Source organism: Diadema antillarum, unplaced genomic scaffold (genome assembly GCF_040938485.1).
Source record: "Diadema antillarum isolate AM-2024a unplaced genomic scaffold, OU_Dant_1.0 scf00000019, whole genome shotgun sequence".
Classification (NCBI taxonomy): domain Eukaryota; kingdom Metazoa; phylum Echinodermata; class Echinoidea; order Diadematoida; family Diadematidae; genus Diadema; species Diadema antillarum.
This window is the reverse complement of record NW_027270908.1, coordinates 1,045,588-1,176,570: the sequence shown is the minus strand read 5'-3', so window position 1 is coordinate 1,176,570 and position 130,983 is coordinate 1,045,588. Positions and strand designations below refer to the sequence as shown.

General features: G+C 38.0%; 4 protein-coding genes across 4 annotated transcripts; 3 read left to right on the top strand and 1 right to left on the bottom strand.

Annotated features, from left to right (window-relative positions):
• Positions 1-4,127: 4,127 nt before the first annotated feature.
• LOC139728297 (aqualysin-1-like) lies at positions 4,128-18,725 on the bottom strand. Its single transcript, XM_071639249.1, has 10 exons — positions 18,682-18,725; positions 17,766-17,878; positions 17,206-17,328; positions 16,443-16,566; positions 15,994-16,133; positions 12,748-12,886; positions 8,666-8,850; positions 7,609-7,780; positions 4,798-4,927; positions 4,128-4,546 (listed from the first exon to the last, which is right to left on the bottom strand). Exons 2-9 carry the CDS (start codon positions 17,871-17,873, stop codon positions 4,800-4,802), a joined length of 1,119 nt encoding a protein of 372 aa, XP_071495350.1. The 5' UTR covers positions 17,874-17,878; positions 18,682-18,725; the 3' UTR covers positions 4,128-4,546; positions 4,798-4,799.
• A 26,489-nt stretch (positions 18,726-45,214) lies between these two features.
• Positions 45,215-65,123, top strand: LOC139728288 (transmembrane protein 209-like). The gene is made up of 14 exons (XM_071639242.1): positions 45,215-45,336; positions 46,697-46,844; positions 47,931-48,127; positions 48,912-49,177; positions 50,213-50,342; positions 54,331-54,420; positions 55,936-56,177; positions 57,408-57,504; positions 58,232-58,357; positions 59,197-59,294; positions 61,187-61,301; positions 61,923-62,017; positions 62,924-62,997; positions 63,664-65,123. The coding sequence occupies exons 2-14, from the start codon at positions 46,702-46,704 to the stop codon at positions 63,716-63,718; spliced, it is 1,728 nt and encodes a 575-aa protein (XP_071495343.1). The 5' UTR covers positions 45,215-45,336; positions 46,697-46,701; the 3' UTR covers positions 63,719-65,123.
• Positions 65,124-70,850: 5,727 nt separating this feature from the next.
• Positions 70,851-74,429, top strand: LOC139728477 (monocarboxylate transporter 13-like). The gene is made up of 5 exons (XM_071639419.1): positions 70,851-71,040; positions 71,916-72,056; positions 72,849-73,124; positions 73,422-73,712; positions 74,185-74,429. Exons 1-5 carry the CDS (start codon positions 70,851-70,853, stop codon positions 74,427-74,429), a joined length of 1,143 nt encoding a protein of 380 aa, XP_071495520.1.
• A 16,923-nt stretch (positions 74,430-91,352) lies between these two features.
• LOC139728465 (uncharacterized) lies at positions 91,353-120,544 on the top strand. Its single transcript, XM_071639408.1, has 11 exons — positions 91,353-91,389; positions 108,515-108,787; positions 109,821-109,953; positions 110,731-110,781; positions 112,603-112,754; positions 113,539-113,708; positions 114,526-114,670; positions 116,259-116,483; positions 117,241-117,420; positions 118,187-118,356; positions 119,069-120,544. The coding sequence occupies exons 1-11, from the start codon at positions 91,353-91,355 to the stop codon at positions 120,542-120,544; spliced, it is 3,012 nt and encodes a 1,003-aa protein (XP_071495509.1).
• Positions 120,545-130,983: the final 10,439 nt, after the last annotated feature.

Sequence of the window (130,983 nt, the reverse complement as noted above, 5' to 3'; positions counted from 1 at the left end):
GAAATTCACGTTATATATATATATATATATATATATATATATATATATATATATAACTTGTAGTTGTAGTTTTCCCAATATGTGTTTGTGTGTGTCTCTGCAGATATACACTGCATTTACGTACAGCATGAAGAAATGGAGGTTTGCCCGTTCAGCCGTATCTGCAAAGTATGACTGTGCTTCCACAGGGTCCCGTATTTACAATACAAGAATAATACGCTGTATACACAAAACTATAAAAGAAAAAAAATCCTTAATGAAAATCATTTACGGGACTGGTACAGTGAGAGTCAACAATAATCAGAGATAGGTACAGAAAAGCAACGCAAGGAAAAGAATAGAAGAGAAAGAGAATAAACCTACAAAAAGGAAGTATGACTCATAAAAGGCCTACCCCCTCCCCACAAATATAAAAGCGGCTTTTTCGTTTGATACTCCATTGTGTCTGTTTTTCTTTTTTTTCTACAATGCTCTTTCAAAATGATCAGATAGCAGCATTTGAAAAGATCTTAACATTGACGCATTATGAATTTCATTGGGCAATAGATTATCCATTCACAAAGCGATTCAAGATTCAAATTTATGTTTCACTTCCATCAAATAATCAAATAGATTATTTACAATGTATATGCACAGGGTATTTGTAATAATTGCAAAATGTGATTTAACAAAGTACATATGAAAATGAGTAACAGATGAAAAAAAACCACAATTATATCTTTTTTAATATATACATAAAGCATGTAATACAAGTCAACAAGGATGAAGATGGAAATGGAGGGTCCCACTAAGAAGCAAAGCTTGCACGATATGGGACCATCAGATCTATTCTGTTTTTGAAGGGCTGACAGAGAACCTTGTGGAGCGGAATGCCAGATAACGTTTCCGTAATCAAAATGTGGCAGAATAACGGATTTGTGTATCAAATTCAAGTCTGATTCATTTACAACATGTCTTGACTTTCCAAGAAAACCAATTAATCCTCTGATTTCTGGCACATTTTATCCTCATGAATATTCCATTTCAACTCAGCGTCAATATAAATTTCAAGGTATTTTGTCGTTTCAACATTTCGAATTTGGGTATCTCTTATTTTTACGTCTAGCATAGATAGCATAAATCTCGTACTAAAATCTCATACCAATAATTTTGTTATGTGACATCCTTTGATCCAAAACTTGCATTTGTCTGTTTAAAATGAACTCCAAAACTGTAACATCATTGTTGGATTAGTAAATAACTGTCTCCTCCGCATAAAGTTGAACACGACATGACTGGAAAATGGGAGGTAGGTCATTAATGAAAACACAAACAGATTTCTTCTAGAACATTCAGACAATTTTATTCTATATTATACTGGTGTTGTTTGTTTGTTTGTTTTTTAGTTTCCTATTAGCATTTGTGATTTCATTTCTCAGCAGTCGATATTCCTTCCACAACTTTTCGTTATTTTGTATAATTGTTTTTAACTTTGTCCCTTTCCTCATCAACGTAAAATTGGTTCATTTTAGCCAGGAGAGTACTTCTTACGCACACACTTTGTCTTTATAGGCATGTGCTTGTTGATAACTAGCAATACCTTTTCTTCCCATTTCTAAACAGCGTCATCTAAATTATGGCAAGTTCCAATTTCAGTCTTGCTCCATGAGATCTTTTTGAAGTGTATTACAGTCAATATTCTTTGACTTCCTAAAGGTTGCATAATTGTGGTCATTGGTGGTTTAAACCCTATGTTTCCCAGTTCAGATAGTTCATAAAATGATCGCCCATGGTTACTGGTTACTCAAGAACACCCGAGGTCTTTACACAGTCACAGTTTTTTTGTCAGCATAATTACGATCAATAAGAGTGGCTGTCTCTTCAGTAACTCTGGTGCATTTCGTACTATCAGCATGATAGAATCGGTAAATGATATTAATCTGATTATCTGATTATATTCATACACTATTGTATGCGGTTTTCTATAAATATCCTAATTTGTATCACCCATGATAATTGAATGGCAGTTGAAATTTCCCATGAATGTAAGCAAAATCTTCGTGCGTATCTAAAACTGCACGTCCAGAATTAGGCGGCCTGTACCAATTCAAAAAGAGAATGGATTGAGAATTTCCCAGATTTTCGAGATTAAAATTTCTTCTTTTTAACAAATGCTATTCCGAATATAAATGGCTACACTTCCACCGTTTCGATTTCGATCGTTTCTTATAATCGAGTAACTAGATATGGGTGTATTTATGTTTGACGACTAATTTTAATCTTTAAGAAAGTAATATTTATGCAAGAAAAGTAGAACCTCTTGGTACCTCTTGAGTAAAGCATTGTTGTAATTTGGGTAAAAATGGTGTATTTTTTCTATTTTAAACAGAATCAGCTGATAATATCATATTTGCATTGATTTGAATGTTAACAAATAAAGATTATTGAAAAAAATGTATATATATATATATATATATATATGTATATATTTACATGTATGTTTATTTATACATGTATAATATACACTGTATATATGGATGTATGTGTAAGAACCAACATGAGAGTTGCACGGACTAGGAGATGAAATATTTGTCTTGGATCGTAATTTGCATGAATTTGTGGTTGAAATTTTGATCCGTCAATGTAACGAAATTTCTCTGTCTGCTTTATCTATTTAAGTCAATATTTTGTTATAATAATAATGGTATACATTGACACACATTTAATTCTAGCTAGCTAATCCAATTCTGGAAACGTATACCAGTCCTGATGTGGTGTTCCTGTGCATGATATAGCAATTTTGGTCTGATCTGCATTGATCTCGTGATCGTGGGCATTACCTAGGATAATAACAGAATTTATGATTTATGAATCTTGGAACAACAATAATTTTCTCCCACCAAACAAACAAACAAACAAACAAACAAACAAACAAACAAACAAACAAACTGATATGCACAAACAACAGACATTTACGCACTCTTCACACGGTATTAGAACACACCAGAGAAGTTACACAACGATACTATAAGTGGTAGGTTGGTTTCTTTCATTGCTTGCCTGTTTGCTTATCTGCTTTTTTCTTTGTTTTGTTTTGTTTTGTTTTATTTTTCATTTTCCAACTGACTAAATGGTTGGAATTCAGTTGCGCTAGATGGTCTTCCATGGGTCCAGTTTTATATACTTGTACTGAATAATGTAACCTCGTTCTTCATACACACAGTCATGCATGTATACGTGCTCACAACCGTGCGCGTATACTAGCCCTCCATCCTTCTGGTTAACTACTGCAGTGTAATATAAATCAATCGATGATATGCCCCAATTAGGATGCAATTAGCCCATAATAAGGATCTCGTTGCATTGATTTTCATGTTATGGGCTTCTCTCAACGAGTATGGGTAGCTCATCCAATGCACATCATAAAACAAAGTCTGATTTGTTTTGTTTTGTTTTGTTTTCATTATTGGTGAAAAACGTCACGTGCTAATCAATGATACCATTAAGAATGGAGCAAGCGCACAATCCACCACTGGTGGTATTGAAAAACAAAATAATGGGCGTTCCTGCATGAGAGTCGAGAAGTGTGTGTGTGTGTGTGTGTGTGTGTGTGTGTGTGTGTGTGTGTGTGTTTGTGTGTATGCTTGCATGCGAGTGAATGTCTCTATTTTTGTTAGATGATCTTAATGGAATCGTTGGATCGGATGTTTTATTCTCAGTTTGATGTGGATTTTCCTCATGCGTCACATTCTTTTACCTTTAATAGTATTTGCCCCCACTGGCATCTCCCTCTTAAAGGACTATACGAAGAGCTTGGTTCCAGAAGGTGCTAAATCCATCATCTTTTTTAGTGGATTTTACGCCTTTTGGAAGCAAGCTCTTCGTATGCACCAGAGCAAACACACTCCCTATTCACCCATGCTTTCAACACAATGGTTGTACAATGCACATCAGACAACATCCATGGCGTGTTTGGTTAAAGGGAGTACACGACAAAACGAAACGAAAACATCCGCCATCAGTTACCACTACTTGGGAATTGTGACTTTATTTCTTTCTAATCAGACCAGTCTGCACAGCAAAACTGTTCTTATCTTTTTTCTTAAATCATGATTTGGTCTCATTTTCTATCCTATTTCTCTAATTTTCTTTAAGTTCATTCAATATCTTTTCATCTTTTCAAGGATCCTTTTCAATCCTTCCAATATGCTTTGAACCCATAACCCATAGAACTATAAATCATCAATCTCTGTTTTTTTAGTGGGTCTCCCATTTCTACCTCAATTATTCAACGCTCACATGTTCCACTTCTTTAATCTCATCAAAAGTACGATGCTCCCTTCTTTTTGATCGCTTACGTTGACATCTCGTTCCTTTTATTCACACGGTACGTATGTACTGTATTGATCATTTTGGAGATGGAGGAAAAATGAATTATGAACTTGAACTTGAATTCGAACATCATTATGATTGTTTCATCAAATCTGTGTCGGAGAGAGATCAGCGTCCATTGTTTACGTCACGGTCCAGTTGACACATCCCGTCTTTTCTGCATCTGCATCTGCATCTGCAAGACGAAATCAATAGGTAGTTTGATATCGTCGATGACGTCATATCGATGTGACTGAACAAGTCATACAAATAGGGCCTATAAGGTAGAAGTCTGTCTTATGGTAAGTTTGGTTGACTGTTTTTTCAGTAACAATGCTGTGTACAAATGCGTTTTTACATAACCATGATGATTGAGGATTCCTGGGGTTGATCTATTTTCTAACTATTTTCTTGTCTATATTGACAGGAAAGAGAATATGCCTGTACCTCTACGAAACGTAGAGAAGTTTGTTGGGAGATCCGCTTCCGATGGGCCTCAGAGTAGTATCGGCGATCTTGTCATCAGATGCGCCGGACAGCATGTCGGCGGTATTACCGCTGTAGAGGGCGATAGCTCCTGTAAACGAGGGTGACATGAGAAGATGTGTTAGTTGCTCTGTGTTCCTTTAAAGTTATGTATCATTGCCATACAATATTCTTTAAAAATAACGTAAAGAGAGAGAGAGAGAAGGGGCAGAGATGAGAGTAATCATTCATCGTATGTCACTGTATGTACTAGACAGCTATTGGAGTCACTCTGTCTAATGACCACGAAAAACTAATGTCTCAGTTCATTCAGTATTAAGCGTACAGTTTGAGAATAATGACCATGGAAGTAGCTATACATTGCGTAGGATCAAATAATGGTTATGACGAGATCTGTAGAGACTTCTTATGTTAAAGGGATCGTACAGTTTTGGTTGAGACATAATTTCAGGTTTCTAACTTTTTTGATAAGATAATGAGAAACCTCTTATGAAATATGAAAGAGCATGTAATTCTATGAGGAATTCAACGTTTATTTGATGAAAATTGGTTTTGAAATGGCTGAGATATCCAAAAAAAGCGATTCTAATAAAGTGTGGGACCCACACTTTATTACGATCCCTTTGTTTTACTTTGTTTTTGGATGGTTCATTCATTCCAAACCCGATTTTCATCAAATAAACTTTGAATTCCTCTTAAAATGGTATGCTCTGTACTATATCATAAGTGTTTTCTTGGTATCTCGCAAAAAGTTAAAAGCCCAATTCTCATCTCCACCAATACTGTACTATCCCTTTAATCATAATCACGATGGTAACACAAACACAACAAAACGTGGTGTTTGTGTATAGTCATTGACATCGTTCATGGTTGCTGGGAATGGACACACTAGAAATATGAAATAGGCCTACATGAAAACGAGTGACAACTATAACTGATCGAATGCTGATAGGGATGATATTAGGGTCAGTTTGTGTTTTTTTTTCTTTTGTTTTAGTAATCCTGGGCAGAGTCAACACACTGCAGCGAGGAAATGAGATTGCATAAGCTGTTTAGATGAATCCACGATGAATCCACGATGAATTCACGATGAATTTAGTTGCAACGTTGTGGAGGCTTGGCTAAAAAAAAAAGAAAGATGTCTATACAAATAAACAAGGCAATCACCAAATTGTGTCTCGCCCATTCGCGTACAAGGAATTAATATTTTTAATAACTCCCAGAAGTTAATTGACCTGCTTATGACCTTTGACCTTGTGGTGACCTTCAACACCCTAAGGGACATTTACCATCCAAGTTTGGTCACAAACGGACAAAGGGATCAAAAGTAATGAGTCATAATCGAAACGCGCCATAAAAACTTAACATTGGGCCCGAAAAATTTGTTGACCCCTTTCTGTGACCTTTAACTCCCCAAGGGACATCTACCATCCAAGTTTGGTCACAAACGGACATAGGGATCAAAAGTTATGAGCCACAATCAAAACGCGCCCTAAAAACATAACATTGGGCCCTAAAAGTTTGTTGACCCCTGTTTGTGACCTTTGACCTTGTGACGACCTTCACCTCCCCAAGGGACATCTTCCATCTAAGTTTGGTGACAAACGGACAAAGGGATCAAAAGTTATGAGCCATTAACGAAATGCGCCCTAAAAACTTAACATTGGGCCCTAAAAGTTCGTTGACCCCTGTCTGTAACCTTTGACCTTGTGGTTACCTTCAATTTCCCAAGAGACATCTACCATCACCCAAGTTTGATTGCCATTGTAGCAACATGTGCGGAGTTACGTGTGATAAGAGAGTCTTGCAAGTAAACTTTAACGTATGACCTCAAATGACCTTTGACCTTATCCTGTGACCTGCAACGACACCATAACATGAAGGTACCCCTAGTGCATCTATGACCCAAGTTATGTTGTAATCCAAGCAACCTATGTGAAGTTATTTGTCAAAAGAGAGTCTTGCAGGTAAACGTTAACATAGAAAAGAGAGTCTTGCACATACTCTTTAATATATGACCTCAAATGACCTTTGACATCATCACATGACCTCTGACAACACCATAACATGAAGATACCCCTAGTGCTTCTATCACCAAAGTGTGGCTGCCATTGCTGTAACAGTTACCAAGTTATGCATCATAAGAGAGTCTTGCAGGTAAACTTTAACATTTGTGACGGACGACGGACGGACGACGGACGGACGACGGACGACGGACGGACGCCATTTGGATCCCTTAGTCTCGCCTTCACCTCCGGTGGGCGAGACAAAAAGAATGACCCAAGTATACAAATGTTTTGAAATTTGCTGTCACGTTTAAAATTATCTATGGAAAGCATCATTAATACCAATGAAAAATATTGAAAATAATACGGCCAGTCACTCACAAAGTGTCTCTTTCTCTTTCTCTTTTGCACTATCTATTTCTTTCTTTCCCTCTCTTTGAGCATGTCACAATAATCTGACAGCGAAGTTATCTCCTAGCTTTAATTTCTCACAATGCCAGACACGTGGGACAATGTAGCTCAGAAGGTCAACCAAGTTCTTGATTTCGAATGTGCTGCGGGAAGAATGAAGTAGAACACAACATCCTCTCTCAATTCCTGCCAAACAGCAAGCCTTTAAATTCAATCATCATCGCTACTCTGGTGAAGATAGGTACAGTATCTATTTCAAATGAAATGTGAAAATGCCTTTAAGGGGGTTTGATATCAATTTGCAATTATTTCTAAGTACTTAGTATACCACAAAAAGGCTAACCATATTTCGTACCTGCGACGTGCGGGCAAGCCATGGAGGTTCCGCTGATAGTGTTGGTCGCCGTGTTGCCGCTGTTCCACGTGGAGGTGATGTCTGTACCAGGAGCGAAGATGTCGACGCAGGAGCCGTAGTTGGAGAAGGAGGAGCGCCTATCGGAGTTGTCCGTGGCGCCGACGGTGATGGCCTAGAGCACGAGGGAAATAAACAGAACGATGTCTTAAAATATCTGGAAACAGTGAAACTCATAATTGAATTGAATTGTACTGAATTCTCATGTATCAAGACAAAACCAAATACCATGCATATCACTGGACAAAACAATATTAAAATCATCATATCACAATTTAAGACATAGAAACGTACACCTTCAAAAAATAAATGCAATGTAATAAAAGCAAACAGACAACACATGCTATCTTGAAGTAACTGATGGCACCAAGGCTTAGGTCCATTACGAATAAGAGTGTGAAATAATTACGATGGCACCAACTAAAAGCAATCAATGCTTGTATGATACTAGTTGGTTCCTAAGGTTGAATGCGTTTCACAATATATAATAGAAAACAAAACTAGCCATGAAAACAAAGATGCAACATATTTGCTTATATCAACAATAAACAACAAAGATTTCAGTCGAAAAAAAATATAATGAAGTAAAAGCACCATGATCACTCCACTTTCAAAATAGCTCTTTAGATTCTATAAGGTTTAGAAAAAAATAGGAGAATATGAAAAAGTAAAAATAATAATAACATTGATTATGCATGTAAGCCGGCCAAAAATTTAAAGGTGCACAGACATAAAAAATATTTCTTGTGAAGCGATTTTTTAAAAACCCCATAATAGAATCAAATCCTAGTCTAAATGAAGAAATAATTATGTCTGCAGCTACTTTTAAGCAGTTTTCATCGTTGGGAAGGACTTTGGAAGATAATGTTAAAAATGCAATGCTGAACATTTTTGTGTACTGGAATATATTAAAAAAACCATAGTGGAAGTGCTTCAATCATCTGTTCTCAGCTAACGTTCGAAAGTGTTGGCCAGCTGGTATATGGTGAAGAATCCTCACCGAACTTTCGCGTGCTGGAGAAGTGCTGCATGCATCTTCGTTGCTGTTGCCAGCGGCAACGGCCGTCGGGACACCCGCTGAGACCATGGCCGCGACAGCACTGTCGAGAGAAGTGGATGCACCTCCTCCAAGAGACATGGATGCAACGTCGTTGCCTACAGCATTCTCTACGACGTAGTCGCATCCTGTGGTTTACACCAGAAGACGAGAGAGCACACGGAATTGTAGAAAACTTGAGTCAAATCTGAACTTTAGCCAGATCCCGGCAATGCGTTCACTTGTAATTCTTACTGCCACCCACAAAATCATTTTAATACATACATGTAGAAAAGGCATACTAGGGTATTATTTAAGTTTTGAAGAGGCCCGAGTAGAATTTATGACCATCAAGAAAAAAAAATCAGTTAATTTCTGGAAATCTTTTGGAGGCATGAGTAAACGGTCCATCATTTAAAAACATATGAGTATGAGGATTGAGTTAAGGTAAATGACTTATTTCAATTCAATTCTATTCTATTCAAATGAATTCATTGGGAATTTTCTGCATTTAATATGTATTACAAATGAAATACAGTCATTTCTTTTTTATATTCAAGACAATAAAACATACAGTGTGTACATCCGAACATAACTGAAATATACGCGTATAGATTGAAGAAAAGAATAAGACAACTCGTCAATTAGGAACCACTCGGGATAAAATGGATCAAATGATCTGACTGAATTATGGCGCATGCATTGGGAGAGTGAATGCAGAAGACAGTCGTAAAAAAGCATATAGCTTGAAGATACGACAGCCTTAAAAGAGAAGAAAAAAAGAAAATGGGCAAAACAAACATCATGTATACTTATGGAAAACAAAAGAAAAGACAAAAATTGTATAGACACTGATTATGTACAAAGAATGAGGTGAGTGAGGTGAGTGCTGGTGCAAGTGAATGAGCCCGGGAGGCGCGCGGTACTATACATGCCTTTTAGGATAACAAAAACTTAAATATTATGTTTATTGGGGCTGGGACTGGTTTAGCATGAATGTACGGTAAACCTGCTGATAGGGTGTTTTAGTTTTAGTATGAGTTTATCTTATTTTGTGAAAGGATTCAAAAGGATGTTTTCAACTGGGAAGCTGTTTTATTATAGTGACCAGTGAACACGAAAAAAAAAGTGATTTCAAACTCAGTTAAAATTTCTACGAAACGCACACGATTCACCTATTTTCCCAACTTAAACATTATTTTTATGAATTGAATAAGAATTTCCATGAAAAAAAACCCCAAACAAACTGTAACATAAATTAGGTCTAAGCATCCTGTAGAGCCTACTAATAAATTACACCACTGTTGAGGTGAAGACTACCTACCTTATGGGTTAAACCTGCACGTACACATATAAAGATATCGTTTATAATGGGCCAAATTGCTTAAATCCTAATGACCGCCTGTCCCATCATGGCTGGATAACAGAAGTCGGACTGTACTATAAACAGCATCTACTAAACACTTTTCTAATCGATTTACCGGACTTTAACTCAAAATCACACACACACACACACACACAAATGTTCGCAAACATTTGTAAATCAATTATATATTCATATGATATCATATCTTCAAACATAACATAGGGGCCTATTCCATAAATATTTAGAGCATATAGAATATACTAATGGGTACAAAAGAATAGTAGATTTAAAGAGATTTTTCCATTCTTAGGACCAGTTGTTATGATAGTGATATCCCTGACATACTAGGTGTTTCAAAAAACATTTCCCACTTTTGATCATTAATAGCTCAAAAACAATTCATCCGATAAAACTGTTATTGATATAGATAATAGCTGAATAGTGTACAATTTGGTTGGAGGTAATTTGGATGTGAAAGCATATATTAGTTTCATTAAATCTAAGATTGATTTTGAAGCAAGGTTTCAGATTTTGGTCAAATTTTAACCCTCTGTACAAAAATTGAACCTTGCACAGGAACCAATGATGTGTATGCGAGTGTGTGCTGACAATGGCCCTGAACAATGGACATGCCTGAACCACCTGTTGACTAGGCGTCAGTCTCGTGCTCCCAGGCACATGAATGCTTGATCAATAATTCATGTGGATTGCCCTGGGCACTGCTAGTCTGGATTCATGCACGGTAAAGGGTAACCTGCATGCACATGGAAAAAGGAAGCACACGTTTCTATGTGCTTGCAAACACCACATTCCATTCTAGCTGGCAATCATTTTCAATTTTTGCTTCACATATCACTAAATTTGGGATATAAATAAGCATAAAGGATTTAAATTCCTCATTTTAATACTGTCTACTATAACTTGAATAGTCTGACAAATTTTTCGCTTTTTGATAAAAAGAAATCATTTTTGGTAAAGAGTTCAGCAGCATTTATCATTGGGGCGATATGTTTCACAGTATTTAAGGCTCCATTTACACAAGTGTATACTCTAATTGATTTTCTTTGCTTCCTGTCACCATGTTTACGATAGAACAGAAGGTATTCATTGTAATTTCGTTTTTCAGAAGTAGGGAGAGCACTGTCGAGACCCAACGACAGTATCGGCAGGCGTTTGACTTAACACAGATACTGCTAGAGGCTGAATAAAGACTAGTTGTGATAGTGGAATTTCTCATGAATAAATAATGAAGCATTCAAACCCTAACCATTGTTTAGGACTATTGTCAGGGTGTTAACCACACACTCCCATACACACCCATTGACCCCTGTGCAAAGTGAAATTTTGTACAGAGGGTTGAAAATAGAGCAAAATCTGGAACCTAACTGTGAAATTAATCATGGATTTCATGAAACTGATTTATGTTCTCATATTCAAACCACCTCCAACCAAATTGTACACTATTCAGATATTACTCATATCAATGACAGTGTTATCTGATACATAGTTTATGAATTATTATGAATCAAAAGTGGAAAATGTTTTTTGAAACACCTAGTACAATGCATATAATCGTGCAGGAAATTTGCGTGTGATGGCAAAGTGAGAAAAGAGCCAAACTATAATCTCTGGCAGTGTAGACCTAAAGTTCATCTTTTTTTCTTTCCTTTTTTTTTTTTTTGGTTTATTCCTTTCAGATATAATGATTATTATTATAATCTCGACTTACCGATTTTCGCTTGTGTTTCGTCATCTTTCGTAATTAGCATGTTGTACTTAACGCTTATATTATTTCTTTGGAACCCACATCCTGCAAGCATTGCTTTTTAGAAGGTTCCTCATATTTACACATCATTATTACATGTCCTTATACATTTGTGAAATTATGTCTAAAATTGAATGTTGTGTTATACATATTTTACTCCGAAATCAAATGGAATATGAAACTTGAATGTAGAATGTGGAATATGAAACTTGAATTAAAAAAAAAAGATATAGGACGCATGATTCGTATTTCTCTTTGTTGCTCGTCAGCTGGGATTATGGACCATATAGAAATGATGCATGTCGATCATCCGTTGTTTTTTGTTTTTTGTTTTTTGGGGTTTTTTTGAACGACGGTAAGCAAGAGGGAGAAACAGCAATAGACCGAAACGTGAGTGAATGATCAGATGTCTAACGTAATGGGATTAAACTTTTTTAAGAGAAAGGCAGTTGAGTGAAATTTGATGACGCGCAACAAGCCAAGAATCATGGGCCTGACGGAGCCTCGCAGATCAAACTTTAAAATCTCCTCAGAGACCTTTTGAATTTCTTGCATAATGATGATTTTTGTGTACCCCTTTCAAGAGCCTTTTGTCGAACGACAGTTCAGTTCAAATTCAGTTCGTTATTTCCACAATAAGATAATATATAAACATAAATCTCACTTTCTTCTATGACAAAAATGATACATGTCAATTTACACAAAGAAAACAATAATCAAAAATTTACAATATAGACTACATTACAATGATTGCTTAAGTAACGAAAGTGAAATAATTGTCAATATGCATTGGGTGAAAAAAAGGGAGGGACCCACTGAAAAGACAAAGCTCAGTTTGGGCTGATACATTCGGATACAGATGTCAAGACGAAATTATGTATAGTTGAAGTGCTGTTTGAACAGATGAAAGAATACCTGCCATGATGCTATTGGTGGAACCAGCGCCAAATCTCCCGAGCACCCTGACACCCTTGATAGAAACCCCCGTGGCCACGCCGTATGTGTTCGATCCCACGGTACCAGCGCAGTGGGTGCCATGACCGTTCTCATCAGACTGATGTGTCGTGAAAAAAAAAAAGTCATGGTGTAGCGGACACGAAGATAATATTACGGGTAATTCATTCATGCAGTAAGACTTTTCCTCTTGAATAATGCCTACACGCGTACATGGAATATAAAAGAAGAACTAAAAAATGTAATTTGTCGCTGCCATATCCACAAGAAACTTGAAGAAAATATAACGTTTAATCGATTGCTAGTTTTGTAGATTGTTGGTAAATTCATATGTGTCTGCCAATATCTATTTACGGTAAGTATTGATAATGATAATGATGATGATGATAATAATAATAATAATGATAATAATGATAATAATGATGATAATAATAATAATATTACTAATAACAATAACAATAATAATCATAATAACCATAATAATAATAATATAATATTTGACACCCGGGAAGAGAACTGGAGACGCAGGTTCTGTGTGATTCACAATCGACGATAACAAGTAACAAAAAGATTTGGTGATAATAATCACACGAACATGAAACAGCAGATTGCTGAAAGTTGCCTACTGTATCCTGTCTGCGGACAGAATGGACCCCAATTCATGCCTGAGTTAGGTGAGTCCACACCTATTTAATCTCACTCGATAACAGTGATGGATATAAAGGATGTAAAAGAAAATTAATCTAGTGGTGGATATGAGTTCTATGAACCGACTCTCGCCCGTCAGGAGAAACGTGGATGGTCAGGCGTCTCCTGGACTTAACCAAATACACTTGCCATGATCCACATGAGGAAATGATTGACAATGTGCAGAGACGAAAGTGGAGTAGAACGACCAGTAAAATTGTAATGAAGTGTTACTTCAAAAGCGAGTCGAGAAAGAGAGGTTATCGTCAGCGCAAGAAGCGCCTTTGGGACGAAGAAGAACTGTTTGCAATCAGTGCAGAGATTAGCTGACCAAGCCAGAGCTATAAGGGTAAATCGATGATTTCTGAAGTCGAGTTGGAAGAGATAAAGAGAAGGTGGAGCAGGGAAGAAATACAATAATGACGACACATTTCAGAATGATAGACCTCCGAATGGTAACTATACACCCAACACTAAACTACACGCCGAGGTTGCGGGAAATGAACGGATCAGGGGAGATATGGAAGCATCGCGAAATGAAGTCGAGTTTTCTGAAGAAAAAACAACAACAATAAGGTCGAGAATATTGGAAGATATGACGGATTCTCAAAGAGGAATGCTGCCAGCCCTTACTCAAGTATACAAACGCAAGCGGATGGGACATGTTAGGGATGTTAACAAAGTATTGAACACGGTCGAAACCACATGCACAACGGACACAAACACTCCACTTCACCATCTAAGCAAGGAGGTTCGAGAGATGAAGTTACAACTGACTGTAATTATTCAATCAGCTGTTAGTTTTCTATGGATGGACAAAAGAATTCCACAAGTGCATTGTGCCTTTGATGTTCGATGCTTAAAGCCGCCATCTTTCTGAGCAATCTGAAGATTTATTTTTAACGCTAACATAATATCGGGTATATGCTGCTCTTATATTTATCAAATGCAATGAAATTTCACCTAATGATAAAGTATATAAAACAAAAGTCAATTCCGTTCGAAAATAATAATAATGATAATGATAATGATAATGATAATAATAATAATAATAATAATAATAATAATAATAATTGTTTTGGATAGAAACTCCAAATTTTATTGTCCAAGAATTGAAATTCTTTTTGCCCAATTGATCGTGGGCCCGGCAGCCACTGAGCAGCGCCAGATCGACGTTGCTCTAACCTTTTCAACTGTTAAACGGCAAACAAGGTAGCAGCAACTCCCATCTTTTAACGTCTTTTGGTATGACGCGGCCGGGATTTGAACCCACGACCTCCCGATTGTGAGGGCAGCCGCTCTACTCACTGAGCCAACACATCGGAAAAGTGTACATCTGAGCTGTATTTTGTGAAAGTGTTTGAAATTTTACCCTCATGGAAAGCCGGTTTTATCACTTTCCGCCAATTTCCGCCATATGAAACTAATATGGTATCATCTACAAGTATAGTTCATTATAGATTAATATGTCAGATTAGCGTACAAACACGTACAGTCGAGAAATTTTGATATTTATTTAAGCAATATTTGAGTAATTTCTATTCGCACACCCCCGTGCCTTTACCATAGTCTACCGCCCATCGTTTGTAAGTAGGGATAGCGAAAAGTAATTACCATCATAAAGACATATCATATCTTCCTTAGACAGTGACTGGTCATCATGTAATGAGACGTGAATCTGGGGAGGGGGGGGGGGTGGCAGATCCAGTTTGACACATACTTCAAATATTTTTGAGTGGCGGCTTCGAGCATGGGATCAAAGCGAATAAGACTGTTGTGACTCCGTTTCTCAAACCTTTTTGCTCTAAGTAAAGCAAGCAAAAGAATGCTGCGTTTTAGTTTGTTGCTTCTGGCCACCCACCGAAATGTATTTGATAGCAGTCCGAATCCGAATTGTGTTGGTCGACTATCATGTCAGTGTAAGACATGTCGGGTGTGATCTGGTGAGGCGAGATCGTCTGGTGAGGATCATGCCTGACATGTCCGACACTGACTCGATACTCGACAAGCACTCGTGGCATTCATCAGATTGCTATCCGATACACTTCAATGGGTGGTCGGAAGCAACAAACTTCGCTTCATGACGAGTGACTGATGAGCAGGAATCTCTGTGGAATGGAGGTAAAAACAGTTTAAAGAGGAAGGCAACAGCTATAGGGCAAGCAGATAACAAATTGTAGAGAACGGTTGAACACACTACAGTAACACATTTTGCATGCACAATGATAACAGATTGTTTGGAGGAGGTAACAATTGCTGAGAGTGGTCTTGTTGAACACCTGAATGGGAAAGTGACTACTGACAAAAAATCAGTAGGAGCCTACTGGTCAGTAACGTCATGGAAAGAAGTCCAGAAAAGGACATGGACTGAAAATAGTTGAAATTAGGTTTTAAACTGAACTTCAGAACAAAGGTGATTCCTCCCCCCTCCCCCCCCAAAAAAAAAAAAAACAACAACAACAGACAAACATATGAGAGGGGCTGGTTACTACTAGTAATACATCGAAGCTGAAAACTTACGCCACCGACTATACAACCTTCTGAAGTTTGGGAACTAGCATCAGTACAATCAACCACCTGCTCAGCGCGGCCCCCAAAGTTGATGTGAGTATCGTGAACTCCGGTATCGATCACCCAGACGGTGTAGCCACTTCCGGTTTCTGTGGGGCCATTTGAAAATCAACATAAAAAATCAACGACCATCTAATTTTATCTTATTTATGATGATAGGGTTGATGTTTAAAGGGATGGTATAGTATTGGTTGAGGTGAGAATTCAGCTTTCAACTTTTTTTTTGCGAGATACTTTAACGACCAGTGTATGAAACGTCATAAACATACAATTCTATAAGAGGAATTTATAGTTCATTTGATGAAAATCGGTTTTGAAACGGAATGGAATGTCTGAATTTAGTTTCTCTACAGCCCATCGCTCTCAGACGAGTCAATTGCATTACAAGTCTTGCTTACTAGTCGTCGTGTAGGTATCATCCAGTGGCAGGTCCCTCTGGTCGATACGGTCCAGACCCCAGGTCACCTGAGTGCGGTAGACACCGTCCTGCTCCACGTACTCAACGGCGGCAAGGCTGCGGACCTGTAAGGGTATTCATGGCAACATCGAGTTGAGAACCACTCACTGAAGTGATGCCAGCAGTGTTTCTCTTTGAAAAGGACTCGTGGAGGAGGAACGGAAGAGCGGACTGGGACAAGGGAGGTTAAAGGGAGGTTGATATTAAGTGGATGGGAGAGGGTGAGGAGATGGAATGGGGATGGGGGAGTTTCTGATACCAGACCCGACAAAGTTTATGGAGAAAAGAACACGATCAAATGCAATAACTCTGCAATGTATAAACCCCGGCATGTGTCATCACATTTTTTTTTTTTTCAGTAGGACGAGCTATGAAAAATAAGTACAACTCTCGGCAGGATTATACAGAATATGCAATCAGGAAGATCGGAGGACCGCCTCAGTAATACATGTTTAATATAGTATTTTACTAATAAAAGCAATGTTACAATTTATTTTTACTTTCTCAAACACTGGTATAGAGACTATCAAACGTCTTTGCTGGCTTAACAAGTGCATCGATCTGAGTTACACTTAAAAATATATTTATCGGAATACTTTTAACAAAGTGCATTCAGTGTTTGCATCAGCAAGAAAATGGTTTTAAGGCTAATACCTACATAATGGATACAAATCCAAGGTGTCTCTTTTTTGTATCAGACTTACGATATCAAGAACCTTGTCCGAAAGCTCCGCGGCGAATCCGTTCAGGACGTGACGGTACTTGTGTCCAACACGACCGCCGGTGAGTCTCACGGTACTAGCGATTTCGTCTACGTCGAACTCATCCTATGAGGAGAGTGAAATCATGAAGACAAACTGTACTAAAGAGTCTTGAGTCAACCTCTGGTCAGCAATGACTTACCTGCAAGCGGGGAGGGGACCGAGACCGTCCCAATCCCCCCACCCCCGGGCTTTTTTTACTCCTAAAGAAAACAACAACCAGCTTCCCACCCCTAAACTTACAAACAAACAAACAAACAAACAAACAAACAAACAAACAAACAAAGAACAATACTTATCATGGCCCCTGATCTGTAAACTGTACGTAGACACTGGGATGACTAAGTACACAGTAATAAATGCTACGCCACATCATTTCGATCGTCAAACAGAATCCATCAAAGGTGAATTGGGATGAATCATACAGGAGACATTCAAATTTGAAAAAGAAAAAAAAGATGTTGAGCAGGAAAAAAAGTCAGTCACATTCTCTATATACTGACCTTGAGTTTGATGATGTACTTGCCCGGGATGGGTTCCGAGTTCTTGAGGAGTGGGGCCAGCTCGGCTGTGGCAGCAGCCACAAGGAGGAGAGCGAGAAAAGCACGCATCTTGTCTGGGGACAGCCAAATATGCAGTGAATATTATTAGCTTTCCGGTACAAAGGCCGATGATTCGTGTTGTTTAGTGCTCGTAAAATCTAACAGATAAAAACAATTATTGCTGCTAATAGGATGCTAATCGTATGCTCTTGTAATACGTTTCAACAAAAGGAGCAGCGATATGGAGTGAGGACTAGGATTCTAATGTGTGGCAAGAATCGACGCTCTGTTAGCATGTGTTTGGAGAAAATTGCTTTCTTCTCTTACTTCTTTTTGGTGGAAAATGAGCAAAGAAAATGAGATTCCATCGGGATTCGAGGCCGAGACCTCCGGATTGCTGGTCCGATGCTCTCTATATACTGACGGAGCCATAGAAAGCCCGAGTGCGTTTTTTGTCCCAGAAACCCTTAATTCTCAATACTTGTGTGGTCAGAAGCTATAGCAGTGTGCGTGTGGGTGTGTGTGTATATGTGACACACACGCACACACTTAAACCTGATATAGATCCGAATGATAATTCAACGTGGGAATAAAATATGAGAATTCAACATGGGAATAAAATATGAGGATCACCGAAGTGATGCGGCTTTCTGAGTATGCAACAAATGCAAACAGACAGAACACTAACTTACTTATCTCTTCTGATAGAAAAGAAAAGAAAAACATGTACAATGGATAAAGATGAAAAGCCTCCTGAAAGGAGGATGGATTTGATGGCACAGACGCCCCACTGCAAAGGAAATAGTATGAGAATGCCTATACATCAAAACTGTATTGTGATAATATGGAGAGATAAACAAGCAAACTTCAAACTCACCGTTGATGTAAAGCAGAAGTAGATTCTGAAGCTCGATGATTGAAGCTGATGATGTGTGTGCAATAATCTGCCGTATTTATACTTTTCGAACCATGGAATAACATCATCGCTTTCCTGTTGACTCACGTCTTTATCTGATGTTCTGCATCAAAGGGATGAAAAAAAGTTCAGTCTTTTTTTAGCGATGGAGTAAATATCATTCAATAGAAGAGTTAAAAGCAATATCCAGGTCTAGCGTGGAAAATTGGCAGCTTTCGATTACATGATTGGTCGGTGTCCTGCTGACAATCGCCTTTTTGATCTACCTTAACTAACCTTTACGCCTACAAGTATCAAAGTGTAAATGTTTCAAAGGTAACGTTTCACGTCACGCATGGAAAATTACTGGCATGTTACCAATAGCAGGATCGTTTTGTATTTCTTAAGTGCCTGACAAGAAGTCAAAGACCTCTTGTGCACATCATTATCTGGCACCGGTAGCCGGTGCCAGCTGCCTCCGAAGAAATAGCGCCATCAACGAAGGACAAACAGTGCACATCAGAATCCAGATAATCACAGCTCATACTGCAACTCGATGTTGCTTGGTGGACGGATCATTATGGAGATGAAGAGGAAAGGAAAGACAATTCGATTCGTTTCGAAGATACATGTATATTGATCCTCAGATGAGTAGAAATAGGATCCACACCACTGATCTGATGGCATGATTATATTGCAAGCTCTTGTCGTTTGTAGAAATTAATTTCAGTTTCTTTCACGAGAAAAGCATGTAAACTTCCAGACAAAATCGTCAAGACCATAAATACTTCATGTCTTTCCTTTTCGTTTCTCAAAACGCCGTAGGAGTCTTGGGGCAACAGATGAAAATATCTCATATACGCGCACCCTCACACTTTTTATTACATGTATGTATGTATGTATGTATGTATGTATGTGTGTATGTATGTATGTATGTGTGTGTGTATGTACGTATGTATTTATGTATGTATATCTGTAAAAGAAAAAAAACACACACACAAACGCAAAAGGGACTCAAGAAACTACAAAGACACATAGCCAATGAAATGGAATACCCCGACATTAACATGATCAGAAATTATCTATCACCATTTTTTTAATGCAATATGCTTGAGAGTATAGGCCTACATTATTGATGGAAACTTGACAACTAGAATTGACTACTTTATATATATATATATATATATATATATATATATATATATATATATATATATTAGAGTCTGTTAATTAATTGTGTTTCGTGAAGATCTTTCCCCCAAGAAATACACAACAAAAACAACAACAACAACAACAACAATCGACCGGTGACCGACGGGAAATCGACAGGGCACCGCTCGGGCATCGCTGGGATTTTATAGCCTGCTCGACATCTCCAAAAACTGCCGGGCAGTGCCAGAATTTCAGCGGCGGCCGAGCAGGCTACAATTCGGTCGGTCGCCGCTCTGAGCTGTGACCGTAACCTCAGCTAACAAGGCGCACGAGATCGACAAATTAAGCCCCGCGTTGTATCTGTCGAACCCGTGGGCTGTTTTTACCTAGTGTCGAACTCATGGGCTTTTAATTTGCCAAGTGTCGAACTCGTTGGCAGTATGACTCGTGAGCTGTATGACCCATGAACCTGTTTTCAACGTCGAACTCGTGGGCTGTATGACTCATGGTGTCGGTCTCGTGGGACGCCCCGCTGCATCTCCCCATGCTAATGGGATGCTCTTTGAAAACAAGAAATGTCGCTATGGCGACTGGTGTGCCTCCACCATAATGCATGATTCTCCCTTTAGGTCTATGGTACGTCTCTTGACAATGTGTGACGACAGTTTCATGTAATTGGCATAATTAAATCTAAATAACAGGTTTGTCACATCTGTGTTGAATGTTTACTTTCATGTATGTTGTCTAAGAGTGTAGGTATTTGGGGATTTGAGAATTCCCACTCGACTTTTGACACTTTTATAAGTTTATGCAATAAGTAATTTTCAAGGATTGGAGAAAAGGTATAAATTCAGTATTAAATAGGAAAATTTCAGCATTTTAACCTAGCCTTTGACCCTTGACCTTTGACCCTGTCACCCTAAAATTCCTGAGAGAATCACTGTCAGATATACAAATGCATAAATATGTACTAAGTTTCATGATGATACTCTGAGTCACTTTCAAGATATAGAGGAAGAAGTGAAATTTAGCAAGTTTCACTTAACTTTTGACCTTTCGACCTTTGGCTTTTGGCAAGAAACTTCCCAGAGAGTCTTTATTGGGTAATACATGTATTAAGTTACAAGAAATATCCTGCAGGCATTGCACAGATATAAGGGAAATATTGAAATGAGGAGTTGGCCTTGACCTTTGACCCCATGACCTTTGACCCGTGACCCCCATTCCCTGCATAATCACTGTCCATTTTATGTACTTAGTTCCATGAATGCACCTTGAACCATTTGCAAGATATAGGCGCCTATGGAGAATAAAAGTGAAATGTTAACATTTTATCTTGAGCTTTGAGTCTTGAGCTTTGAGCTTTGACCTCATGACCCGAAACTCTTTCTGGAGAATGTTTATTTGGTAGTTCATGTACACACTAAGTTTCAAGAAAATACCTTCAGGCATTGTATATGTATGGGAAAATAGTGAAATTTTGAGCATTTGACCGTGACCTTTTGACCTTTGATCTTGAGTCTGTGTCTCCTAAAGTTGATAGGTACAACTTCATCTACTCATACATACACATGCCAAGTTTCATTTGGATACCTCGACAAAATTCAAAACGGACGGGCAAACGGGCTGACGGAAGAACGAAAGGACGGACGGACGGACGGAAAGACGGACAACTATAAAACATATAATGCCTCCGACGACACTTCGTGGCGGAGGTTTAAAAAAGTAAGATACTAGGACATAACTGGCAAATTGGTGAATTCCGTTGTGGGGTTTTCGCTGTCAGGGTTTTTAAGAAAGAGCTGAGGTAAGGAAAACGATAGAAAATCCATAATCTTGTGACTTTGAGACTCCACTCCCCCCCCCCCCCCATTCAACGGATTGAGATCCTATCATCTTAAGGATGCTATCTGCAAGATTTGATAAAAGTCCATTGTGGGGTTTGCAGGAAAATGTAAACGGCAAAGATTTGATACAGATCGCGTTTGTCTACCATCAGAACGTAGTAACGTTGAAGTAAATGTTTTGTGCGCTTGCTTTTGTACATTTCCCGTTGACACAGTTTTAGAGATTTTTAAATTTCCCTGCTAGACGTTTGTACATTTTTCGCCGAAATGTTTGTACATTTCCCGGCGATTGTAACCAAAATAGTGATTATGGACATAAGGACAAACGGACAACCCGACACTTGTCATGCATCTACCACGAAGTGACCAGTGACCCCCTTTCCCAACACTTTTCCTTTTTTTGTATCACATGATTTGTAATGTTGATTTTTATATTTACGGAAATAGATTACCATACCATACCATACCATCTACCACGAAGTGTCACCCAAGAAAAAAGTGACATTTGAACAATTTCACTAGACCCTTTCACCTTTGACCAGTGACCCCTTTCCCAACACTTTTCCTGGAGAATCTTTTTCTGGTAATTGATACATAATGATATAATTGTACGCCTACACTAAATTTCGAGAAAATACTTTCAGATATGCATAGGCACCTAAATATGGGAAATATAAAGTGAAACTGACCCTGACCTTTGACCTTAAACATATGCAACTTGAATTGAATTGGCAAAACTTCGTCTACTTACAATATGCCTACGACCTTTTAATCACCGGACAGGCGCCTTATACAAACCAGTCGGCACAAGAATTTCGTCAATTTGAACATGATGACCATCTTCATATCAGCTTCACCACCATAATCATTGTAATCGTCATGGTCATAAATTTATATTCATAGTCGCAGTTATCATCATTGCTTCATCTTGGAATCTCATAGTGTCACATAGTGTTGTTGATGCTAAACATGTTATCTTATTTATAAACTGTTATTAAGCTCCCGTTTCACTCTGTCTTGGGTGTTTTTTTCCCCCTCTTCTTTCCTTTCAATCGTCTTTCATATCAAATATTCTTACGGCCCTGTCACACCTTTCCGGGCAAGCCTTGCGTGCGACTTGCAAAGAACAATTTTAAATACCCGGAGGTCCCCGCACATGACCCGCACATGACAGTACCTATAGTACGTACCTCACCCGTAGTCGCCCGGGCAAGCATACCGGGCAATTTCTGAGGGCGGACAAGGATTTGGGCGAGTCAGTGCATGTGTCTTACTTGCCGGACGCGTTCTACTTAAAATTCTACTTGCGGGTATACTGTGTGACCTGTGTGCCAGTTGCTTAAGGGCTGACAAGTCAGAGAAGAAATTCGTCTGAAGGAATGGCAGACATTCCACAGAACGTCATTATCTTGGCTGCATACGGGGACTGCGAAGTACCTGCGTGGGAGTTGCCTGCGAGGTGCTGCCGCTAAGGGCCTCCTACTGACGTTCTGCGTGAACCTCTCCCCGCGACTCACCCGGAAAAAGTTTTGGTCGCGCTCAAAACTTAGCTGCGGTTAAATCGGACTTGCGTGCGCACCTCCGGACAACTGCAGGCGAGATACGCGCTAGTTACTGTCAAGTGCGGACCAACTGCGGAGAACTCCGGATAGCAAATTTGTTTACCCGCAAGTCAAACCGCAAAACTTCTCCAGATACGGTATGACAAGGCTGTGAGCATGCGCCAAACTTGTTCCGAGTGAGTCGTAGGGGTTTGCTCGCAGAGGTAGGCCTACACGCAGAACATCATTAGGAGACCCTTACCAGCTGCACCTCGCAGGCAAATCCGTTGCAGGTACTTCTCAGTACCCGTAAGTTGTTTGTAACAGAAAACGGATTGCTTTCAAAGCTCTCACGCAGGTCACATGGAATACACGCAAGTAGAAGGTAAGTAGCAGGCATCTAGCAGGTCAGAAACAAGTGCGAATCTCGCAAACATTCTTGTCCGCCGCGGAAAATTCTCCTGCGTGCTGGAAAATCCCTCCTCGTAACAATCCCTCGTAGCTTGCTCGGAAAGGTGTGACACGGCCTTTAGGGCCCTGTCACACTTTTCCGGGCAAGCCTTGCGTGCGACTTGCGAAGAACAATGCTTACTACCCGAAGGTCCCCGCAGATGACCCGCACATGTCACACCTTTCCGGGCAAGCTCGGCGGGTTTGTTGCGTTTGGGGATTTTCCAGCACGCATGAGGACAGTTATTATTTTTTTTTTTTTGCAGGGACACAAGATTTTGGGCAAGATTCGCATGCGTCTTACCTGCTGGACCCGTGCTACTTACGTTTTACTTCCGTGTGACCTGTGTGTAAAGCACATGGGTGGCAAGTGAGGGCTGACAAATCGGTGAAGGAATCCCTCTGAAGGAATTTGATATGGCAGAAAACCCACAGAATGTCATTATCTTGGCCGCAAATACACATGGACTGCGAAGTACCTGCGTTGAAATCCCCGCGACTCACCCGGAAAAGTTTTGGTCATGCTCAAAACTTGGCTGCGGGTAAATCGGACTTGTGTGCGCACCTCCGGGCAACTACTGGCAAGATACGTGATAGATACTGTCAGGTGCGGACCAGCTGCTGGGAGGTCCGGGTAGCATTTTTTTTTCCCCGCAAGTCAACCCGCAAGGCTTCCTTGCAGGAAACTCCCATGCAGGTATACTTCGCAGTTCCAGCATGTCACTCGTAGCTGAAAATGGATCGGTTTCAAAGCACGCAGGTCACATGGAATACACGCAAGTAACAGGTAAATAGCACGCGTCCAGCAGTAAGACGCAAGTACGGAACTCGCCAACATCCTTGTTCGCACTCAGAAAATTCTCTTGCGTGGTGGAATTACAAAATCCCTACTCGCAACAAGCCCACGTAGCTTACCCGGAAACGTTTTTTTTTTTTTTAAAGACGGCACAGATTGGGGCATGGCGCGTGTTAAACCTATGGGAAAAACGTTGGGTTAGGGTTTTTGGTTATGGTTAGGGTTAGGGTTAGGGTTGGGGTTAGGGTTAGGGTTAGGGTTAGGGTTAGGGTTTGATGGTTAGGGTTAGGATTAGGATTAGGGTTAGGTTTAGGGATAGGGTCCCCAATAGATTTTTAGGGTCCCCAATCTGCGCCGTCTAAAAAAAACACGCCGGTAAGGTGTGACAGGGCCTTTAACCCTATAAAGCCCAAGGGGGGGGGGGGGGGGCACATTGTGCCCCCCTACCAGATTTTCATTTGCCACTCCTTCGCCCTTAATCCAATTTTAACCAAATTTGGTGACTTTTCCTAAAATCTTATTTCGAACATTTTGCTATATAATTTAGCTATATTTGATATTGTTGATTGCCATAAACTGACAACTATGTCAGTCAGATTTTGCGTATTTTTCTGTTCCAATTCAAATTAACAATATTTTAATGTATGAAATGGGCGTTTCTTGGCTGAAATTTGCTGAAAAAGCAAAATGTGAGGTAATTATGGCCCTGAAATGTTTTTTCCTATTATTTCCTTTGTTTTTCTGTGACAATGGCATAAAACAATAGATATAATAGAGATACTTGAAAATAACAGTATTTTCCAAAGATTGCTGTTCTATTTTGTGTCATTTTGATTCCTTCACCCAAGTTACACCTGATATCATTTGTTTATCACATTATCAATCTGCAAACTTAGAATCCCAATTTTATGGGAATATGAAATATGATAACTATGCATGTACCTATCCCAAACAATACATCACAGGTCTCATAATGTATTTCTTTATTTTGTTATGAATAGCGCCCCCATGTGGTGACCTTGAGAAATTTCAACCATAACAAATAGTGAGCTTTGACTTGCACATCATTTGTGGCAAATATGAAAAATATTGGTCTATGATAAGACATATATACTGGGGATAAAGAAATTATACAGAAAAATCATGTTTTTAGCATATTTCCTATGTATTTCTTTATAGTTTGGTAAATAGCGCCCTCTATGGGTGACCTTGGAAAAAATTCAAGTATGCTGTCATGTAGAGTATGAGTTGCTCTACCCATGTGCCAAATATGACGATGAAACATCAAACAATAACAAAGTTATATGCGGGGGGCACAATGTGCCTCCCCTTGGGCCTGGGAAGGGTCAAAATAGCTTGGGCTATATAGGGTTAACAGGGTTTTACCTGGCATGTTTGAAATCTTAGACATTGTAACAATTACACTCAATATCATAATTATGCCAAGGATGATTTATAAAATGATTATGCGCAATATTTTTTTCTTTATTTCATTAAGATATTCTCATTGCTGGTGCATTTTCTGCTATTGTATTTTCGCAGGTTCTAAATTGTTCTTTTCATGTCAATGCCACTAAGCAAGTTTGTATATTTGTTTGTTTTCTTATTTGTTGGGTTATATTTTTTTTTTATTAGTTCATCGTAGGTTGAGAGGAGGGGAAATGGGAGTGATGGGAACTATTGTGTAGGCAACAGGAGCAAGATTCCTGGAGTTTTTTATCACGATTATTATATGCCAACAGCGTCGGTTTAAGTCATGCATTTTTAACAGTTGTTCCTTCCCATTTGATTTTGTATGAAGGAACATGTGTTTATACACGATGAACTGTTTCGTATTCTCTATTTTTTTTTTATTCAAACACCATCATTTATGTATCTAAAAATATGCATAGTATTTTCTTTGATTATTTATGTGACGATCAAATTTGATAAAAAAACGAATGGCTAAGTAATGATAACAATAGTAATGATAATTAACAGTGCATGTATAGCGCATAACACACATTGTTTAATAAATCTTTCTTGTCCCTGTGTGCTCAAAAACACGGAACAATTATGCCAAAACTTACAATTCCAATCACCGTAATGGTACCAAGCTTCATGTTAGCCTACTCTGTAAAGAAGTGCGTTTTCAAAGCAGACTTGAATCTATTGATATCACTAATTTGTCTTAAATTCTGAGGAAGATTATTCCATAGAGTAGAAGCGTTAGAAGCAAAATCAAATGTTCGTTCTCCATAAAATTTGGTTCTTCTGTTCGAAAGAACAATCAAATCTTTGCTTTTCGAAAGAAGTGTTCTCTCTGGTGAGTAGATTAAAGCAGCTCTCTCAAATGATGTAGAGCAGACATTCAGAAGCATTCAAATGCTAACAGCAATTATCTTAAATTGAATCCGACTTTGGACTGGAAACCAGTGTAAGCTTATCAGAACTAGTGAAATTTGTTCATGTTTCTTGACCATGTTTCTAAATCATGACGTCACCTCGTAATTCGCTTGTGCGTCTTTACTTTGTATAAAGAGTGGATCATGGAGGTAGAAAGAAAGGGAAGGTGTCCCCCGCTCTCCCCGCCCCCTCCCCCTGTAATCAATTTGAACAGTCTGGTGTTCACTTTTATGAAATATATTTCAATCCAAAAGTAAGGAAAATCAATATTCAGAAACGATTTCAATGGCTAAATCGTGGCACATTCATTGTGATCAATTGTACGCATCTTTTCACTATGCACTACGACTTTATGGAACTTCTAGTGGACCACATAGGAGGGGGAGGTGTCCCCCTTCAACAGGGGAGTGCTTTTCACATGTTGGAATATTCTCAAGAAAGTGAGACAATCAAATATTCAGATGGAATTTCAATGGCTATATAAATCATGGTATCTGGCACTTCTTGATCGGCATGTGCGACTTCACTGGTAATCAAATTTAGGGAGATGAAGAGAAGATGGAGGATGTTTCACTCTCTCAAGTACGTCTTAAGTTCGCAGTTCCACTTTCGGCATGGACAGAATACGTGTAAATGGTCACTCGTACAAACAGGTATGTTGTTTTTTAAAGGGGCATTCCAGACGATTTTCATTTCATGTACATGGCTGATGGAAGCGGGGGGGGGGGGGGAGCCCCCCCCCCCCCCCCTTTGTGCATCATAAATATACAAAGGAATACATAAGGTGTCATCGCTTTGGGACCTCCCCCACTTTTTTTTAAACCCAGAAGTACGTAAGTGGTACAACTGTACTAAAAAGAAATAGATAGAGATGTGTGAGCACAGTAAGGTTGTTTTTCTGCTGAAGACCTTTCTTTTTGTGCTTGTCAGCTGAAGAAACCCGAAAATGAAAGGTTAAAGATGAGCTGAGGACATTATTTTTTGCTTGTTAGCTCATGAAACCAGGAAGTGGTCCCCCCCCCCCCCACACACACACACTTTTGAAAACGCTCCGCCGGTTCTGATGTAGTGCATAAATCGGCAGCTCTATGTATAAATTCGTGGAATTTATTATGGTCCTTGAGAAGAGAAAGCAATAATACCTGACAATTTTAAACAAATACCACTAACCAGTGTTGATGACATCAGAGCCTCACATATTTCACAAATGCAGCAGTGTAATTTCATTACAATACCGCTTGCTCAAAAAGTTCACCTTTGAAAAATCTGTGCATGCCTTCTTCTTGTGTTCTGCTTCCTTGAGACCCAACTCATGCATTCTTATGGTGAGGTTACCATGTCATCATCCTTGTTCATTACAATTTCTTATAATTTTGAAAACATTCTCATTCCTTATCCCAGTCGCTATAAATTCTGAAACTCTGTAATCAGTTTAACTGTATAGTTGGTTAAATGTATAAGTCTGAAAATCGTCTGGAGGTCCCCTTTAAATTCACTGGGATAAGCATCTATGATGTAATGATTATTCATGATTGTAATACCTACACATGCTGCTTGCCAGCACATCCCCCTGACAACAAAAGTGGTATTTGCCCTATCGATAAAAAAAGCTTGTAAATACAACTAATGCAAAATAATGAAATTGATGCTTTTCGAAGTGTAAATTGTTCATTCTGGTCATGTGGTCTACTCAAGTTCATTCTTTGTTTGAACAGGATTGATGAATCCCATAAATTGTGATATGCATTTTGTCCCTCTGAAAACGAGTGAGGTGCTCCAAATATGAATATTATTTTTAATAAGAAGAATAAAAATGTTCATAATAATAACAACAATATTCATAAATACCCCACTCGTCAAACAGATGAGTATCATTTGCCCCTTACTCGAACTTTTTTTTCTTCAAAATCTACGTTTATTTACAGTGGCCCAAAATCATGGAATTCCCTCGAGAAAAATATAAAAGATTCTACTAGTTTGAAATTATTTTCCAGTAATTTAAAGAAATATGTGATTAGTTTATATGTACCCCATGATTAGTTTGCCTGTTTTGGAATTGTTGTTCTTTTTTCTTCTCCCTGCATCGAGAATACTGACCTGCCCTTCGCTCTCTCTACTCCCCCTCTCTCCGTCCCTCCCTCTATCTCCCTATGATACTCTCTTGTGTGTGTGTGTCTGTGTCTCTCTCTCTCTCTCTCTCTCTCTCTCTCTCTCTGTGTGTGTGTGTGTGTGTGTGTGTGAATGCGTATGCTTCATGTTACCGTCGATGTAATGAAAAGTGTATACTTCCAGTGATTAACTTGTATGGTACACGTATTGTAGTTTTGTAAGCTATGTAGTAATGTAACGTGAGTATTAGTGAGGGGATTGCACTATACAAGTTCGTTTTTTTAGCAGCCCCTCAATTTTCATTTCCTCGAAGTCCTCTACGAAACAAGATGCATTATATGTTACAAGATATGTTATCATTTGACATTTGTATTACCTATAATATATTGGATGGAAATGAAAATAAAAACATGAATGAATGAATAACCGACTGAGAAAAGAGGAAGGTCATTCGTACCAATGTGCCTATGAGCTAACTCCAGACTGCTTTACTTTATTTCAACGATCTTGTGTTTGCTTTGGTGAAAAATTCGCAAATTTGCAGCCCTTAACTTAAAGTAAAGAGAAGCAATATTCAGGAACAATTTGAATGGCTAAATCGTGTCATCTTTTACTGCTTGGTCAGCTGTATGCGTGTTTTCACTTTTTTCTCATGTATGTTCACTTACATACTATAAGTTTATTCAGGTGGACCAAAGGCTATGGACCAGGTTTGGGAAGGGGTGTGTGGTCTCCTCCCACATGAGGAAGCTTTTTACATTTTTAGAATTGAAATTCAGCGGGCTGGTAAATACTACGGTTCAATATTCGCACAACACTCTTGCCAGAGGCGGATTGAGATGTGCTATTTCAGGGCAAAGGTCAGCTCTCGATTGATGCGGGCATCAGAGTAAGTGTGAATATTTGTATGAGTTTAATTTTTCTTTTATATGAGTTCATTTTATTCATCTTTCAAGTTACACAGTTGTTTATCCTTGACATATTGTACTGAACTCTTGAATAATTACTGTGGAGCATACATTTTACAAGTTTTTGGTTTTTATTATGGGTTCCTCATATAACGTTATTGGTATTATGAAAGATCTTACTTTAGTGTATAGAATCTTTGGTATTATTCCGAATTTGCTGTCTTGTGTTGAACTACTATCTTTATTCTTGTAGTCAGATGGAATGTAAAGTTCTGTGTAATTGTGGAATATGGAACAATGAATCAGTAACGGTTAATAATAAAGTTACAGATCAAACTAGTGTGTTTGTGATGAGGCTTATCACGTTCTTTAATATATTCATTTGAAAAAGCGGGCCTTTCCGATAGGAGGGGGTGCATACGCATCCGACGCACTCCCCGCTCCCCCTCCCCCCTCAATCCCCTATCTCCCCCCTCCCCCCCCCCCCCCCCCTCCCCCGGCTACGGGTCTGTACAGTCTGGTTTCCAGATCTTTTGCTAACTGTACTCCTGCCTTTGCCGAGGCAAAGACCATCCAGCCGAGTCTGCTATTTTTTTTTTTCGTTAGAGGAAGTTAATATTCTCGGTAGGACATAAGTACGAGCAGGGTTTGTATGATAGTCATGCTGTCTAAACTCCCAATCACGAGTACTCCACAGAGAATGTTCCTTCACTCTAAAAACATCCGGGTCAGAACTCACCGGAAAGGTTCCGTTGGGGTCAAACCCCGTTCCTGGTCAAAAAAATGATTTGGAATTTGGTCATGAAGACCCGGAATGGGCTCATCCTGAGCCAATTCATGACTCTGAATGTGGTCTCATCTGACCCCATTCCCTGTCATTTCTGACCCGGAACGGTGTGTGACCCCAACGGACCCTTTCCGGGTCAGTTCTGACCCGGGTGTTTTTAGAGTGAATTGCTACTAGACTGTGAAACATGGTTTATCGCTTTTTATCTTTTAACTAATTGATAATACATTTTTCATACAATGCCCAGTATTCCATAATTACAGTACATTTGGCTTGTATCGATAATAGCATTAGACATACCGGTCTGTCCCCTTACATCTATCTGCCAGTATAATTATACATATACATTATTACGAATTAAGAAAGAAATAAAGAAACACTACTCATTGGCTGCTTCATTATAACTGTACGCCATTGTTTAGGCGCGCCTTTCATAAATTATTTTCTAATTTCTCTGGCTTGTTTTAGTCCACGAACGAATTTTAAATTGAAACCATGGATTTGAATAAGACCCTTTTTAAATTGACCTTAGTGATTTCTGTCCCACAGATATCCACAGGTATACTTGCTTCGTGAATTCATGAACAAAGTATGCCGTTTCGGAAACAAAATCTATTCACCATAATAATACCTCTTGAATGACAGTGGAAGATTCGAGAAGGAACGGTCTAACAGTATCAACAGACCAGAAAACAATCGGATGGTTGCTATACATCCCCCAGCTGGTCTCTGATTCATATTATCTTCTCTTCTTTTCTAACTTCACTGTATAGTATACACAAGTCATATCGGTGTAATATCCCGTTCACAACAGACGTATTCAATAAGCCAAGTCATCAACTTCAAAACAAATGTATGTATTTCGTTACACGTAATGAAACAATCTAAAGAACCATAGGAAATGGAAAATGCATTCTAAACTAAGTTTAAATAACACCAACGTTATGATTTCTGTGAAATACAGAGCAGTAAACTCACGAAAATATGGATTTGGCATGCAAATTCCTTACGAGGAAAAAATAACTTGTGCCTGCAAGTTTAATGATTTCCTTTTCAGTATGAAGCGGGAATGGACCTCATCACTATTTGAGAAATATTATTTCACTGACATGCAGGTGTCTGTTGTCGGACAATGGCTTCCTTCATCCAACCATTTTCTTCTTGACCTGAATCTGTCACATTTGATGAACTTATCTGCTGATACACACACGCGTGTCATGAACGTACATTGTACCTTCCACGCCAAACCATACTGACTATACCACTCTATGCTAATGAGGAGTCAATATCTTACAGCGCGAGAATTATTATCATGATAGTCAAGCTGTCTAGATTCCCATGCACGAGGAATTCATCAACAATATTTCCACAGAGAACGTCCCTTGCTCCACGACTCTGATTCCTGTTGGAACGTTTTCAATATTTTAATAGCTTATTTTATCCATACATGCATACATCAAATTTTTAATTTTCCATGATAACGGTACGTTTGCTCATGTCAGTAATAGCATAGACATAATTATAGCCCTAACCTTCACCTTGATATCCGACAATAGTTAGTACACGATGTACATGTATGCCATACATTGTGCTGGCCGATTGTATGTATTTAATTAATTGCTTCATCGTGACTGCATCCCATTTATCTTTCATGAATGATTTGGAATCCATAACGTGCAAGGACTCACTTGCCGATGTTATATGCAAATTTTGATTGTGTATAGCTGTGCCTGACACATTCCATGAATTTCAAATCCTGGGTATGACTATAAGGTCACATTACTCATATTAAGATGTATAAATTTGAACCAAGTAACCCGGTATTATACATGACTCGAAGTTATTCTAATGGATATGCTACTTAAGAAGCATAATATCTTCGTTATACCACTTCAGTGGAAATGGAAGAGTCGTTGAATCGAAAGAGGATATGTCTAACAGAACCAACAGTCCGCAAAACATACCCTTCGGATTAATGCCTTAACACTGGTCCTTGACCCATTTGTTCTCTTCTTCTTTTACATCTTACATCATTGTAAGACCACATTCCAGATGTTATTGAGCCAATTCAGCAACTTCAAGACAAGCATGTAACACTTTACCTTTCATAACATGTAACATTACGCTACACATAATGACACAAGAGAACTAAGAAATGGTGACTTTCAATTCATAAATGCTTTTAGTCAATTCATGTTTTCTGTAAAATATCACTCGATAGAAAAGGCAAGCAGGTATCTTTCGATGTCAGTGTTACTCGAAAAAAAATGACTTGTGTCTGTAAATTAATAATTCCTTTCCTCAAAGGGGCATGGACCTCATCAGCATTTTTACAGATATTAGTTCGTTGACATGCAGTTGCTCCGGGAGCATTTTTTTTTTCAATTTTTTGTTTTGACCTGGATCTGTCACATTTTGACGAACTTATCTGCTTCTACCAATAAAGATTGCACCTACCGCACCTTCCTGACCAAACTCTGCAAGGTACTGCCTGTTACTTTATGCAAATGAGGAATCATATCTTCGAGCCAGTAGAAACAATTATCATGACAGTCAAGCTGTCTTAATTCCCACGCACGAGTTCATCAACAATATTTCTCAGATAATTTTCCTTGCTCCACTGACTGTGATGAATATGAAACGTTTTCAATCTTTTGACTGCTTATTTCGTAATCTTATATTCATACATGAAATGTGTAATATTCGTAAATCACAGTACATTTTGCCTATGTGGAGAGTAGCATAAGACATACAGGCCGGTGCACGTCACGAGTCCGACAGCCAAGAGTATACGTCGATGAGTCAAACAGCCCACAAGTCCAGTACAACCCACGAATCATCTTGATACAGCCCACGAGACATACAACTCACGAGTCGTACAACCCTATAGAGCTAGACACCAATGAATAAGGCCACGAGATCCACATCAGGAAAATAGACTCGCGATCAAGACGGTCCATCAGCCCGACAATAAGCACCTGAGGCCTATGAGTCAGACATAAGCAAGGCCCACGAGCTCGACACTATTGGTAAACATGGCCCATGAGTCCGACACGAGACAAAAAAAGCTCATGAGACAGGCATTTTATCGTGGGGCTTAATGCATCGTAGGCAGTGTCAGGCTCCTGAGCCTTATTTGCTTAGTGTCGGACTAAATCCATGGACCTTATTTTCCTCTAGTATCGAACTCATAGATTGGATGACCCCATGAGCTCGTGGGCCGTTTCACTAGTGAATGTTGAGCTCATGGGAGGACCCCGATGTATTAGGGAAACGATTTAAACATTGCTTCATCATAAATGCCTCCCATTTTTGACGCCTTTACTGAATTCATTGGGTTCCCATAAACACAACGCAAGCAGACATTCAGACGCGTGAGAGTGCAAGGTATATCCACAAAGTCCACAAACGAATTTTAGATTAAAACCATAGATTTGAAACTGCTTTTAAAGATTACCTTGGAGTATTCTATACCTCACTGATCAGGTATGAATAAAGTGTGTCTTCTGTTTAGGAAACTCAACATACTCATACTTCACTTCAGCTTCACTTCAGGGGGAAGAAGCTCAAAAGGATGCGTCTAACAGGACCACCAAACAACCAAACACGGGTGCACGTCACGAGACCGACACCCACGAGTCATACAGCCCACAAGTAATACATCTCACAAGTCATACGGTCCATGAGTAGTACAGCTCACGAGTCATACAGCTCACGAGTCATACAGCTTATTAGTTCGACAATAAGCTAACAAGGCCCACGAGACCGACACATTAATCCCCGTGTTGTATCTGTCGAACTCATGGGCTGTTTTCACTTTATATTGTCGGTCTCATGGGCTTTATTTGCCTAGTGTCGAACTCATGGGCTGTATGACTAGAGAGCTGTAGGACTCATGGACCTGTTTTCAGTGTCGAACTCGTGGGATGCATGACTCGTGGGTGTCGGTCTTGTGGGATGACCCCCCAAACACTTCGTTCTGTCCCTTACACCATCTAGCTGGTGTCCCCTCCATCTCTTCTGTGTTTTTTTTTTTCTTACTTCACTCTTACATACCAAAGAAACGATGGTATATGATACAAAATCCCTCCTAAATAGATGAAATTCAGCAACACCAAGGAAAAAAGGCATGTAACATGGTATTGGACGTAATGACATAGACTTGATTTGATTTTGCTTGAATAGACAGAAATCATTAACTGACTTCCATAAGGTTCACAAACATGATTCCTCAATGCCATTTTCCTAGTTTACTCTAAATGAAGGAGAATTATGAAAATGTTGACAATTCGTTTCATACTAACGAAATGGAAGTTGATTTATGATCTCTGTTTTTGATTGACAGCATAACGGATGTACACTTCGTACGAACCACAATACATGCAAATGAATTCATGGTTTTCAGTAAAAATTACACTCCGGTAAAAGGAAGTTGGGGAAAACGAGATGTCGATCCATTTCCCAAAGCAAGAAAAATTACCTGCATCTGCAGGTTCAACTAACTTTCACATTTTCAGGTGTAATTTTGAATGCCGAGTATAAAGTACTAGTAAGCGGAATGGAGCGCGTCAGTGTACAAAGAAAAGTTAATTGACATGTATGTGGCCGGGCGTCAAACCCAAGCTTCCTTTGTTTTGTGTTTGGTCTAGAATTGCAACGTTTGGTGAACTTTGTCTGCTTATTCCGATAAAAATTGCACGTACCAACTCCAGGCAAGGTACTGCCTGTTACTCTATGCTAATGAAGAGTCATATCATCTTCCAGCCAGAAAGATAATAATTATCAAGACAGTCAAGCTGTTTAAACTCTCACGCCATGAGTTTTATCAACATTATTCCACAGAGGACGCTCAGAAACTGTGAATCCAGTTGCATCGTTTTCAGTCTTTTGACTTTATTTTTTACTTATTTTTCCTTCTCATCCCATGCTACATTACACCACTAACTCATAATGTCGATAATAACATAAGAAGTATAGGCCCTACCTTTCAGAAATACCGGACAATTATACAATTACATAGTACGTATCCATAAATACGATTCATTACTACATAGGTCTTCTGGCCATAACACAGATAATAATATGCAAATCACGCCAGTTCTGCGTAGACAATTAATGACGCGTCATGACGTCGAGAGCGCATCGGTGATGTCGCGCAGTCCACAGCAATCGGCGTAGCCTATCACAAACGTTTGCTGCAATGAGCGTATCCGACGTGGGAGTGGCCTGTTTACCATCACTGCGTACCCTGGGTGTGGTCGTTATCCCTTTTCCCTCGGTGAGTGCAGCAAAATTTTATCTTGTTAATACTCGATCAGTTTCTGGGCAGAGGCTGTTCTTGCATGTCGTTAATGAAATAATTACTCTGTCAGTTTCCATAAGAATTAATTTCATCGTTTCTTCTCACTCTGCTCAAAATTCAACAGCTCAGTGACATTTCCAGTATTCAAAATACAGATAGCAACATTTTGTAGTAATTTTGAACGTGCAAGTGACATACATCTAAAAGCAAACAAATTACAACACAGAAATCATCTGTTATATGTATTGCAAATTCATCCTATTATTGATTTGTGAATACACACACCAGTGCACTTAAAAACATGTAATACCACAATAAGCCAGCTCTTTTGAAAACTTTCGTTCATAAGGATAAATTGTTTGTGTGAATGCATTATTAGATTTGAAAATTCATTCCCATACACAAAATAGAATGACTACATTCGAATTTGAACATGTGACAATCGATTTTGAGGCCTATGAACACGAACTTGACCAATGTCTCTCCACTGATGCAAACACACGAATTGGAATGCACGTAAATGACAACTGATGACAATCTTAAGGAATTACAACTTTCACTAACACTGAATAGAGTTATTATTGTTGTTGTTGTTGGTGGTGGTGGTGTCGACACTGTTATCATCGTCATTCTCTAATGTCCTGTTATCACAACCAAGTTTTATGGTGAGCGAACTTTCGCTCATGCTGTTCCCACACTTTGTGTTATATAGAGGAAGCTTCCACAGTGCTTAAGTTTAAAACTGTTCTCAAGACACTTCTGTTTAAACAGAATTATGAATGAGTTTTGGTTTGCATCTACGGTACATACATTGTAGAGTACATTTCTTTTTTCCATTTTCATCCCTCTCCCTTAAAGCACGTAGAGACACTAAGGTAGTAATATGCGCAATATAAGCTCTGTATTATCCTCAAGAAGACGCATGGAAACGGAAGGTGGTGAAAGGAGATACCGATCCATTTCCCTGATGCCAGAAAAGAAAAAATGCATGATTATAAAATTAAACGAAATTTTAGTACTTTTGGTGTAATTTTGAATACCGAGTATGAAGAAAGCGGAATGGAACCCATCGGTAATGCTTAAAGAAAAGTTCATTGACATGTATGTGCCTGGGTGTCAAGCCAAAGCTTCCTTCGTTTTGTGCTTGGTCTAGAATTGCCACGTTTGGTGAACTTCGTCTGCTTATTCCGATCAAAATTACACGTACCACCTCCAGGCAAGGTATACTGCCTGTTACTCTATGCTAATGAAGAGTCATATTATCTTCCAGCCAGAAAATAATCATCATGACAGTCAAGCTGTCTAAACTCCCACGCCATGAGTTTTATCAATATTATTCCACAGAGGACGCTCAGAAACTGTGAATCCAGTTGTATCGTTTTCAGTCTCTTGACTTTATTTTTTACTTATTTTTCCTTCTCATCCCATGCTACATTACACCACTAACTCATAATGTCGATAATAACATAAGAAGTATAGGCCCTACCTTTCAGAAATACCGGACAATTATACAATTACATAGTACGTATCCATAAATACGATTCATTACTACATAGGTCTTCTGGCCATAACACAGATAATAATATGCAAATCACGCCAGTTCTGCGTAGACAATAATGACGCGTCATGACGTCGAGAGCGCATCGGTGATGTCGCGCAGTCCACAGCAATCGGCGTAGGCTATCACAAACGTTTGCTGCAATGAGCGTATCCGACGTGGGAGTGGCCTGTTTACCATCACGGGGCACACTGGGTGTGGTCTTTATCCCTTTTCCCTCGGTGAGCGCAGCAAAATTCTACCGTGGTAATACTCGATCAATTTCTGGGCAGAGGCTGTTCTTGCATGTCGTTAATAAAATAATTGCTCTGTCAGTTTCCATAAGAATGAATTTCGTCGTTTCTTCTCACTCTGCTCAACATTCAATAGCTTAGTGACATATATTTCCAGTATTCAAAATACAGATAGCAACATTTTGTAATGATTTTGAACATGCAAGTGACATACATCTAAAAGCAAACAAATTACACCACAGAAATCATCTGTTATACGTATTGTAAATTCATCCTATTATTGATTTGTGAATACACACCAGTGCACTTAAAAACATGTCATACCACAATAAGCCAGCTGTTTTGAAAACTTTCGTTGATAAGGATAAATTGTTTGTGTGAATGATTTATTAGATTTGAGAATTCATTCCCATACACAAAATAGAATGGCTACATTCGAATTTGAACATCTGAAAATCGATGTCTAAACCTATGAAAACGAATTTGGAATTCCCTAAACATGAAATCGTTTGACCAATGTCTCTCCACTGATGCAAACACACGAATTGGAATGCACGTAAATGACAACTGATGACAATCTTAAGGAATTACAACTTTTACTAACACTGAATAGAGTTATTATTGTTGTTGTTGTTGGTGGTGGTGGTGTCGATACTGTCATCATCGTCATTCTCTAATGTCCTGTTATCACAACCAAGTTTTATGGTGAGCGAACTTTCGCTCATGCTGTTCCCACACTTTGTGTTATATAGAGGAAGCTTCCACAGTGCTTAAGTTTAAAACTGTTCTCAAGACACTTCTGTTTAAACAGAATTATGAATGAGTTTTGGTTTGCATCTACGGTACATACATTGTAGAGTATATTTCTTTTTCAATTTTCATCCCTCTCCCTTAAAGCTCGTAGAGACACTAAGGTAGTGATATGTGCAATATAAGCCCTGTATTATCCTCAAGAAGACGTATGGAAACGGAATGTGGTTAAAGGAGATACCGATCCATTTCCCTGATGCCAGAAAAGAAAAAATGCATGATTATAAAATTAAACGAAATTTTAGTGCTTTTGGTGTAATTTTGAATACCGAGTATGAAGAAAGCGGAATGGAACCCAACCGTAATGCTTAAGAAAAGTTCATTGGAATATATGTGCCTGGGAGTCAAACCCAAGCTTCCTTCGTTTTGTGCTTGGTCTAGAATTGCCACGTTTGGTGAACTTCGTCTGCTTATTCCGATCAAAATTGCACGTACCACCTCCAGGCAAGGTACTGCCTGTTATTCTATGCTAATGAAGAGTCATATTATCTTCCAGCCAGAAAATAATTATCATGACATTCAAGCTGTTTAAATTCCCACGCCATGAGTTTTATCAATATTATTCCACAGAGGACGCTCAGAAACTTTGAATCCAGTTGTATCGTTTTCAGTCTCTTGACTTTATTTTTTACTTATTTTTCCTTCTCATCCCATGCTATATTACAGCACTAACTCATAATGTCGATAATAACATAAGAAGTATACCTTTCAGAAATACCGGACAATTATACAATTACATAGTACGTATCCATAAATACGATTCATTACTACGTAGGTCTTCTGGCTATAACACAGATAATAATATGCAAATCACGCCAGTTTTGTGTAGACAATTAATGACGCGTCATGACGTCGAGAGCGCATTGATGATGTCGCGCAGTCCACAGCGTAGCCTATCACAAACGTTTGCTGCAATGAGCGTATCCGACGTGGGAGTGGCCTGTTTACCATCACGGAGTACACTGGGTGTGGTCTTTATCCCTTTTCCCTCGGTGAGCGCAGCAAAATTCTACCTTGGTAATACTCGATCAGTTTCTGGGCAGAGGCTGTTCTTACATGTCGTTAATGAAATAATTACTCTGTCAGTTTCCATAAGAATGAATTTCGTTGTTTCTTCTCACTCTACTCAAAATTCAATAGCTCAGTGACATATATTTCCAGTATACAAAATACAGATAGCAACAGTTTGTAATAATTTTGAACGTGCACGTGGCCTATATCTAAAAGCAAAGAAATTGCACCACAGAAATCATTTGTTCTATTTCTTGCAAATCTATCCCATAATTGATTTGTGATTGCACACACCAGTGCACTTATAACATGTAATACCACAATAAGTTAGCTGTTTTGAAAACGTTCGTTGATAAGGATAATTTGTTTGTGTGAATGCATTATTACATTTGAAAATTCATTCCCATCCACAAAATTGAATAGCTACCTTCGAATTTGAACATCAGAAAATCGATTTTGAGGCATATGGAAACGAATTTGAAAGCTCTAAACATGATATTGTTTGATCAATTTCTTTCTACCAATGCAAACACACGAAATGAAATGCGCGTAAAATGACAACCGATGACAATCTGCAGGAATTACAACTTTTACTAACACTGAATAGAGTTATTATTGTTGTTGTTGTTGTTGGTGGTGGTGGTGGTGTCGTCACTGTCATTATCATCATTCTCAAGAAGACATGGAAACGGAGTGTGGTGAAAGGAGATATCGAGCCATTTCCCTGATACAAGAAAAAAAATGCCAAAAAATTAAACGAACTGTTAGTGTTTTAAGTGTAATTTTGAATGCTGAGCATAAAGAAAGCGGAATGGAACTCATCAGTAATGCTTAAAGAAAAGTTCATTGACATGTAGGGACTTATGGGTGCCTGGGTGTCAAGCCAAAGCTTCCTTCGTTTTGTGCTTTGTCTAGAATCGCCACGTTACTTTGGTGAACTTTGTCTGCTTATTCCGATAAAAATTGCACGTACCACCTTCCAGCAAGAAACTGCCTGTTATTCTATGCTAATGAAGAGTCATATTATCTTCCAGCCAGAAAATAATTATCATGACATTCAAGCTGTTTAAATTCCCACGCCATGAGTTTTAGCAACATTATTCCACAAAGGACGCTCCTGGGATCCAAGTCTGTGAACTCTATTGTAACGTCTATAATGGTCTTTTAACTTTATTTTCTACGTATTTTCCCTTCTCACCCCATGCTTTATTCAGCAATTAAGAATGTACATCACTAGCTCATAATGTCGGTATAACAGTAACATAAAATGTATAACTTTAACGAATACCGAATAATACTATCATACAATTATTACGTATCCACAAATGCGTATCATTCTGTCTTCAGGGCCCTGTTGTGTAAAACCCTTACCGCTGAACTTACCGCTCCTTTCTAGCGGTAAGTCTTCAAATTAGCGGTAAATTTTACAATTCCTGATGCTGATTGGCTGTGACACCTAATTTGGACGGTAGTTACCATTGAAATTCAATGGTAAGTTTTATGCAACGGGCCCCTGGAATGAACAGAGATATGCAAATGACCCAAGTTTTGTCTAGTCATGATGACGTTGCGAGCGCATGTGATGATTGCAGCAATCGATGTCTAACGTTTGCTGCATTGAAAGCATCGGACGTAGGCGTGGCCTGTTTACCATCAAAGCGTACACTGGGTGTGGTCTTTATCCCTTTTCTCTCGGTGAGTGCAACAAAATTTTACCTTGGTACATGTAATACTCGATCAGTTTCTTGGCAGAGGCTGTTCTTGCATGTCGTTAATGAAATAATTATTTTGTCAGTTTCCATAAGAATGAATTTCGTCTTTTCTTTTCATTCTGCTTCAAATTCTATTCGCTGACATTTATTTCCAGTATGCAATATGTACAGATAATAATATTGTGAACATGTTTACAACATATATTTAAAAGCAAATAAATTACACCAGAGGGATCACCGGTAACAGTATCAATTACCATTCTGAAGATTATTTTTTAATATACACATCAACGCACGTAGCAACATGTAATACCAGATTAAAAGTGAGCTATTTTGAAAACTTCTTCTGAAAAGAATAAATTGTTGTATTATTTACTCTTCCGCCTATGCTCTTCTATCCATATTTTTTTTCAGGAAATATCTTGTGTAATATCTTAAGTATTTTTGTTGTTTTGCATGTATCATGTAATGACTTTCATCGTGAATATTTTGCATGTGGTTCTGTATACTTTTGATTGCCGTTCTGTTTGCAACACCTATGACCAATGTCCGAGAACAAATTTTATGTATTTACACGACAATAAGATGTCTTGAGTCTTAAATGCAGAGATTTGGAACTTCATGCTTACATTTGAATTTGAACTTTTGACTTTTCATTTCGAGGCCTATTATGAAACACTAATTTGGAAAGGGACATGAAATCGTTTTACCCAAGTCTTTCCACAGGTGCAAAGAAACGAATTTGAATGCACATAGAGTGAAAAATCGATGACATTGGTTTGATTATTGTTTGTTTTTCTTGTACGAGACCGAAACTACTGTATTCGGGCAGCTTTGAATCACTTGAATGAAACGCGTTTAGTTTTGTCTGTTTATTGTGACTGTGTTCTCGAATTTCTGGAAGTTATCCGGAAACAAAGCTAAGTTTCGCGTAGTGTTATCTCGACTGCTGGGCAAATTATTGTAAGCTACATTATATACTGTATATGCTAATAAATTCATTGTGATAATAAGTGGTCTTTTAATAGTGCATTTCAAATAAACTGATCAATGCGCTTTACATCAAGATTCGCCCCAATGACAAAGTCAAAAGAATATTTTTATAGACCGAATATATAAAAAAAAAAAATTGTTGAATATTAAAACCAATAAGGGCGATTAACGAGTTCCTTTAGCAAGGTATTCCATGTCTTTGTCCCACAAAATAAAAAAACTATTCGCCCACCAGCCTAGTTATACTTGATATCTTGTGCACCTTAGATTTATGTATCCATGGCCGAGCGCATTTATAAGATGAACGGCATAGGAAGACAGCAAAGTATTTAGGAGCAGAATGTGTTGGCAATGAAAAACCAGTAAATATATATGTCATATGCGGCTCTTTTGTCTATTATACAGGCAACCAGTGTAACTGAGCCGTGATGATGCACATCAGTTCAGTTCAGTTCAGTTCAGTTCGTTTATTTAACACCTGGCATAAAACATACAAAGATACATAGCAAAATAAGACGATACAAAGATCATGACACTTGTGCAGAAAAAGGAGAAATTATGCAAGTGTATAAGGAATCAGCAGAGAGGCCGAGGCCTTATACATAAGCTGAGACCCTGAGATAATCATAACACTTATAACCTAAACGCAATACACATACACACATACACACACACACACACACGCAGTAATCACATAACACTATACCTGGATGGAATTACAATGTACAAAATACCTGATAATACACACAATGTTCCAATTTGATAAATGATATAGTTTCCTATGAAAATTATTACACATTATTCAACAAATATTGTTTATATCTCCTTTTAAAACAGTTTAAACTTTGACTTTTCTGGATAATTATTTCTGGCAAATGATTCCAAATAAGCGGTCCTGAGAAAAATACAGATCTCTTATACACAGATGTTCTAATTTGTGGCAAATGAAAATGATGTAAATTTCTTGTATTATGACTATGAACACTTTTATTCAGTTTAAAACACTCTAAAAGAAACTTTGGTAATAAATTATTTTGGCAAGAATACACAAAAATTGCAACTTCAAATTTATACATATCATAAATGCGCCTACATGCTCAAAGCTCAACACAAGCTGCTGGGTTGGACACGTTGAAGTCTTGCTGTACTGCTCCTCTACCTTCACATTAATCACAGTTTTAGTACTCTATCCTCAAATCATTGAACACAATCATGACCTGTTAACTTGAGACGTTGGTCATGATAAATCAAAAAGCACTCTATAAGGTTTCCATAATAATGTTTTCTATATGAAGAAAAAAAACAGTCATCGTCATTCTAACTATGGAGTAGCATCGTATAGTGTAAAAGTCGTTATTTTCGCGCGAGTTGTATATATAAATATATATATATATATATATATATATATATATATATATATATATATATATATATATAATCTTCTTTTTTTTAGCGCTCGGCCGGATAAGACGAAGAGTTTTCAACTATCGTAACATAATGGCAAGCGAAAATATTTGCGCACTTTTATTTTCTGGTTGTGCGAAATACGCGACAATTTCAACAAAGAGAAAATTTCCACGTTTACAGTATGACAATGATGGTAAGACGGAGATGATGCACATTAGTAGCAGTAAGGTAACAAACTATGAACTTAAAGTTTAAGTTCCAATTGTTAGCTTTATGGTGTTTTGCTTCATTAACAATGTACTTTGTTATCCTCACTATCGAACCAGGTTCGTACTGATTTTATAGAATAGGCCCTTAAGCAATAATACAGTACCCGGTATGATGATTTAAAGAGTGCTTGACGCTTCATGAAAATGAAAGTAGGAATTAAACATGAGTGTAAATGAACTAAAAAAAAAATAATAATAATAATAATTATAGATACATGTATTATAACTTTGCTTCGCTCCAGGATAGACACTGCATGTGGAGATACCGGTCCCGTTGCTAGAAATTCAAATTGCGTTTTTAAAAAGCAAAGTTGCATGAGATTTGGAGGACTTGCGTTTGATTTTTGGAGCTGCGTTTAAACGCAAAGTTTCCAGATCGATGGAGGTGAAAATCACTACGCATCCCTGGAACGAAGATGATGTGGCCGCCTAGTCCTCCCACTGACTTAGAAATCCTCACCCAGTTTCGTTTTTGCCACTCTAGGTAGACATCAGAAGGAAGAGTTGTGGGGCTGTAGGCCTATCCTTATATATAGCGTCAAATGCTGGTTTGTGACAATACTCTGTAGCAGTGGTGCTCTTTTTTGTTAAAAGGGGCTGGAGTTGCTACTTATTATGACCAAAGCATTAACTTTGAGGGACTGATTGAATGCTTATACACAAAACATTGAGATAGTTGAGCCTAATTCATTTTTATTTCTTTTATTTGTTCTACTCCATGAACACCTAACTGGATGTATGATTCTTTAACAGTGAACAGTTCGCCACATTCTATTCATTTATTCATTTATCTATATTTATTTATTGTATTTATTTATCAATTTATATCTATCAACTTATCTATTTATACAGATTCATTCATTCATTCATTCATTCATTCATTCATTCATTCATTCGTTCATTCATTCATTCACGTGACTTGCGAATCAATCGCACAACAAAAGCAAAAAGGCGATGACGCCATCATCTCAACTGAAATGGAGTTGTGAACTAGTGACCATGCTCATCAATTAAAAAAAAAAAAGAAAATCACTGTCATACTAAACTTTCTTACATTCATAGTCCAATATTGATGGAACTTTCTGGTCTAACATTATCTATCAATGACATTCAACATACAATGTAATATGGGCAGGATATAGGACATCACTGTTCTGTGCAGAGAGATTTTGGTTCTTACCATGGCGTTTTACAATTAATTTTGCCCGATGGCCTTCCATACTCATTACTTTCGTTTCACGTGCGGAATGTTGCAAGTGTTCCGGTACCTCACCTTTGCATTTGAATTTCTGATATTTTTGATCATTCTCGATATCGTAGTGGTGCTGTATTTCTTCGAGTGGCTTTAGGTTAATACCATACAATTGGTAGGTATTTATATGACTTAATGTTGAAGTAAAGAGTTGTGTTGATACTGACTGTTCACAGCGCTAGTTTAACCGAAAAAACTTCCGTTTGTTTGCATCAACATTGTCCCACCTATTTGTATACACGTTGGTTAGAGTCATTTTACGTTTGTCCATTATTTAACGTAGATCTAGCTGGTACTGGTCGTAGACGCGCTATTTTCAAACCGTGTCCGTGATCTGATATCTGGTCACACGTCACATCACAAGCACTAACGTTAGCGCGTAAGCCATTAAATTTACGGCATAAATTGGCAAAGTACTTTGCATGAATACCAGTATAGAAATAAGAAACAAGAATGTATTTTTCACAAATGATCTCGGAGACTCCAACCCCAGCCAGGGCCAGGGCCCAGGCACCTTCTATTCTGATCTGGGACTGGAGATTCTCCCGCCTGAAACCCCAAACGGGAGACTCCAATTTTGATGTGCGCGAAGCGCGTATCATGAGCGCGAAGTTCCTTGGGGCTGGGGTCGAGGGCCCACTTGGGCCCTGAAAGCTCTGAAATAAATTAGGGTTCTTGATGCTCTCTTGGGGTTTGTGCTATCTAAAAGTAAGGCTCATTTTTCAACATACGAAGACAAAAAAGACACAGATCCAGGGCGAGAGAAATTAAATCTCAAGCGGGATTGCGGGAGAATGGGAGATTTTGCAAAAATGGGCTTTCGGCGGGAGATCTCCTGTCAAAAGCGGGAGATCTCCTGTCGAAAGCGGGAGAGTTGGAGTCTCTGTGATCTTCTCTTCGATTTCTGTAGTAACTCTTTAGAGGTCTATTAAACCTGTTATTAGAGTGAAATGAAGGCCATGTTAGTATTGTTACCAGTGGCAGTGAATACCAGATTTGATAATGGTGGTAGCAAGTTACATCCAGAATTTATGTTCTCACTAATAGAATAAGTTGTTTTTGAAATCACATTGCATTCATAGTCTCAATCCTCACTGTGAGCATCCCTGGATATGTCATAACCCACTGGCACTGAGTCTCAAAAAAAGAAAAAAAAAACATAGACCTATGTGTTCCTTCTATTTTTGTTATGGTCATGTATTCTTGTTACTTCATGACATAGATTAGAATCACTCCCATTTGAGCCCTGTTCTGGTCTTATAACATTGTTCACTTAGATCACCAAATTATTTAATCCCTTATATTCAATTGCAAAATCATGTAATTGATCCTTAAATTGGCAACACATAGGTAGTTCTATGTCAGTTTTGGAAATGTTTACATAATTTTTTGAGACAATGACTTCTGGAGCAAAATTATTGTGGTATTCTGTTGGTTAAACAATGCATGCAAAATTTGTTTCTTTTCTGTTGCAGCCAAGATGATGCCAACGGGGATAGGAAACGCCACCACTCCCATCGCCAGGGACACCCTCAAGCGTAAGCTCAGCAACAAATCGGCCAAGAGAGCGCTCATCTGGTTTGGCATCAACCTCTTTCTGGCTGTCGTGTGCTTCTTGGAAATGTAAGCCCCAAAGCCCCCTTTGCCATTCAATTTTTATGTCATAATCTTCAATACATACAGTGTACGTAGTTTCAGCCACCAGACTCACACATCTTGGCCCCATTTCATAAAAGAAGTTAGGTTAGCAACTCTTGCTGGAATGGCTCTTCAAATGGCAACAGCCAATCAGGAAGCTGGATTCTTGTCGTTTCCATGACAATTGTCATTCCAGAAAGAGTTGCTATCATAGCAACTTTTTATGAAATGGGGCCATGGTTTACTGGGCATAAGAATGTACTGTACAGGTATTCTGCATACATATAAGTATCAAACCTACTTTAGTCCCGAACCACGCTGCTCATTACAAATTGCATGTAGTAAGAAATAATGCACATATTGCTCTAAATATTGATAGATATTGCAGTGAACTTTCACGCACAAACGCACACACTCTCTTTATCTTAGCTCGAAATAAGATAAACAAAACATGCATTTCATTTGTGTGGAAAATTGGTTTTTGATGAGACAAACGTGAAATTTTTATCACTTGAAATACAGTATTACTGTTCCCTAGGGCAATGTTTGAACAGGTAGGACTTGCTGTGATCTGCTGCTATTCTTCCAAGCAAAGAAGCAAAGTGATTTCTACTAGTATCCAGTCTACATGTACATGTACATGTATGTCCAACTGCACTGTCCTGAAAACAGACTTATTGCCTACAATCAGTTATTTTCCCTACCGCACATGCGTCATCATGCATGAGAATCATGTCTTATCATCGTGTTGTGGTAATTATACAGTTCAGTTGTATTTAGATAGAAGTGTGAAAATAGCATGCTAAAAAGGTGTTAAAACCTATGGTTTTAAGTAGGGCTGATCATGAAAGATCTTCTGCGTGGTGATGACATGTTGGTGGTGTATTTTTTCTTCCCTTTGGTGGTCCCCCCCCCCCCCCCCCCCCCATACAGCATGGAGCAATAAATGAGTACTGGTTAGCCCATTCACCATTGGGGTTACAAACAAGATGCTGGTTGTTTTCAGACAAACTATGGTCATTTTGGTGATCACTTTGGATCCAAAACAATTACTGTCTGCATTCCCTTCAGGACCTACCACTCCACGGCAGCCTTCTTCGATGTGACTCACCCATCTCTGTGGTACGTCACATGCACGCTTAGCCTGCTCTTCACCCTCAACGCTCTGGTGGATCTGTGGCGGTACGTCGTGCCCACCCTCGAAGCAGTCAGCCAGCCGATCTCCTTGTCTCCCAGCGAGAAGAGTCTCCTTGGAGTGCATGACCATGGTATTTCGTTTGACTATTTTGTAATGAGGACTGTCTTGCTTGCAGTGTGTCCGTAATAGGGTACCATATATTAATCTTATCGGCTAGAGTTATTCACACGTTACAGTGTACCAGTAAAATCTTCTTGTACTCAGATGTCATTACAGTTTAATACCATTCATCTTGTCTGTTCAGGTTTCAATGAATTCTATTTATCAATCATCAGGGGTATATTTTTGTGATGCTCCTAAATTTCCTATTTGTAGTTGAGGCACCAGTTCAAATCAAATTCAGAAGCAACCATTGATTTCTAATACTGTATTTACAATATGTTTCACAGTGTTTTTATCTACCTTGGACACATTTTGTGAGATGACTGAAATTTGTGAGATTAGCAGCTGAAGAAAGTACTGGTGCCTCCTGTCCGTAGTATGAGTGTGCTGTGTGTTGTCTCCAGAGGTGAGAAATCACTAGCTTTTCTTCCAAAATAAGAAAATGAATTTCTCATTTGCCACAGTGATTCTTAATCACAAGTGCAGTCGTTCCTGATATTATAATTGTAGTACAAGCTCAGGGCATTTGTCACTCACTGACAACTGTTTCAAGCTACTGAAATCCTTGCATCTGATTGGCTGAGAGCAAATTGCCATTTGGAAATAACTGACACTTGATAAAATGCCCCCTCCCCGGAAGCAGTACTGTACGAAAAAAATATGTGTGTGGATATACAGTAGTGCTCTTTGAGGCATCCCAGACCCTTCCAGGCAGTGCCTTTTGTGTACCATTTTCATTTCCACTGCTGCAGCGGTTGGCTTCAAAGTCTCTCGCCAGAGGATCGCCTCAGCGCCCGCCAGCCTTTCGGCGCCGCACACGCCATCCTCCTCACCATCTCTCAAACCACCCAGCCATTACCTCTACTCCACCCCTCCACCCCTATCAGCCGCACTGGGCGGCAGTCCCGTGGGCGGACAGCTGGGCCTCAACCGCAGTTTCCCCAGCCAGTTCTCCCCCAGTGCCTCCCCCTCATCTCAGGGGAGCATTTTGTCTCCGTCTGGGCAGTCATTCAACCAGGTGATTGTACAATGAGTTAATCCTGTTTTAAAAATATCAATTACTCCCCCCTCCCCCTAATCTCCATCTGGGCAGTCATTCAGCCAGGTGATTATACATGTACATTGAGTTAACCTTCCTTTAATGATATTATTGCTTTCCCCCCCCCCCCCCTCCTTGGCTGTTGTTTCCAATGTGTGCATGTTATGGTTCATTGCTAGTGCTGCATATCCAAGTGGCAGGCAGGGGCATGTGTTGTCCAAGGTCCATCTACAGTGTATTTACTCTTTATGTGCCATGGTGTAAACCCCCTGAGTGCCACATTATTCTGAGACAGCGATGTAGTCATGCTTTAGAGAAACAGTCTGCTTTTCAAATATCTGTAAATTAAATATGGATTTTTGTTACCCTGGACATGCAATGAGCGAAGTTGTAGAGAATATGCCAAGCTTTGCTTTGATATAAATTGTATGACAAATCTATGATCGTTTTTCTTTCAACTGACCAGTAGCTTGATTATTGTAGAGGCATTACTTTTCCACACAAAACAGTGCCAAACACTTAAAATTTATTCACAAATCCAATAGGGAACACTGCTTGATAGCCAGAGTCACCACATAAAATCAAGCTACCTGTGACAGGAATGAAATCATGAGAAGTGCTTTCATTGTACTGTGGCATTTGGCGGTTTATTGATCAGTTTTAGTGGCTTTGTGCGTTTGAGCAGAATGTGCGAAGTTGGCACGCCGTTGACTGAGTCAGGCGTGCGAACATGGCACAAAGAGTTATTGTCTCAGTCACCATATCAGCGAAATGTCATATATAGCATGTCATAACATCCTGTCACAATTAAAAAAAAAAAAAATCTTTGAAAAGTAGGATGTTTTGGCTCAGCAAGAAGCTTGCTTGGCATAGTGCTCTGTTGTTGTCCAAATATTGTCTGACCTTTGTCTGACCTGGATGTAAGACCTTCTACTTCTCACAGTAAGCAGACTTTCAGTGCGTGACAATTTGTCTTCTGTTTTTATTTGTACCGTGCCTTGTTGTACACTGCAGACCCTCGGCGCAGCCTCTCAAACGCCAACCCAGAACATGTCATCGTCCGTCCTCCTCCGTGATGCCAGTGGTAGTGGGGGAAGTCTGCTCCGACCGAGGCATAGATCCTCACCAGCGAGACACTCCCCAAGTATGACCAAGTATCACAGAAGGGCCTGTGTGCAGTTTTGAATAACATTATAGAAAAGTGCATGATCTTAGTTTTTTTTTTTGGGGGGGGGGGGTGGGGGTGGGGGTATTCTTTCCATCTTTTTGATGCTCACTTTATGCTGACTTTTTTTTTTTTCAATTTATGAAATCCACCAATAAGGACTTGCTTTTGATAGTATCGATTTGTCTGTTCTGTTGTTTTTTTGAGGGATTTATAGTCTGTTCCTAAGTTATGCAAATAGTGGAGCGGCATAGCCGAACAATTGTGCATTTTGTGATAAAAGCACCAAATTTCGTACACATGTTGACAATAACGTTTAGATTAAATTTAGATATTGGGCCATCGAAAATAGCGCCCTCAACGTCCATGGCAGCCATTTTTCAAAATGGCTGCCATAAATGCCATGTTTTCGTAAAATTTGCTAATTTCAGGAGAGAAAAGTCAATAAGATTTTGGTTACAAATGGGAAATTACATTCAAAATAAATCTAGATAGCTGGCCATTGTTAATTGCGCCCTCAACGTCCATCTGTCTAATAACAGAATAATGTGCCAGTTCTTCGATGATTTTGAAAATTTCAGATGGGAAAAGTTGATAAGATTTTGCCCATAAATGTTGATTACATTCAAAATAAATCTAGATATTTGGCCATTGGAAATTGCGCCCTCAACGGCCATGGTAGCCATTTTTTTCAAAATGGCCGCCATAAATGCCATTTTTCGTTTTAAAAATGCAGATTTCAGAAGGGAAAGCCATTTTTTTTTTCTTTTTTGCAAACAAGCGGGAAATTACATCCAAAATAAATCCAGGTATTGGGCTATTGGAAATTGCGCTCTCAATGGCTATGGTAGCCAATTTTTTTTTTTTAATGGGCACCATAAGTGTCACTTTTTCATAAAAAAAAAAATGCTAATATCAAAAGGAAAAGTCAATGAAATTTTGGTTATAAATGGGAAATGACATTTGAAACAAATCTCCTTATTGGGCCATCGGAAACTGCGCCCTCAACGGTCATGACAGCCATTTTTCAAAATGGCCGCCATAAATGCTGTATTTTCGAAAAGATTTACTGAAATCAGAAGGGAAAGCCAACGAGATTTTACAAACAGGTGGGAAATTACATTGAAAAGTAAACTTATTGGGCCATCGCAAATTGCCCCCTCAATGGCCATTTTTTTCGTAAAGTGTTGCAGACGTCAATCAGAATTTCCACAAAGGTGAAAAATTACATTTAAACTGAATTTGATAATAGGCCATCCAAAAGTGCACCCTCAACAGCCGTAGCAGCCAAGTTTCAAAACAGCTGCCATGGATGCCCCCCCCACGTTTTGTTTTGTTTTTTGCAAAAATTTGCTGATGTCAGAAGGAAAAGTCAATAAGACTTTGCAAACAGGTTGAAAATTATGCTCAAAAATAAATTTAAGTATAAGGTCTTCTTAGAAGGCGCCCTCAAGGGCCATGCTGACCGCCATGGATGTCTGCTTCTTTTTTTTCTTTTTCTTTTTGATAGAAAAAAGAAGAGTGTATTGTAGCCATTTTGACAAATAGCTGCAATAGCAATTGCGAACACAGCTTATGATGGCTAAATGTCTATACTTCTTTGTTTGTAATTGTCAACTTGCGTAAAAAAAAAATGTTTATTGTCTTCTTCCTTCATTAGGACATCTTCATTAAAAAAATGGCATCTATGACAGCCATTTTGGAAAATGGCTGCAATTGTCGTTATTAGCAATTTTTTCTTCTTGAAAATTTGTGAAGGAACAATTTCTAGAGTTAATGCAATCTAGATGTATTGTTTGATTTTAAACATGATTTTGGAATATGGCGGCCATGGCCGTTGAGAGCAGTATTATAGTTATCTAATACAAACATTTATTTCAAACATAATTTTCAAATTGTGTGCAAAATCTTACTGACTTTCCTTTGGTGAAATCAGGAAATAAAAAAATAATGGAATCCATGGTGGCCATTTTGAAAAATGGCTGCAATGGCCATTGAGGGCGCTATTTACAATAATGTAATACATAGGCGCAAGATATATTTCAAGCGGAATTTTTGAATTGAGTGCAAGATCTTATTGACTTTTCCTTCTGGAATTAGTTAATTCAGAGAAAAAGATGGTATTTATGGAAGTCAATTTCAAACATGGCGTTGAGGGCGCAATTTGCAATGGCCCAACATCTAAATTTATTTTGAATTTTATTTCCCACTCGTTTGCAAAATCTTGTTGATTTTCCCTTCTGAAATTAATTTGTATAAAAAATTGAATTTATGGCGACCATTTCGAAAAAAATGGCTGCCATGACCGTTAGGGGGCGCAATTTGCGATGGTCCAATATCTAAATCTATTTTGAATGTTATTTCCCACTCGTTTGCGAAATCTTACTGATTTCCCTTCTGAAATTTGTAAAATTTTACAAAAACTGGCATCTATGGCGGCCATTTTGAAAAATCCCTGCCATGGCCGTTGAGGGCGCAATTTGTGATGGCCCAATATCTAAATTCATTTTAATGCTATATTCCAGTCGTTTGCAAAATCTTATTGATTTTCCCTATTGAAATTTGTAAATTTTTACGAAAAATGGCATTTATGGCGTTTATGGCGGCCATTTTAAAAAAATGGCTGCTATGGCCGTTGAGGGCGCTATTTACGATGGCCCAATATCTGAATTTATTTTTAATGTTATTTCCCACTCGTTCGCAAAATCTTCCTGATCTTCCCTTCTGAAGTTTTTAATTTTTTGCGAAAAATGGCATTTATGGCGGCCATTTTGAAAAATGGCTGCCATGGCCATTGAGGGCACAATTTGCGGTGGCCTAATATCTAAATTTATTTTAAATGATATTTCCCACTCGTTTGCAAAATCTTATTGATTTTCCCCTCTGAAATTTGTAAATTTTTACGAAAAATGGCATTTTATGGTGGCCATTTTGAAAAATGGCTGCCATGGCCGATGAGGGCGCTATTTACGATGGCCCAATATCTGAATTTATTTCAAATGTCATTGTCAACATGTGTGCGAAATTTGGTGCTTTTATCATAAAATGCACAATTCCTCTAATTTTTCAAGCTATGCCGCTCCACTAAAAGAAGTGTGTGGATTTTTACACATTTTAGGGAATAGCAGCATTGAAAAAAGGAATATGCAGTGTATGCTTATTTTTCTTTTCCTCTTCTTTCTTTTTTTTTTTGTTCTTCTTTTTTTTTGGTGGGGGTGAGGAGTGTTATGGCAGGGGGTCTTGCCATTTTAGATCCAGAAATCTTTTTTTTTTTAAAGAATTCCATATAAGACAAGAAATGGGGTATATCTACTCTTCTACTGCAAAACTAAGGGTTAAATAGCAGGACCTAGAGTGCTTAGTTGCAGGAATACATACCAAGCTCTCAACTGCTTTTCTAACACTACAAAATGTGATCTGCATTATCGGCTGTAGTCTGGATCTAAAATATCCAGATTAGTCAGAGCTTCTGGGCTTAATGCAAAGTTTGCTTGTACAATTTCACTGCATTTGGGATAAATGAGCTGCCCTCTTAGAGGGTTTGTGCATTCTCGAGCAAGCCCCAGTTCAGAATGTCTAAAAGCCTCTTCTATGATGTCCAAGTCTCTTGTGAGAATGGTACAGGTGTGAGAGAGTCTACCACAAATTTCATGAATTTATTTCTCGTTTTAACCCGTTGAAGACCAGTCTCGAGTATACTCAGGCAGGTGTCTATGGGAAATATGTTAGCGCAAAATTGGCCCGTCCTCAACGGGGTAATAGCTTATAGATGCAGAGGAGAACGTTTTCGTGTGTCTTCTACTTCACACATTTACAAAATGCACCGATAGAGTTGTTCTTTCTTCTTTTTTTAATGGGGGTTTTCATCCTTCAGGCCTGAGCATCCTTCCTTTGACATCGTTGTAGTATTGCCGTAATGAGGCTCGAAAATTGTTTGCCTGACATTTTCTTTTCCCACATATCACAGTGATGACCCCAGAGACTACCATATCAGACGAAGCGTCACTGAGCAGCTATCTGAAGTCGTATGAAGACAAGGAGAGGAGAAATATCCTCGGTGAGAAGGATTTTAAGTGAGCCACGATGAGCTGACTATTCTCATGGTCGGACATCCTGGTATGTAGTTGGGGTTGGGGTAAAAACAATCCCACGATACTCCATGGTCGACATATCTTTGAGACAAAATTATCTGCTTTCCTTCCATTATTGGCTTTGAAATTTTATGAAACTATCAGATATAGTCCTTCTTTACCTTTTGATGGACACAAGAAATGTCATTCACAAAGAACAGTGAAGTGCGAGTGAATTTTTAATGCTGACTAGGTGCTGTCTGTATCACCACTTAGATTTGTACACTGAAAGCTTGTGCGCATGCAAAGCATATACACCGATTCACAAACCAGTTTTGCAAAAGTTGTTTGTTTTCATTCTAGGTATATCGGAAGTGTTGTATACCCAATCATGAAAAGGGGGTCACTTCGTTAAAGCCATTTTGGGGATACATTTATACTCTGTTAATGTGCAATCTCAGGGGAAAAAAGAAAAAAAGACCAAACACCAAATATTTGCAAATGTTAGTCACAGTTTATGTGCAGGCTTCAAGTGACGCTGCTGAAAGTGCAATATGTAGTAATATAATGATAGTGAGAGGAGTAGTGTTACAAATAAAAATATTAAATGGGTTAGTCAAATACCGGTTAGTGATTGGCTAAACACAGTCACGTGATGGAGGCACATTCGTTATGTTCGCCCATGGGCAAACATTCTTTGTAATGTTCACCCATGGGAAAACATTTTCACGTAACAAATGACAAAAGGCCTGTAGGACCGCGCACACAGTGAATTTGGCTCTGCGCGAGTGAGCGCTCGAGTGCGTTGTGCTGGTGGGTAGTTACGTTGACGTTGACGTATTTGACTAACCCATATAATATATGGTGACTTTTGTTGTCTGGAACATGTACCAAACGTTCTACCCTCAGGGTTTGAAATGCTATTTCGGGAAGCTATAAGTCCCGCGACTTCGTTTCGGGACTTATAACCTCCCTCAATAGCATTTCAAACCCTTCGGGTGGAACATTCGGTATGTTCCCTCCCCCGCCAGTCATCATCTATATAGTGATAGCTTTGGAAGAAATGGCAGTAAAAGTATAGTAATTGTAGAAGTAGTAGTAGTAGTAGTAGTAGTAGTAGTAGTAGTAGTAGTAGTAGTAGTAGTAGTAGTAGTAGTAGTAGTAGTAGTAGTAGTAGTAGTAGTAGTAGTAGTAGTAATATGTAGTAGTGTGTTTCTGTACTTGGTGAAATAGTGAAGCATGTGGCAATTTGTGTGCATTCTTTGTAGTATTGGTGACATGCTCAAAATCTCTACCTGTAACACAGGGAACTTCCTGTAGATATGATCTCTGTGTCATAACTGTTCATTCAAAAGTTCATGTTATATTGCCTGGCATGATGAAGTATTTGACAGTATAGCATCACAGTCAAATGTTAAAGATCTTTTCGGTTCCCATTTGATTGAAATTATATGGCTGGATATTCAACAATGTTTGAAACGATTTATATCCTGCATTCCTAGGAACACCTGACCACTCCCCCGGCAGCAGCCCCTCCTACTGGGCGTACAATCGGTCTGCCGCCGATTTCACCTACCTCTTGGGCAAGTACCAATATCAGCTGGCCAGTCGGTCACCACAGTCACCGGCCTCTCGTGGCAAGGATGACCAGGACTGCCCGGCCACATACGGAGCAGAAGAAGTGTGGGACAGGCTGGAGGTTGACCGAGAAACCCTTGACCGGTGGATAGCCAATCTAAGACAGGTGAGTTTTGCACCAGAATCACCTAAGTGTGACGTAATGTTGCCCGTACATCACACTCCCATTATAACGATCAAGGTTTATAATAAAATTTCTTAGCAAAAAAATAAAACCTCAGGTCCATAGATGTAATTCATATATTATCATAAACCTTATGATTAATTAATCTTTGAAATAAACCTCATTGCAGTTTTGGATCAACAAACCTTCAGAACAATAAATCTTACTTCATTTTATTTCATAATCAAAATTACAAACTTTTCAAGTAACAAATCTTGAAATATTGAACCTTTGCAATGTTCAACCTTTAGAATAAAGCCCCTTGTATTCATAATAACAAAACTTTGGATTTACAATATGTAAATGAACCCTAAACCATTACTTTTCATACTGCATTTTCAAACTAAGCATGAAAGTAGAAACAATTTCATGCTCTTTCTTAAATGCAAAATATACAGGAAATGAATGAGCTGTAGTATTGCATTTACCATGATTGTTTTTCAGTGTATGATGAGCATTCAAAAACAACATACAATATACTTATGGTTTGAGTGTTTACATCTTAAATAGACTGTATTTATTGTCATATGATAATGCTGTAGCAGTGACTGCTTTGGGAGTTGGAAGCCTCCATTTTGTTCTACACATAAGTAAAGATAACTCTTTGCTTCCGTGGGCTTTAAATTCAAAGCCCCTTTTCTCAGAAGTAGCATTCTCTTGTGTTGAAACTTTCCTCCCTCTTTTGCTATGCCACTTTAATAGGAACATCCAATTTTGGCAAGTCATAATATGTCATTTCAAACTGAAAATCTCCTCTCCCAGAATTTGATCCTGTCTAGAAATTAAGTCTCATTTCCCGACTTTTTGTACTTTTTTTTAAAATGCATTACTTTAATGCTGCATTTGTATACGTGCATAATGATATTGAACAGATAGACACTCTGTATCTTGCTATTATGGCTTGACTGGCCTTCCATAGTTACCCTCTGGTTGTTCCTTTGGCAGTTTGTACAGTAAGTGGGCCTGCAGCAAATGCGACAATTTCGTGTGCTCTTTTAAGATGTTCATAGTTGTCAAGATCTTCAAGTCTGTTGTGGCGCATTTGCAATATTCCATTCGCTGCCAGTCATGATCTAGAATGTACCAGGATGAGGTTTCTTGGAATGTTGAAGAATGTTGCGAAAACAGACCTGAACTCTGTGCTCTGCTGTCTTTCAATGTGACTGTTATTAGTGGCTGAGCCAGACTGTCTTGGTTCCCGTCGTCAAGGAGATAGGCAAAGTCAACAAAGGCCTGCAGAGACTTGGCCATGGGGACCTTCAAGTAGGAGGTAAGACCATAGCGGATACTTCTTCACCCTACAATCCTTTTTTTCTCATAAACACAACACCAAAAATAAGTCACCCTCTCAGCAGTTGGTTATCACACCATAAGGTAAAGCATTTACCAATAAAACTAAGTAGATTACTGGTCTGCAAGTGTTGTGTAAAAGCATTCTGTCAAAATGAAAGATGTGTATGCCTTCATTGCTGATTGAGCTGAAATGGATGACAAAACCTGTCTGTCTATAAAGTCACAGATGTTCAAGTCACAAAAGTTTTTGATATGAGATGAACCTAGCTAGAGATGTAGAAATCAAAATGGTTATCATATGAAATATTACAGCAGTGAATCCCTAATGTGCAAGCCATCATGCACTTCACTCCATTGTTGTTGACTATGATATCTGTATTGTGGCTGATACGTGTATATGTGATATATTGGTGGATATATGTGTGATATTTAATGTATATGTGATATATAATATATATGTGATATATATGTGATATATAATATATATGTGATATAAATGTGATATATAATATATATATGATATATATGTTATATATAATATATATGTGATATATATGTGATATATGATATATTATGTGATAGAGACATGGTGCAGGGCTTACTCATTAAAAGAATATTGAGGCATTTGGTTATTACTGAGCCCCTCATAGCATCTTAAGAATATTGCCCTCCCCTATCCCCATATCTTTTTTTTGTTTACCCAGATACAAGTATATCGGCCCTTCGACAGATAGCCATCCTCAAAAGCCAGCACGTGCCCTCCCTCAACATGCTGTTGTCCTATCTCGATGTCTCGCCCAATCAGGAATATGTCATCCAGAGATACAAAGGTAGTGCATCCATTTTCATTTTCTTCTCTTTCTCTTGCCTTTTAGAGGCACTGTTTACCATTGGGAGCCGTAATTTGAAAAATGTTTGAGATATCACATTTGATGCGTATGTGTAGGTCAGTTGTCTCACAAGACATCCTACCATATAAACGTTTGGTGATGAAGACTAAAATATAAGGAGATATCACTGTTTTTCCCACTATACCATAACTTTAGACAGTTTAGTCTAGAAAAATTTTTCATCATAACTGTTGTTCACATTTTGTATATCCAACAATCCTCAACATTGATTATACTGAATCAAATTTTTACATTGGTTGTTTCTATCCGTAACTCACATTTCAGAACTATCCTTGTTTCTCAAATTTGGGTGAAAATCACCTTATTTCATTAATTGCCAGGTAATCAGTTAATTGATGACCTGTCCAAATCTTAGCTGTCTTACCAGAAAAAGAAAATAAAGCCATCATGGCATGTCAAAGGAAAGGCAATCCCAAGAAAAGGCAAGACAAGAAAGAAAAGCTGTCGGTGGATTTTGTAACACCTTGTCCCAGGCAAAATGCCTCAAAGTCCAAGGTCAAAGGTTACTGACTGTTGCCCCCCCCCCCCCCCCCCCCCTCCCCCTTAAGAAAAAGAGAAAAAGTCAATCACAAACCATATCTCCCATTGTGTCTTGGCTCCACTTTGTCCCGAAAAGAATTAGTGTGAATTTTTTGACAGGCTGTGATGTCAGATTGACAGTGCATTGCAGTTTTGTGTGTGTCACATATTTGGTCTGGTGTAGACCAGTCTAGCTGGAGCATTCAGTTTGGTGTACTTGCATATTATCCCATGTCCAGAATTGGCGCGAGGAGGCTACCTATGCGAGTTCAGATGGGACCAAGGGGGAGAGCAGAAAGGCCGTAAGTGGCACAAAGACCTTCCTACTGACTGCGTGGTGAGTCCCTTGACTTGTTCATCGACAGAATCGTTTTATTACCCCATCCTCCATATCTCATGCCAGTGATAAGGCTGAAGTCAATGCAGTGAGGGCTAAGTTTAACCAATTTGGTCTATGATCCCTTCTTACGCTGTTTGTACGTTCAACAGCGATTATGTGAGCACCCAGTGAAGCAGGTTGAAACTTGATGCAGTAACTTTGAATGCTTTTTATAAAGATGAACTGATGAGTCGTTTGGTTGTAGTTTGTTTGTTTAGAGAGAATGACATCAAATGCCATGGCAACAAGGTTTGTTTCTGAATTTGCCCAATTTGAGCTGTAATTCATTAAGATTTGAAAATGTTAATTCAGATCTTTTATAGTGGTGATCACCAACACAGGAAATGGACAACACAGGAAATGGACAGGGTTGAAGTTAATGTCATTTAGAGTACTTGCTGCTGCTTGGAAAAAAAAAATAGATGAGCCACAACACCCAATCAACTAGAGAAACACTCTGAGAGCGCAGACCTCCACAAAGCAGGTCATTTCCACCCCTGATCTTGTTCTTCCGTAGAAATCAGTGATTTCCACCTATACTTACATATATATGCTGAAAATTGCCTGATTTTCCAATATTGAAGCCTTTTGTTATGTCCTCAATTTCTGGCTCCGCGGCGCGCCTCGCCCCAGCAAAAACTAGAGCATGCACTTTAGTGTGCAAATGCAACCCTCAATAAATGTGAAGCTTGAACTCCAAGTTCATTGGCCCTACCTGCCAACATATCGAAAATCCTTCATAGAATCCATAAAAAAATTCCCGGACCACTACCAAAATCTAATCATCCGTTCCTTGTGTCATTCTCACCCTTTCCTGTAAGTTTCATCCCAATCCGTTCTCAAATGTTTGATTTATTTTGCATACTGACAAACAAACAAACAAACCAATAAACAAACAAACACTGACGGAAACATAACCTCCTCCCTTGGCGGAAGGTAATGAGGAGTTGGAGATAAGGAGGGGCTATTCACTGGACTGGTGTATGTTTCAGATCACCAGTGAAAATCAATGAGCTACTGTACAAATTTCTAGAGTTCTGCAATACCTTGGTAAATAAAAGACGGCTTAAATTATGGAATTACAGAGTGTGACAACAGTACCTTTAATGAAATGTTGGATTGATAACTCTGACATACAGGTTGTTGGTCAGGTTGTTTACTGTGATGACTTTGTTCTTGGATACATGGTATCTCTTATGTAATCTTTTAAGAAAAATAATTATCCTGGGATGAAAACAGAGCAGATGGAAAGGCGGAAACTCTTTTATGAATGATTCCATTACTGCCATAAATTCTCACAGCCCCCAAATAGTTTTACTTTGCAAAAAAGAAAAAGTATGGTCAGTTGGCCACTAGTAGTTGCACCATAATGTATAGTAGTATATTTTGAAATGATCTGATAGTAATTTGATAGTTTGGCTGAGCCAAAGAGGCTAGATTAGATATTAGCTGGCATTTGGGCAGACCCACTATAAATCTGTCCCAGTATTTGGCTAGCCAGGTAGGTTCAAACCAGTTATTGAAATATGTTATTGTCATCCTGTTGAGCAAAACTTTGCACTAATTCAATCAGCTGTGGTTGATTTGTGTTTAAATTGCTTTTAAAAAGCAACTAGTTTAAAGTGACCTTTACCTGTACAGTGGAACCTCATAATGAAGAAGTTGGATATAGCAAAGCCCTTTTATAGCAAGATGATTTTGAAGCTTCGAGTTTGTCATATTTTGATGATGTTTTTGTGTGTTTGTGCACTGATATAGTGAGAAACCTGATATATCAAAGTTATTGTCATGGTTTTTAGGTCGTTTTATAACGAGATCTCCCTGTATTTTTTTCCTGGTTATGCTTTCAGCTGGTTCTACATGCTCTGTGTACCTATTTGGATTCCTGCCTGCCACCCCACCCGAAGCACCCAGACGGCAAGACATTCACCGACCAGTACTTCATGAAGACGCCAGACAAACCTGGTACCACATTCTGCATTCGTTTGTTTCATCTCTGTCTGTGTGTATAACTAGTATGTGTGTATGTCTGTCTGTTTGTGCATAGTTGGTTCTGCATTCAGATATACACACATGATTTTTCACTTTCTTTGAATATATTTAAGTGTAGGTTTTCATTCAATATACCCAAATCAAATGAATGCTTTATGATAATGTAAGTAGCATACATCTTAATTTGCTTTCCCATTTTGTATTCTGTGAATGTTTTGTTTCAGTTTAACACTTTAAAGCCTTTTCTTACAAGACTGTATTAAGAATAAAACAGTCTTTTTTGTTTTAGTAATGGAATGGTGTATGTGTTTTTCAAATAAGGGAGTCTCATCCCCACACTCAAGATTATAGAAATTTAGTCTGATTTTCACTTTTGGAAGGTGTTTTATGACTAATGGGGGGGGGGGGGGGGGGGGGGATTTGTAGATCATGTGACTTAATGTTGACATCTTGCAGTAAATTGACTATTAAAACAAATAAACAAGTCATCAGGGTCTAATTGGCCTTAATCAACAAAATCAGGTAAAATGTTATGAAGATCTGACAAAACTGAAGAGCAAATGATGAATTTCGAAGCAATTATCCTTCGTGCAGACTTGAAGAGGGAGAACTTGCTGCTCTACCAGTCGAAGGTCGACCCACCGCACTTCAAAGTGATCCTCGGTGATGACACGTGGGACATTCCAATGGTAACATATTTTTCTCTCCACCTTCCAGTGGCCACATGTGTACTCATTGTAAACGGTGACAATAGTTTGGACATGGTTACCGTATATGCCATATATTTAGCGAGTCTAATTTTTTCGCAAGTCGGACTTCCCAACAATTTTGCGAGTGGTTAAATTTGGGATTGGTGAGCACAACACTGACCGGAGAAATGTATGCGTGCACGTCACGTTTATGTCGGTATCAAAGTTCATATTTCCATGTGGTTTTAATTTTGCAAATAACATGAAATTTGCAAAATATTAAAACCTCACGAAATATTTGGTGTGTACAGTATCTTAAACAAGCATTTAGATTACATCTTCTTTTCTCTCTCTTTCTCTGATTATTCAAATGACATTTCAGTATAGTGTCCTTACGTGTGAGTGCTGTGATATGATGGAGAAGGCTCTGGATTTGTAGACAATACGGTTCGGGGTTCAAATCCTGCCTAGCGCTTCTATCCTTGGACAACATGTTTGGCCTCAAGTGCTTCTCTTGACCTAAGTGTATAAATGGGTACCATGCAATGCTTTTGGGTAATATTAGTGGCAAGGGCCCTTTGGCAGAGCAGGATGGACCATTGAAGAGGCTGTTGTAGGTTTTGAAAAGAAAAGAAAAAAAAGATGACCATATTGTGTATTACTGTAAAAGTGAAAATTTTCCTGTGATGAATTGTTTATACCAAGCCAAGAATTTTGTGTACTTTAATTTTAGCACTAGTCTTTTGTCACCCGAAAGGCATGGAAATTTACACTTTAACAGTAATGCTTGTGTGATGTTGTGAGAATTTGAAAATTTTGAGGTATGTAACCCCCCCCCCCCCCCCCATGGAAAAATAAAAATACGAACAACAATAGTAAACATGTCATATTCTTGACTCCATGCAGGGAAGAAGCAACATGTTTCAGGCCATCCTCCTCTTTCTGCATCACATCAAGACAAAGGAGAATGGAATGCTTGGGTGAGTCGAAATCCTTCTGTGTCCGATTTGATTCCTTTGTCCTGTGTCCATTTTCCATACTCTAAGGTTCCTACAAAACCGTTCTGTGAAAAGTTTCATGCAGCTGATTTTACCATGCTGAACCAATCTTAATGAATTTGACTCGATTTTTATTCATAAGATTATTTTTGTGCATAGTGGATGTTGATATTTCAAGTAATATTTGCATTTTGAAGGGATGGTGGGGGGGGGGGTTGCCATAATTCAATAGAGTCAAGTTTGCAAAAATGTTCATGCTGTAGATTATTCCACTGCCATGACTCTACTGTCATAGTAATGTGTATCTGTTCTAGCATTTCCCTTGTCATACAAAAATCTGTTCCTTCCAGATTTATTTTTCATCAACAGTGTGTTGTCAAAACACTCTTGATGTGAAAACCCCTTTTCGAGTCCGTGGCAAATGATCTGAGTCATCGAAATACTCGCTGAAAAGTCGTAGGTTATCAGCTCGCTTTATAACCTGGTATTTTACAAGTAAATTTCATCCACAGTATATTAGCAGTCTATGTACCACAGCTAAGTTGTTTTCCAATGCACCGTTTATCTCCTTTTGAGAAGTATTATGTATCCTTAGAAATATTATGTGAAAGTCTTTTCCATGTCAATATTTCTTTGTTTTCTGCACAGGAGAGTCAATCTGGGTCCATCGGGGGTGAATATTCTGTGGGTGATTGACAGCTGAAACTGGACAGTCGGAAACAGGACTACCAAAGCAAGGGCCAAGTCGAGGGACGCAAATGATCCATCTCATACAACGGACTCGTTTGAAAAGAAAACCATGAACTTGATGGAAAAGTTTTGAGGTTTAGAGAAACACGAGTAATGTGATGTAAAGAAAGAAATGTGACGGTGACAAAAGTCAAGGAAAGAAAGGGGCGGTTGATGATCTGTGGCATCTGTCATTGCCGATAGCAACTGTGAATAGTATATCCATCAATAAAGATGAAATAGTGTAATCCTTTGTCGCGAGTGATACTGGTATCAGCCTCCCAGTATCAGCCAGTGTGCCATTTCCAAGAATACTGTCAGCAACTTTAAATACAGCGCACTCCCGTTATAACGGACACGAGTATATACACGAAATTCCAGTTGCAACGAAGTGAAAATTCAGGCCGTAACATTATCCGATCTATGGTTGTTTTTTTGTTGTCTATTTGTTTTGATTTTGATACAACCAAAGAAAACTGCAGGTCCCAAGGACTTTGTTATAACGGGAGTCCACTGTAAATGCTTCCCAGTGACCTTGATGGGCAGATGTAGCCATGGCAACTGTGCATTACATTTATTGAAATTGACAGTTGCCCTGAATTTGTGATGAAGATATCCCTGTGTGGACAGGACCAAGAAAAAAAAATATACATGTTAATGGGCCATGACGCGAGAAAAGGGCCGTTTAGTGCTGTTGTGCACAAACACCATAAAACAGCGCGGAAGTTTGACAAACCAATACACGCAACAAAAAAAAAGTGTTATCAACTAGATAGCTGAGTGTGAATGCATAGGCGCATCAAAAAAGTTGCAGCATTTGGGCAAAATGTGCTTTTTTTAATGCAGTAATTGAGGCATTTAGGAGTAGAATTTCAGAAAACAGTTTGCATATCTAAATGTGTCAGAGTTCATTCCACAATATGGCGGTAAAAACTCATTTTCAGTATTTTATAGCCTAAGGGTCCTTTTCTCGCGTCACAGCTCATATGTTCGTCAGTTTATCTTCAAGTAGTGATCTCCTTGTCTTCCTTATTCTTATTTTGATTGACATGGCAACTGAGAGCGAAAGTTATGCAAAGTATGCACTGTTGAGGTCATTATACTATCTTGCTGGAATTATTGTTCTGGAGATTTCACACAATGATCACCTGTATGGAAAAAGACCATGGAAAGTCGTGACATTCATATTTTCAGAGCTGCGAGGCAATTGCAGAGATTGTTCATGATTCCCACCTTCAAAACAGATTTCTTGGATATTTTTATCGAACAAACTGACAAACTTTCGATGTGGAAACGGTAGACTGACTCCCCCAGTGGGCAAATATAACAGTAAAACTCACATAAGAGAATATGCATGGGACTAGAGGAAATACATGTATGTGGACCTACTTATGTGGAAGTCAACAAAATATCAAAAGAAATTTAATAAAAAGTTTGGACCTTTTCATTGTGCCTACTGAATGTTAGTACATGTACACGTATGCTGTAATCGCATCTAATTTTTCCATTTTTATCATGACTAAAGCATTGTCACTTTATAATTAAAAAAAAAAGCACTTTTAGAGCTTATAACTTGATACATGTATTTATTTCACCAACACTTAATAACTGCTGAGAAAAGTTGTCAAACTATGGGTAGTTTGGAGATTAAGAAAGTGCTCCATGTATTTTGGGCATAATCAAATAGAGCTCGCGCTGAGCGTGCACGGGCACAACGTTGTTGAAACATTGTTACAGAAAGTAGATAGCCCCAGTGCTGCTGTTTGAGATTTTGTAGTTATATGCGATGGGGAGAATTCCCACAAACTTCATACGTGGCTAATAACATGGTGTCTTATATAGGCAGGATAATTGCTTGTCTGTTTAAAAATAGTGAAAGGTGCGTGATGTTATGATCTGCCGACTGCAGATAAATGAGAAAATTGTAAAGTTAGAATTGTCAAACATCCCTGAGAAGAGGCCAACATTTGTGAATTTGTATGTGTAATGTACTTTTCGTCGTGAGTGAATGGAGTCCATTTTTGTCATTGTGTTTTGATTGTGTCATCAGGTTTTTTTTTTTTTTTTTTTTTACAAATGAATTTCGTTGTACTTTTGTCAATAAATTCTAAACTGGACTCAAAGCATGACTTGTAAATGTGGATTCTGCTTTCAGTCTTGAAACACTCTTGAAATCAGTTATGTTCCTGTGCAAAATCTTGTTGGATTTGAATTTTTGAATTTAGCCACAATTGGAATACAAGTACATGTACTGTACTGAGCATGGAAAACAAGTTTGATCTTGGCCCACAGGTTCATTTCTTTGAGGAACAAACCAAGTGTGTGTAAGGATTTGCTCGGGTAAACATGTACACCGTGTACATGTATTTGGAAGTACATTGTACAGGACTTCTTTGTTCACTAACCTTATTACATGTCTTTATTTCTCAATTATATAAGATGCACAAATCATGACACAGTATCACATCCAACAGAAGTACAAAATTGTACATCTAACAGAAATATATGGCTCGTGTTTGTCGACTCACATCACTTATAGGCCTAGCTAATTATGTGAAGATAAAGCTCGAAGGTTAAAACCCTGCATGTTTAAAAAAAGTGAGTCCACTGGAGAACTGTTCTGAGCTACGATCTGTACCAGCTGAGCGTAAACGTGCAGCGATTTGTCATCCGTGCTTAAAATGGGTACATGTACTCTGTACTTGAAAATTTGAAGAGCATGATTATACTCCACTGCAGGGTGAAGTTTGTAGATTTGTACTCCATAGATATTTCAGGCCAATCCTGTTTGAAGCACGCTAAAAAGTATCTCTGACCTTTATTTTTTTTATGTCTGATATGAGACCTGATTCTTCAAAAACATGAAAACGACAATGGACCGTATCTGTAGGTTTTTGATTTGTTAAGTATTTTTGTACGTCGAATGGGAGTCGAATGGGAGCGGATGTTCACAGAGTGATCGGGTGAATGTGAGCATAATTATGTGGGGGTTAGGTTAGGATTGGGGATATTTTCATATTGCCGAAGCCGGTACAATGATATTGCAATTAAGAGGCTTGTCAGAGACTGTGGAACCATAGGATTACCCCCCCCCCCCCCCCCCCCCCCACACACACACACACATACACACGTTTTTGGGTCTATAAAAAATCTGGAGAAAAATGAACAAAAAGTCATAATCGGTGGCGGATTGGGGGGGGGGGGATGGGAGGGGGCAAAGGCCACATGACCTCTCTTTATTTGTTGTTTAAACAAAAGAAATAAAAATTAAAAAGTGAGATGAAACCCAGAAGTAGCACCAGAAATATTGTTTGCCCCCCCCCCCCCACCCTTTGTGGAATTCCTGGATCTGCTCCTGATAATACCAATAACCCTGTTGACCTCTGACTTCCTTCCCCCTTTAGGTCTTTATACATTTTGGGTGTATATTGGCTAGATACTACCATTTATATAAATTGCAATGAATTGCACCAATTGTTATAGTAAAAAAAGTATATTCATAATGATTTGTCTAGGCTATAGATACACTTGTACCCATAGATGTATATAGATGTACAGCTGTACATCAAAGCCACTTTGAGGATATCACTTAGTGCACTGTCTGTCTTCATTATCATGCTCATGAAATGTAATAGATGTGGGCCTAAACCACATAAGCTCCTGTCCGTTAATCAGTGGATAAATCTATAGCTTGGAAAGAAGAATGTCGTTTGCAAGATGATAGCAGACGTAACTCTAACAAGACGACTTTGTCGTTTTATTTTTACACGGGATCCCTCTACCAAGAATCAAAAAATATAGTTCAAGATCATGAAAAAACAGTTTAATGAAATCAATGAACCAATTTAGCAGATCCCAAATTTTGTTACAGATACAGTTGATGTGATATATCAATTGATAAAACACAGAACCTATGTTATTTAGGCATACATCAAGTTTATCCTACTGCGCTGCAAGAACTCCTGGAGGATGTTTCACAATCTTAAATTTTAAGATTAACTTAGAGTTATGGTGTGCTGTGTGTGTCTTCAATGGTATATCATGACTTCCAGATGAAACTGACAATTTTGGAGAATTTTTTCATGCAGGCATTTTAAATACAACAAAATAAAACAAGGGACAGAGGAATTTTCTGTAAATTTTATCATAACGAAATGGATTCTACAAAAAACCCAAACAAACAATGAAGAGGGAAACCAATGCCATACCATAATTTTACGTCAATCTTAAAATTTGAGATCGACTTAAAATCTTGTGAAACACCCTCAGATAAGCTTATAAACATAGTACAGTGAACAGCTGAATGACAAGATGCGTTTGTAGGTCTTTGGATGATGCTACAAGAAATGCTCTAATGTCTAATGGTATAGGCCTACAGTAATACTCCATGATATAGGAGTTGCACTGGTGAATGCTCGGTCTCCTAATGTTATTCATTTTTGTTTCACGTGTTGGGATTTGCAGAAGAAGAATATCTTTAAAAAGTTTTGCAGGTATACACGTAGGGCTACTGTGAGTGTGTTAGCGAGATATTAGTAGTAATAGTTCTGTTATACAAACAACGAATGTCTTGACCAATAAGTGCCTTGTATACACTCAGCAAGGTACTAGTAGTAAATGATTTGTTGGTGAATTGGAAACCATCACGTATGGCATCGACGCTCCAACCACTCAGTCAGTCTTCCGATTCTAAAGCAAACCTTCGTTTGTATATAATACAGACGTTACCAAACAAAGATACAACTGTAGTAATGGACGTCGTACCTCCCGTTGTGTATTGAGGATGTTCGACGAAAGTATATTTGTTACCAGTCTACCAACTGTCATTCCCAAATATGGCCAATAATAATGGCAGTTAACTATAGCCAACGAATTTTAGATGCAAGGTATGTTATGTGTCCTTAAGAAAGTTTCATGAACCTCGGTACCATCAATGTATTTAGAATTGTATGTTTTTGTAACTTTCCATTTTTGAGCGCATTTGGACATATTATGCACTATGTGTTATGCCACATAACCGCTGTTAATTATCATCATTATTAATGGAGCGTGATTTTATACATAAAAGTAATTCTGTCAAAGATAGGCCTACTAAGACATAATAGTAAAGTTCATTGACTGCGAATCATTTGCAATGCATGACATATAGCTTTGCAGTATATCCTGATCTGCGTGAACTGTAAAGCGCAACTTATCACATTTTACATATAATACAGACCGAGCCTATCATAGGAACAACCGTGTTGAAGAATCTATGATTTGTGAACGTACAGGGTCAACGCACTGGATCAGTCATAAATCATAGCCTCACTTCAAAGAAAACAAAAAAAAAAATTCTTTGTGCGTTATAGTTCCGTTATTTCCGCTTTCCACCGGACTATTTAACCAGTGTTGCTTTTAAATCTTGTAAAATACGCACGAACACCGTAGAAAAATATATGCTATTATCGTCGCCATATTAATAATCTTTTATAGGAACGATTAAAGGAAATGTAACTCAATAATAATAGTTACTAAAGTGGCTGCAGGTAGCAACTGGTTACAGGTTGTACGTGTATTACATGTAGCCGTAGGGATGTAGGCCCTACTTCACATAAGAGGTCAGTCGGGGACATAAAACCAATTACGGTACATGTGTGGCGCCTTCCTGACTATTTAATGATATTGTTTGGTGACTGAAGTAGTGGCGTTGACAGTGGAGGTACAGACTGTATTATGAATACTCGATACATCAAACCATAGTGGGATCGACTGTATCATCGTCATTGCAGTGCATTGTGCATATCTCGCACAGATAATATAATAGGCAAGGTGAGTGGAGATCGCTTCTTATCAGGTACTTTGGTCATACGATACCATTACAAGCACAACTGCCTTTCAAGTTTGACAGGTCGTATAAAGGTTTACTACGCAGAAGCCCGTGTGCGTGCAGACATTCTTAGTAGTAAACGTATATCAAGATAATGGTTTGCTGTTTACCATGACATATGGAATGTGACACATTTAGATTTTCTTCTCATCCTTACATGTTGTACATGACATGAAACACGCTGTCGATTCTCAGAATCCATAGTGACTGCTGCAAGCTCTTCTTTGGTGATTAACTCTATCTGTGCCAGGGACTTCAAACAGTGTGTACAACGCTATGGAGTTTCCTCTGTCAATTGGTACTCAAAGCACTGAAAGGGTTAACTGGTGCGTGCAGACGACCGGGAAAGTAACATGAGGGACGATATTGGTGATATAGCCATCAATTTCATATGTTTCATGTCATCACTGCAAGTTGTTAAGTAACATGTCGATTTAAGAAATTGCGGCGTTCGAGTGATAAATTGTAATCTGAAATTTCCGAGTTCGTAATGGACAATTTCTGGCAGTCAGACACTTAGAAGTCGTGAGGAGTAACTTGCAAAGGGACGTTTATTTTCAACTCCTGCGCGTAGATTTACTCGTCAAGTTTGACGATATATCGTTTCAGTTATTTGAAGTACAGGTGTTTTGCCATTTCTATACCTCAGAGTCATCTCTCTGGCACTAACATGAACAAAAAGTGTTGTTTTTTCTCTCTGTCTCTCTCCCTTTCCGGTCAATCTCCCCGGCTTGCCCCCCCCCCCTTTCTCTCTCTCTCTTACTCTATCTATCTTTCCATAAAAAAAAAAAACTATTCATGTAGGCCCTAATATCACACACACACACACACACACACGTCATGTATATATATATATATATATATATATATATATATATATATATATACATATGTTATATAATACGTATACATATGATAATAATATGTATACATAATATGAATATATATATATATATATATATATATATATATATATACTCCTAGATGGGTCATTTGGAAGACATTTCCATTTGTTTTATATGCAAATTTTAAAATACATGTTCAATGGCAATTTACGCAATGGAGACACGAAAATTGTCTCCTTAATGACCAGTTGTCTCCCTAATGAAGACACTTCCCCCCAATATGTCTCCCTAAGGTGCCAACTAGGGATATATATATATATATAATTTCATTCATGATTTGTTTTGTTTTTTACCTAAGTGAATTAAGTGACCTTACCCCCCCCCCCCCTACTATGACGTCCGTGCCTGACGGAGGGTGGGGCTGGATGGTGGTGTTGGCGGGCTTTTTCTGCAACTTCCTCAACGCGGGCTTTGTGCAGACGCTCGGCGTCTACCTGGTCGAGTGGCAGGACCACTTCGGAGTGGGGGCGGGGGCGTTGGCTGCGATCTCCAGCGAATTCAGCTGTATCAGTCATCTAGTCGGTAGGCTAAATTCTCACACATACGCCCAATGTAAAGAAATTCGCCAGATACATGTAATGAAACAAACAAAGTACAGGACATAATTGATTTACAGGGGCGGATCCAGGAATTCCGTAAAGGGGAGGCGCCTTTATAGAATTAAAAGGGGGCGCACGCCTCCCCCGCCATTTTTCTCTTTATTTCTTTTGTTTTAACAAAAAATAAAGAGGGGGCGCGCGCCTGGTGCCCCCCTAGATCCGCCACTGATTTAGATATGTACATATACCATGATTTGGCAGTTTGTCTTTCAAGGGATCTATGTCTTACCAGTTCCGCTATTCTGTAGATCGTTCTTTTCCATTTTCTGTAATTACTTTTACTGTAAGTATTCTTGTATTTTCATTTACCTTTTTGTTGGATGAAAGCATAATTGAATTGAATTGAATTGAATTCAATTCAATTCAATTCAATACAACTGAATTGAATGAATAAATATCATCAAATCACTATTGATTCAGTGTTCGGGATCCAGGTATCCCAACTTGTTTGATTATAGGCCCATTGTATGTTGGTGGCCCTTTAGTGTGAAAATCCACTCAATATTTCGATGAGCGTTAATGGATAATGTGAAATCTACAATATAGATTAGTAGAAATTCAATTTACGTATATGGTACATGAAAGCACCAAATTCTGGGATTACGTCAATGTCAAAAGGGGTTGAATGAAATCTTAGATTAAAGTAATTGCAGAGCATTGAAGAGAATGAAAATACAAACCATGGCATTCCAAACAAGGTATACTCGATAATATGATGTTCGTTGTCTCCGTCTTTCAATCACGTTGAGTTCGTTATTGGTTGTTTTTATTTTTGTTTTCTTTGGCTTCCATTGACAGGCATCCCAGCAGGAGCCCTGTGCAGCCGTTATGGTTGCCGGCGAGTCGAATTATTGTCTGGTTTCATCGCCACATTAGCAACATTTCTCGGAGCGTTCGCAACAAAGCTCTGGCATCTGCACCTTTTCGCCATATTTACCGGTATAAGAACAGACACATGTCATGTTTTTGGGAGTATTCGTGTATAGGGAAATACATGGATGACAGAGAAGGATTTTTAGTGGGGTTCTAAAGAAGAACAGTTTGGTCAATACAACTCATACCCCCGTTTTACAGAGATTTGTTCTCATCGGTCTTTCGTCGGAAGCAAAGTTTGTTGCTTCCGGCCACTCACCGAAGTATATCGGATGCCAGTCTGATGAATCCGACTTGTGTTGGTCGACTAAAGAAGTCAGTATCAGACATGCCGGGCGCGATCCGATGAGGCAAGATCGTCCGATGAGGATCATGCACAACGTACATGGCTGACACTGAACTGATAGTCGACCATCACAAGTCGGATTCATCAGACTGCGATCCGATACACTTCGGTGGGTGACCGGAAGCAACAAGCCTCCGACTGGAAGTCGGGAGTCTTATCCACTATGCCACAGCGCCCTCTATATTTGTCTAGTGTCGACTTTGGAAAAAAAGTCCATGAGTCATACAGTCCTCGAGTCATTACACTTGGCAATAAATAAGGCCCATGAGACCGACATTAGATCACGAGGCTTGTAGGTCTCGTGGGTCTGTTTGTTTGTTTGTTTGTTTGTGTTGTTTTGTGTTTTGCTTAGTGTCGAACTCGGAGGCCTTGTTTGCCTGGTTTCGAACGCATGGGCCTTTTTTTCATGTATGTTATCATGTCTTTGTATTTTTATGGTTGCATATTGAAAAGATGGTAAAGAGGTGAATCAAAGTGACATGATGACTAATGGAGTTTATTCCTATTTCCAGGCATTGGCTACGGAATGGCGTTCCCACCTCCAATTGCTATCATCAGTCTCTACTTCAAGAAGCGGCTTGGTCTGGCGAACGGCCTCCTCTACACGGGCATAGGCGTAGGAATATTGGCCATGGGGCCCCTCCTCGCAGTGCTGTGCAAGACTTATGGCTGGGAGGGTGCGCTCCTAGTACATTCCGCACTCACAGCAAATACTCTCGTTTGCGGCGCTCTGTTCAGACCGTCGAAGTTGGAAAAGCAGTTATTGCTCAGGACGTTGCAATCAAAAAGTAGGAGGAAGAAATTCATAAAACATGACAGAAAAGATTCCAAAGTTGACAGCGATCGACCCCGTTCGCAACGACGTTGCCTGTGCCTGTCATCTTTTGTAAATGTTAGTCGTACCTTCGGGCTGAAGGAATTATTACGCAACATTCACTTCGACATTTATCTCCTCAGCACATTTCTCGTGTTTACCGGTCAAGCGGCATGTGTAATGTTTATCCCTTCAAAGCTTGTATGCGATTTAAATGTATCCAACATCCGAGCTAGCTTTGGACTAACTGTCATGGGTATCTGCATCACAGTATCTAGCCTGCTTCACGGACCGCTTCTGGACTGCGGGTCCATTTCTTCCATAACGCTTTTCATCTTCTCCGTGGGCGCCATGGGAACTAGCGCCCTCATAAGTCCCCTTGCGAAGAGCTACGCCGGGCAGCTTGTCTTGGTGGCGCTGTTCGGGACTGGACAGGGAATAGTTTTCCCCATGTTCAATCTGGTCTGTCTCGAGTTTGTCCGTATATCCCAGCTACCGCTCGCCATTGGGATGGTGGTCGGTCTAGGAGGAGTCGGCGCGCTAATTGGCATTCAACTGATGGGTAAAAATGAAATTTAATTATCGATGAATACTAATATTAAGGATATTTCTGAATACATTCAATCTTGGAAACCAATTTCCTGTTGTCATGTCAGTTTATCCGAGTAGGCACTACTCAGCAAAACCCAGTTTATAAAATGGTTTGCAAAATCAGCAATTATGACATAATCAAGCATGTATGAAATGATTTCTAGGGCTAACAAAAATTCAAATCAAATCATTTTTGAAATGAAGCTATAACAGAGTAGTTACAAATAGGCCTAACAGAGAATCAACGTCAATTACACACGGTCGGGTTAATATCAAATACACAATGTATTTTCTGCTGACGTTAATCTCAGAAATAATAGAAAAATGGTGGATGAATGTTAAAGTCGAGATTTTGAGGGCTTAATCTCAACATTTCAGTTAATTTCATCAAATTGATGGGGATCGTCTTTCTGTGTGTTTTTTAACCTTCTTGTCGTGTACAGGGTTATTGTATGACAAGACGGGCTCTTACGACCTACCGTTTATCCTCGCTGGTTGTGTCCAGTGGTTGGGGGTCCTGATTTTGATATTGCTGACCAGGTGCTTCAGATGGGAAAGACCAAGAGAAAAGGCGCCAAATCAGAACGGCGAAACGAGCGAAGGCGCAAACACCTCGCGGCCAAGCGATTACACCGACAAGTTGTACGATCACGTTCCGTCTGTAGAACTTACTCCCACTCAAAGTTAAGTCAAGTAGAACGTAGACCTAATGTGCAATTATCATCAGGCGCGCCGGAAGCAGTTTTGGATTGGGGGGGGGGGGCAAATATTGGAGGGGGCTCACGATAGACCTTATGTTACACAATATACACATACACACACATACACACACACACACGCACACACACACACACACAAACACACACACACACACACACACACACACACACACACATATATATATATATATATATATATATATATATAATGCATGGCGTACCGTGGGTCGAGACATGGGGGGGGGGGGTGGGCACCTTGTGGAAGAGTACTTTTAAGGGTGTGTATGCTTGAAACGACAAGCACTGTCAGCAACATCAGGAGAATTGCATAACAATATAATGCGAGCGAGCGGAGCGAGCTTGAAAATTTTGACATTTTACAGTCCCAGAACTGCCGTTTGTAGCTATATCTTTCGCTTTGAAAAATCAAGGAGGGGGGATCAAGGGGGGGGGGGGCGCACCGGGCGCAACTGCTGGCAATTACTGGCAGCAACATTGGGAGAATGGCATAACGATTCAATGCGAGCGAGCGAAGCGAGCGAGCTTGAAAATTTTGACATTCTACAGTCCAAAAACTGCCGTTTGTAGCTATGTTTTTCGCTTTGGAAATGAAGGGGGAGGCGCACCGGGCTCAATTGCTGGCAATTACTAGCAGCAACGTTATAGAGAATGGCATAACGATTAAATGCAAGCGAGCAAAGCGAGCGAGCTTGAAAATTTTGACATTCTACAGTCCAAAAACTGCCGTTTGCAGCTATGTATTTCGCTTTGGAAATAAAGGGGGAGGCGCACCGGGCTCAACTGCTGGCAATTACTGGCAGCAACGTTATAGAGAATGGCATAACGATTAAATGCAAGCGAGCAAAGCGAGCGAGCATGAAAATTTTGACATTTTACAGTCCCCAAACTGCCGTTTGTAGCTATATTTTTTTTTTCGCTTTGGAAATTAAGGGGGGGGGCGGCCCAGGCGCAACTGCTGGCAATTACTGGCAGTAAATTCTCTTTTACAATGGCATAACGATTAAATGCGAGCGAGCTTGAAAATTGTGACACTTTTCTGTCCAAAAACTGCCGTTTGTAGCTATATTTTTTCGCTTTGGAAATTAAGAAAGGGGGGGGGGGGGGGCGGTGCGGGCGGGGTTAAAACTATTTTCCGGGAGCGCTACCTACGTCAGGTGTCACGTTAGTAACAACTAGCGGTGGGAGAGGGACGTATGGAAGATTTTTTTTTCCCGGGGGGGGGGGGGGGGGCACACGTATAAAAATTACAAAACAAGGAAGAATTTTTAAAAAGTTGCTTCAAAAGGAGGGTTGGCATGGGCCAGTTGTGCCCGCCTCTAAATCCGCCAGTGCTTAAAGGTAACATTTTGATATTTACACGATTTTCCATAGCCAAAGGCCTCTAAAAACGGCAACGGTTACCGTTAAATGCGGTTGAGATAATCTGCTCACACGCAACGAAAAACGAATGTCTAAACATTTATGAGAGTTAGAATTACTAGTCTTAGCTAATAAATTTCCCTATTTGTATTATATATATATATTAATCTATTTATTTATTTTTTATTTTTTATTTTTTGGGAGAGGGGCTTTTTGGGGGGGGGGCAAAAATGCGTTTTGCCCCCCCCCCCCCCACTTTTTGGATTGGGGGGGGGGGGCGGCCGCACCCCCCCCCCCACTTCCGACGCCTATGATTATCATGTTATATGTTGATATCTGATTAAGATGACAGACATACGCATATGACGTGTGTGTTGTTTGTGTGCGAAGTGGCTTCGATTTCATAATTTGGAAACATTGTTGGATTTTGAAAGAATATTTCGAAGGATTATAGAAATAAACATATTAATAGTGACATAGCTTGTGATTTGGACGTTAGCAGCAGAAATATAAACGCTTTTATTTCACGGGTTTTACCATGTAACTCCCGTAAGCCTGCGTTCGTAGTTTAGGAATCTACACTGTGTAGCGCATACCGGTAATTAGATTCGTCCACACGCCCAATAGCAAGATTCCGTATACAAACATGCGGCGAAGGCTAATTCAATAATGACAAGTCAAGTAAAAGATATATCATGTTACTTTGTTTGTCGAAATTGCTACCTATCAGATGCAGGTCATGCGTGCACACAGTGGAGGGATATAAAAGCATAAACACATTATCAGTAATAGTTGAACGTTGCGCAACCTTCACGAAAAACAAAAATATTACGGTATTGATGCAACATCAAATTACTACCTGGTTATTTGATAGTACCCAATCACCATCATTAGAGTGTTGACTGAATTAAGTTTTTATCATAGGTACCTGCGCACTGTACGTGCAATACGCATATGCATTTTAGTGTATGTGTGTATACTAGTATATCTTATACAAGATTATAGTAGTGTTTTAACAGTATGAATCCCAGGGTCCTCTTAAAGCACGTTGTCAGTATTACTACCTCCTATCTTTTATGTTTTATATAATATTAGAAGTACAACTTGTCATCGCCATTGACAAACAATTTCTTTCTAAAATATTTTGAGTTAGTTGTCCTTCAAGGCTTACTAATTTGAGGAGCTGACGGACAGGGTTTGGATAATCTCAAAATTTAATCTGTTACCTCTAATAGTTCATCAATCATTGTAACATTTTAGTGTCTAAAGCTGTACATCTTATTATGTGAGGTTAAATACATATTCCATATATATATATATATATATATATATATATATATATACACTTTCTGAAAACAGTGATGCCTTTAGGAAAAGACCTAAATTTCTCATATTACTCGATACTATTTTCTGACTTATTCTTTTTTTGTCATATATTTGATTGACGAATGTTTGGAAGTTGTGAGTATTCTATTAACAGTGTAATTATTCACATAATGACAATAATACGTCATGATTACTGACTTAGGTTTATTTCCTTTTCTATTGCAATACTGCATGAATGAATATCACAGGAATAGAAAAAACAACACACACAATGATAATATGTCAGAAACGGGGTAGGAACTACTATAGAAATCTTTGCAGCAGGATTAAATTATATTTCAGACAAAATGGTGACTCTCTTTTACTGACTCTCATATCCTTCAAAAGAAAAACCATAACAATTTGAATTACATTAACCTTCAACTAGGACTATTTTTACACAATCTATATTCACATTGTGTTTGCTGGACCTCAATATTGGAATAACCTGTGCGATAATTCAAAAGCATCCCCAAGTTTAAGTTCTGTTAAAAATGATTTGAAGAGGGAAAAAAAACTTTTTGATTATTTACCAGAATCTCTCTGAGTCATGTCACCACAATTAATGTCTTTTTAACATCATGAAATCAATCCTTTAGTGGTGGCAAAGAACTGAAAAAAAAATCCAACTTCATTTTCTGTTAAAATCAAGAGATCACTACCGAGCGGCTTTAACGGTCCTGTCATCCATTAACTCTCGTCTTATTATAGTCTTCTATCTTTCATTTTTTTAAACTAGCTTCTTCACATCGCGTAATCAGGGTTTTTTTCCCTCTCTCTCTCTCTCTCTTCCTTCTCTCTTACTGTATGGCAGCGACTTAGCGTAGGGATTTGTCGAGGGCGTTTGTTTCGGGTTAGTTAGGTTTCCATATCTTAGTTTCTTTTGTAATTCCACTTTTTATGAATAACAGTATATCAACCACATGATTTCTGTATTACATGTGGGAGAATGCAAAGCACCTTTTTTTTTTTTTTTTTTTTTTTTTTGCATTCCTCCCAATTTCCAGCATCTATCTATACTTAGAATATTCTAAACTTATCATCTATTATGTATATTCGATGTATAATTTGTGTATGAAATTTTTGTAAAATATTTGTATATTTCCGTTGAAAATTGAAAAAAAAATGAATGAATGAATAAATGAATAAAGGGCACAAACGAGCGTGTGGTTCTTGAACTAACGTCAGCATTTACTGACGTTGCTGTTCAGATTTCACTGTGATAAAATGCATTTCAGATGAATGAATGAATGAATGAACGTGTTTCTTCGTTGATCTGGATCAAATTTCCATTAATCTGGATACAGAATTACAGACGATCATTTCGGTATTTGTTTATTCTGTTATTTTGTGGCACAGAGTGGATGACCTTGTGATGTAATGCGACGAAGGATAAGATTTTCCGTTGATAGATATATCAAGACGGCTATTCCACACCTTCATTATTGTCATATAACAATGTCATGAAGTAAAATTTAACAAAGCATTCTACGTTAATGCCTGGTCTAGATTTATAGTGCTGCTTTAAAACGTAAGTATTCATACGCATGGAGGATTTGTGTTTTTATCATTTTTTTGATTAGACACGTGGCGCTCAGCTATGCCGTAAGTACAGTGCACCATGAACAAGACCGCAATGACCACCAAATCGAGCGTGGCGGTGAAGCAAACTAAAGCCACAGAAGCTTTCAAAGAAATGCTTTACCACATTCAACATTTTACAATCGTGTTTCTAGAATGGCAATGATTCCTATGGTATTTTATCTCATGGACATCGATGACCAGTCTCAAGGAATTCACGGAATTTGATGTAGCTGTCCAAGCAATTTTTCGCAACATGTTGATTAGAAATCCGAGAGAAATAACAAAGGATGTCTTTGACCCGTACATCATATTACAAAGTACACAATACTCACAGTTCATGTCAGAAGTTTATTTTTTATCGTTGTGTTTATTATCATCTTTAATGCGGGAAAAAGGTCACAAAATTATAAAATAGAATAAACTTTAAAGAATATAAAAAGATAAGCCTAATATGAATGCAACATCTTAAACAGGTTTATGTAAGTATTTACTTTCATACAGATTATAGAATATCAGGTATCGAAATTGTACACCTTTGTTTCAATTTTGACCTAATATTTCAAAAACTGTACGTCTGAGGCTAAGAATAAGAGAAAATACGAACCCACGAACTTACCAAATTGAAAGACAGGTTATTCGAAATAGCCCACTATCTCACCAACACTGCTCACACTCCGCAGTTCTTCCATCGCCTCAGAAACACATTCATACACCCACGGGCCTTACACTCATACCTGACACGTGCCATAAAAGTTCCTAAACACATCCTTGTATCTTTAAGTCCACCCATGCAAGATCTAGTCGTGCAAGAGAGAAGAAAAAAACATGATCATAAACAAACTTGCAACAACTGACCGAAGGTTGCAGGATTTTTCGTTCGATACTATTAGTCATGATCTAACTTAATTTTCCTCTATTTGAACAAATGAATAATCATGAACATTTCTCCACCTATGAAGAAACCTTCAAATTCTTTCACATCAATGAGTTCCTTATGGGATTGCTTATTTAAGTATTGCCTAGATGATGAATGCCAACAACAACAAAAAATCCTGTAAAGAACTTTTTTTTTCAAATGCATTCTTCAGCTTCTCTTACCACTCACTTTCAATCACGTATTTTGATGTGTGAAGCAATAGCCTAACATTTTGTATCTATTTCTACTAATATGGATATGATATCATCTCTATCAAAATATGTTATAAACTTATGTTAAAAAAGAAAGCTATTTCTCAATACATACAACTTCCCCTGGGAGACAGATATATTGGTGAGATATGTAAAAATACACATGAGCATGTCCTGTGGAAAAAAAAAGGAGTAAGATATCACAAAAAATACAATTAGAATATTATACTATTGGGGACCATAAAAGAGCAAATATTTGCAACTCTTGCTTTTCTATTCTGCTTTAGAGAATATACTCAGGCCATAATATTCCCCCATGCTGAGGAAAAAAGGAGAAAATAGATAATCAACGTTCGCAGGTCACCATCACGTCAGTGACTTCAACTCGTTTGTTCCATTAAAAAGATAATGATAATGAGGTAAAAGCTATTGTTATTATACTGCTTTAAATAGCAAACGCAGTAGTTCACGTCATGACGAAATGAATGATAATCATCTTAAAGAGTGACATAGCGACATATCTTCCATTGCTGATCACCTTGGACATATCTTTTATTATCTTTAACAATTATAGGCACCTTTAGTGGTGTTTACCCGGAGCAAAACATTCTCTTTAAAGAAAGGAGGTAATCTTAATAGGCCTTACATCGTACCAGCATTATTATCAATCCAATCACTTCAGTTGTATATTTCCCTGTCTCTCTCTATCTCCAAGATCTTGAAAGAACTTTCGGTTTTGTTTGTTTGTTTGTTTGTTTGTTTGTTTAATGATTGTTTTTGTTCTTTGTTTTTTGTTAGGGTTTGAGATTTGACACGTACTATACGAGAGAAAATTTCTAATTACTCCAACAATGCTCTTCAAAAATATTAGCAACAATCCTTTCCTAATCCTGGACTTCTTCACGGCTTTCGATACCATTAAAAGGTACGATTTGCCTTTAGGAGCAGTGATTTGAAAAAAATGTTCGAGTCATCACATTTGATGCATGATTTGTGTAGGTCAATTGTATTACAAAACATCGTACCATATAAACAAATTTGCAATAAAGCCTAAAATATAAGGAAATATCACTATCAATAAATCATATAACTGTAGACGGTCTAGTCTTTAAAAAATATTGTAACTATTGTTCAAATTCTGCATATTTAACAATACTCTATTCAAACATTGACGCTGGTTGTTTTTATCCCCGACTCACATTTTAAACTATTTTGTAGCACTAAAGCTGGGTTTTTGTTTCATCTCCAAATGGTATATAATGCCTTTAATCACAATATCTTAAAGGGATGGTATAGTTTAGTTGTGGTTAGAATGGGGATTCAGGTTTCGACCTTTTTTTTGAGATGATTAGAAACTTCTTATACGAAATAGTAAAGAGCATGCCATTTTCATAAGAATTCAAAGTTTATTTGATGAATATTGATTTGAAAATGGCTAGATATTTAGAAGTAAAGAGGTCCTAATACAATGTGGATCCCACATGTTGTTACAGGAACACTTTATCTTACTTTGTTTTTTTATATCCCAGCCATTTTAAACCCAATTTTTATCCAATAAACTCTGAATTTCTCTTAGAATTGTAAGTTCTTTCATATGTCATGTAAGTGGTTTCTGATAATCTCGTAAAAATTTAAAACCTGAATCCTTATTTCCACCAAAACTATCTAATCAATACAGTATTCCATCATGGTATACGAGGAATGGCCTCTGTTTAGGAACAACCAACACACTATAAAGAAGCTCTTTTATTTGAATCGAAATAATTCATATCAAAATGGGAATGAAATCCAAATATGAATGTGGATTGAGTGACTGCAGCAATATTAGTTAGATCAGTTTGAGGAAAATTAGACAATCAGTTCAAAAGTTGAAGATTTTTAAAGTTTTGGTGCAGCTTTATCTGGATGAGAAAGACTACGATTAAACATTTTGTGACGTCTTATATGAAAAACGATTTACAGAAAACATGCAGAGAATTCCCAAAGATATTAATGAAAGTGCATATTCCCTTGACTTCTTACTGACACGTGATCCGGCACATGAAAATCGTAATATCTCTCCCCCTGCTCTCTGAAAGAAAAAATTCAAGTGCTCTTTTACGCTAGAAAAGTGAATGATAGTGATGATTTTTTTTCTTCTTAAGACTGATGATTTTCGAAGTGTATGTTTGGTTTAGCTTTAAGTTTTGGTATTGCATACTTTTTTTTGGTGTCTAAATCTACATTTGCATGCGGATCTTCGAATAATTCTTAGCGCTTCCTCTTACCCAAGAAATTGGACCCAATAATGCAAATTCTCGTACGGAGCTAATAACTTTTGTATGTTCGCATTTGTGACTATCGGTTTGTATTCATGTTTTTGTGTGCGCTCGAGAATGCACGAAATAAAATTCATTTCGTTCTCTTTTTGGATTTATGTAATGTCATCTACATCATTGCTTTATATTTAATTGACTGTATAGCATCTGCCAATAATGACCGAATGTTCCAATTTCATTTAAAAAAAATGAAGACATAATGAGGACGAGCTAAGTTATTGTATTACTTGCTTAGTCTTATAATCAACATAGGCTTCTGTGGAAAGTTCGTAAGGTATGTAGATTTATAAGTTTGTTGTTGGGTTTTTTTCTTTTCTCCATTTTATGAGCATGCCAGCTCTGGTACTTTAGAGTCTTAATGGGAAGGAGAAAAGCTTTGTGCTGTGGAATGATCTATAATTTTCTCCTTATTTAAGTCGTTGAAATAAACGGATATTACTTGGCGGGGATAAGGTGTTGTATAGATAGCCAGTTGGAGACTTGTATACAGCGTGTTGCTGTCACGTCATCTTAATATTTGCCTTATGATATGAACTTCAATGTATATATCATACATGTATGCATACTACATTTTAGATTCCCGACGTGTTAATTTCACGACCGACTTCTTGTAACTTCTGTCATTATTATTATTATCATTATCATTAATTATTGTCATCATCATCATCATCATTTTTACATTCATTATTTTGTTAAGTCTTTCTAATTACAGTAAAGCATTTTTAAAAACATTTCAAAGAATAAACTGTTTTAAAAAAATTAAAGAAATAAGAAAAAAATCTTGAGCATTTCACAATAAACAATCATTTTAGTGGACCTCTCAGTTCTCTTTCCCCCCTCTAAACATAACTTAGTATGTTGTCGGTATGTACATGTATGTATTGTATATCTATATTTTGTTAGCTATCGTTTATCTTTCGCACATTCCAATGCTTATAATATAATTCCTGATTTACTCTGTGTTATGTTTTATTGGAAGAAAAATGAGAATGAAGAATAAATGAACTGAATAAATTCTGATTGTTTTACGGTTTTCCTTTTCCCCCTCAGAATATGCTGTAAGTGGGAGCGGTATTTTATACAATTTATTTCTATCCAAAGTTATATCAAATTAGTATACTATGATATAAACATAGCTTAAACGTCTCGTACCACCGCTGTATTGTTCTGTCTTTTTGTGGTGTGATGTGAATGGCATTCGGAGTGACATAACTTCTTTCTACATTGCTTTGAAAAGCGCCAATAGATTGTGTTGACTATCTTGTGCAATACTATAAAAGCTTAAACAGAAAGAGATATGGAACAGGGTGATGGTAGGCCTATACGCCTACCGGCACATCCAGTTTGCAGAAAAGGATGCAAAAAAAGTTTTTTTACACATCACGAAAGTAAAGTGGTTGTCTAGAATATTGAAATAAGTCAAAAAATAAGGAGCCCTAGGTCAACCTCGTCAGGTCCCCAAAATAGTTTACAGTTTCGTAGGTCCGGAAAGCAGTATGTGGCTGGTATAATTAAAGCCCCATATAAATTTGATATTCCTTCTCCATTTTTTTTTTAATGATTTTTGATAGTCGCATGCAATATTTATTACAGGTGGGGCCCCACAATTCTGAACACGCTAGGAATCCACTGTGCAACCGATATCACGTCGAGTCGTAATATCTTCAGGCATCCATGTGCATGCATGCAGTTGTCAAGATTTGGCGCCAATAGAAAATCCCTTGCCTTTCCCAAAGCTCTGATCAGGAGAAAGACACAAAAGAGCTGAAGTAGACAAGACCAACAGGAGGAATCGAATAACAGCTGTGACTCAGTGGACGGAAGTTCTCTCGTTCGCGTAATCTGGTTGGCAGCAGCTATTATGCCATAGTTACACAATTACAGACAAAGCATTACATTTTCATCTTCATTATATTACCCATCCTGTCTACTAACTTGCTCGTAAGCATTAAATCGTCCTTATTGGCCACGTATCAAATGAAATCAAAAAAGAGAAAAAAAAAAAGGTCTGCTCTTTATGCAGAAATAAATATTGCGATCGCGTCAATGGACTGGGTGCACGTCAAGAGCTCGACATCCATGATTCATACAGCCCACGAGTCTGACAACCCACGAGTCATATAACCCACGAAGTATACAGCTCAGGAGTCACGCATATGTACAGTCCATGAACAAGTCCCTCGTGCTCGACATCAAGTAAAATAGGCCCACGAAGTATACGGTCCACGAGCTATGACAGTAGGCATATGAGGCCCAGGAGCTAGACACTATAGGCAAATAAGGCCCATGAACTCAACATTGCTTCAACGTAGCGTCGGGCTCGTGAACCTTTTTTGCAAGCTCGTGGGCCTTATTTGCGTAATGTAGAGCTCGTGGTCCGTATTGCCTAGTCTAGATCGTGGGCTGTATGACTCGTGAGATGACCCCTTTCGTACTACCTTATAGGGACTGTACTGAAGAACAGGGGTTCCGTTGCCAATGCATAATGGGCCAACCTTACCAGTGCGGTTCACATTTGCAGTAAATTAACTCTCTTGAATTGTGGATCTACTTCTGTTTTATGTGTATGATTCTGATTCGACAAATGAATGCATTAATCAAATTAATATTAAGACAAAAACTAAATCAGTTTCTTTGGTACCAAGAATTTTACAAAATATTTTTTTACTTTAGACACAGGAGAATGTCCCGGATTCGCGCCAAGTGATATGGGTGCAAACGTCATTTAGACGGGTAGTCCACGCGATGCATGAATATGACACCAAGAATAAAAGTGGGAATTTTACTCACTTTTAGTGGGTCTTTAAGTGTAGCTCTACACTCCATTAGCAAGTAATCTGGTTCACATGATTCCGGGTTCATCGGAGGTTTGTTTCATGCTCAGAAGATTCAAAGCTGAGTTTAAAAAACAAACAAACATGAAAACGACTTCATGCAGGGTACTAGTCACCTACCAGTAATATATTTACGTTCCCAAGTGAAAAGTCTATTATTGTCTTTAGTATTGTATGGAACTCGTACATTGACACGCAGTAATGGGGTTTACATAAGTTCTGGAGAGTGCTTCGCAGTTCAGTTCGCAAATATGAGCAATATAGATAAAGAACAAATATTGGTAAATTCTGAGAGAATGGTGTGTAATGAATGTTTAGTCTTGAACTCGACGCGTAAATATTACTGTCAGATTCTAAGGCAGACTCTTCGGTCCATGTCAACACGGAAATTTAGTTGCCAATGATTGTACAATAAACAAAAACTGTGGTTACAATGGTTACCAATGAATGGAAAACATAATTTTCATTGTGACAGAGTATGTGCCTACGCATAAGCCACATTTTGTTATTATTTTCGCTTTTTATGTTACTGTCTATCAGTCTTATACATCTTATACTGATTGAATTTCGAACAAAAGTTTTAACAAAAGTGCAAAAAGAAGATAGTGCGTTTCGATATAAACATATGGATGCGCCATGGATAAACACCATGCAATATCTTAAGATGTTATGTGAGAAATATATTTATATACACACCTAATGGAATAAAACATATAATTAGCAGACAAAGAAGAAAAATCAAAGATTTTATGCAGTACCTGGTTATTGAACGGGTATATGTATGTGCGTGTGGATGTGTGTGTGTGTGTTGTGCGTGGGTGTGTGTACGTGTGCGTAGGCCATGCTGTCCTTTTGTTTATTTTGTATGATTAAGCAGGCTTTCATGTCATGTTGTCCTTTCATTTGTTTATCTTGTACGATTAAGCAGAATATTTGTCAGTCTGATCACATTGATCAAGGTGAATGCTTTTATTCTTTTCATTGTGAAAACGATGGTGACATCAAACGGAATTCGAATAAAAAAAATCATTAAAAAAAAGTAGGTATGTGCCAGTGTGCGTGTCAAATGAAGTCGATTCCTTCTTCCCTGATGTCACTCAGATCTCATTAAATTTTAGCGTCACATTGCATGTCTAGTTGTCATTCTTATATCTTCTGCAAGTAGACGTCTCGCCAAGTGACATCACACAACAACTAATTTCACTTCATAGCAATATAATGTGAACTAGATTTGTCGTCTTTGGGATACGATACACACATGGTATGATTTTGAAATTGATAGGCAGAGGACTTTCTGAGCTAACCTCTGCACAACTTTTGGGGAGAAATAAAGAAAAAGAAAGAATCTTTACAGATACAGAAGGTGATCCGAGAGGATACTCGGATCACCTAATAAAATGCAACTGGGGTATCTTTCTTCACGTATATGTGAAGCCATGACCGGCAAAAAACAACAACCAAAACCAAACTAAAACAAAGACATGACTTGAAAAGAATTGCATAAACGTTACATTTGCAACCGAAGAATATTTTCTGTCGGTGGGATAACCTAGTTTCTGACGATAACATAACAGAGGCCTATTCAAGTTAACAATTAAGGTTATACTTTCAATATTGATTTACCCTATTTAATTTTACCAACATGTATATTGCTCCGAGTCAAATTTCACATCGCTAAAATGAAAAGCAATACATTAAAAAATACAGTGGATAAATTGAATAAATGCCATAAATCAATTGCCATTGCCTATCGGCATACGTATCAATGATCGCATTAGGCCTTCATTATTATTTTTTTCATGTGAGTGTAATGTACTCACCCTATATTCGCCAATATAATAAATGTACTCGTGGATATAATTACATTATGTTGCACGCACTCGAACGCACATTCACCACATACACACCAACCCACAATTACATTATACGTATAACATAAACATTGTTCAAATCAAGTATTATTTCACAGAAGTTTGGAATACAATTGATCTCCACGCAAAATCTTTCCACACTGCCCTAAGTAGAGTCATGAAAGCTTCTTACTTTCTGGCAATGAATGTACTCTCTGGTGTAGGAAAGAAGCTTTAGAAGCTCACGAATTCACAGCCGATGATACGTAATGTATAAACATGTTCAAGTAAAATTAATTGACGGGATCAATGGTATACCCTGGTTTTGTTACTGTATAGCTTCAAGGGATTTGCAGTTTTGTTTTTATGGGGACTACTTACGAAAAAACAAACAAACCAAGTACGGTCGGACACAGCTTCTGTGAGCGCGGAATATGCAAGTTTTTAAATTCAACTAATTCGCCAGAGGAAATGATACTTTCCAACAGATTTTTTTTTTTTTTTAAACAGCTGTAAAGCAGGTTCACATTACAAAATATATAACCATGTATATTATGTGGAATTATACCACGCCCATGCACTTAAGCTCTCAATATTTTCTTTTTTTATTCAATAGTAGTTGTTGGTTTGACAGATGATTACTAATATCAGTGGTCTGCAAACCGATTGAAGAACCAGTATTAATTAATCAGGTCATGTCTAAACGTGCCATTTTCTGTGAGGTTTTTTTTTTCTTTTCGTGCCGAAATTCGATATTTTGAGATTACCGAATTACGATTATCTTTTCTCTTTCTGTCCTGTCAAGTTCATCAAACGCGACTCCATGGATAGTGGGTGATTTTAAGTTCTAGTGCTAGTGCTATCTCAGCACTAGCATCGGCGATAAAACCGAACTTGAAATCAGTCGGTATTGGGAGATTGACCTCAAAATTATGACGTATTTCCAGTTGCTGGTTCTCGACTCGGTGTTGAATGTCGTCTGCTGAACCGAGCTCCGCCCTTTGTGCTGGCGATTTACGTGCTTTTTCGCCACTGACTAACACTACTAAGCCCCTAGGGATTATCATTTTTGTCATTTTAAATTCGATGCTGGTGTTAGCGTTGTCTTGTTTTACATGCAAAGTATACTAGTATTCTAATGCAATGGTCGCCCATGTACCGTACACTCTAGACATTGCTACATAAATCTGAGCCTGGGAGCAAAATCAAGTTAGTAAGTGCTTAAAGAATGATTGAAATTTGTGGCAGTTTAATTTGTCTTCCTAATTATGTGTCTAAACTAAGCAGTCATGGCTAAATATTTTCGTTGCGCAATTCCCGCGGACTTCGCGGTGGTGCAACACTAGCACCTAATGCTGGGGATCGATAATTTTGATTGGTATCGCTTCGTTAATCGGTCGGTGTTGGAGTTCGATTTTAAAGGCAGTCATTAGCACTATCACCGAACTTGAAATCACAACCGCAAAGGGGTCGAGATAAAGTGTAAATGACAATCATCATCATTTTGCAAAACTCATCTGTTCATGACTCTACCTTTTCCCCTTCCCTTTTCATTATTTGTCGCTAATCTAACTGTGTTCCTGAATCTTTAACCTTAACCCTTAATCATGAAATAGGAAAAACGAGAACATATGAACAAATCCAAACTTTGACATTGGACAACGCTTGAACTTTTAGCATATATAGCAATGTTTACGTGTTGACGCCCCTATAAGAGCAGGAGTTATAAACCACGTTGGAAACAACAAAGTCATTATCCACGATAATTAATCGGAACGGTAGCAGGGGCTTCGCCCACCAGCAAAAGTGAGCACCGTAAGAGGTGCCTTGTAATTGAAAGGGTGACCTCCTACAGGTCCCCATCTACCTTGACAGATACAGGAAACTGGCTCCCGTCCCAATTTACCGGATATAAACACGATCAAGGTGGGGTAGTTGATTAATTATTAATGATTTCTATCATACTCTGCACGTTCACAACTCTATGATTGTGACCTCTTACGTATAGCGGTAAGATTCCCTTTGTATTCATTTGAAAGTAAATCCCCTCAATATCCAGCTAGTCATTGAATCAAAAACATAAACGTATAATAAGCAGAATGAATGTTTGCGGATCCGTGAAAAGCTGGATGGATTATTCATTCTGAAGATCTGACATGTCTTCAAGATTTTCATTTTGTCAAATTTAACTAATCCATTATTGCATGAAAGCAAGAGAATGCTAATGCTTGCTTGATATAACGTATAGATCAGATAATATAAATGTTGTTTGTTTGCTTGTTGAAATATAGATCAGAGAATTCATGTTTGTTTGATGAAATGTAGATCAGCAGTTGTGATCTTGCAAATACATTGTACAGAGGATGACAATTGGTTAAAAAATGGTCATACAACACAATTTCCATTACTTTCAGCAATGATTTATCAAATTGTGAATAAGACGGGGGTGGGGTCTGTGAAGGAGATACAATTTTGGAATGCATTTTGTTATTTAAAACTACAAAATTACAAATACATGTTTATTATATAAAACAATGAGGTCAAACTGAATTTGAATAGCAACATTCTTACTATTTACAAGGAGAAAATGAAGATTTCTTGATTTGTGTAGACTATGTATCCAACATCATTGTGCTTGATATTATTTTTGTTATCGACTTATCTTACAAACCATTATGTTTATGCAATAAAGATTATATCACTGTGGCAGAAGTGATTGATTGATTGATTTTATTTCTGCATTTCTTTTTCGTACATAAATGTTACACAAAATACTTTTTCGCACATAAATGTTACACAAAATAAATTGAACAAAGTAACTGAATACAGCATTGTTTGAATCTAACACCTGAAACAGGTAAGTGACTCAGTACGTCAAAATTTAATGTGTCAATAAAGATATACTCATATTCTAACAAAAGAAATGTTATATTTCTTGACTTATCGAAGAAACACTGACCAACCCATCCCTTCCATCCCCCCCCCCCCCAAAAAAAAAAAAATTATTTTCAGTCTGATATACAGCTACGCTCCAGCACCCTGGGACGATCTCTTATACATTTGGCAGTGCTCATCCATTGGCACATTCAAAACCTCAGTTTCAATGAGCTTGCTACAATTTATCGTACATTTCCAAATAAGTATTCTTTTTAAGCATTTGTCTTCACGCTCGGTTGAATATATTTATACACTTAAAGGCATTAGGCCTATAATATACCAGTTGCAGATGAAACAAAAACCCAGATTTAGTGCTTCAAAATAGTTCTAAAATGTGAGTCACGGATAGAAACAACCAAAGTAAAAATTTAGATAAGTATAACTAATGTTGAATATTGTCAAATATACAAAATGTGAAAAATAGTTGTGATAAATATGTTCCTTGACTAAACCGTCTACAGTTATGGTTTAGTGAGAAAAATAGTGATATTTCCTTATATTTTATGTTTGACAACTGATTGACATATTGCCCTATTATACATCGACGTAAATATCATCTGTTATATATTTTATGCTTTATTGCGAAATTTTTACATGCTGGTAGAATGTTTTGTGGTACAACTAACTTACACATACGCATATCTTGAACATTTTTTTTTAAAATCACTGCTCCCAATGGTATTCAGTACCTTTAATTAACAGTGTCAATGGCCAATGTTATAATGGGTTAGTCAAATACCGGTTAGTGATTGACTGAACACGGTCACGTGATGGAGGTACATTCGTTATGTTCGCCCATGGGTGAACATTCTTGTAATGTTCTCCCATGGGAAAACATTTTCACTTAACAAATGACAGATGGCCTAGGACCGCGCGCGCACATTGAATTTGGCTCTGGGATGCGCGAGCGAGCGATCGAATGCGTTGTGCTGGTGGTTAACCGGCTGACTTTGACGTATTTGACTAACCCATATAATATAACAGATGATGACTTTTGTTGTCGGGAACATGTACCAAACGTTCCACCCTCAGGGTTTGAAATGCTATTTCGGGAGGCTATAAGTCCCTCGACTTCGTCTCGGGACTTATAACCTCCCTCAATAGCATTTCAAACCTTCGGGTGTAACATTCGTCTCGGGACTTATAACCTCCCTCAATAGCATTTTCAAACCCTTCGGGTTGTACATTCCGGTATGTTCCCTCCCCCGCCAGTCATCATCTATATATTGTCATCCTTACTGCATGCATCACTAACTTGACTGAAAAGTTGTTTCCTCTCTCTCAGCCGGCATTTGAGCGTGCCGTGTGCAAATTTGCTTCTGCGCATGATCAAATCCGAGAAACGTCCGTCCTGGGGAAAACGAGTACGGTATTCGGCCAAAATAGCGTTCGGTCCCGATTGCAGCCGGGCAGGAGTGAAGCCAGCCCAGCTAGCCAGCCAATCAGAGATCTTGGTCCCCTCGCCTCCGTCTAACAGGAAAGCGAACTGCTTAGATATGGGGGACGGGAGTCGGAGTACGGGGACTGTCAAAGGTGATGCTTCCGCGTATTCTCGATCTTCCCGTCGTTGTAGTGGAAAACTCCCTAATTTCTGTCAAAGTGCAGAGTTGTAATGACAAGAACATTCAATACATTCAATGGCTGTCAATAAAAGAAATGGTGAGCTTTAATACTCACATTACAAATTCCGGTGATTCTAAAGAGTGGAAATAGTGGCTTTGATTATATTTGACATACAGCACCTTATTAAGCTTTTTAAATCTTTCCTTATTACGAAATGAATTTTCATTTTCTTTTTTGGAAATAGTGCTTACATTTCATGTAGGTGTAGGTCTAATAAATGATTTGTCTACTGTCGTTTTATTTTGTGAGTGTTCCAACTTATTGCTCACAAAGGCATCGACAAATTATACATCGTAGTAAGCTTTCATATACCAAGTTCCGGATTCGGTTGTCAACGTAGTGTCATGTTTTTTTTTTGATGTACTGTCCTTTTCTGTATTTGTGTATTCATTTTCGCCCTATTGTAATCTCTTAAAGTTATTTCTGCTAAGAGAAATAACTCAGTAACTCTTATTCAACTACATCCATTGCCGAGGAGTTTACATGCGTGATAAGTGAACTAAAGCTCAGGGGGAAAGTGTTTATATGGTTTGTGGTTACATTCTTACGAATTAACATAGATGCTAATCATTGCTAGTCAGTTACTATTGGTACGTTTGGGATATTTTTGGTACATTTATCATTGAATAATGCAGAACTAACAATAATGGTACAGAAGACATTGGACTGCGTATTTAGATGCCCTCAACATGCGGGGGTTTTCCAGAATGTCGATGGTTTGAATTCTATTTCAGGGGCACAATTATAAAGGTTGGAATGTCAAGCAATTATTGATCTTGATCGTTCACTGTCTGTGTTCACCCAGTGTGATGCGTGGTCATGTCAAATATTTGTCAATAGACATATAAATATATGTCAATGACGTAATTGCACACAGGAATTCTTTCGCATTGTCTTCCAGTGTTTTTCAGTGAGTAGTTTGTGCAATCCAAAAAGTTATCGAACATTTTAAATCCACAGTCAGGAAAAGAAATTAAGTCAGAGTACTAATCTCATGGCGTGTCATTACATACATTGTGTTATACCGAAGAAGAAATATAAAATTAAAAAAAAAGTATGTGTCTGCATTTTGTGTCGCGCGGTCATTATAAAAGAGAGTACTTGGTCGTTTGATATTTTCGTTTTATGTATAAGGGCTGACATGATATAGCTCATACAATGTCAAAATGTCATTATAAATAGATATTGTAGCCTTGTAGGTCAGGGCCAAGTAGACGTCATACGCCCAGATTTATATATCGTCAGCTGGGAACCAGAAGGGCGGTATTGCATTCTAAGATTTGTGCATAGATATAAACGAAACAAGCAATTTTCGTGAAATAATAGGTTCACCTAGTCAACGTGGATAGATAAGCATTGTTCCAAATTTCTGGTAAAATATTGCCCTTGCTGTTTTGAATTTCAACACTTGTCTAAACATGAAAACAATTAAACACTGAAGAAGATATCAAGCTCTTTAACATGATACGAATAACTCAATACCCCCCCCCCCCCCCAAAAAAAAAAAAAAAATGCGATAACGCCTTTCTGGTTCTCAGTCGACGATGTACTGTACCGTGTTGTATCTTCGTCACACATACATACGTGGATATTATAGGTTTCTCACAGCATGGAGACATAGGACACAACATTATAAATTCATTGCACATCCTATAAATGTTTAGTTTTTCGGCATAGTATTGTTCTCTTTTTCATTCGCGTCACTGTCGAAATTTTGACAGTAAGCGTTGAGTTCACCCGATGCCCGACTGCAAACCGCGTTGTTCATTATACTAACTTATCTCATCATCTGTTGGTCTGTGTTTTATTGAGATCCAATTTTATTCATCCCTATAATAGATGAGTGGTTAAAGCCACCATTTCACATTAGAAAGAGTCCTTTACCAATGTTCGAATTATCACAGTTGATGCGTAATCTATGTTTAGTTATTAAAGTTGTATCACAAAACATCCTACCGTACAAAAATTCTAAAGCCGCAAATATAAGGAGATATCACTAATTTTCTTAATTAATCGTCACAGTGATGGTTTATTCTAGAAACGGTTTTTGATAAACCAGTAAGTTGTTCAGAATTTGTATATTTAACAATACTCAACATTGGTTATACTGATTTACATTTTCAGGTCGGTTATCTTATTCCTAACTCACATTTTAGAACTATTTTGAAGCACTAAAGCTGGGTCCTTTATTTTTCATCTCTAAATGTTAGCAAGGACTTTAAGCTCATATAAAATGAATGTAAATAAAGTATCAACTGCAGATTTGATATGTACTATATTAAGCGTACTGCCAAAGAAAACGTGTTAGTTTGGAGGTTTACTCAATTATTCTTGTTCAATCCAAAGAAAATGAAAACATATTAAACTATGATATAATTTTGTGTTACGTTTAAACAAAGAAGAAGGCGTGAAAATCACATTCATATAGGAAGTTGCAAAATCATTGGATCATAGGACTTAGTTCTCTCGTATTGTGTTCTTGCGTTGTACGACGCATTTAACTTTAAACAACAGTATTCTCCGTAACTTTTTTTCAGGTGGTAATGATAATATATAATAATGATAACAATAATAACAATGATAATGATAATACTGCAAGGCACTTGTCATTCACTGCACGTGGAAGGCTGACTTTGACAATTATGATTCATATTACACTGTATAGTTCAACTTGTGCTTAACGTAGCAATGGTTGGCCAAATTCATAATGATTAATTCATCACACATTAGTGTAAGTTTGTGACACTCACCATTTTCACCAAACAAAGGATGTTGCAGACCCTCGACACTAAAGTAACAAGCTCACCAAAAGTGGTATAATTACGATTTTTTTTTGTTACAAGAAAATACTAACAGTGTTGTGGTAGCACTGTCTGTTAGTAATCTTTACTGTAAGCCAAACTCTTTACACTCTACACTTTACACTTTACACACGAAATGATGAATCTTGGTGGAAATAATAATGACATTTGAAATCAGTGCTCTCAACCAAGTTTCACTTATCCAGTAAAGACCCCGTCCATCATATGACAATCGAATTTGCTTGGTTTCGCTTGGATTGTTTCAATATCTGAGTAAACCTACGTTGCTCTTTCTGTGCTATAGTATTTGATTTATTTGTGTTTTCATTTCATTTTTGTAGACAGAAGTCTTTGAAGAGACTACAATTATGAATAAATCGTCCGATGCCGTTCAACATAAAATGTACTTGTAATGCAGTTTTTCCCTGGCCATTAAGTTCACCTCTCTTTGATAATATAAGAGTGAAAACTGTGTTGTAGGAGTTCAGTATATCTCAAGGGAGAAAAACTCTTGAAGCCATTTTTCATTTGGCTGGGGATGAATTAAAAAAAATGGTTCACTAGTTGAGTTTATTTAGTTATTACAAGGATATATAAAAAAAAAATTAAAAAGAACAGCAAACTTGAAATAATTATATATTTATCCAATCCTCATATTTCCGGCTGGGTGGAAAGACAAGAGTTTTGATACATCGCTGGGTCAAATGTCATTTGCAGGTGAGATTTAATTACAAATAACCAAAGAGGGTCTGTTGAGGAGAGGCACTTCCTTAATGCCATTACGTGAAAGTGATTTATGCTGGCACTTTTCTCGTGGTTTAAAAATTATGATAATTGTCTAGTACACTCTGCCACCGAGTTCCCTCCCTTCCTTGTATCTACCACACCTTAAAATTATAGGGAGAGAATTAGGACTTGGAGACTTTGTAGTTTGTCATTGCATGACGGGCAATTTTACTATGATTTCAATCCGTCACCTCAAGTATAGATAACACCGGTTATATCACTACGATATTTTTGACTTATTTCTTAGCTTTAGTTGACATGTGGTCAGCAAACTCAAATGTGTTTTTCTGAAATTTATACCCGAGAGAAAACACAGATTTTTAAGACCTTCATCCAGTATTTCTTTTTTCAGGGGGTCGTAAAGAAAAGGCATGAATTCGTAACTTTTCTTACAAGAACAGAATAAAAATATTTTCTACTACTCTCTCCACAGTGACTGCTTTTCGACGATTCAGCATTTCTTAGCTTGCCGCTATGGTCGTTTCTGGGGAGAAAATAGCTGTTTTATTCAATTTCCCGTTGCGTACATATTTTTTACTCTAATGTCCAACTGCTAGTTTCGTACTAAGGTCTTATAACTTTAAAACTCTAGATAAAGTCGCTCGCGAAACAGACACACATCAGCTGAACAAACATCTTACTTCTATTCACGGTCTCAAGTAATTACTGCTAAAGTATATGTAGTCACTTTTAGAAAGTCGTTATCACTGCATGAATGCTATCTTTGATGAGGAATAAGATTTATACTGCACTTTTGGGTAGTTTATTTCATGTTGCAACATTATCTAGGGTCCTCACCGTATAGCCGAGCTTTGTTTATGAACAAGTTGGGCTCTTGTGTAATTTCAGTTGTTTTCTTCAAGGTATCCCTTTTTTGCTAGTGTACATTAAACGTGGTATTGCTCTTTGATTTCATTTTACTTTCTTTAATAAGTATGCGTTACATTATAATGTATGTCAATTTGGAATATATGATGTCGACACTTACATATAATTGTCAATGTGTTTACAATGGAATGCAAAACTAAAACTGAACTGAACTAAACTGTCAGACACATCTGTCAAAAGCAGAGTCACTTTGACGTTGGAGTACAGTGTGAAACTTCAAACGTTATACGACAAGAGGATAAATTCTCGTCGTTTGTTGAATTGAAATTCCACATAATCTAGCGCTGCAGCATGACATAAGGAACTATTATTCCGAAGAGTTGCGAAAGTAATCATTTATTTGTTTTATCTGTCAGATTCAAATTATACTGAGCTCAATTAGTTTGTTCAATTGACTTTGTATTTCCTTTATGTATGAAAAAAATCAGAAATTTAATCAAATCAAATCAAATCAAATGTATTTGTAATTAAAATAGAGGCGGTTTTTTCAGTTACTATACATCGATTTTCTTTTTTTATAATAATATAACTCACTGTTTCGTCGAAAGCCACATCAAGGAATATGAACATCCTCAAGACACCTATGAGAATAACGTATGGTCAAGCAATATGTTGATTTATGTCTGAGATAAATCTATTTTCTCTAGGTCAAGGCAACAAATTTCTATTTCCATATCAACACAAAGATATACAACTATTGAAACGGTCTTCCTTTTAAAAGCGATCAAGGACGGTCATACATAAAACCGCTCACAATTTGTCAGAACTATATAGGAGTTTTATTTCATTTCCTTTTTGGGGGCAGATTGCTCTGTTCGGCAGCAAAAGTGTTGGAAAGTACTTCATAATGTACTGGTGGATTATAGTAAGTGCTTTTGTTGAAATTGAACTATGCACCAGAAGATATAAGGCCTGCGATTAACGGGAACGGGTACTTGTAGGGAAAACAAAATTGAAAAAGAAAGAGTTTGCAAATCTGAGTTCAAACTGTTGTTTGGATGCCAAATGATCTGAAAATAATATTTTAAAAACATGTTAAAACAGTAGATCATTGAATAAACCAAAGGCAAGCAGGGGGAGAGGAACAACAGGCGGCTACAGAAGGGAGTGTGAAAGACAACGTAATTCTTTGAAGAAAAAAAAATGAGCTCCTGGTTCGAATTCAAATGCAAGTAAAGATTAGGTAGAAATATTGCTTAAGGATCAAAGTTTTGCATTGATAAGTATGTTAGAATGTTTCTTTAATGGAAAAGTAAAGATGTTTAATCTTAAGTGTTCTATCACTACGGTCATCCGTTAGAATTTCGACGATCACCTTATTGAAATGAAAGTTAGAAAGTTTCAAAGTCTTCCATTACAGCCACCTTTTTCTAATTATCAAAAAAAAAACAAGACAAAGAGAAACTTTATCAGTATTCTTCTATTGTCGTGATTATAAGGACGTCATCACACTTGTAAGCCTGACGAAAACTGCTCCGAATATTGAAACTTGATGTAAGTAGACGATCTAAGATTGAACTACTCGAAATATCAACTTGATGTAAATAGGTGATCTGAGATTGAAGGATAATACTGGTGCCACTAATCATCAATGCAGTGTAAATTTTTATCCCATTTCATCAATTTCATAGCCTTTATTACTTTTTTATATTTATAACACATTCTATTTTAAGAACAAACATATTTTTCATACACCAAGGGCAATTGTACAATAAAGTTAAACACTGACAATTTCAATGCTTGCGGAATGAGATGTACTGTGTGTGCCATCGAACTGAGTCATCCTGTAACTCTTAGTCCTTGAGCTTCTCTGTTCGTAGCCTTAAGAGATGTTTACCATTGTCACACGGAGGAGAGTAGACAAGCGCTTGCGCGGTTTTGTCGATAGCTCACTGCGCTGCCTACCCGCATCCAAAGTTTGTGCGCCAAATAGTGTTCTCCGTTTACTACCAGTAAATAAAACGATGTCGAGTGGAGTGTGACGATAGAAGCTCAGTAGAGAGGAGTAAGAAGCGGACTAAGACCTCCTTTCCCGACAACTGCAGGTGCTACCAACGAACTCGGCTGCCATTACTCCCCGCCCGCTGCCCCAGGATAGAGTTTTATGGGAGAAGCACATCTCCTATACCATCGTGGTCCCTGCGTGTATGTTTTTTTTTTTTCAAACAATTATTCAGAAACATCTCCGCGATCAGGATATTGTGCCAACAGACCAGTGCTTCTCCGGAGGGTTCGCACATCGTCGACCCTGATACATGTAAATTCCATTAGGAGAACTGTGGCCAAGAACTTCAAACTAGAAGCTGTCCTGTTGCCCAGGTTACATCGGTCTACCGAGCAAAACCTTTATATGAAAGCTGTTTGGAACATCGGCTGAAGAGTTGACCATTGCTGATGGTAAGATGACAGGTTGTTCAAAGCATAGCGAACTTGATTATAATCATCTAATAATGATACATAAGAATATATTGATGTATATTGATATATACGTATATATGTTTGTGGTGTGGGTGCGCGCTTTCTTTATACCTGTGTATTACCATTACTTTGAGACAAATGTCCTAACACATATAGTCTATGGCATTTCAAAAGGCAATACAATATAACTTTTTAAGAAAGCAAAATGTTCACTATCTTTCGTACTTTATGAGGCTTACTAGAGATATTTCCGTTTTTACAAACAAGATTTACAAAGAACAAGTTTTTCTCGGGTTCGACAAGAGAAATGCTAAATTCATACTGGTCGTTCTTTAGTTTACAGTATTTCTTTACATCTACATGACATGACAGCGTAAGTCCCATTTTCAAGGCAGACTATTGTGTGAGTTGATGTATTTTCATAATGCTTCAAAGACAGTCAACATTTTGTCCCAATCTTTTTCTTATTAAACCTACATGCGCAAGCTACTTCCGCGAAATAAAATGATACCAAAGTCCGATCACTGTAGTTTGTATAAGTAAATTATGAGCCCCTTATCAGTTGCTTATCACTTATCTGTGTATTCAAATTGTCTGCAATAGTCCCTTCACGAGGGATGTTCATGACGGTTTCGATGCTGGCCATTAGCTTCCCCAACCAAGTGCCAATCAGTGCTATTCTTCCGGCAAAGAAAAGAATGATATATATATTCAGGATTTCTCTGTTAGACCTACTTTGTTGCGTCAGTCTCAGTCGCTTTTATTTATACGTACTCCATCTTCACTATCACCTTCCCCTTCTTATCAAATAATATCAATTCCAAGTACATAATCATCAATTTTTGATAAACAGATGCAAGTCCTCTTTCGTGCATTCATAAGTCTGCCATTTGCACGTGCCATAATTTCACATAGTTTAGTGCCTTCATAATATGACCCATTGTCATCTGCTGGCATTCATTTCGGAAACTGTACAAAAATGTAATCCCTGGCATAGTGCTGCTACATAACAAAGTTGGCATCTTTTCCCGCTCATCATGAATGTGACTTTTCTTCAATGTCATTGTAGTGGTCTTTTTTACTTCTCATCCTTTTTTTTTCTATTCTTCTCTCTTCCCCCTTGCCATTCTTTTTCTAGAGTCAAACAAAGTGTCTTCTCATAAATTATGATAAAACCTGTTCCAAAATCTTAAGTTTATCCAAACTTGGAAGTATTCTGCATTGCATTATGGTTTTTTTAATACTTAATAAATCAATTTTCGTTTATTATGCTTTATGTGACACTTGACGTGCAGATGAATTCTCTTATTGAAGTTTTGTTTTTATCCTACTGAAATTTTATATCTATTGATTTCCAAAGAAATAGATTAAAATTAAATGAAATGATTTTGCCTTGAACGTCCTATGACGTGGACTAGACACTTAATCCTCTCTGCAGTCTTTTTCTTTTCTTTGTTCTTTTCTCACTTTCTGCTGCAACCAGGTGGTTACAATTTAATTTGAGCCTGTCCAAACATAAGTTTGTCAAAGACGTTATGCAGAAGGAAACGTGTATAGGGAGGAAGAATAAGATCGGAAATCGACACCTCAGTTCTTGAACCTGTATCTTGTCAACATTATCATCATTTACTCTCTTCTACATAGATCTATATCATGTTGATTTCTTCTTGTCCTCAATACATCTAACGGTAACAATAAACACTCCTATTAGCATACTAATGAGAAAGACAACAAAAACGTCTCTTGTGTGTGCAATTCACTGTCAAAGAATAGTTCGCTGGCAATGGAAAGGCAAAGGCCATCTCTTCGTTTCCAAATGTTGCTGATCCTGTTTAGTGATATTGACTTTGAGAGCAGCTGTATGTATAAAATATCAAGGAGGTTGCGACATGTTGCTACGTTTATAGTAAATTTGAATATCTAAATAACACGGGTTTTTTTTTGTTTTTTTTTTTTTGCTTAGTGATAGACTTTCAGAGCAACTGTAAGTATGAAATTTCAAAGAGATTGTGACATGTTGCTACTTTTATAGTCCTTAACCTATAGATGTGCACGCTGTTAACCAAAAATGTAGCAAAATTTGTAATATTTAGATCACACGTTTGTTTGTATTTCTTTTTCTATCTCTCTCTTTTCATCTGTAATGCACCCTGATATATGTCAAAAATCTCATTATCTCACGACATATCTGTTGAGATATATCTCACGAGAAAGTAATCATTTCATGCTTGCCTTTCCCCACTTCAGGGCATATGTAACACAATGATGACAAGCACAATGCAAACTTCTAAGATATAACATGAATTATTCTGGTATTGGTATACGCAAGAAGACACAGAAAGACAATACCGGGAGAACGCCGCACAAACTGACGGTACTCCTCATAATTATACCCAGCCTGTGTTTTCATACTCTCTGTCGTCAATTCTATCGCCATAATCACTAAAACAGCACCAAAAAATGTTCTTTGTGTGTTTTTTTTGACCAGTTACGTTTGCAGTGTGAGTTGAACTTTTCTCCACATTATCATTTCGTTCCTTACTCATACTCAGAGGCACAGGGCTTAAAAAGAAGAGTTTTATTTTCAAAACTTTCAATGAATATACATGTACGTCGCAACTATTTTCTATATCTGTCAACGGTATGACGAATGTAAACCAGTATGTTCAAGGCAATCGAAATGCATGTAAAGATTGGAACTCATTTCTGTGCCAAGAGTAAATGTTATGTAGTTTCGAGGTCAAGCGTAATTCAGTTTGATAAGTTTATCGTCTCATTCATTCAAGTTGCACGTCAGATCTCCTATGAGCCCAAAGAAAATAGTTACATCCTTGAAGTGAGCATTCAGATCTATTCTTCGACGCACTAAAATAGCGGAGTCCAATGCATCATTTTGAGGACATACACGCACACACACGCACCCACACACACACACCCATACACACACACACACACGCACGCACACACACGCACCCACACGCACATACACACACACACACACACACACTCACACACACACACACCAGTACACACACACAATGAGAGAAAGCTTCGGTTCACAAAGGGATGAATTATGTTTGCTGGCACTCACGCATAATTGCTCAAATTAGAAACCAATTTTATGCAAATTGCAATAAAAACAGTTTTATGTCCTCGCTTTACTGCTAGGTAATCTAAGTGGTAGAGACCATAGTGAAAGATGTGTACAAAACAGTGCTGCGAATCCATGGACAAATGCACACATTAATATACAAATGCCATGTGTGTTTGATGGCAAAGTCTTTTCCTATCCATCAGATGGTAACGTGGTTTTTCACGAATGTTTCAAGAGAATTGGTATGATTTAAACATACACACACACTCACAAGAGTAATGTGTGTTAGTCTGATTGCAATGCAGTCTCCGAAACCCATTTACCCTCCTTCACAAGGTCAGTTAAGAAAACTTAAAGATGCAATCAAGTCATTCTGATTAGGTAATCGTGGGCTGCAGAGATGAAATAAGACTTTCCTGACATTTCAAGGCACTTGCATTCTTTTGGCTTTTTTGTCTCTAGCATTATGACGTTGTCGTAGAGTGCCTTAATTCTCTAACTAAGTGATTATGTATCTCCGAAGGAGACTTTCCCTTTAACAACCATGAGGAGAATTCGATGAGTGTCCTGATTGGCAGAAACCAATGCCAGAATGAATAGAATGGAAGGAAAAGACCACCAGACGAACGAACAGGAAGAAACACACACTAAAATAAGATCGAACCTTGTTCCCGATGTCATAAATCTCACTGTGGTTGCCTAGTTACTAACTATGCATAAAATATACATATATATATCATATATATATATATATATATATATATATATATATATATAGGGTGGGGGAGGAGGTAATCTATAATTATTGGTTGTTACCAGCTTCGTCGTGTGGACAAATCATCCCATGGCACCATAAAAAATTTTCGTAATTGAAACGTGTGCAAAAGTATCAGAGATTCAAGGATGTTTTTTTTTACATGTGCCCATTGGTTTCAAAATATTCAGTTTTTATTTCGCCTTGATGCAAACACTGAGCGTTTTTCGATTCACATGTCACATAATATACACGATACGCATACACGTACACACACACACACACACACACACACACACACTTATATATATATATATATATATATATATGTACATATATATATAATATAAATGAATACATATATATATATATATATAATATAAATAAATACATACATATATATACATACATATATATATATATATATATATATATATATATGTATCTATACATTTATATATATGTATGAACTTTTCTACGTAATGCTAGATGAATGGCTAATCCTAAGCATCTTTGTTTCTCCCTTGGAATTCTCGAATTCAGTGCAGTGGTGGATATAATTGAACATTGCAGTGTGTATATATAAGGACACGATGATAAAACACGCAAGCAGTAGAGGTCCGGTTAATGGAACAACTAAAAGTTAGCATAGTGTTAGCACTTGTGTACAGTATCATACAAACTTGATATCAAAGACGTGTAACCTTGTTCCCTTTTTATTCTCCCTCTCTGCTTTTTTTTTCCACAGAAATGACTATGATGTAATTCCTGCATTGGGGACTGCCCAAAATGGCCTCTCTACGTTTAGAAGTTTGCGCAACAATCATCTTAATAGTCTACAGTGTACCTGCCATCTGTATCCCTGGTAAGTAATACAATCTCTGTTTTCACTGAACGTGGAAAAATCGGTTGTGATTACGCAAGACAAATCAATCTATTTGAAATTACAGCAGTTACAGTTATCTTGAAATCTGCATTCCCATGACACATACGAAAACTGTTCATTCATATACAAACTAAATAGCAGAGGAATTTTGACGACATACAACGTAGCTTTTTGAAAAAGACGAACTAGATGCTTTTAGCTTTGTTTCTTATATTGTTGTTGGTGTGTATGTACTTGTTAAAGTGAATCTAACTTTGATCTGCTTGGTGTTTGCCAAGACTGCCCGGACACCTTTGGGTACGTTTTCATCTCATCTATGAAATATTTTATGTTAATAAATTACAGATTTTTATAAAAAGAAGCACAAACTCCTAGAAAAAAAAATCACATTCAGAACGTATATCAAAAGAGTTTGATTATAAGGCAATGAGTAAATTCACCATAGAGCAATTTTATCTCTAATTTAAAACATTTGTAGAAATTTAAGGGGCAAATATCTCAAAAGCGTTGGGGAGAAAATTCCTGGCTTCGTATAATGAATAGAAAAATTCACTTTTTCGTACATTTCAAATAAAATGTTTAATTTTTCAACTAATTTTTCAATGAGAGAAAATGTCGGCTTCAGATCATGAACAGAAATATACTGTTCATATATTCTACAAAAAAAAAATGGGTTCAACGTTTTATCTTTACCAGTTTAACACTGGGAACACCATTACGGGTGCAACTTTGCACCCTCCAGACCAGTGAGCACCTTCAAAGGTGCAAGATTGCACCTTTCTGGACTGGAAGGATCAAAGTTGCACCGGTAAAGGTGCCCCCAGTGTGAACCTTGTTAAGGGGCAAAGTTGGACCTAGTTTTCATAGAGTGTACAATCCCAAATGAGCGTTCAATTCTTTGCCCTCCGCTGAAACATTGCTTGCGACGATCGCTGAACGATGTACGACAACTTTTAAGACTAACCAAAACAACTCTTGGGATTTTGTAAATATAGCATCTTCAAATGCACTTTCCTTTGAGAAGACATTTTTGTGAAGAATATCAAACCATGGTTTTCCCTTTCTTTGACTGACAATTCACTTTCTTCAAACAATTTTGTTTTTTTATTTCTTGACCTAGAGACGTTTGTTTTCTGGTGTATTTTCATTTTTTTCGAGGCAACCATCTGTAGTCGAGCTTTCTGTATGATGGCAGTCTCCTGACCAGTCTCCTATATTTCGATTTTTTTTTTCATTCTCCGTTAATTGCCTAGATCTAGCGAGTTTGTCGTGATATTGTAAAAAAAAAAAAAAAAAAAAAAATGTGTTGTCCGACGAATTTGCGAATCATAAGTTCAAATCGTTAGTGTAACCATGTTTATTTACAGCGTTAATTCATATCTTATTTTATTCAAATTTTTTTTATGAAGTTCTTCCGTCTAGATGTTTTCATTGCAACTGATTGACAAATTGCCCTACATCGACGTAAATAAGCACTGAATTGATCAGTGTTTTAGTAGTAGCCATGATAAAAAATCATGGGCGTACATACTCGAGCAGGATTCGAACCCACGACCTCCTGATTTACGTCGATGTAGGGCAATTTGTCAATCAGTTGCAATGAAAACATCTAGACGGAAGAACTTCATAAAAAAATTTGAATAACAAAGCAGTACCCGCTGCATGCTATAAGGATTAGAACCAACACTTGCTGTCGGGCGAAAGCTCGGTGGTCTAGTGGAGATGACGCCTGTTCGGTGATCAGGAGGTCGTGGGTTCGAATCCTGCTCGAGTATGTACGCCCATGATTTTTTATCATGGCTACTACTAAAACACTGATCAATTCAGTGCTTATTTACGTCGATGTAGGGCAATTTGTCAATCAGTTGCAATGAAAACATCTAGACGGAAGAACTTCATAAAAAAAATTTGAATAACAAAGCAGTACCCGCTGCATGCTATAAGGATTAGAACCAACACTTGCTGTCGGGCGAAAGCTCGGTGGTCTAGTGGAGATGACGCCTGTTCGGTGATCAGGAGGTCGTGGGTTCGAATCCTGCTCGAGTATGTACGCCCATGATTTTTTATCATGGCTACTACTAAAACACTGATCAATTCAGTGCTTATTTACGTCGATGTAGGGCAATTTGTCAATCAGTTGCAATGAAAACATCTAGACGGAAGAACTTCATAAAAAAATTTGAATAACAAAGCAGTACCCGCTGCATGCTATAAGGATTAGAACCAACACTTGCTGTCGGGCGAAAGCTCGGTGGTCTAGTGGAGATGACGCCTGTACGGTGATCAGGAGGTCGTGGGTTCGAATCCTGCTCGAGTATGTACGCCCATGATTTTTTATCATGGCTACTACTAAAACACTGATCAATTCAGTGCTTATTTACGTCGATGTAGGGCAATTTGTCAATCAGTTGCAATGAAAACATCTAGACGGAAGAACTTCATAAAAAAATTTGAATAACAAAGCAGTACCCGCTGCATGCTATAAGGATTAGAACCAACACTTGCTGTCGGGCGAAAGCTCGGTGGTCTAGTGGAGATGACGCCTGTACGGTGATCAGGAGGTCGTGGGTTCGAATCCTGCTCGAGTATGTACGCCCATGATTTTTTATCATGGCTACTACTAAAACACTGATCAATTCAGTGCTTATTTACGTCGATGTAGGGCAATTTGTCAATCAGTTGCAATGAAAACATCTAGACGGAAGAACTTCATAAAAAAATTTGAATAACAAAGCAGTACCCGCTGCATGCTATAAGGATTAGAACCAACACTTGCTGTCGGGCGAAAGCTCGGTGGTCTAGTGGAGATGACGGTGATCAGGAGGTCGTGGGTTCGAATCCTGCTCGAGTATGTACGCCCATGATTTTTTATCATGGCTACTACTAAAACACTGATCAATTCAGTGCTTACTTACGTCGATGTAGGGCAATTTGTCAATCAGTTGCAATATCTTATTTTGTTGTTATATGTATATCCATCTTTTTACAATCCAATGATGTATTCATCAGAGAAGAAAACAGTCAAATCATTTCAGTATATAAAACGCAGTTGATCTTGTCAGTTCTAATTGTCTTTGTATACCGGTTCTAAGGTGCCTGTCTACATTCTGTTATGTAATACCAACAAAACAAAACAAAAAAAAAACGCTTCTCTTCGTCGACAAAGCAAGAGTCACTCTGCTGTAAAACTTGCAGGCATGGCCTGCTTTCAATCTATTCGACAAATGCAAACAGGTCATCTAATATTACAATTGGGAGGAAAAGTTATGCCGTATGGTGTTTGCGTAATCCCCGGGTGAAATAGCCGTATCTCTGGCATCTCGAAATTTCCTAAGTAATCAAAACTTTCATGTTCGTTTGTGGGTTTTTTTTTTCATCTTTTGTGTGGTCAGCAACGTTCACGTTCTTAAAAAAAAAATTATATCTCGCGCAGCAGCTTCTCAGTCCTAACAATTCCCAGAAAATTGTATAGACGTATACGGGTGGCTGGTACCTGTAGTGTTCACATTTTAAACTACATGGATCTCAACTTCAATGAGCGCCACTGTGTCATTTCTGTGAAATGCAGTCTTATACAAGGTTTTCAGCAGAATTTGAGGAATTCTTTAAAAAGGGCTTGTATCGTAATTGCCGTGATGTAATCGATATGGTCATAGCAGTTTAAATGATATCGTGTGTTTCACAAAATGTAGTGAGCATATTCGACACTCCTCCGTCAGTAAAATTCCCCGGTTTTCATTTTTCAACAAAGAGAACGGTATTAACCTACTTTATATAACTTTATGGGTGTTCCAAACCTATCTTTTGACATGATAACCATGATAACTCAAGGACAGGACCATTGCGCCTTTCCTTACAGCGTGGAGAAAGGTCTAATGATTAATGTAATATTTCATTCTATGCAGGGATCGAATTGTGTAAGGTTTTTTTTTTCATCTAATCATTTCGCTGTACCATGAAATATCCCTGAAAATTTTTTTGTCCATAAACCCATATATATATGAGAAGTCAAGAACGACAAAGGGAGGGGGGATAACGAAGACAATAAAATCATGCTTTGAAAATAGTTACTGATTCTATAATTTTATTTGTCGATGTTGCTGGTAGTGAAGACTCCAGATTTGTCTATGCTGGTCGAATGCAAAATGCAGAATAATGCTGTTTATACAGAGTCCTGTATGGAGACGGTAGAGGCCAATGGAAGGGATTTTTCTGAGTAACTGCTTTAGACACAACCATAATATACTCTGTATTCAATAGAAAAGCCATGCTGACGAACCCATATGTGTTTCTGTGCTTTGTATAATAACCTTAGTCCATGATGGGAAGTTTTACACTCAACACAGCAACACCTGTTTGTGTGCAAACCGTTTCCGTTGCTATCCATTATTGAGCAGATTTTAACTTTGCATTTTCGAAAGTTGAGGCACTGCATCTTTTACTGCAGGCAAAGGAAAAGCTTTTCCCGTACATGTACATTACAAGCCTCATCTTCTCACACTTTATGTTTCATTGAAATGGAGTTGATGTACCACCCTTGTGGCGTGTTCTATGTTTGCGAATATACATATACATATACATTTTATATATATTTCAATTTCAATTTCAATTTATTTTCGTATTTCTCTATGGAAAATACATGGTATATAACAAAATATAATACAGAATGTCCAGCTTGGATATATACATGAAGAAATAGATATACAAAAGTAATACATAACGGTCGATGTGTCATTTTCAATCAAAGTAAAGGATGCGAAGAGAAATACGATGGAACCTACTAAAAAGCAAAGCTTGTTGAGTGTAGAGTCCCAACAAAAGCCTAGTGAGGGGAACAGGATGAGGAGCACGGGTACAATTAAGACCAAAAGTAAGGATAAACAAAAGAGAATGACTATTTCTCGGGGCACAGAAGATTCTTCTCGCATGTATTACTATGTGTGTGATAAATGAGAACAAGTAACCACATGCTGCACACTATAGCAGTTGTTCTAATAGCAATTTTGACATAGGAGTGATAATGACGTGAATACTTAAGTACTATATAATTTTAGGGTTTAAACATTCCGACTTCCATAGACACGGGGAAAGATTTGAAAAATGGAGAACATGAATCAATTGCAATTCCTATATGTGATATACCAGCCAGCTGCAATGTATAAATGTATGTGTATTATATGTATAAATATATACATACACGTGAAAACTTATTCTATAGCCAGAAATTAAGATTGCATGCATCGCTACAAGAATTTGCCACAGAAGAGGTTCCAAATTCTTTAGATTTTTATATGAGCCTTTTTTTATTTCGGAATAACTGACAATAGATTTTCAAGAATCGCTATTTCCAAAGTTTTAAACCCAGTGTTTGGTGGCAGCTAAACTTCTTAATACCTCCTTTTACACAGCGTCTATCTACCCTACGGATCCCGTCATCCGAGTGGGCGGATCCCTGAATCTCTCGTGTACCCTAGACCCCCAAGCCACCAATCACACCTCCGAATCTATAGTCTGGATGAAAGGATCCACCCTCATCCCCACTGAGCGGTACGCCACGCCCAATGCTTCCATCTCTCAGCTACGCCTCAGCGACGTTTCTACGACGGACGCGGGAAAGTATTACTGCAAGTTTTCCAAAGACGAGTGGGGAGCGAAACGGGGAGTTCATGTCTTCGTTGGACGTAAGCTAGATTCATTTTCCTCCAACAAACTTTCATCAAGGAATTGTGTATATTCTGAACCACTTAAACTGTCAAGCATTTCTTGAAGCTCATAGTGCCTCCAAGAATGCTAAAATACAATAACGAAGAAGGAGAAAAATCAAGACCAATCAGAACATGAAAATGTGATAGATGTATTTACACCATTTACCAAACTTTGTTTTAGTCGTTTTATTATTTATCAAAGCACTCTTAATGAAATAAATGAAACCGTGTCTGTTTGCTTGTCGACGTATTTTCGCCTTTCACGGGGGGATTTAAGGAATTGTTACAGTTCACAGTGTTTTGACTACGGACATTTCATATCTTGATAATGGCGCCTTTGAAACTGACCAGCATATACTTGTGTTCCTTCAGAGATCACGATGTTTGTTAGCGGCAGGCATTGCGTGTTGAAACGAGATACAAGAGACTGCGCCGTAAACATGTCGTAAACAGTGTCAACTGTTCTGAAATGATTAGGTTGATGCCCATATAAACCAAACTAACAAACACTCATAAAACATAATCCTATCTCAAATACCATATCGAATGTCAAAATAAGTAGCCGTGCCTTGACTGCACGTAGATAGTCTTTATAACAAAAATAAGTCCACACAATCACTCAGCTTGACTAACATGATGACAAAGTTATCATTGTTGCTCACACACAAATAAACACAAATATGTGAATTATATACATAATTACATAGACGACTCTCCCCCTCCCTCTCTCCTGTAGTGCGGAACGCGACGTATAGTAGGTGATGTTCCCATAGAATGATCGAAAATATAATGATGAAAGTAAAAATATTGATAAGTAAAACATGTTAACACCAAGTAAGAAGTTAATTGACACAGACATTTACATTCTTTATATATATATAATTCAAACTGACAAAATCGAACGGATTAGAGTTACGTTTAGTTTAGGCAATGACAAGAAGACGTACATCACAATAACAGAAAGATTGTCATCAATGTTTGTCTCTTCTCCTGCCACGTGACTATGAAGGCTCCCCAGTGTCCGTGGAAAACGTGACATGTGAGGCCACAAGTCCGACAGATTTCTGGTGTAAGTGGGACCACCGCCACGAGACCTCTAATCTGGCCGTAACGTACACGGTCAGATTCCGAACCGACACCTAGTGAGTATACTCATTAACATTTGGATCTTAAAACAGAGAGAGAAAAAAAAAAATAGTCATAGATGAAGTACTTTTCTTGTTGTATAGTCGCACTTCTGCGTTATTGTTATTACTTCAAAGACGTGTAAGTAATCAACGTGTATACACAAACACTCTGAAATTAAACCTTTGATAAAGAACAGAAAATGTAATTTCACTTCGTTTCTCTTTTGTTTATGTTTCACATTGCAAAATAAATACGCTTAGGCCTATATATACACATTACAAGCACACAATAACCGTGACCACAAATATTCAATAAAAGACAGTACTTAACCAATAAGAGATTGTGAAATCATACTCCACGAAGAGAATTTAGTACATCCATAAATTGTGTGAGTGTGCATGACATGATTATTATAGCTTTGACTGGTAACTATGTCGTTCGTTCAAAATACAGCTTTACTATCTCCCATTTTCAACCATAAATTCCCTCCATGCTTCGAACATTGCATATTTTTTATTTAAAATATCATCATAATTCATATTTACGTGTAATATTACTTATTACATATATTTTTCATAATCACAACGTTTCAATATTGTATACTATGTTTATTCCACTTTGTTTACATTAAGTGTATGCTATTCTGTTTTGTCGAGAAATGAAATAGAATTTGATTCGAATTCAATTAAATCTGAAGAATAATTGTAAAACGCGCTTGAGAACACACCGGTGAAAAGCAATGGATCAAAGCTTGTATGTATGCTTGATTCTATGTTTTTCTCTTTTCCCAGCTGGAAAGGACACAGTGTCCCACAGCGTGAGAAACACAGTGTGAACACAGTGTGAATCGTCAATTCACAATGTGACACAGATCATTACCATGTGAACATAGGCGCCGGAAGTGGGGGGGCAGGGGGGGCGGCCGCCCCCCCAATCCAAAAAGTGGGGGGGCAAAACGCATTTTTGCCCCCCCAAAAAGCCCCCCCCCCCAAAAAAAAAAAAGAAAAAAGAAAAAAAATAATGATAAAATATGAATAAAAGGGGAAAAATTGGCTACAAACGGCAGCTTTTGGACTGTAAAATGTCAAAATTTTCAAGCTCGCTCGCTTCTCTCGCTCGCATCCAGCAGTTGAGCCCGGTGCGCCTCCCCCTTAATTTCTAAAGCGAAAAATATAGCTACGACGATAGTTGTTGGACTCTAGAATGTCAAAATTTTCAAGCTCGCTCGCTGCGCTCGCTCGCATTGAATCGTTATGCCATTCTCCTAATGTTGCTGACAGTAATTGCCAGTAGTTGCGCCCGATGCCCCCACCCATATTTCCAAAGCGAAAGATAAATATAGCTATAAACGGGAGTTTTGGGACTGTAAAATGTCAAAATTTTCAAGCTCGCTCGCTTCGCTCGCTCGCATTGAATCGTTATGCCACTCTCCTAATGTTGCTGCCAGTAATTGCCAGCAGTTGCGCCCGATGCCCCCCTTAATTTCCAAAGCGAAAGGTATAGTTACAAACGGGAGTTTTGGGACTGTAACATGTTAAAATTTTCAAGCTCGCTCGCTTCGCTCGCTCGCATTGAATCATTATGCCACTCTCCTAACGTTGCTGCCAGTAATTGCCAGCAGTTTTGCCCGATGCCCCCCCCCCCTTAATTTCCAAAGCGAAAGATATAGCTACAAATGGGAGTTGTGGGACTGTAAAATGTCAAAATTCTCAAGCTCGCTCGCTTTGCTCGCTCGCATTGAATCGTTATGCCATTCTCCTAATGTTGCTACCAGTACTTGCCAGCAGTTGCGCCCGATGCGCCGCCCCATTAATTTCCAAAGTGAAAGATATAGCTACAAACCCCAGTTTGGGGACTGTAGAATGTCAAAATTTTCAAGCTTGCTCGATTCGCTCGCTCGCATTGAATCGTTATGCCATTCTCCTAATGTTGCTGCCAATAATTGCCAGCAGTTGCGCCCGATGCGCCCCCATTTATTTCCAAAGCGAAATATATAGCTACAATTAAAACTCCAGTTTTGGAACTGTAGAATATCAAAATTTCAAGCTCGCTCGCTTCGCTCGCTCGCATTTTATTGTTATGCCATTACCTTATGTTGCTGACAGTATATAATTTGTCGATCGTTTCACACCGTCATTTCATAATCCATGTAAGGAAAATTTACAATGTTCCTCAATGACTGCGTTGTTGAATGTATCACATTCCGTAAAGTATTGTAGTCCCATTATTGCTCACGCACACACGCACAAGCATACAGACCGTCAAAATTACTTTATGGTTCCCCCCCCCCATGTTTCGACCCACCGTACGCCACTTCACACACACACACACACACACACACACACACACACATATATGTGTATATATATATATATATATATACATATATATACATATATATAATAGATGTGTGCTCTGTGAAAGCCAAACCACAGTGTGAAATCATCTCCACACTGTTACATTCGAGTGTTTTCACAGTCGACTATGTGATCACACTGTAAACACACTGTGGGACACTGTGTTCTTTCGAGTAGGGTTGTCATCTCGTATTTGCTCTATTTCCTATTTTGAAACAAAAGCAAACTCTATACTAAAGATTTGTGTGCACATTTCCCATATTGGTTTGTTCTTTTTCTACTTTTCTCTTGTTCAATGTATTAAAGCTCTAACTGGACCATCTGTCAGACAATGAGCGCCAGTCGCCATGAATGTACGTGCAACAGCGAGTCCTTCACCGACCTGTACGTGCGCATAGAAACGAAGAATGTGCTCGGGACGGAGTACCGCGAACTTTCGTACCGCTTCGACGAAATCGGTAGGAGTTCCTCATTTACACCCAGGATGACATTGGGGTTGAAGGGTGGAGAAAATGACGTACGTGCAAATGTATCCGCCTCGTGATGCTTGAATATTCCACAACTTTAAGTATCCTGCAGGTCAACCCTTTAGATCCAGTGTCACAGTAATTCTGGAATTCAACCTAGAAGAATGGAAGCTACAATTAAGGATAATATACAAATGATGCACAGGATAGAGTGTGTTAGTGAAGGTGCGGCGCGCTCGAGAGTATTGACAATGGTGCGACATGCACGAGGCGCAGCCGAGTGCATGTTTGCAACCGTGACTCATTTCAGCGCTTCCAATTGGCTACATTCTTGAACCCATTTTATAATGCATTTTAATTGTCGAGCCCGCACTGCATACTGTAAACAAAGATAAAAAACAAAACCAGATGACTTTGAAAAAAAAATAGTGACAGTTTGTTTCCAAGCTTTCCTAACATTCTTTTCAAATAGGCCAACACATGTACTATATCAAAGTGCTGTAGAAGTTTTAGCGAAATAAGAATAATAATCAGCAGTTGGGTTTGTGTTGTTGTTGTTGTTGTTGTTGTTGTTGTTGTTGTTGTTGTTGTTGTTGTGGTTGTTGAAATTATAACATCCAGAAGTAAGGACAAGGCGCAGATACCGAATTCCTGAATATCAGCGACCCTCACAATGTCTACCTGACGCTTCAGCTGGTACGAAATCTATTGAAACTTTCTCAAATGTATATGGTTCTTATCATTGATTGCATTGTGTGTTTGTTTATCGTTCCAGTTCGCCCAGCACCTCCGCAAAACCTAAGTGTTACCACCCTACACCCTCACTGTCTGGACGTGTCGTGGCAGAGTCCTAAACATTGGCAGAAAACATTTAACGAGTTTTATCTGCTCTATCGCCTTCAGTACCGACTGGTGGACGATTTCGACGCTGGTACGAATATCGAGGTTGGTTGATATTAATATTCTTCGTTGTTGATTTTTCCCCCTTTCTTCGTCTTTTTCTTTGGTCATGTAGAAATTCAAATGTACGTCTTTGAAGTTTAGTGTAGAAGTATATTCACAGATTATATACTCCTGCCAGATTTATTGAGCTCGTTAATATGAGAACTATGACACACTATACTCAGACTAAAAATAAAATCTACAATGACCCAAGGACGAGGATATACAGTCATTTTTATTAAAGAGCGCATTAAGATTTGGTAGTATAGAGGTAATATAATAATATATGGTGGTATAATCAGTTGGAAGGGTGATTTGAGCCCTGAATTTCGATGCCTTATACCCCAACTCCACAGATATTTTTTTTTTTATTGTTATGTTTGTTTGTTCTTAATTTGCTTCTGGCCACTTACCGAATGTATCGGATCGCAGTTTGATGAATCCAACTTGTGTTGGTCTACTATCAGGTCAGCGTTAGACAAGTAGGGCTTTGATCAGATGATGATCACGCGCGACATGTCTGACACTGACCTGATACGACTCCATCCGATACACTTTGATTGGTAACCGGACTGAACAAACTTTGCTTTCGACGAGTGATTGATGGAAAAATAAAAAAGAAAATCTCTCAGTGGAATGGGGGTGTAAGCTGTGCTTGTGCTCTAAACTTCGTTTTATTCAAGTTAAGTTATGTCCAACAATGTGACCATTCTCCATTCGCAATGATGGAAGATGATTTACATAGTCGTTGATCCCCTGAGCTCCTTTCATCTACTTTACTTGACACTTGTTATGTTGTTGTTTGTATCTTCTCGAAAAGGACATATACACCACGGAGAAGCAATTATGCGGCCTCAGATCATTCGCACAATATGAGGTGAAGGTTTCTAGTAATTACTTCCTCAACGCGAACGGTCTATGGAGTGCCTGGTCAACACCAGTAATAAGGAGAACTGTCACTACTGGTAAGTTCTTTGCACACACCTTATGTTTCATCTATTCCGATGTCACATAACACACAGAGAAGTAACCGCTATACCGTATGTTCCCCCAAAATGACAACGGGACCCTCGTCAATGATAGCTTTAACAGTAGTGAATCAATCCAAATACAATTTGGGGGTATGAAACTATAACTTATTGCCCACATCTTACAGAAAACCCCATCCGATTTGCTTCAGTGGTCAAAGGGAAATGTCGATCTTTGTAGAGCGTGCCAGGAATCCCTTCGCTCCAGGTTCTGTCCATTGTGTTCACACCGTACAAAAAACAAAGAACATCCAATATGCTATTAACTTGGAAGAAACAGACCCATGACATGCTTAACAACGATCCCCATTTCTCTGTGACCACTTAACCAAATTGGATGGGGTTTATTGTAGTATAGAGGTAAGATGTTATACGTTTAGAGTCTGAAATATCATTCAGAAAGTTTAATCATATTGAAAGTTATCAATGCGGAAATGCCATTATTATTTTTTTTTTCTTTGGAGGGGGGAGCATACTGTCGTTTTCTGCCACCAAGGCTCAAAGCAAGAATCCGCCCATCTTTAAGATAGGCTTGCCAATATGATTTACTGAATGGTAAGTCACTGATTTTGAAAATAAAAGGTCTTGAAATTGTATTGTATACCTCATTGACTTATTTGACGGGTGTTTTTTAATGAATTGTAAAGATTTTGATCCATATAATCGTTTCCCTTTTAAAGTATGTTGGACCAAAAAGTATTTGCAAATGTTCTTCTACTTCATAGAAATATACTGTCCAGAGTAAAAATAATAATAATGATAATAATAATAATAATAATAATGATAATAATAATGATAAGGGAGAGAGAAAATAGACAATAAATCAAAAGCGGTCTACATGAACAATAAACATAACAACTGAGAATTTTGATCATTATTCACGTGGAATTGTAATGATCAATATCACATAGATTACATGATACTTATCTATTCAAAAATGGGTTCATTCTTTCATATGACATGATAACTGCAATTGAAGTCCATGCCTTGCTATATCATAGTTACTTGTAGTAGGCCTATCCCATCATTACCACACATATCCTGTTTATAATGAGTATTTATTGTATGTGGAATAAATTTCCTGTCTTTTTGCAATAATCGTTCATTCAATGCTTTATAGCAATTATTGCTATTGAGCATTGAACAATCATATAAATCAATTCTCGTAAAGTTAGTTCAAGTACTCTGTTTATATTTCTCTTTCCCTTCTTTATTATATCGTGTCCTAATGTATCGTCATGTATGCCAGTCTGTGTGTATTAAAAGTATTGCACGTTTATGTGTATGAGGCTGCTTCCAACTAGCCGGTGAACTTTTGTAGTGGCCCAACATTTATGATGCACCGATTGTATCGTAAAATAGATCATTTTAGGATCAATGTCAGAAGTGAGGTCTGAAAACGTTGTCTGGCAAACGCTACGCGTCGAGCCGTCTTGCGGTTGCTGTCAAATAAAGATTTAAAAGAAATTATAAACAACTTTGCCATATTTTTCGATTACTTCTTTATTTCTCGTTAACTTGGCAGTCCCAACAGGGTCACCACAGAATCTCACGCTGGCCGTGACGGCAGAGAATCCTAGCTGGGTGTTGGCCACTTGGATGCCTGTAGACCCCACCGACGCCAATGGCATCGTGTCGGGCTACGGTATTTACTCCTGTATGGTCAACGATTCTCGGCCACTTACGCAGATGGAGCAGACATTAGCAACCAGCGAATCTGAGACTCTTTGGATCAGCGATCTGTGTATTGGTAAGGCGTTGAATATTAGACACGCTGGCATACTTGATAAGATTGGGCGAGTAGAGTATTCATGGATTCCATCAAGACACATGTACTCTGCATAATACATTTTATTAAAATTATATTTTGGGAAAAAACTATCCTCTAATGATTGGCTGAAATAGCCTCACTTTGATATATATATATATATATATATATATATATATATATATATATACATATACATGTATATGTATATATGTATTTTCAACTATTTCACACTGTCAGCATATTTGACATTCCATGGTGGACCCTATACTATTCGGAAAATGACGTCATTTCTAATGATATTTTCCAAATAGGTAGTACACTATTTGTGAAATTATATGTAAAAGCTATGCCTGTGCCCATAGCGTTGACCAGAAACTTTCAAGACAGAGTATATTTATATGCCATCGTCTAAACATAATCTGAGTTGCTGTGCATTCGCACTTGCTAATAAATGAAATGAAATTAAATTAAATGAAAGGTCATGAAGGTAGTCACATTGATTGACTCTAAAGTGATTTACTGTAGCAAATGGTTTATAAGGGGGTCGTTCTCCATTTTGAACGCGTAACGTCAAAAACAAATTTACATCTGTAATGTCTCACGTCTACTACGCACTCATACAATTTTTTTTCCAAGGGATTGCAATCTTCTTCATAGAGTTTGAACGTGAGTATACTGGTTTTTACCGGAACTAACTCTCATCCTGTCGTACACCACAATCAAAATACAACTACAGAAAACGTCACGGATCACTACTTCAACGCCACTCTCTACGATACCAACGAAAACACATTTTCGTTCACGCTCCTACACATGGATTATGGAAGCAACTACTTAGTCTGGGGCACTGCAATGAACGCGGCTGGAGAAGGACCGCCTTCAAGACCAACTCCTATATCTGTCCCTGAACCTCAAGGTTGGCAATCTCTTTTCCTTATGCCTTTTTACTCTCGATTTCTGTGAAATCATTAACAATGGTATTCATTGTTAATACTACTGTGTAACTGAATCAGGAGGTCTTGGCTAGGATGCGGGTAGTCCATTCATTGTCATAAATATAAGTGGTAATCGTACCAAAGTAAATTGATATTGATTGCATCTAGATGAATCACAACACATCTCTTGTCTCAGTTGGTAAAAACGTGTATGTAATGCGTAAACATTAATCATTCAATAAGATGTTTTTGTATTAAGGTAAAACATGGAAATATAACAGATTGACAATATTTTTTAGAATATAGATCAATTACGATTATATGGTTTATTCTCCATCAAGGAGTATAAACGGTACCCAGTAGGATGAGAATGTTTATGTTGGTTGATCAGCATGAGAGCTCCTAGCAAATGGCGACTGGCTGGAATGCTCCCCAAGGAGTGAAGAGTGAGCACTGTCAGTGCTGGTTGGAAATAATGTATATCGTGAACGGGGAAACAATAGTCTGTAAATGCTCTGCAAAATAACTAGCTAATCATTACTATCTTTAATCGTATTGCTATAATCATTATTATTGTAATCATTATTATTATCATTACTATCATCATTATGATCATCATTATTATCATTGTTATATCATTATTTGTTGTTATTATCATTATCATTAAATCATTGTGATCATTATCATTATTATTGTCGTTATCATTACTATCATCATTAAAATTCTTTCAATTATGGTTCTCTTCAGCGGAACCTGGGAGACGATCGAGCGTCGTCATCGTGGCGGTGATCACGGTGTGTCAAATCACCTTCGTCCTCGGCCTCTGCGTCTTCTGCTGGCTCACCGACTACGACCTCTTCAAGCGCAGTCGTAGAGTGCCGCAACCGTACATACCATCCGATGTCCTTTCGATGAAGGTATGGATGTCTGCGGTCTCCTAGGAAATCAATGGAGGGCTTTCCTCAGAACTGTTTCCAAAAAGTTTTTGGCCCTCAGTCGTAAGACGGTGATGTCGTCTCCGAATGAAAGTTGACTGATGTAATTCCAACTACAGCCAAGCGCTAATTGAAACACTAACATCACAGGGGTTTTTTCCATGAAGTATTTACGTGTGTTTTTTTCTTTATGACTCAAAAAGGAAACACCGCCCTTTGCATTCCTCAACCAATAACATAGAATCTCCTTATTGTCATATTTATTTGGCACAATACGCATCAATGCCAAACGCCATCTAATCAAAGCATATTAGATGGTCAAAGTTTACAGACAAGTCCACAAACTCTTGAGGGGGTGGGGCTTTTCACATAGATATTGACTGATAATTTCAGGACTAATTACGAACAAGGTGTGATTGAATTTATGGTGGATTTGTTGCAGTATGCCCTACATTTTTTTCTAGACCTATGTAGCTCATGTTATGTTCATGGGGGATTAATGGCATTTTTCATTCTGGCGGTAGAAGTACTTTTATTTTCTGACGTCGACATTAATGACGACACTGAGGTGTTTGTCATTGTGTCCTATTCATTGATGCACCGAATTACATAATCCCTCTTTCCAATCGTAGCACTGTGTAAGCAAGTTAATCTATACCAAACCTTCCGTACTCTACCACTTCTGTCCATGCAGCATGAAACACTGAAGCCCAAGGCTTCGCGACCAGCGGAGTTCTTCGATGAAATCCGGAAATACCCGTCGGACAAGACCGTGTCCGACAAGGAGCCTCTGGACAAACCGTCAACAGTCACCAACAGCGGAGGGTCGAGCGTGGATCACGGGTTCTACGACATGCAGAGTAGCAGTGGAGGAAGCGGTTCCCAGTACGTGTGCAACTCTTCGCAGTACAACCCTGTCTCTACCATCCGATGCAACGCTCCTTTGTGTGATCCCAAAATCAACGCGTCGGTAACGAGCAATGACGCCGGCTACTCCGTTCCTTGTCCTTTCGCGAGACTCGATTCCGGAGGCAAGCCGCTCCTGCGGAGATGCGACGACTACGAAGTGGACAGTCACGGATACATTAATCCGAACGAAGTCGAGGCGGTGGTCATGAGCAGACAGACCTCGGACGAATCCGACTGCGAACAGCCACCGCATGCTAATCTCATGTCCATCGTCAGCGTGAATGCTGATTCAGACCAAAGCAAAATGCCCACCGCACTGGCATTGCATAGTGATCAAGGATTCGGCAGCGCGGACAGCGACGGGGATTCCCGCCAGGCGAGTCCCACAGTGATGATCCCCCAGTCGTTCCTGGACCTCCGTCAAACCATGAGAGAAACAGAAAAGTTGACCGTGGCGCCTGGGAAGGAATGCAGGGCAGAATGTTTCAGTTCACCTGATCGTGAAGGGTCGCCTTGCAGTGCCAGACTAAATTGTAAGGGATGGTCTCCGCATTACGACGACGTTCGACTACCTGCTACTTCCCACGGCCGCAGGAAGTCTGCTTCATCAAGTAAAAGCTCTGGATGTGAAAGCGACGGGTTTCCTGGATACATGTTGATGGCTACCATGGAGGAGACCAATATTGATTATGGTTATGTAGTCCATGATCCTACGGTGGCTGCGTCAGAACCTGATGTCGAGAAACGTGAGGAAGGGCGGAATGCACATGAAGGAGACAGGAAGCACAGAATGACTTACGACATCGAAGACGTCAATGAACACGAATCCATTGGCTACGACGACCCTGTGATGAACTCAAGAGACGATTCCGTTTTCAGCGAACACCCTTGCGGAGCGTCATCTACGGTGGAAGGGGACATGCAGAGAACTGCTGGCTCAAAGTGGATATCAATTTCCCAACCGTCCTCATCGTCACCGTGTTCGTCTACCGCGTCATCCCCTATGTCTGTAAATTCTCTCAGTTTTATGGATGGGGAGAGTCCGGAAGTTTTTCTGGACACTGCTCCTTCGCAGGACCACGGTTGTCTCCCACTGAAGTGGTCTTCAGGATATGTATCACATCATGAGGTCTTTGAAATGTGCAAACCACCAGATGTTCGCGGAAAATCGGATGAACCCGACTATAATTGTATACAGTATTCTCAAATCAAGTTCCTTGACCCAGAACTTGGGTATGTGAGCAACGTCGTGTTCTCGTGAAATCAGTGCAGTCATGCAGGGACAGATTTATCTAACGTCCTTTACCTACCAGATGGTACCTATCCACATCCTCCTCGGTACCATAGATCTGATATTAAACCATATTTCATTCCAGGAAAAGACATTCTGTGAGCAGCGTTCTTCAGCAAAGATATCGGGATATACCTCATTGTGGGGAAATGCAAATACCTGTGTGTGTGGATGGTATTCGGGTCATACCTCGATAGCCCGTTACAATTCTTCTTCACAGTGATTGGGACAAAAAAAGTATTTTACTTTTACCCAAGAGCACATGCACTAAGAGACAGTTAATTAGCGAATAGAAATGATGCGGTCAATGTCATGTCATTATTTATGAGGAAAGTGGTTCTTGTTGGTTGTTGTTGTGGTTTTTTTTGTTTTTTTTTTTTTTTGGGGGGGGGGGGAGGGCACCAGACGACATATATGTTTAAAAAAAAAATATGTTGGCATTGTCTGTGTAATTATGTTTCAGATGTTACAGCTGTGGTAGAAAAGATTAAAAACCATACCTAGCTGGTAGGTTGTTTACTTTAGGCTTCCGAAAAATACGCCCATGTTCTCCGTCCTCCTTGTGCACAGCAGAGTTAATTGGCGCTGGTCCATACGTGGGAATATATACAATATACGCACTCGTAATGAAATACAGCGTTCATAAACTATGCAAAGAATATGAAAAGATGAAATATGCAAGGAAATACTAAATGCTGTCACTTCTTTTTATAAGACGCCTTCGTTAAACGTAAATGAACAACAAAAATACTCAGGAAATGATACGTTCTATGCCTATTATGAGAGAGCGATTTGTTATAAAATGGGGCACAAGTATTTTCACTCAAAGTGTTATCTTTTTCCTTGCTCAATTTTCCACTAATATATATAAAGTACATAGATTACAAGAACAGGAACTGCTGATAATGACAGATCAGAGAGTGAGTATTTCAGTCCGGGAATGTGCTTATGTGTTCTCAGAGGATGCGTTATATACTTGTCTCCTATGCACATTCATAAACATACCAACTAACTGGTTGTAAGACTATTCAATATGACAATTATGAGTGCATCAAAATGAAATGGTATAATACAGCTGATTAATTATCTTATTATGTTATTTGTTTTATAATTATATATAATGAGCTTGCTCACAGTGCTGCATGAAGTGTTACAATCTTTTGACAATATTTGTCACGTCGCAGGGATTGTAATTACCATGGTAACTATGCAGAGAGGCGGATTACTAGCTACTTAGGGAAAGTGTGAAGTTTCCGATAGATTTCCTTGGTAGTCATTAATGAATGACTATAAGAATGATTTTTTTTTTCTTTCACTGCTGAGACAAAATTCACATTTAAGAAATTCAGAAACCAGGGCGGATATCATAATTGTGAAATATGCTATTGATTGTGATTACCATAGTAGCTATGCAGAGAGGCTGGTCATTGTAATATAGTCATATAGCTAATATAGGCTTTCATAGCTAATAAGAAAAGTGTGGAGTTAAGGATGAATGTCTATATCATTAATGAATTACTATATGAATGAGCTATTAGTATCGTTGTCTTTACTGCTGAGACAAAATTCACGTGCAAGAAATTTAGAAACATGGACGGATATAATGAATGATACACGTATGTGCTGCAAGATAACCATAGGAAGGATTACTTGCCTGTAAATGCAGTCGGGTATACTTTAATATTCTGTTTGCCGTGATCGATTCTGAAATCGGTAATCGATACAGGAGGCCCGCTGGTGTATTCTTTGCCAAGAAAACCCGTTTTTATTCATCAGTTAGCATCATTAAACGCCACATTTTTATCCTTGCCGCTTTTGATAGCTGTATTGCATGTTTGTAAATTATGAATGATTTAGACTAGACTTTCACAAAAAAAAACAAAGAACAAAACAATTTGAAAAACACTTGTACACGGTAGAATGCAAAGGTTAAGTTTATGTATATATATATATATATATATATATATATATACATACACATATACATATACATATTAGTAAGTATGTGCCCATGTAGGCCTACATGATTTTAATGCACAATTGGGGCCAGAACCGTTTTCATTGCGTGAAGGTTAATCATACATTATATTGGAGTGCATATAAAGTCTATCAATAGAATAGTGCTTTACAGAGCATGCACCATCTATCATCTATACACTACGGTAATATGGTGAATCTATAACATTGATTGTCATGTGGTGTTAGTGTTCAACAAATTAATCATCTTACTGAACAGTTATACTGTGTATGCAAATATGTGCGTGTATTACACATGTATACGTATATAGACAAGGCTCGACAATAACCTTTTTGTTGTTGTTGTTGTTGGCGGTCGGTCCGGGCTACCAAAATCATCAACTTTCATTTTATGATGACCCGACAATGAAATTTGGTGATCAGAAAAAAAAAGAAGAGGAAACGATAAAGAAAAGCATGAAATTAAAATAACTGATTGTTTTATTGATTATGTGAAAATTGGCAGGTAAGATAAAGTGTTTCAAACACCGCGTTCCGTTACTACGAAGAAAGAAAAATATTTAAAAGTTAGAAATTGCCATGAAGACTTGAGAATGTTGCAAAGTTTAAATACCTCGGTGTGACGGTTGGCCAAAACTTCGACAGGTCTCCTCTGGTAAATTAAGTAATAAGAAAAGTAACGTATATGTTATTATGTGATGGCGTAGAATTAAACATTGTTTAACAAAAGATATTTTAATTTAGTTATATTTTTCTTTGATTCTCCCTCACATTGACAACTGTTGTACAGTGTGGGGATCTTTAACTGAGAAGAATCTTCATAGACTTCAAGGTGTCAAAACAAATACTCTCGTTTGGTACTAAATACAGACTATCGAGCATCAACTGATAGTTTATTAGATACACTTGAATTACAATCCACTCAAAAGAGAATAGAATATCAGTACGGTATACTGGCCTGCAGAATAGTAAATTATATAGCCTCGCCTTACCTTTGTAGGCCGATTTTGTCCCGAATTCACGAAGGTGGAACAAATGAAACCATGGTTTAAACCATGGACAAAAACCATGGAGCGCCAAGTGTCACACGGAATATTTCGTTACAAAATTGGTCATTTCGTCGACAAAATGACCGTGTCGTTAACGAAATTATCATTTCGTGGACGAAATGTTCATTTAATTACAAAATGTTGTCATTTTGTTACAAAATAATCATTTCATCGACGAAATGACTGATTTCGTAACGAAATATTCCACGCGACACTTGGCGCTCCATGGTTTTTGTCCATGGTTTAAACCATGGTTTCATTTGTACCACCTTCGTGAATTCGGGCCATATCGTACAAGACATGTCCTAACAAATCAGCTATACCTACCTAAGCCAACAACAAACATTTTTTTCTCACACTTCGCCAGTGAAATGTTCAATTCATTACCAATTTTAGTTCAATTCATTACCAATTTCCGTTCAATTATCCCCTTCACTACAAACTTTCAAGAAACGCCTCCGGCGTCACCCCTCAATCTTTTGTTGATATTTAGTTACCATTTTGTATGACCACCACATGTATTATGTTGTATGTTTTCATATGTTTTTGATAAATTATTTTCCATTTGTACATATATATATATATATATATATATGTATATGTATATGTTTGTAAGTCCGTATTTGATATTGTAGCTTTTGTATAACTTGACGCAGCGCCCCCTCGCAAAGCAGGTCATTGTGGCTCTGAAAGGGACAACCCTGCTTTTAAGGAAAACATAGATAGACTAATGAATAAACATTCAAAAATGAAATAACACTACAAAGTATTAAAGATTGTTACATACCTTGATAACAATGTGAAAAAAAGTTTACTCTGTCTGACATTTCCGATATTTAATGGAGACTTAAACCTAATTTTCCATGAAACCACTCATGAAGTGATCGTATTTAACATAGGGTTAACTACTTTTATTGTTTGATTGATAAAATCATACCCTGAAATTTGGCCGTGCGAAAAAAAAAAACCCAACAATTCATAGTCTGGTCAAATTTTACCATAAAGTACACTGAGTTTAACCCTGATCGCGGTAGCTAGCTGAAATGCGTTTAGTTATCAATCACTGAAACGCGAGTTATTCTCTCTTTTTCTGAAACACACACACACACACATATATAGAAATAATGTACACACTCTTATTCTTTTTTTTTTAATGGTCTCCGGGCTACCAGTCATGTTGAGCCTTGAATCATATGTATGATCTTTTATGTATATGGGTATGTTGGATGTAAGATCTTATTAACTTATACGTATATGGTATGTATATGTACATGTGTATGTGCATGTATACGTATATGTATATGTGTATGTATTATGTATATGTATATGTATATGTATATGTATATGTATATGTATATGTATATGTTTATGTATATGTATAAATATTATGTATATGTATATGTATATGTACATCTGTATGTATACATATTTCAGGGCTCGTGTTAACAGACGATGATGTGTCATTGATGTCGATAGTTTTGTAAAATACAATTGTAACGAAAGGTAGTGAATTCCAAACGTATAAAGAAACTATGATCTGAAATAAGTGAATGTTGGCCAAAATTGCAGCAATATTTGTCCAATAGCTTTATCTATCTGCATGGCAGCTTTTGATTGTATCGTCAACAGAAGCGTAACTTTGATTTTTGCAAGAAAAAAGTTCGATATTTTACATTCAGTCTCGTGACAGACCAACTTGCAGTGGATTTGGAATGGTCAAAGGTTATACGTTAATCAACGAAGTTTGTAATCATGTAATTGTTCCTATATGTGAGCATGATTCTGACATATCCGCCGGTTTGTGAAACCAAAGACCACAAATAATTCAACTGAAATTATGACTTCTGAACAAGAACACGTGATTGCTGCTTGATAAATGGTTTGAGTATTTATATCTGTACAAGTTGGTTTTTATTCTTTTTGGTTGTTGATAACTGTGCATGTTTTTCAAAATCTAGTGTAACAATGCCTTTGTAAATAAAAACGTTTATTGATACGATGCTACTCATAATGAGTACTGGCATCAACTATATAAAGCTGAGTTAAGATTGTGTATAATATGAAATGTTAGTTGATAATACGCAACCTTACATTTTTATAAGAATAAAGATCTTTAGGGAAATTGTGTTCGTTCTGTCATCATTGTCATGTTTAGTGATGACTGTGAGAATGCGGTTTATCGAGTATGAAAAGTCCATATTCCCAAAACACATACGCTTGCAAATGTCAAAACAATCATTATTACATTCCTTTTCAAAATTTAACTTTGCAAAACACCATGTCCGTTTCCGTCGGTAAGTTTACATACACGCACAAGGTATAATTTTTCATTACCTGCTATTATTACTACCTTTCGGAGTCTGCTGCTATAAACTGAGAACTGTTTCCTTTTTAGGAAGCTTATGAATTTGCACAATAGGTCCTACTTATTAGGGCATTATTGGCTACAGGAGAGTATCGCAGAAATATCAGTGATATTTCATGAAATCTGAATATCAGAGACAACAAAGAACACTACGGCCTGTTATTCTACCTGCGTATTAAGTAATTGGTGATATCTTGTATAAAGTGAGAATTTCCATTCTCATTCAGTTTCGTACGGAAAATTACGTAGGCGTCTTGTTGAAACTCACCCAGACGGCTCCACATGTTTAAACTCGCGTATAGGGCATCTTATTGATACGAGAACGCGAGGAAGTGAATTAAGCACTCTCTCTCCCTCTCTCTCCTGTGGGCGCTGAGTTTTGGGCGACACGGCGAGAAGACGCGAGTTGAAACTCGCCGACCAGCTGGTAACATCTCAAAACTCTCCAGGATAAGTATTCGTCCTCTCGCCAGTTCCCAAGTTCAGTTTTAAGAAATCGCCCCCCTTTTTTTTTAAAGATTCCGTAGGGCAGAGATAGCGTGGAAAAAACAAACACACAAACAAACAAACAAGAAGTTCCTTAAAAAAAAGTCATGCAAAAAAAAAAATCGGATCACAGTAGAAAACAGAACTGGTGTGTTTAGGCAAGCAGGGGGCTTGAGTATAGAAGTATAGAAGGACAGGAATTTTTCGACAAATCGCAGTGACGTTAGCTCTTTACAGATATGAACAACATAAATATACTTATAATTTTCGCTCGTTCTATGAACTATTATCATTGCATGGCTCTCATAGGCGGACCAATATACACCGACCAAACACTCTTCATTTACAAAACAACACAGCACAGATCAGAATGTTCAGGAGAAAATTGCAAATTTGAATGCCTTCATCTGAAACTCATCTGAAACAAAGTAAAAAGAAACAACTAAATTATGTAAACTTGTGCTGGTACCTGATTGGATTTATCTTCTTCTTCTTCGACAGTTCATTGAAGCAATGATACAACACTGATACTCTGATGATATAAGATATGGACTCATAATCAAAATATAATTCATAAAATGTATTTGTATAATGTATAATTTATAATCTTTATTCATAATATATATATATATATATATATATATATATATATATGTATATATATATAATTACACACAAGATATAGATTGATATATAATCATAATGCACTGTATAATTCATACAATTTATTCATATATTTTATAATTCATGATTTTAGATTTTATATTTGATAAAATTATATATGTATAATTACATATGATTAAATCAGCACATATCGAATGAATTCACAGGAATTAAACTGTCACGTGCATGTATGTAACTAACCAAATCACGAAGCCATGAAATGATAAAAAGATATGGTGAAATGCTCAGTATTTCACACAGAAAGGTGGCGATTCAGGCTATCAGGTTATTCGTGAGCACCGGAAATACCAAGTGATTTTAGGTGAAAATGACGTTATTGTATCTTTAAAAGGAGTGTACTCTTTTCAACACTTAAGATAATATCAAAGCAGCAGCTATACGGATGAACCTTTTTGTTTTGTTTTGCACCCAATCGTAGCGGCACAGAGCAAAAAAAAAAAAAAAATACAAATGCACTTGACATTTTACCTTCGTTGAACAGTTCGTGAAGAAGGACATACATTAAAGTGTATTTAAAAGTCCAATGTACACTCAGCAAAAAAAAAATAAACACTTTTTCCAGCACATATTTTTCATAGAAGATTTTTATAAAAATCATTGTGTCATATACTATAAAAATGTTACTTAATTGGCTATCAACCTGGTAGGTTGCAGAAAAAAATTAACATTTTGTCACCCATTTGCAAATTACCTTGAAGATGGAAATGATAACAAAAGACCAACTCAACGCAATGAGAGACATGAATGGAATAGCAAAAATAAGTTTTTGTTCCCTTGTATCTCTTTATATCCTCAACGAAACTAAAAGGGAAAAACAAGAATGTTCTGTCGAATCAAACTTCAATTTCATGACATAGGGAGTAAGACGCAAGGATGATAACATGGACAGAGTTTCTGCTTATTTCATTCTTTTTATTTAGAATTTAAGAATTCACGAGACATATTCAAGAACCAAATATGATCTTAATTTGAAATAGCATTTTAAATTTCTACCATTTTTGCTAGCATTGTGTCTAAAATGGCATTTGAATTTGAAATTGACAGAAGATTCTTCATTTTTGCCATTACTTTTCGCGTTTCTTTATCTTAGGGGGCTACGAAGACATTAGGCCTAGACCTATAGAGATCATGATTTGTGCAAATCAATTTGTGTTTTTTATTGTGGTGAATTGTCCTTTGTTTTCAGTGTTACATGGAAGAGCACATACGATGACTGACTTATCCATTTTTGCAATTTTTACTTTTTGTGCCTTGGAAGAGAAAAACGTATGAGTTCACGTACTCATGCGTAAAACTTCTTTTTTTTTTTTACTGACCTATCAGGTTGATAGCCAATTAAATTACTTCTTCTTCTTCTTCTTCTTCTTCTGATTAAGTCTGCCTCCTTCAATAGACTGAAGATTCTTGCAGACTGGTGCTATTTACATTATAATACAATTTATTTACAGATATTTACAAGCACATAGAAAATTTGACGAAAATACTAGCCACTGTGATCAACCGTTAGACGGTTTCGAAATGATCCCACAGATGGCGCTGAAACAATTTCTGACGACAGGGAATTCCAGTTCCTTACAGTTCTTGGGAAGAACGAATGGCGATGCGATTCAGTTCTCGAATATGGTACCTGGTAGGAGTGTGGTTGCGAGGCTCTCGTTAACTGAGTAGCCTGTTTGATGATATAGTCCTGTGCTGAAAGAGGAGTGAGATTATTGTGTATTTTGTACATCATAATTAGCCTGTCATTTTCTCTGCGCTGTTCCAGAGTGGTCCAATTAAGTTCTTGTAGCATTTTGGTGACACTCGAGGTGTTATGGTAGCGATTTAAAGTGAATCGCGCAGCTCTTCCACTTGGTGGATTAGGTTCTTGGTAGATGGGTCCCAAACTGTGGAAGCATACTCAACAATTGGTCGAACCAACGTTTTGTAAGCTGTGGCTTTAACATCAGATTTTATGCGAAGATTGCGTTTTAGAAATGCAAGCACGTTATTGGCTTTATTGACAGTATTGTTAATGTGTTGGGTCCACTTCAAATCAGAAGTGATGGTTACACCCAAGTACTTCACGGATTCAACAGATTCAAGAGGGGCGTTATTTAGATGATACACGTGTTGCACCTTACTTCTTTTCCTGGATATTGTCAAAACCTTACACTTATCTGTGTTCAAATCCATCATCCATTTTTTCGCCCAGTCACCAATTTTGTTTAGGTCCTCTTGAAGATTTTGCGTATGATGTTGATTGTCGATGGTCATGTAAGAAATTGCATCATCGGCAAATAGGCGAACCTTTGACGCGAAACCATCAGGCAAGTCATTGATGTAAAGTAGAAAGAGGCAAGGCCCAAGAACCGACCCCTGAGGCACTCCAGATCCTACCGCTACTGAAGAAGATTTAATACCATCCAAAACAACCCTCTGACTTCTTCCATTGAGAAAACTTTGAATCCATTTCAGATTTTTCCCCCTGATACCATAGTAGTCCAGTTTACGTAAAAGCCGCTCATGCCCAACCTTGTCAAAAGCTTTTGAAAAATCCATGACTATAACATCCGTTTGACGTCCTGCATCCAAGTTCCTATGTAAATCGCTTGTGAAACCAAGTAATTGTTGTTCACATGACATGTTCTTACGGAAGCCATATTGCAGGGGAAAAATGATGTTATTTTCGTCCCCGTGCTTCATAATTTTGCTGGCTAAAACGTGCTCCATTAGTTTACAGCAAATACATGTCAGCGAAATGGGGCGGTAGTTTACAGGAGTAGATCGATTACCTTTCTTGTAGACTGGTACAACATTTGCTTCACGCCAATCATTTGGTATTTCACTTGATTCATATGACAACCGGAATATATTGCAAAGAATTGGAGCCAGAATTTTTGCCAGCTGCTTCAAGACTCGTGGAGTTATACCATCCGGTCCAGGGGCCTTATATGTCTTCAAACCACAAAGCAACTTCTCTACACCCTTTGATGTAAACAAAATATCCTCCATTTCTTCAAAGTCTGGGGTTTCCGGTAGTAAGTCATTCGGTATGGGACTTTTAACATGGTATATAAAACATGAATATTTAGCCAAATATACTATGAGAAATATGAACTTGAAAGAGTGTTTACTTTCTCTTTTTTTTTGTTTAGTGTATATGAAACTAATAAAGGTATTATAATACATTTAATCATATACGTCAAAACTTAAGTTTCGAAGAATATTTCTATTTTCATCGGAGCTCTTGCCATGTGTCTTTGATAGACAGAGATAAAGATGTGCAGCGTCCCCTATGAGCATGACGTATGAATAGCAAATTTCCTGAATGCGCACACAATGCGCACTTCGCGACACATCAAACAACATGGGAAACATCCCGAGCGCGCCGTCGTCATGGAGATTAAGGACGTAAAAGTAATGATTAAGCACTGATGGCCTGCATGTGCATGGCGTATGGCTTGTCATCATTTGGTGTCTAAGATATGACATGACATAGATATTTTACAAGCCCCTCGGATATTTTAGTGATATCTGAAGGGATCAAGAGTTTGCTGAGTGCCTATTGAGAGACCCGATTCTAGAGATTATAAGGCAATGGGCCGTCCACAATCCACCAATAATAGCAATATGATGGGTGTTGGAGAGGACTTTTGGAGCTCGGCGGAAGAGTTTTGTTCATGTGAGGACATTGAGGATTACCGCCACGTCGATCGCACTGACGAGCCTGTGGCAGCCAGTGTAAACAGGGTAACCGTAAGTAGAATATTAAAATAGTGTGGGAACAAGTTTCCTACCCCGAAGATTCGTTAATACGAAACGGAATAACGTTTATTATTCCATAGGTTTGTAATTCCGCAAACGAA

Coding starts and splice junctions, on each gene's coding strand:
- LOC139728297 (XM_071639249.1), bottom strand. CDS start 17,873: ATGCGTGCTTTTCTCGCTCTCCTCCTTGTGGCTGCTGCCACAGCCGAG. Junction 12,887..15,993: donor AAGGTTGTATAGTCGGTGGC/GTAAGTTTTCAG, acceptor ACGACACATCAG/TCTGATGAGAACGGTCATGG. Junction 4,928..7,608: donor GGCTTGCCCGCACGTCGCAG/GTACGAAATATG, acceptor CCTCGTTTACAG/GAGCTATCGCCCTCTACAGC.
- LOC139728288 (XM_071639242.1), top strand. CDS start 46,702: ATGATGCCAACGGGGATAGGAAACGCCACCACTCCCATCGCCAGGGAC. Junction 54,421..55,935: donor GGAGAGGAGAAATATCCTCG/GTGAGAAGGATT, acceptor CTGCATTCCTAG/GAACACCTGACCACTCCCCC. Junction 62,018..62,923: donor ACACGTGGGACATTCCAATG/GTAACATATTTT, acceptor GACTCCATGCAG/GGAAGAAGCAACATGTTTCA.
- LOC139728477 (XM_071639419.1), top strand. CDS start 70,851: ATGACGTCCGTGCCTGACGGAGGGTGGGGCTGGATGGTGGTGTTGGCG. Junction 72,057..72,848: donor CCTTTTCGCCATATTTACCG/GTATAAGAACAG, acceptor TCCTATTTCCAG/GCATTGGCTACGGAATGGCG. Junction 73,125..73,421: donor CAGGACGTTGCAATCAAAAA/GTAGGAGGAAGA, acceptor TCTGCATCACAG/TATCTAGCCTGCTTCACGGA.
- LOC139728465 (XM_071639408.1), top strand. CDS start 91,353: ATGGGGGACGGGAGTCGGAGTACGGGGACTGTCAAAG. Junction 109,954..110,730: donor AGATTCCGAACCGACACCTA/GTGAGTATACTC, acceptor CTCTTTTCCCAG/CTGGAAAGGACACAGTGTCC. Junction 118,357..119,068: donor CCGATGTCCTTTCGATGAAG/GTATGGATGTCT, acceptor CTGTCCATGCAG/CATGAAACACTGAAGCCCAA.